The sequence below is a fragment of the Phycodurus eques genome, chromosome 3 (genome assembly GCF_024500275.1).
Source record: "Phycodurus eques isolate BA_2022a chromosome 3, UOR_Pequ_1.1, whole genome shotgun sequence".
Lineage (NCBI taxonomy): Eukaryota > Metazoa > Chordata > Actinopteri > Syngnathiformes > Syngnathidae > Phycodurus > Phycodurus eques.
This window is the reverse complement of record NC_084527.1, coordinates 21342649-21486827: the sequence shown is the minus strand read 5'-3', so window position 1 is coordinate 21486827 and position 144179 is coordinate 21342649. Positions and strand designations below refer to the sequence as shown.

Here is a 144179-nt window from a genome sequence, read left to right as displayed (position 1 = left end):
AAACACATAGACGTACATACACACACTGGAGTGCACATACACACACCTACACAAACACATGCAGACACACACGCAGAATTATGTTGTTATCGTACCATTAATGTCACATGACATGCGCCCAAAAGTGGTCAAAATGTGACCGATAAAGAAGCCATTTTGTGGTCGCTTAACAACGACGTTAGCTTAGCACCAGCACCATCTACAGTCCAAACACAACAAAGCAGATTAACGTTTTTTTTGGGGTTTTTTTGACAATCATGAGTTGCCATAAATAAAATCCCTCACAGGCTTGGTGACCGCTGCACTGATGATGTCATCGCAGTTGTTTTCTAAAGCATGAAAGGATGGAAGGCTAGGCTTTTACGACATTCCGACGGGCCCAGTGGGTTTGTCGGAATCCTCACGGGCATGGCGCTAACAAAATATTTGCCCACCAAACGAGCTTTGCTTTCTTTGCCGCCGCCTTCAGGACGACAGCTTGGCTGAAATTGCTTTGTGACAACTTCATGACTTTTCCCTGGAAGTACTTAGCCGTCCACCAGAAACCCTCAGCTTCCGTGTTGAGCTTCTTCAACACGTAAAACTACAACTTCAACAATGAACCGTGACGTAGCAGGTGTTCACTGAATCACTGTATTCACTGTAGCTTTAAAAAAGTGGTTTGTTCATGTCCACCTCAGACTTGGTTCACACCTGATTCACAATATCTGCATCACACTGCTTTCACACCTGATTCACATTATCTGGTACACACTGTGTTCACACTGCTTTCAAGTGGTGTTGACAGCATGTTTACATATGGTTCATACCTGTTTCAAATCATAGACACACCATCTAGCACACATTGCTTTCACACTCAGTTCAAACCATCTTTCCAACTGCTTCATACCCGTTTCCAACTTGGTTCAAACCTCTGTCAAACTATGGCATACAGTGTGTTCACAGTGCGTTCACACTGGTCCCAATTTAGTTTTGACCTGGTTCACATGATATTCATGTCTGATTCAGACCTGGCAAACACTGTTCACACCTAATTCACACTGTGTTCACACTTGGTTCCATTCATGTTTACATCTGATTCATAGCTGGTTCTGTTTCACACTTGAGTCACACTATTTAGTTCACACATTATGTTCACACTGTTTTCATGCCAGGTGCATCTAGATTCCAAAAGTTACCAATTTAAATTTAGAACCTCGAGATGCATACTTTTAGCCAGCATCCTTCACCCCATCCCTCCAATCATTCCATAGTGAAAAGGTACACAAAATGGTGTCGTCGTTACCTCCCACAAGTGCCGCGTGTTCCTGGAGGCTCCGCAGCGGACCTTGTCCAGCATGAGGGGGGTGCCCTGGAAGGGTCCGATCCAGGTGCCCTGGGGTATTCTCTGGGCGGCGCAGATTCCGTACCCGAGGCCGGGAAGTGTACTGGTGCACAGACACACCTACACACACAAGTGATTGATGGATAAAGAGTTTTGAGGGGGACATGAAGAGGTCTTGAAAATGTAGTTTTTTAACTGTAAACAGACAAGTCTTGTCAAGTCATGCAGTTCAAGTCAAGTAATTCAGCAGTTTTAGCCAAGGAAGTCCAGTGACTTAAGTCTGACTCAAGTCAAGTAATGTGACTCAGGTCAAAACATGTGACTCGGGTCCCCCACCTCTGTGAGACGCTCACCTCTCGTGGCAGATCTCTGAGCCAGTCAGGCAGGTCGGGAAGGGTGAGGGTTGCCGGGTTGGCGCTGCTGGTGCCCACCAACCTCCGCAGAGAGTGGAGCGGTCCATGCATGGGACACTCACCATTACGGTTGTCCGCACACATGTCGCAGCCTGGAAGGAAACATTCAAAGTTAAAGAACATTTCGGAAGCATCGCATCTCAGTAACTATCTGATACACGTTGTGTTCACAAAATGTTTACATCTGGTTTGTACCTGTTTCTTAACTGGTTCCCTTAACCTAGTTCACACTATCTGGTCAACACTGTGTTCCCACTGCTTTCATAACTCGTTCACAACTGATTCATGTTGTACTCACACCTGGTTCACACACTGTTTCAAACTTGCTGCTTTCAGAATTAGTTCACATTTGTCATGTGTTTTTTTTTATCATACTTGGTTGTCTTACACCTTATTTAATACTATCTGGTCAACACTGTGTTCACACTGCTTTTACAAATAATTTACATGTGGCTCACGTTGTAATCACACCTAGTTCCCACCGATTTCAAACCTGGTTCACACCGGATTTCACGCAATCAGGTTCCACTGCTTTCACTAGTTCACACTTGATTCATAGCAGTTTCAAACCTGGTTCCTACTATCTTTTCCACATCGTGTTGCCACTGCTTTCACAACTAGTTCACATCTGAACTAGTTGTGAAAGCTGTATTCACACCTGACTCACAGGTGAACCTGTTTCGCACGATCTGGACCACAGTGTGTTCACAATGCTTTCATAACTAATTCACATCTGATTTATGATATTTTCACACCTCATTCAAACTTGGTTCACACTGTTTCAAACCTGGTTCACCCCTGATTTCACACTATCTGGTCCACACTATGTTCTCACTGCTGACATAAATAATTCACATCTGACTCCAATTGAATTCACAACTGGTTCACACCACTTTCAAACCTGGTTCAGACCTGATTTCAGACAATCTGTCCCCACTGCTTTAACAACTTGTTCACACCTGATTCAGTCACACGCGTTTCACACTATATGGTCCACAGTGTGTTAACAATGCTTTCACAATAGTTTATGTTTTATGTTGATTTTTAGGGCTGTTTCAGATTTGGTTCACACTGTTTAAAACCTAGTTAATTAACGCATTATGTGACACTATCTGGTACACACTGTGTTCACACTGCGTTTACGAATAATTCACATCTGCGTTGTATTACCAACTGATTCACACCACTTTCAAACCTGGTTCATACTTGATTTCACACAATCTGGTTCACACACTGTTCCCACTGCTTTCACAACTACTTCATACTTGATTCATATCCATTTCAAACCTGGTTCATACTTTCTGGTCCACATGGTGTTACCACTGCTTTCAAAAGTAGTTCACATCTGATTCACGTTGTATTCACACCTGATTTGACCATGTTTCACACTACCTGGTCCACACTGTGCTTACAACGCTGTGCTGACACCGATAGCACAACTAGTTCATACCTGATGCAAATTGTATTCACACCTGGCTCACACCGGTTTTAACCTTTCACACTGGTCCACACTGTCTTCACAATGCTTTTGCAACTAATTTACATCTGATTCACATATTCACACCTAGTTTTCACACTATAGGGTTCACACACTGTTTTCACCCTGCTTCCACAATTATTTCACATCTGATTCATGTTGTATTCACAGCTGATCTTCACCAGATTCAAACCTTGTTCATACTATTTGGTCCACGCTGTGTTCATACTGCTTTTTGAATGTTCCGGAAGCTCGTCTGCCGTTGATCTTTTTAATAAAACTTTTGTAGTTTTTAGTGTTTGGGTTGGCTGCATTGAAATCATTCCTGACATATTTCCGTCCGGACCGTAGCGGTGCGTCGGGGTGAAAAGTGTCGGTCGCAGCGCCAGAGTGTGATGAAGTGTGACACTAATAGACGTCAATAATCGACGCGCTGATGATTATCTGGACTAAAAAATTCCCAGCAGGAAGTTCTGCTTGTTTTCTCTAATGGTTTTCCCCAAATTTAAATCTCGGCGGCGCAGCAAGAGTGACGGCCGTTGACGGATGAAGTCATGAAGTACACGGCCGACTTCTTACTGCTCCGCTAAACGGGAACAATGTCAAACAAACATTCCCACTTTGGGAGGCACGGGAAACTGCGAGTTTGCGCATCTGAATCTGATCTCACGACGATCAGAGGCTTGGCTCCACATTGCCTAGCAACAACACATAACCAAACACACACACAAATTTACTACATGATAACAACTGAAAATATAATGCACACTCTGTGGACAGTTCATTTCACCTTGTGTGTTGTTAAGATTTACATTTTAAAACAAGATACATTCTATTATTTTGTATTATATTAAATGATATTACATGGATTGGTTGGCGACCATTTCAGGGTGTACCCCACCTCTCGCCCGAAGATAGCTGGGATAGGCTCCAGCACACCCGCGACCCTAGTGAGGATAAAAGCGATACAGAAAACGGATGGATGGCTGAATGGATATTACATGGGAATGTGTCTACATATTAATTTTTTACTGATTAAAACAATTATTTGTAATTAAACAATACCTCTTGATTTAAAAATCCAATGTCTTGATAAATAAATTAAATTTACACGTTAAAAACTGCATATGTAGATGAATAAATTACATTTCTTGAAAAAAAATGTAATTGTTGATTAAAATATTTTATGTTACGTTACTTTTATTGTATTGCTTGACTTCTTTTAACTATGTTTCCATGATGACCTTGAGTGCCCTGAAAGGCGCCTATTAATAAAATGAATTATTATTATTATTATCTGCTCTTAATTACATTTCTTGGTTCATACATGAAATTTGTTGATGAAAAACTAAATTTGTTGATCAATAAACCACATTTTTTGATGAAGAAATTGCATTTCTTGTCAAATCACTTAAATTTGTTGATTAAATACTACATTTGTTCTTGTTATGTTTCTAAATTCATAAAAAATGATTAACAACTACATATGTTGATGAAAATTGACATTAGTTGATAAATAAATTAAATACATTGATAAATAATTTTAACTTGAAACTTGTTGAATATAAACTACATTTGCTGTTTAATAAATTACATTTCTTGATTTACAAATAAACTTTGTTGATTAAAAACTACTTTTATTTGTTATATTTGTAAAGAGTAAGGTACATTTGTTGCTAAGACAAAAATTTCGTGATGAATAAACAAACTTGAGTTGAAACAAATTTGTTGAAAAAAAAATAATATTGGTAAAAAAGATATTTAAGTTCTTGATTGCTTCTTGAAAAAAAATGTTTATGAATAGATGACATTAATTTGCTTAGTAAGTTACATTTGTTGATTAATTAATGAAATTTGAGTAAAAACAGATGTTAAATAAAAAAATATTTGTTGATAAATAAACAAAATTTCTTGCTGCCAAACAAAATGTGTTGTTAATAAACTTAATTTTTTAAATCAAAAATAACATTCATTGATAAATGAATCCCATTGATTGATTAATATAAATCAATTAAATTACATTTATTGAAATACAACAAAATTTCTTGATGTAAAAACAAAACATTTCGATGAAGGAGTTAAATTAATGAATACAGTACATAAAAAAAAGTGTTGTAATTAAAATTCTACCAGTTCTTCCGAAAGTAGAATTTCGTGAATAAAACATTTGTTGATGAATAGATGACATTTCTTGATAAATAAGTAATTTTTTTGTGAAGAATAAACTTAATACCTTGCTATAAAAACAAAACATCTTGAAGTTAATTTCTTGATTATAAACGACATGAATGAATAAATAAAAAAGTGGCATAGTTGATATTCTACCCGAGGTCCGACGCTCGATAAAAACTGTTAAAAGAAATAAATAGCATTCTTTTGGTCAGTTTGTGAAGGTGCATCGTGGGACATGTAGTTAACGTGGTGGTGGTAAGCGCTAAAATGAATCAATAAAAGTAAAAAAAAAAAAAATTTTTTTTTAAACTGTCAAAGATACTTTTGTGGATTGATGTGGTACATATAAAAGTACAAAAGTCAAGATGATTAACTGTATTAATTGTTGTGATATCATGTGACCTAAGCAGAATGTTACTCATACTGTATCATTATTATTTTTAGTGTGTGTGCGTGTGTGACTGCTTTATTTACACACTAAACATTTCGCTCGCTCGCTCTCTCTCACACACACACACACACACACACACACACAGAGATGCGCATGGCTCCCCCAGGACCTCCATATGGTTGTGTTGGGATGATAAATAGCGTTCCGCTGGATCGATCCCCCCACCCTCACCCACCCCCTTCTTATCCCCCTCCTCTCCAGCACATCCCCCACTTTGTGCCCCCTACCCCTAAACACAAAACTATATGCAGCAATTAATTCCCGCTTGTCCCGCCATCCCTCATCGGGCCTGCCGGCGCGTATCGACGCAGATTACTGCTGATGAACCGTTTTATCACACATACGCGCACACGCACACACATCTTCATCACGTCACTTCCATGACAACTTTCAACAGCGTGAAGACATCCACGCAAACACACGTGAGGAACAAAATCATGTCTATTTTTTGTCACTACGATTCTAAATTTATTCTGAGTTTGTGTGGAAATGGCAACAAATGTACTCTGATGTGTACTTTAATGTGCTTTTACAAGACAAAAGTATGATTGTAAAAAAGTGTGTTAAATTTCAATATATCAAATATATGTGGATTAAAATTATTTTTTATGATTGATGTAATGATATGGAAGCATAAATAAGGAGTTTTCACGTTCAATGATGCATTAAATGCAGATTATTCATTTTACTGATCAATAATTTGAAAGTGAAATCTGATTGATAATCAATCACGGCCTCGGGCCACTGACCTCTGATGTCAGATGCCGAAAATAACCCAAGAACATTTAAAAAATATGTATTTGTCATTGACTTTTTCATTCTCTAACCGAGTTTGAACATTTGAGATTATTTTAAATAAACATTTGCAATGAATTTCACTCTACTAATTGCAGTTTTTCTCTTTTTTCAATATTTACACAGTTACAAATATGCATATTTTGTATTATTAGTATAACTGCTAATAATATGACCGTATTATTATGTAACACTATTAATACTATTTATATACATATATAGAATTACAATTACAGTTAATGTCTAAATATAATATTTAATGCAAAGAGTGACCTTTTGTGAAAATAAGTAAATTATAATTAGTAAAATAGCAGATAATGTGAGGTATGAAATATTTCATAATGTTTTAAATTTAAAAAATATTTGAAACCATAAGTCAGCTTTGCAAATTGTAACAGATATATTAAAATACAAACAATTGTAAATAATGACTATTGAAAACGAAAAATGTATATTAAAATACTTCTGGCTTGATACTTGATAACAACTAAATTTAAATTAGAAAAAATACGAATAAAATCAGAATAAAATTCTACAAAATCATAAACGCCACAATAAAACATACAAAATGCAAATTAATCAAATAAAATATTAAGAAATAATTTGAGATATATGTAGTAATAGGTAAATAAAATCATATTATTAACTGCAAATTAATAAAAAATATATATATCATATTAAAAAGTACAAGTGTCTCAAGAATGACTTTTCTAAATACATAGATATATACCTGTAAATAAAATAAATGCTACACACTGGGTCCCAATTCAGTTTCAATTCAATTAACAAAAACAATTGAAATATAATTATGAATTAACAAAACAACTTTAATTTCATAATGGTGTGGTCATCATGTCACATTTTGTACAAGTGTGTGCATTTGTGTATACGCGGGTGTATACGTACGATTGTTGACGTCTGGGTTGTGGCTGCTGATGGGTATGATCTCCATCCTTTGTTGTCCGTACAGGAAGTAGTCCAGCTCCTCGGCGGTCAGCTTCATCCTGCCCCCCGCCGCTATCGACGTTGCGGTCTTCCCGCCTTCCTCGCCGCCGCCGATGCTCTTCACGCTAGATGACACCACTCCTACGCCCCCGCAGCTCTGCTCCTTCACCTGCAGGAGGCGTCCCACTGCGGGGTTCTCGGCAGGGAGGATCACCCCCAGCGTGTCCCCTCCGGGACCCCCGGGGCCCGCCGGGACCAGGGCCTGGCCGTAGAGCGCCATGTGCTGGGCGAGAGGAAGTTGGGTGACCACGACTGAGGAGGAAGAGGAGGCGGGCGCCAGGGCGGCAGCGACCCCCAACGAGGATGTGCAGCGCGGGGGGCCCGAGGGTGACAGTAGGGGCGGCTTGAGCGGCGTGTGCGGGAAAAGCTGCTGCCAGTGATGCAGGTACGACGACGCGTCCACTTTGAGAAAGGCCGACGCCGCCGATGCCGCGGCCGCCGATGCCGATGCCTCGCCCGGCTTCAGCATGGCGCCGCACCGTCTGCACGGGGGACATGACAACTGTCAATTATCTGCATCTCACACTACACACATTTTACTTCACTCTTTATTCACATTTAATTCATGGTTACAGTCAATTTAACGGCACGTCGTAGTACACAAAAATATATGATAGCGTATTTGATGACATACTTAATCAAGGATTTAAAATCACATAAATGTGTCATATTTAATTGAATGATAAAGAAATGTATGACAGTGAGTTAAATGTAAATATGTCACATTGAAGTTAATGATGAAGTAAATATGTCATCGAATTCCACGGAACATAAAAATAGATAAACACATCTGTAGAGCTTTTAAATAGTTTTGACTGAAAGGGTGACTATTGTAAATTTAAGGAAAAATAATATACATATATTCATACATACATGGACTATGGTAACTTCAATAATTAAAAAAATTCTGAATAAAATAGTTGTAAAAATGACTGTTCAAAAATACAAAGACTAAATCAAATAAATATACGTCAAATTTAATTAAATAAGCCCTAAATATGTCATACTGAAGTCATTAAGCATAACTAACTACGTGATAATGACTGACAGGTGGAAAAAAGCTTAATTTAAATACGCGTATGTTGTTTTATTGTAAAATGTTGGTGTCCAATTTCTTTTCAGTCAAACAATATGATTTATTTCTAATAAATTAATGTAAAAATGCACATATATAAATATATTTGTTTTAGACGTCTACATCATCTTTCACGTGCAAGAAACCATTCACAACAAATGCAGACAAATTTAAAAAAGCATATGCGCATATTTCTGCTAAATACTTATTTGAAAAAATGTAATAAAAAATGTAATAAAGCCACAACACTAAAGTTTTGCTACATATATAAAAAGAAAACGACGTTACGGTGTTGCGTTTGGTCTACTTGGTCGCACTGGGTTCAACCCGCTAGACTTTATTTTTTAATCTGTCAACGTGTGAATCACACACACAAAAACGCCATAAAAGTGCATCGACGTGTTCGATTATTAATATGTTCACGTTAATTGAGTAGAGACGCCTACAAAGTTTTTGCACATCAAAGCAAAAACAACAACACCATGTTTTAAAAGTAAAAATTAAAAATATTGAAAGTAAGGGGGAAAAAAAGAGTACAAGTGCACGTCATAATAAGAAAAATAATAATAAGCTTACTGGTGTGGCGAGGCTGTGTGCGCGTGTGCGGCTGAGAAGCGCTGACGTCCGACCCCGATTCTTCTTCCTCATGGAGGAACACTCATTCACACTCTCTCTTTCTCTCTCTCTCACTCCTCCACCCTAAAGAAGAAGAAGAAGAGGAGGAGGATGAAGAAGAGGAAGAGGAGGAGGAAGATGATGTGTCCCGCGCGCCTCTGCGGCCAAAATAAGCATCACGTGACCATGTGCCGCACCCCCCATTTTCTCTCTTTCGCTGACCTCCGACACACGCACACACACACACACACATTTTCCCTGGTGACGCGCAGCCTACATGTGAACTTTGAACTTGCACCCTGACATGAAACAGAAGGATCTCGAAGAAAAACTTGACTTTTTCTCATGTATTATTTGTATTTTTTTTTTAAGTTGTACACTGAGAAAAAAATCACTTAATATTCGGTCGCACATGATTATAATGTGGTGAGCTGACGTAATTTCCCTCTCTTTTCCTCGAAAATAGTCAAATAATATATGTTAGTTTAACACATTTTAGTCATGTGCAACCGATGTAAATGTTCAACTTAAGCAAATTCAAAGGACTGTAAAAACATGTTTACAGTGTAGGACCCTTCTGAAGGTTTTTAAAAGAATAAAGAACGTGAAGACAAGCTCATTTGCATAAAAAGCCCCTCCCACAAGGCATTCACTTGTCATAAATTGGGCTTTTAATATATTACACCTTCACTTAGACGTTTAATTTGTTCAGCGACTAAACTCATAACTCAATTTTCTCATATATGGAATTCATTTTCCCGACTGAAATGAATTGAAATGAAGTGAAATGCCATTAATCAGGGTCACACCCCAAAAAACTAATTTTTTTGCTACATGCTCTGCGAATAACTGACATTTCTTATAATTGATATTAAAAAAAGATGGGGGAAATTGTAATTGATTGTAAAATCATAAATATAAATAATACAAATAATGTAAGGAAATACATCATTTCACAAAGTGCAATTACTGTACATAATTTAGTATTCATGTGTTGCGTGGCCTAGTGAGTGACGTCAGGAGCTGGAGTCGCTCCTTGCCAGTCTATTCATTTTGTATTTGTGTGTTTGACTGTTTGTCCCGTTCTATAAACGGCTGAAAGTGTATCGGTATCTGTGGCTCGTCTTCATGCGAGGGCATTTTTTTTTTCACTTCACTTGAGCGCCGGCGTAGCTGAAGCTCGCGCCTAATTTAAACTTTGGCTCGCAACACAAAGGAAAACATCAGCCAAGCGACAGCTCGTAACTCGAAACACAACAATTGTAATTTCAAACCGCAACAAATGTATTTTCTGTTTAATCACTAGATTACACTGTTAACAAGCTCATTATCCCTAAATATGATTCTTACAATTTTGACATTTTTAACCATCTTTTGTTGATTTTTGTACTCCATGCACTTTCCTTGTACAAGATACACTAACAGTTTTTTAAAAAACATTAATTTTACAATAAAGCTGCAATTTTACAAAACATCCCCTTTGCAGCACGATCGTAAAAGCGTGAAAGCTTAAATGAGCGCCTATTTCTTTTCTTAATGTAAAAGTATATATAAAGGTTTGGAACTTGACTAAAATCGTCGAGGAAAATGTGCCTTACAAGTTGCACAAAGAGGTCAGAACATGGTTGTCATGTGAGATGTCACAAGATTTCAGCTTAGCTCACGAGAGCCCAGTCAAATGATGAACTTTTTCTTTGTCTTGTTTTCCTCAACTCCTTCCAGAATAAGAAGACTATTCGCAAACTGCAAACAATTTTTCTTTCGTCATTGACGTTTTGTGGTTACGACGACTTTTGAAAACTGCAATAAATAACGAGAAAAGGCGTACTTTAACACTTACGCACGAAAATGTGTTGCTGTCCAATCATGTAACAACTAACAGAAAACAATTAATATGACACAATGACTGCAACGTAACTAACGCAACATGACAGACAATTATTTATGTAACACAACAGTAATTCATCTAAAGTAACATAAGTAAAGTCACAAAGGTAACATAAATCAATCATCAATCAATTATCACATTGTTATAGAAAACAGTTCACGTAATGTGCTGAATTCATACAACTAATAATACAAAACAATTGGAATGTAACGAAGGTAACAACTAACTGAAAACAATTAACGTAAAAGAACAAATGTAACGCAACCAGCGTAACACAGCTACCAGAAAACAACGTACACTGCACATGTAAAGCAACTAACATCACACATAACAGAAAATGAATGTAACAGAAGTGTAACACAACTGGCTTAACACAACTAAAGTAAAACAACAAATGTAACATAATTAACGTAATAAATATTCACACACAAAGTTTCACGCAACTAGCGCAACACAACAAATTTAACTATTTAACGTAAGAACAGAAAACAACTAAACTGACACGATTAATGTAATGTAACAAACATAACACACACCTAATGTAATACAACAGTCAGTTAATGATGCAACTAACACAACACAATGCATGCAACAGCTATCCTGAGCCAACTAACGTAAGGCAACTGACGTAAGACAACTAACGTAACATAACTAACTAAAGTAAACGTAACGTACCTGACGTAACACAACTCACAGAAGACAGTTAACGTAATGCAACTTACATAACACAACTAATGCACCACAACTAATACATACAAAACTCAAAATTCATTGCATATTTTCAGGCAAGTGCCGCTCTCTAGTGGCATCAGGCAGTATGAAGAGTTTTTTCGTTATTTAACTACGGGTTGCTATGAAAACATCTGTTTTTTTCCCCTTAAACACTTCCTGTTTGACGCAGTCTCTTTGTCGTGAAGATTATTACTATTATTACTTACTGATTGTTATTATTAGCCTGACTGGCCTAGACTTCCTTAGTAACGTGTGTGTGTGTGTGTGCACAGAAACGACAGATTATAGCTGAGCTCATTGTGTTTTTGGTTCGATCTTGTTATCCGCGACCCATAGCTTGCTAGCCGTCTGCTACACACACACACACACACACACACACACACACACACACACACACACCTACATGTACATACACATTCGTAGCACATCAGTCAGCGAGCGCAGGCGCGGATAAGGACTGGGCTAAACGGCGGAACACGTAAAGGCGCACGTTGTTATGACTAGCGTCGCCGTGACAGCCGCCATCCGTCATCCTGGCGAGCGGCTCTGGATTGATAAGGAACAAAAACACAAACACGCCAGCGTCTCTGCATGAACTCTCACCGGCCCAAAAGACACTTTTTCACTTTTTTTGCAAGAATGCAGGCTAGCGGACAGGAGGGGGGCAGGTAGCCCCCAGCGTGTTGCAAGCGAAACACATGCTAGCTCGATAGCTTTTAAACATATAAACGTCATGTTAAACAGTCGATTTTTTTTTTATGTTAATAAAGTAGTGAAAATAAAAAGGATAAGAGGACTTGCCATGTTTCCTTGGGGGACGCCACATTCCATATCATTCAAATCATAGCATCTGAAAAGAAGAAAAACAAAGAAACAAAACCCATTTGTCACATCATGTGGTTGTTGTTTGACAAAAATCATGTGCTGAACAAAAACACAACTTTTTATTCACTTCTGTTATTATTTTATTATTTGATCACGTCTTAATTTTGGGGGTTTATAAACCTCTTCACCAGTTTTCAAAATTAACCACCTGTGCCAAGTAAATTATCTTTGAAAAAAAAAATCAATTTAACTAATGTAACACAACGGGACACAACAAGCATAATGACTAACATAACACACTTAATAACAGACAACAATTAAAGTAAAATAAGTACTGTAACACAACAAAACAAATAGCGCAACAGAAATAAGAGAATACACTAAAATAACGCACCAGAAAACAATTAACATAAAACAATAATGGAGCATAATTAAAATCAAGCAATTTGCATAACACAACTAACAAAAAAAGATTTATGTAAAACAAAACCTATGAAACACAGGTGACTTAAGACAACACAACACACTTCCCGAAAACAACTCACATGAAGCAATAATGGAACTCAACTAGAAAACTGACATAACACAACTAACCCCACACAACAGACAACAATTAATGTAACACTAAAGTCAGACACAGCACAAATGATGTAAAACTAATGTAACAAAACTAACATACTTGTGACACAATGGCACCCCATTAATTTAACACAACACAATGACATAAAAACTACTGTAATGCAACACAACAGCACACAACAAACATAACTGATGAAACACAATTGAAACAAAACAACTAATGCAACAAAACGCAAAACTAATTACAACCCCAATTCCGATGAAGTTGAGATGTTATGGTAAATATAAATAAAAAAAGAATACAATGATTTGCAAATCATGTTCAACCTGTATTTAATTGAATACACTACAAAGACAAGATATTTAATGTTCAAACTGACAAACTTGATTGTTTTTAGCAAATAATGATTAACTTAGAATTTTATGGCTGCAACACGTTCCAAAAAAGCTGAGAAAGTTGAGGAATGCTCATCAAACACCTGTTTGGAACATCCCACAGGCGAACAGGCTAATTGGGAACAGGTGGGTGCCATGATTGGGTATAAAAGGAGCTTCCCTGAATTGCTCAGTCATTCACAAGCAAAGATGGGGCGAGGTGCACCTCTTTGTGAACAAGTGCGTGAGAAAATAGTCGAACAGTTTAAGGACAATGTTCCTCAATGTACAATTGCAAGGAATTTCGGGATTTCATCATCTACGGTCCATAATATCATCAAAAGGTTCAGAGAATCTGGAGAAATCACTGCATGTAAGCGGCAAGGCCGAAAACCAACATTGAATGCCCGTGACCTTCGATCCCTCGGGCGCCACTGCATCAAAAACCGACATCAACGTGTAAAGGATATCACCACATGGGCTCAGGAACACTTCAGAAAACCAATGTCAGTAAATACAGTTCGGCGCTACATCCGTAAGTGCAACTTGAAACTTTCTGCAAAGCAAAAGCCATTTATCAACAACACCCACAATCGCCGCCGGCTTCTCTGGGCCCGAGCTCATCTCAGATGGACTGATGCAAAGTTGAAAAGTGTTCTGTGGTCCGACGAGTCCACATTTCAAATTGTTTTGGGAAATTGTGGACGTTGTGTCCTCCGGGCCAAAGAGGAAAAGAACCATCTGAACTGTTATGGACGCAAAGTTCAAAAGCCAGCATCTGTGACGGTATGGGGCTGTGTTAGTGCCAATGGCATGGGTAACTTACACATCTGTGAAGGCACCGTTCATGCTGAAAGGTACATACAGGTTTTGGAGAAACATATGCTGCCATCCAAGCAACATCTTTTTTATGGACGCATTTTGTAAGTAGTTTGTGGTTGCCAATCTATAATTTTTAATTTGTTAGTTTTACTGTTTGTATTTTTCGTAATGTAGTAAAAATCTAATAATTTTAAATAACATAACTAAAGCAACAGAACTGACGTAACTAACATACTTGTAACGCAACTGTTACGTAATTAATTTTAACACGACTCACACAAATGAGTAAAATAACAACTAAATAACCTTTGTAACAAAAAGAACATTTGAGACAAAATCCATTTAAAATGTTTCCACAAAACTTTTACTTTTTTTTTTACTTTAGTTACCATTTGTGAGATGAGATATTTTGAGTTTCCTTTTTAATGAACATTAATAAGAAAATAATTGTCAATTATTGTTGCTTTTAATTGTAAAACAGTTGCATATTGTATACAATATGTATATATTATGTATATGTGTAAGAAGGTGTTTCTCATGGTGTAGCGTTTAATGAATTATCCGCTGGTGGTTTTTCCTAAAGGGGCAAAAAAAAAAACAAGCATGTGTGTGAAACAAACAAACAAACAAAAATCGTATTTTCCTGCAGCAGTGAAGTGTGTGTGAGGTGTGTGTTGTGTTGTTTTTGTATTGTCTCGGAGGAAGCGGAGAGAAGAGAATTAGCTCTTTTCACGCATTGATTAATGACTTTTCCACAGCCCAGCGCATCGACCGATCGATGAATTAACTGCCCAAATTCATCATTTTCTACAAGGAAAGCTAATTATTTGCACACAAAAACAACTTATTAACAAGCAAACACACACATACACAGCGCTCCGATCTCCGCATCAAATTTAACCCCCACACACTCACGCCACCTGGAAATAAAACATCTTTGTTCCTAATATAAGAATAAAAAACAGACAAAACATGAGATAAAAGAGTGGACTTGAGCCTCTCTAGTGTGACACAACTAACAATAAAGCACCTCCTGTAACGTAATACAAAATAACTAACAACACAATTAATAACAAAACAACGTAACATAAGTAACACAAAACAGTATCACGTATCACATCAAACAGAAAACAATAACGTAAAACAATACCTTAAAGTAATTAGTGTAAAAACAATTGAACAACTAAATGTCACGTAACTGATATAACAAAATAACGTAAGGCAACAAATGTAAAAGCTAAAAACAGATAATGTAACACAAAGTAACAAGTAACAACACGTCAGTAACATAACACAAATATGACAACACAACTAAACCGACATACTGTATTGAAAATGTTACTCGCATGCATGTACAGTATGCATCAACACCACTAATGTAACACCACAAACATAACAAAGTACTGTCACGCAAAAAAAAAAAACTAACCTAACACGACCAATGTAACAAAACTAACACAAGTAAAATAACCCAATAAGCTAACCTAACAGAAAGCAGGTTAACAACAACTAACAACAGGTGCAACAATCAATCGATTATCAAATTAATGGACAACTATTTTCATCATTGATTAAACATTTTGAGACATTGTTTAACTTAAAACTGTCCAAATCCTCAGAATTATACCCTCTCAACAGTAAACATTCTCAGATTCCTGTAGTCCTCCATGGAAGCAGACTGATCATCTTTGTGATTAATTAAAATAAGACATTTGCAAATATCTGCTTTTACCTTAGAAAACAATGATGAACAAATTTATTTTTGTTCTGACGTCACGGACCAAACCAATAACTGAATGATAATCAATTTATGGTTGCCATTTTCTGCACTGTGAGTTTGAAATAATTTCCTGTTGTTAATAATGTGATGGGAATTAACGAATGTTTTTTTATCCAAATCATTGATTAATAAAAAAAAAAAGAGTCAACAGATTAATCGATTATTCAAATAATCGTTAGCTAAAGCCCCACGACTAATGTTAAAACAAGACAAGTAACAATGTAACACAATGAACAAAACACAATTGACATAGAATAAGTAACATGAGACAAGTAACGTAACATAAAGAAAACAACGCAACAAGCAACGATATAAAACTAATGTAGCAAACTAACAGAAAACAATTAACATAAGTATCAAGACAAGTAAAGCAACAATGTAACAAAGTTTTAAAAATCAATAAATGTAACACGTCAGGAAACACAACTGATAACAAACTAAAAGAAAACCACTAACTCACAAACTAAAAGAAAAACAAATAAATAAACAAAAGACAACCAACGGTAAAACAAATAAAGTAACTCGTAAAGCAACACGATTAACAGAAAACAATTTAACAGAAGTAGACTAATACAACTACACTTAACACAGGTAACAGGACAAGTAATAGAAAACAATTAAAATGACACAACAGGTAATGTAGCACAATTAACATAACACAATTAATCATAATAAACTAATGTAAGAAAACAAACTTATAACGATTAACAAGAAACAATTAGCATAACACAACTTATCTGCCGGCAAATTAGTTGCAATGTTACACACACAAATGCACACACAGAAGTGTAACACGTGTGTGTGCGTCACTTAGCTGTGAATTAAGTGTGGCTTGTGTGTGTATGTGTGTGTGCGGTTCAGGTCCTGTTTGACATTCAATTAAAACATTTACATTCCTGCTTAATTAATTCAGCGGACGGCGGCAAGAAAAGACGAATGGACGAGTCACTTTGACAGGAGACCAAAAAAAACACTTGCACACGGGTGTGTGTGCATGTGTGCGCGTGTGTGTGTGTGTGTGTGTGTGTGTGTGTGTGTGTGTGTGTGTGTGTGTGTGAGTGTTAAGGTCACCGCAGGCTGACTATTATAATTCATGTGCATTGACAGATATTCATCGGGGACCTTTATTTTCTTTTGTGGCTTTGCTTTCCTTTAATGCACTAAAAACTCTACATTAAACCTTCAATTCTTACAAGCACAACTGATACCCTTCAAACACGATTAACTCCTCAGACAAAATCTATTAAGTCCTTTCTAAAAAAAAAAAAAAGACACTATTTAGTCTTCCTACAAATACTATTATACGGAAAGACAATTAACTCCTAACAACACAACTACAAATATAATAGATTCATAATTGACCCAATTCAGTAGGTTGTTTTGTATATTTTGGTATCAACAGGAAGGCTAATTCAATATATAATATAAATAAAACTATAAATACATTCTCGGCAAACCGGGGTACGTTCGGAAATTCAATCTGATACTCTCACTGCGCTCTGACAGTACAGTGCTTAGAGAGGCAAGAGCGCGTTCCATTTTTTTATGCATTTACGAATGAGTGTGTTGGTGATTGGACGGAATACGTCAGTGCGTCCGCCATAATGAATGTGTCAGTTCCGCCTGTTAACATCTCGTCCTGCCTGACGCTCCGGGCCCTCGGTCTCCTCAGTCCCGGAGTGTGGCGCTCTGAATAACCGAACGGCACAGTCCAACAACGCTCTAGGTTTCCGAACGTTCCGGTGTGTAGAGAGCCCGCTTGGAGTGCATTTTCGAACGTACCCTCAGACTATCGTTGGAGTGTGCCGTTTTGGTTATTCAGAGCGCCACACTCGGGGAGCGCCGGCGCGCAATCCCGCCGCTCTGACTGAGGCGACAGAGCGGCAGCATTAATGCTAAAATACATGACGGACGACTAAATTAACATGTAAGTGTGTGAAGACATGATCAACATTAATGTTAAACAACATGATTAACGACTAGATGAGCAAGTCAGTGTGTAATTACATCACCAACCTTAATGCTAATGCTAAACTACCTGTGTGACAACTAGCAACTACAGTAGATGAACTAGTCAGTGTGTCATGACATCATCAGCATTAATGCTAAAGCTAAGATACATGCATGACATCTAAATTAACGTTAGCGTTTACATAATCAACATTAATGCTAATGCTAAGTGCAAGATGAGATGAACATGTTAGCATATTATGACATCATCAACATAAATGCTAATGATAAACTACATGACTAATTGGATGAGAACATAAGTGTGATGACATCATTAGAATTAATGCGAATGCTAAGCTACATGATAAACAACAAGAATCAGGGGTGTCAAACTCATTTTTGTCACGGACAAATATTGTAGTTATGGTTTCCTTGAGAGGGCCGTTATGACTGTGGAATCAAACATTTAAAAATGTTGTCCCAGTTTTTGTACATCTACTTGGTTTTTGTACAGTTGAAAATGGTCCAAAGGCTAAACATATGCCCCTGCCCATGTGACTGATAACTTTATTTTAAAAGGTTTGCAATTTCTCAACGTTATTAAAAGTGATGACAATTAGAAATTTTGGTCCAGATGAACATGACGTGGGCTACATGAAATGATATGACGGGCCAGATCTGGCCCCCGGGTCTAGAGTTTGATACCTGTGGACAAGACTAACATCTCAGTCATGTTTTTCTTTTTGCTTTGTTATTGGTGTTATGTTATACTTTTATTACTTTTATATTTTACATCTTCTGGTGTACAGCACTATGTTCAACTCTGTTTTAATGTGCTTCAAATAAATTATGCTGATTGGTCAGTGTGATGACATCATCAACATCAATGCTAATGCTGAGCTACATGCGTGACATCTAGATAATTGTTAGTGTGCTTACATAGTCAATGTTAATGCTAAGCTACAATACTGATGACTAGATGAGCAAATCAGTGTGTGATGACATCATAAACATTAATACAAACTATGTATATGACAATTAGATTAACATGTCTGTGTGTTAGGACATCATCCATGTTAATGCTAATGCTAAGCTACATGATGGAAAACTCGAACTGTTGGTGTGCTATGACATCGTCAACATGAGACGATACTAAAGTATTTCAATCACACTGGTTGGTCAACCATTAATTTTCAATGATTTAAGTACTTTTAACTGCTTTTTAATAACTTTACTGTCAATAAATGTCAATTTTTCCTCACCTTCTTTCCTTCTCTCCCTTGCTTTGCCTCGGTGGGCGGAACTTCCATTCCACTAGTGTGGAGAGGAGAGGAGAGGAGAGGAGAGGAGAGGAGAGGAGAGGAGAGTAGAGGAGAGGAGGGGAGAGGAGGGGAGAGGAGAGGAAGGGGAGAGTTGGTAATCCCTCTGATGACGTATCGGCATTGACGCTCTGTTTCCCGGCCATCCTCCCAGATGAGCGCCGCTGCAGATATTCCTCCTCTCCGGAACCAGATGGACCCTCGCTCGGCTTTGCTGCTGTTGCTGCTTCTGGACGTCGCCTGCTTCCACTCGGCGGCAGCTTCACGGAGCGGAGTCAGCGGACCTAAAGTCACAGAGAAGGTACGCGTTAGCATTTGCCAATGTTATTAGCATGCTCGGTGTGTGTTTTATTGTCTCTCTTTTACGCAGCTTCACAATTGCGCTCGCAGTTCACCCGCCAACTCACGTGCCCGACTTGGCACCGCTTGGCTATCGCGATAACGAGCGACGTCTTCAGCGCAAGCGTAACTCATTTAGCTACAGTAAAAGGAAAAACTATTAGCAGTAGTCGTAGAAATAGTTTGATTCACTGCATGAATAAAGTAGTCGACATATTCATTTAACACATCATCTAAAGTGAATATTATGATTTACATTGTGTACCTACGAAAGTAAAGTATACTAAAAAACAAAGCTAGATAAGTTCCAGTGAGTGTACTAGCCCACGAGTTAGCTTAGCTAGTTTTGGTGCATTTGATTGACAGCAACTGAGTGCTTGCGGTGTTTTTTCAGTTACAGTTCAATTAATACATCCTCAAACGTGAATAACGCTATTAACATTGAACATTGTATATGAAAGCGCAATATATATAAAATATATATTATATATATATATATAATATATATTTTTTTAAATATCTAAAAGTTACCAGCAAGTGTTTTAGCAAATGAGTTTGCATCGCTTGTTTCTATGTTGTAATGTTACAAAAATAATGCACTTTTCACTCAAAAGGGCATCTTACAACCCCAATTCCAATGAAGTTGGGACATTGTGTTAAAGATAAATAAAAACAGAATACAATGATTTGCAAATCATGTCCGACCTATGTTTAATTTAATACACTACAAAGACAAGATATTTAATGTTCAAACTGATAAACGTTATTGTTTTTAGCAAATAATCATTAATTTTATGGCTGCAACACGTTCCAAAAAAGCTGGGACAGGGTCATGTTTACCACTGTGTTACATCACTTTTTCTTTTAACAACATTCAATAAACGTTTGGGAACTGAGGACACTAATTGTTGAAGTTTTGTCGGTGGAATTCTTTCCCATTCTTGCTTGACATAGAGCTTCAGCTGTTCAACAGTCCGGGGTCTCCGTTGTCATTTTACGCTTCATAATGCGCCACACAATTTCAATGGGAGACAGGTCTGTCCTGCAGGCAGGCCAGTCTAGTACCCGCACTCTTTCACTACGAAGCCACGCTGTTGTAACACGTGCAGAATGTGGTTTGGCATTGTCTTGCTGAATTAAGCAGGGGAGTCCATGAAAAAGATGTTGCTTGGATGGCAGCATATGTTTCTCCAAAACCTGTATGTACCTTTCAGCATTAATGGCGCCTTCACCAATGTGTAAGTTACCCATGCCATTGGCACTAACACAGCCCCATACCGTCACAGATGCGGGCTTTTGAACTTTGCGTCCATAACAGTCCGGATGGTTCTTTTCCTCTTTGGCTCGGAGGACAGGATGTCCATAATTTCCCAAAACAATTTGAAATGTGGACTCGTCGGACCACAGACACCTTTCCACTTTTCATCAGTCCATCTTAGTTGGATTGGTTGTTGTTGATAAATGGCTTTTGGTTTGCATAGTAGAGTTTCAAGTTGCACTTACGGATGTAGCGCCAAACTGTATTTACTGAAATTGGTTTTCTGAAGTGTTCCTGAGCCCATGTGGTGATATCCTTTCCACATTGATGTCGGTTTTTGATGCAGTGCCGCCTGAGGGATCGAAGGTCACGGGCATTCAATGTTGGTTTTCGGCCGTGCCGCTTACAAGCAGTGATTTCTCCATATTAGATGATGAAATCCCGAAATTCCTTGCAATTGTACGTTGAGGAACATTGTCCTTAAACTATTGTCCTTAAACTATTTTCTCACGCACTTGTTCACAAAAAGGTGAACCTCGCCCCATCTTTGTTTGTTAATAACTGATCAATTCAGGGAAACTCCTTTTCCAAATAAGCCTATTCACCTGAGGGATGTTCCAAATTGGTATTTGTTGAGTATTCCTCAACTTTCTCAGTTTTTTTTGGAACGTGTTGCGGCCATAAAATTCTCAGTTAATGATTATTTGCTGAAAACAATAAAGTTTATCAGTTTGAACATTAAATATATTGTCTTTGTAGTGTATTCAATTAAATATAGGTTGAATATGATTTGCAAATCATTGTATTCTGTTTTTATTTATGTTTAACACAACGTCCCAACTTCATTGGAATTGGGGTTGTACTATAAAGTAGTAATTTTCAGATGAAAAAAGGCAGCACGGAACATCCCCGGAGTAAACGAGATTGTGTCGCGAGGGCAGCTCCGCAGCTCTGTGCCCTGTTCAGCCATGTTAGCAAACTAGCCACAGCTGTGGGAATGACCAAGGCGAGCCACCCGCGTGACGTCGTCACAAAAGACGAAAGTTGGAAAAAAGTGTGTGTGTGTGTGTGTGTGTGTGTGTGTGTGTGTGTGCGTGTGCGTGTGCGTGCGTGCTCGCGCAGGTGTTTTTTGACATCACGGTGGCGGGTCATGAAGTGGGTCGCATCGTCATAGGCCTCTTCGGAGAGGTGGTCCCGCTCACTGTCAATAACTTTGTTGCACTGGCAACTGGAGAGGTAAGACTGTGGACCATCGGTGTTTCTATTAAATTGAATTTTCTAATGCGTGCATGTGTTTGTGTGTAGAAAGGCTACGGCTACAAAGGCACAAAGTTCCACCGGGTCATCAAAGACTTTATGATCCAAGGAGGAGACTTCACTGCTGGAGATGGAACTGGAGGTACCACCACCGCCCAAATGCTAAGCTATTTGCTAATGCTACGACGAGGGGAACGCACCAGTATGTTTACATCATCGAGATTAATACTGATGCTAATGCTGAACTATGACGACGAGATTAACATGTCAGTGTGTGTTTACATCACCAACGTACGATAATACTAGTGCTAAGCTACATGTTTGATGACGATAACAGTGTCTCGATATGTGGTGACATTAGCAACGAGATGATCCTTATGCTAAGCTACATGTTTGACGAAAAGAAGAACATAGTGTTTGTTTACATTATCATTTGATGATGCTAAAGCTAAGCTACACTCTTGTGGTTGTTCAGGTCACAGCATCTATGGGGTGACGTTTCCTGACGAAAACTTCAAACTGAAGCACAGCTCAGCGGGATGGGTAAGTTGTTAGTATAGCCACTTATTTTTATAATTCATAAACTACGTAGTATGAAGATCGTCTTGCTAACACACCAGCTAACCTATTCCTTGTAACAATGTGTTGGAACTTGGAATCAAGATACCTAACATTTTCTTGCTGGGTTCTTATTTCACTATTAGCCTTTTGAAAATGCTACCATGTTGAGGTAACATTTCAGTTATCTTGTCAGTGTGTGAAACAAGCTATGTGTGTGTTTACTAGGGATATCCCGATCCAACTTTTTCACTTACGATCTGATACCAATATTGCAACCTTGAGTTTAGGTCGATACCAATATCAGTCCGATCCCATATCAGCAATAATCGTACAAGCTTGATGATGTGATTTTACTCAAACAGATAACAATATTCAGCAACAGTAGGTATGTGAAAAACTGACCCATTTATTATTAACCAATGGCTTACATAAAGTAACTTTAAAAATAAGAATGCACTACAATTTGGGGGGGAAAAACTATTATATTAGGCAATCCTGAAAAATAAATTCAATAAAACCAATAACAAAAATATATACTGTATTTAAATTGCAACCACTGCTGAACTTAAACATAAGCCCATTCTACATTTGAATAGATGAAATAAAACATGATAAAATAATTTTAAACATCATCTCAATAAATTATAACTACAAATTATACTTTTAAAGTGCAAAATAAAGTTACATTTAGTTTTTTTTTTTTTTTTTTTTACTGTCAGTATGTGATGGGAACATCATTTGCTTTATCCACATGTGCGGAAATACACTTTTGAACTTGTTGCTGCGACTGGGGTTTAGTTTTATTGACAATCGCTGTTCCTGCTGTGCACATCTTGGCCTCTGAGGGGCAGTGTGATACACACAATGAGATACACACTTGTAGTAACAAAGGAAGTGGGAGATTTCACGATCGAATATTGTTATTATAACTCGTTTATCACAGAGTTTGAAGAATATATGCCAGAGTATATTCTTGTATTGCATGTTTATATTTAATTAGACATCATTTATGGACCAATATTCATTATTTTGAGAGAGATAAGTGCCGCGAGTTCAGTGCTAATTTTCGGTAGCTCGGCAATGGTGTTTTTCATTCACTGTGTGTTAGCGTTGAGCTAGCGATTTTTGTGACCAAAAACGAAGACAGAAACGAAGGCTGTGATGTATTTGGACTAGTGTTGTCGTTAAAAAAGGAGCGATTACTTCATTGTTTAATTAATTAGCTAATTAATCATATATATATATATATATATATATATATATATATATATATATATATATATATATAAAAACAAAAAAAGTAGTAGTAGTCATTTATTGTTTTTTAACAGACTTGGACCAATAATGAGGAGTCCTTTTCATTCCACTGCACTATAAGTGCTGCCTACAATATAAAGTGCTGAAGTTCACACATTCAAAAGCAGTCAGAACATTTTCCTGAGCAATACAAGTATTGAACACTAACCTTTGCATTTGAACTGAACCTTGCTTTTCCTGTGCTTCAGATAATGTAAAATACTGTACATAAAAAATAAATAATAAAGTGCTGAAATAAAATCAAGCTTGGTCACATTTTCTGGGAGCAAGGCTGCCCTTTTCTTTTGCACAATGTGGCCTGTGAGGCTAAACAGTTTCTCACAAGGAACGGAGTTTGCCGGGGAGGCCAAGTACTTGCGTGCTAGGGCTGACAGCTTTTCATAGGCTCCTGCGTGAGCGTTCCGCCACTGCGGAGGGCGGTCATCAATCCTGATGCTGGGCTCTGCACTATAGCTCTGCAGCTCTCCAAACACCATTCCATCTTCTTCGGAGTCAGAATCGGACCCCAGCAGGATAACACTCCTCTTCTTCTGAGGTGGTTCATCATCCTCTGAGGAGGACCGGAGAGTAGCTGCTCTTCTGAGCTCTCCCACTTGGAACATGTTCTCCAGACTGGTCTACACCTTAATGAATGAATGAATGAATGAATGAATGAATGGATGGATGGATGGATGGATGGATGGATGGATGGATGGATGGATGGGTGGGTGGGTGGGTGGGTGGGTGGATGGATGGATGGATGGACGGACGGGCAGATGGGGCGGCACGGTGGATGACTGGTTAGAGCGTCAGCCTCACAGTTCTGAGGACCCGGGTTCAATCCCCGGCCCCGCCTGTGTGGAGTTTGCATGTTCTCCCCGTGGCTGCGTGGGTTTTCTCCGGGCACTCCGGTTTTCCTCCCACATCCCAAAAACATTGGGGACTCTAAATTGCCCGTAGGCATGACTGTGAGTGCGAATGGTTGTTTGTTTGTATGTGCCCTGCGATTGGCTGGCAACCAGTTCAGGGTGTACCCCGCCTCCTGCCCGATGACAGCTGGGATAGGCTCCAGCACGCCCGCGACCCTAGTGAGGAGAAGCGGCTCAGAAAATGGATGGATGGATGATTTTATTTTTGTTTTATTTTGTGAAGCACTTTGAGTTTGTGTGGAAAGTGCCATATAAAGAAAATTTGATTTGATAAAATGGATTTATTAGTCCGACTTATCCTTATTGTCTTTATCATTTCAAATCCTTAAAACGTGGATCCAGTGCTGTGGCCACCTTGAACCATGTCTCATTAGCATCACCTCGTGCTGCCAGGTCCATCTGCAAGTCATTCTTGAACTTCACCACGTAGGCTGGATCATCATCAGTGATGTCCATGATACGCTCCAGACGATGAAAAACAGGCAGCACTATAGCGCAAAAGACATATGCCTCACCGCCCAGCAGCTCAGTCACATACCTGCAGAGGCAGATACCAGTAAGTTTGCAAAAAAAAAAAAACTTAGCTGTGTATTTAAATTAAATTGTAACAGCTTTCCAATTTAATTGTCCTTAAACAATACTACCAAATGTGCATTTATTTATTTTTTTTATTACAAATGTGATAGTACTTTATTTCATTGACATGGACAGGTGTTCATTTGGACTTACCTCCATGTTCAAGCAGGACCTCCAGCCTCTGCAGTTTCCCCCACTCAGCTTCGGTTGGCATGACCAATCTGCGGTTGTTCTGTTGGTCCAATGTAGCCTGGACAGCTTCTCAGTTGCGTAGGAGGCGTGACACCATTGCAAGTGTCGAATTTCACCTACATACAGTATATCCACACGGTACATCCTGTAAAAGTTGCTCGCTCTTTTTTCCAAGTGCTACTTGTTGCTGGTTAAGTTCTGTGGTACTCGCGGAGCTTTGTTTGAAATTGCCAACTATCTTGCGACACTTGGCAAGCAAACCCACTGCTATCCAGGTAGGTCGTGATGGTCCTCTGGAGAATGTGAGTATTTCAGGGAATGTGCTCGTATGGAAGGGGCCTTATAACAGCCAGCATGTTTGCTGCTGCTGTCTGTACCGAAGATGGATATCTGGTTTTCAATTCCCCAGTCTTTTGCCATGTTGAGGAACTGTTCGCCGCAATCATGAGCTAAGTGCCTACTTTCTGTTCTGACGACGGTCAGTGCAAATGAGGTGTGGTTCCACTCATCCCGTCACCTCCAAATAACTGTGGTTGCCAGCTGAGGTCCAGTGATCTCCGATTATGGAGTGTTGGACGAATCCTTCACCATAATCTCAAGGTTTTTTGGGGTTTTTGTTTTCGTCGTCGTCGTACTGTTTGCTAATTTCAGTTGTCATTGTAGTCATTGTATGATGAGTCATTGGACGCTGTTTGCAACACCTCTCTTAGCCGCTCATCTTTTATTATATTTATCTGTCTGCAATTCATTACAATCCATTTGGCAAGAACATTTGTCAGCCTGTAGGTCGCAGACTTGCTCATAATACGCAGGGTCTCCATAACATTCGTTTGGTGAAGAGCTTTACCATGGCTCTCTGTGTCTTTGCTGTTAACGTTAGCCGTGCCTCCAGTCCCGGCTGGGGCTGGGTGCTTTGCGTTATAGTACACTAAACTTGAGCTGCTACGGTGGTAAGTAAACTCCTTATTGCAAAGAAGGCATATCACTTCACCTATATCAGTGGTGCCGTCGGGTCGTTTTTTTAAATTGAAATTTTCCATTCATTGGATCGATAACCCTCAAATGTTCCTCCATTTTCACATTTCCTCACCACCAGTCTCACTACTCCCCACTTTGCCCGCTAACTAAAATAGGAGCCAATCAGGGTATGCCAAAAAAAAACAGTGACAGCCAATCAATGTCCACTTCACGGTGTGACTGACCATTGTTTTCCACTCCCAACAACTCAAGCACAAGAAACCCAACGCATAGAAACAGGTTTTAGGCAACTCGCAAACAGAAACAGTAAAGTAATTAAACATGATAAAAAAAAATATAAAGCACTAAATATGCTGTACTTAATTAATCGCAGTTAACGTGGTAATTTGACACCACTAATTTGAACATTCAATAGGTCTAATTCTTTTATGTTTTAGTTTTACAGTGAACTTCGTTATTTATTTAAAGTCGTTATTCATATTTTAAAAAATATAAATAACGACTTTAAGCAAGCAACATTCACTCTTACTCCATGCTACTATGTTAGCACCTGAGCAACCTATTGTTGTGATCATGTGGGCTTTGCATACCGTCCGGGTACTGCTGGTTAGAATTGCTGGAGCAGAGCATGGAATGGACTGCTTGTATAAGAGTGGTAAAATCAGATTTTCGATCCTGTCCTATCCGATCCGATACTCCTTTTTTGCTGACATCGGACTGATTTCCGATCTCAACCATCGGATCGGGACACCCCTAGTATTCATGTCGTCAGCATTAATGCTAATCCTAACCTACATGCTCGCAAAATGCGTGTTTCTTAGACAGCTAAATGGATTACATCTATGTTGCTCATCTGTGTCAGCTCTTGTAGCGAACATGCTACAATTTTACCCTTTAAACACGTCCTTTCACGCTTGCTAGCTACCTAGCACATATTCAAACAAAACTTTTTACATGTATAATTTTAGCATTTGACGAGTTGGGGGTAAAAGGCTAAAATAGCATTTTTAAAATTTTATTTTATTTTTAAAGAATGAATTAGTATTTTTTTAAGGAAAAAGACCATTTCTTTCCATCCATCCATCCATTTTCTGAGCCGCTTCTCCTCACTAGGGTCGCGGGCGTGCTGGAGCCTATCCCAGCTATCATCGGGCAGGAGGCGGGGTACACCCTGAACTGGTTGCCAGCCAATCGCAGGGCACATGCAAACAAACAACCATTCACACTCACATTCACACCTACGGGCAATTTAGAGGCTCCAATTAATGCATGTTTTTGGGATGTGGGAGGAAACCGGAGTGCCCGGAGAAAACCCACACAGGCACGGGGAGAACATGCAAACTCCACACAGGCGGGGATTGAACCCCGGTCCTCGGAACTGTGAGGCAGACACTCTACCCAGTCGTGCTGCGTGCCGCTCCATTTGTTTCCGTCCATCCATCCATCCATCCATTTTCTGAGCCGCTTCTCCTCACTAGGGTCGCGGGCGTGCTGGAGCCTATCCCGGCTGTCATCGGGCAGGAGGCGGGGTACACCCTGAACTGGTTGCATTTGTTTCCGATTTAAAAAAAAATAAAATAAAAACAAGTGCAATATTACAAAAAAAGTTCTATAATTATGAGAACAATGTCAGATTTCGTTCTCATTTTAGGAGAATAACATTTTTTGGGTTTTTAAAAAATGTTGTCTTTGTTGTGTTGTAGGTTAGCATGGCTAACGCTGGCGCAGACACCAACGGCTCGCAGTTTTTCATCCTGGCCACCAAAGCGCCGTGGCTTGACGGGAAACACGTGGTCTTTGGAAAAGTCCTTGATGGCATGGTGCGTGCAATTACACACAGTACATGACATTATTTAATATTAAAAAGCATAATAATAAGCGTTATGATGTAATTTGATAGTCTGTGGTGCACACCATTGAGCTTCAAGACACCAACGACAGAAACCTGCCATACGCCGAGTGTGTCGTGGTCAACAGTGGACGCATTGCTGTCAAAGAACCCTTTCGTGTCGATGTGGACGGATGGTAGACCATCAAAATATCCAGTGTTCGTAAGAAGAATCTGTAAAAAAAATTTCACTAGTTAGTGAGCTAGCAGCAACATGGTAGCAACTGGTTTCATCTTCTAGATCATCTAAGTTTCATTTAAACTTCCTAAATGTATTTTTTGTCATGTTTAACAACATAGCTCAAGAAAAATGGGGAATTATCTTAAAAAGTGTTGATTTTTAAACTAGGGCTGTCACTATCAAATCTTTTTAGAATCGATTCTCCTATTGATAATTGATCCACCTCCACTGTTACTTAAAAAATATATTTATTATAGATATTATATATACATATATATTTTTTTTACCACTAACATGCATTTATTTTATTTTCATTTGTGAGGGATGGACTTCAATACTTAAACTGCATATGTTGGTACTGAGTGTATGGTTTAAATTTGGTGTACAGAATTTGAGACAGCAAAATGCTAAAGGCTAAACGCAGCAATCACGATTAGCATTAGTGCGTTAGTGATTACCATTTTAGGTAAAAAAAACACTAACTTTGAGCTCACTTATACTTACTACATACTACATTCTCATGTTATAGGTACATTTTACATCTAAAGACGCGCTTTTGTCGTTTATGGCAAAGTTTATCATCGGCCCAACATTGCGTCCGTCTGCAATAAATGTCCGTGTGAAACATGGGTCCTGGCGACGCAAACATGATTACATCGACTTAGCCGATTTCTTAGATTTATTTTTTCCCCAGCTCTATTTTAAACTAAAAATTAATACATTTATTAGCATGCAGTCGGCAAAATACAAGCAGCAATTGTATTCTTTTAAATCATTCAATTGACAATTGAAAATTTTTTACAACAAAAAAATGGTTCGCAAAAATGTTTTGACGATAGAAATTAACTTAAACAGTGCCAAACTTACACAATATTCATTTGATATCGAGCTAGTATGCTAACAGCAGTTTTTTTTGTTATCTAAATCATTTAGTTGACTTTTGTAAAGTTTAAAGTATTTCAGTAAATTTTTTTAAAATTGGAAATTATCTTTAAAAAATGCCAAATTTAAACATTCTTCATTTGGCAGCGATCTAGCAGCAATATGCTTGCAACAGCTTTGATCTTTGAAATTATCTCGTTCAGAATTTAAAGTCCTAAAGGTGGTATTTTAATGTTTTTACAACAACAAAATGTTCAAGAAAATGTTTTAAAATGGGAAATAATCTTAAAAATTGCCAAATTTATGCATTCATAATTTGTTAGTGAGCGAGCACCCTAGCAACAGTTTTTGTCATCTAAATCATTCAGTTGTTTTTTTTCAAACACACTAGTTCAGTAAAATGTTTTTAAAATTGAAAATTATCTTTAAAAGTGCATTATTTAAACATTCCTTATTTGTTAGCGAGCTAGCAGCAACATGCTCGCAGCACCTTCTAAATCCTCTTGTTGAGATTTTTAATCTCTAAAATGTTTTATTTTTTAAAAAAGAAAGAAGAAAGAAAAATGGTCTCGTAAAATGTTTTCAAATAAATGACCGTTAAAAAATTGCCAAATTGACCCGTTCCTCATTTGTTATGCTAACAAATGTTGAGTCTTCTAAATAATCTAGACATTTAAACCTCTTGAATTTAGTTTTTTTTAATGATTTACAACACAAAAGATTCAAACATAATGTTTTAAAATAGGTAATTACCTTTTAGAAAAGGGTCAAATTTAAACGTTAGCGGGCTATGATGCAAGCAGAAGCTGCTAGCAATAGTTTAAGTTATTTAAATTATCTATTTTAACCTCATAATTTTGTTTAACACAAAAAGTGCTCAAAACTAATAATTTAAATGTATGAATGTGTTACATCATCAAAAGTAAACATATATTATATGCATTTCGTTATTTTAAAATATCGAGGCACAAAATTGATTAAGATTCAAGTTGAAGGTAATTTGTTTTTTAATAATGTCATAAAAATGCTTCGTAGGTGCTATGATGAAGATTACTGACAGCTGCATGTGCTGTCTTCGCTATGCATTCATTCCTTCATTCATTTTCCGGACCGCTTATCCTCACTAGGGCGTGCTGGAGCCTATCCCAGCTATCTTTGGGCGAGAGGCGGGGTCCACCCTCAACTGGTCACCAGCCAATCGCAGGGCACATATAAACAAACAAACCATTCATACTCACATTCACACCTACGGGCAATTTAGAGCCTCCTGCCCGATGATAGCTGGGATAGGCTCCAGCACGCCCGGGACCGTAGTGAGGAGAAGCGGCTCAGAAAAAGGATGGATGGAATTAACCTACCACGCATGTTTTTGGGATGTGGGAGGAAACTGGAGTATCCCGAGAAAACCCACGCAGACACGGGGAGAACATGCAAACTCCACAAGGCCGATGCCGAATTTGAACCCGGGTCCTCAGAACTGTGAGGTAGATGTGCTAACCAGTCGGCCACCGTGTATTTTATATGTATATATTACATTTTAAAAATGAAATGAAACTATATGCAAACTGTAGCAACACAAATGTAAATTTTTAAGAGAAAAATCAATATCACATTGAATATGTTTACATGAAAGGATGCTAACTAGCATGTTAGTGCCACCACTTCACTGTGCTCCTTTTCTAGCCACTATCATACTGTGAATATATCAATGATGTCATCAACATATCACATTGCGTTCCAACCGCAGCGCATGCTATTTTTACCAATGTTTTTAATCATCAATATCATTATTATTGTTTACAATAAATGTCAATGCCAAACAAAACGCCTCCTTTTCCTGTCTAGTCTTTTAAATTATTTAATTACGTTTGATCATTAAAAATGTTTTATCAAAGTATTTTTAGTATTCTATTGATGCATTTTACTTTATATTATAATTTTGATTATACAAATTAATTGAATTTAATAAATACAATTAGTTAAATGTTTAAATAAACAGATAATTAACTAAATCATAAAATTGTTATATTTTTATTAAATAAATTTAAATATAATTAAAATATAAATATAGTAATCTCAATATGTAATCCTCTTAAGTTAAAAATGTACTATTTAGTTCAATAAATGAATTCACGTTAAAAAGAAAACTATTAAAATACCCATTTTCTATGAGTACATTTTTTACTTTTTTACTAATGTTCGTCCTAAAAATAAATACATGAATGAAATAATAAGAAACTAGTAAACAAATTCAAATATCCAAGTCATCATTAAAATGTTAATATTTTTAATTAAATAAATAAATTAAATTAAAAAGTTTAAATATGTATAATTTGAATTTAACATAATTTTAACAAAACATTTTTCAGTTCAATAAACCAATTTGATAAAGTAAAAAATATAAATAAAATTTTCAATGAGTACATTTCATATTACTTTTATAGTTGGAATGCTGTTTGTCCCCCAAATTTTTTTTTAATGAGTAATAGTCATGTTATGGAGTAGCGTTTATGTGGGAACAAAAGACATTGACTGCGTGTTTTGACAACAAAAAGCATCTACTCCTAATTGACAACTAACGTTAACGGCTGCAGCTAACGTGCTAATGACGGCGGCTGCATAAAGGTTTTGGCGTGGGGGGATTGTGGGGGTTGCGTCTGTCAGGCGGCGTGACACCCGTAGGCGCTAATGAGCACATTTGTTTTGGCAGCGGACAGACGAGACGCTAGCCCGCTAGCGCACGTTAGCGAGGGGGGAAAAAAAGACAAAAGGTCAAGAAAACAAACAGAAAAGCTCAGGAGAAAACATGAAAATACATTAGCGAACTCAAATGTCAACAAGAACGCAAATCAAGAAAATAGCCACATTTTCACAGCTGACATGCGAAAACAAACAACACACTTAATCAGATTTGTTACCATTACAATGTTACCATTTTATTGTCTTTAGCAGGTTAGCCATTAGCTCTCACAGTAGCATTCAACAGGCGCGCATTAGCACTGATGGGAGCAATTAGATGGTTAGCCTTTAGCTCACAAGATAGTGTTTCACAGGTGAACCATTAGCTGTCAAAGGAGCTTGTAGCATGTTAGTATCAGTTTTCATGAGAGCATTTGTTAATAGTGTTAGAAATGACAAGAACAAACAACACAGAAGGCTGGTGGGTGACATGAAACATGATCATCAAACGTATACTGTTCAATATCCCTGAGGTAGCATTTAGCATGTTCGCATTAGTTCTCAAGGTAGTATTTATCAGGTGACTACTAGCACTGAAGGGAGCATTTAGCTGTTTAGCATTAGCTCTCACTGGAGCATTACAATGTTATTGTTTTACTGATGATTGGCAAGGTAGCGTTAGCTCTGATGGCATGTTTTAGCAGGTGCGCATTAGCACTGTAGGGAATGTACAATAGGCTAGCTGTTAGCTATCATTGTAGGATTTAAAGTTGAGGAATTGCACTGACGAGAGCAATTAGCAGGTTAATTGTTAGCTCTCACGGTAGCATGCAATAGGTAAGTAAGCATTAGGAGTGTCGGGAGCAATTAGGTTAGCCATGAGCTCTCGAGCTAGCATTTAAAAAGTAACCATTAGCTATCAAGCAGGTTAGGTGGCAAGGGAGCTTTTAGCAGGAAAGCATCTCAAGGGAACATTTCAGAGGTTAGCCATTAGCTAGAGCTTTTAGCAGGTTATTAGTTAGTGCTCATGGTAGCATTAGCTGTCAATGTAGTATTTAGCAGGAGAGTATAAGATCTCAAGGTAGCATTTACCATCTAGCCATTAGGCCCCAAGCCATTATTTAGCTTGTTAGCATTAGCTTTTAAGGTAGCATTTATTAGGTGAGGATTGGCACTGAAGCTAGCATTTAGCTGGTAGGTTGTTTTCTCAATGGGTAGCATTTACCAGATTAGTTTTAGCTCTGAAGGTTTGTTGAGTTGTTGTTAGCCCTGTATGTCAGAGGTAGTCAGTAGCAGGTTGGCATTAGCTGTCAAATTAATGTTTAATCAGGTGATAAGTAGCTCTCGGGGTAGCCTGTAGCAGGGTAGCTCTCAAGGGAGTATATAGCATGTTAGCTGTTAGCTCTCCATGTAGCATTTCTAAGACGAGCGTTAGCTTTAACAGTAGCCTAAATCAGTTTAGTTCTAGTAAATAATAGCATGTTAGCAGCACAACACAACAACAAAAAAACTGTGTCACCATTACAATGCTATGTTCTTGGATCTTTAGCAGGTTAGCCGTTAGTGGTCACAGAAGCTTTCAAGAGGTGAGCATCAGCAGGTGAGCCATTAGCTGTCAAGGTAGGCTCAGGTTAGCCGTTACAGTGTTTTATTGTTTTTCTATTGTGGTGCTTAACTTGTTTTTCCACTCGTATAACAGCTTCCTGCCTTTTTCCGTCTGTGCGCTGGTAGTGTTAATGGTGCACAGGGTTAGCGCTCAGCATTTAGCAGCGGCGGCGTGTGCCATGTTGTGTCGATGATGTGTTGTTGTTGACCTTTAGACAACAATGTCCCAGTGCGCACAAACACACACGCAGGAGGAGTCAGCGTTTGTGTGTGTGGTTAGTTGGTAATGCGTCCTGTCATCCTTCCAGATTCTCTGGCTCGCTTCTTCTTTCTCTTTGCGACCATTGATCCTGACAAGAAGAAGAAGAAGAAGCCTTCATCATCCTTCCTTCCTCATCCTCTAGCTACTCTTTCTATTTTTCTTCTTCCTCCTCTTTCTCCACTTCCTCCTCCTCTTCTTCATATTCTTCCTCTCACTCTTCCAACTCCTCTTCCCATTCCTCTCCTCCTCTTTGTCTTCTCTTCTTTCTGCTCTTCTCCTTCATCTTAACCTCTTTCTAATCTTCCTCCCACTTTTCCTCCTCTTCCCATCTTTCTACTCCTCTTCCTCCCACTTTTCTTTACACCTCCCTAATTCTTCTCTTCCTACTACACTTCTTCACCTCCTCCTTTCTTCTCTTCTTCTGCCTCCTCTTCCCCCTGCCTCCTTTTCTTTGCCTCCTCTTCCTCCTCCTCTTTTACCTCTCACTCCACCTCACATTTATCCTCTTATTTCTCCTCCCCTTCTTCCTCATCTTCTTCCTCTCACTCATCCTTTTCTCCCTCATCCTCTTCTTTTTTCTCCCCTTCTCACCCCTTTCATCCGCCTCCTTTTCCTTCTCTTCCTCTTTTTCTCATCATCTTCCTCTGCACCGCGTTTTCTCCCTCTTCTTTTTCTCCCCCTCCACTTGTAACTCACTGCACCTCTTTTTTCTCTTGTTCCACCCGCTCGTCTTTTCCTTTTCCTCCTCATCCTCTCCCTCTTCTTTCTCCTCCTCTTTTTCCTTATATTCTTCTAACGCACTCCTCATCTTCCTTTTGCTCCTCCACTCCCTTCTCTACCTCTAATTCTTGTCCTCCTGCTTCTCTCTTTTCCCCTACCCTCCTCTTGTTTTCTTTTCCCTCCTTTTCTTCTCCTCTTCCTCTTGTTCTCCTTTACCACTCCCTCCTCTTCTTTCTACTCCTCATCTTCCCCCGATCCTCCTCTTCTTCCTCCCCGTGGACCATTTAAAAACCTCCCCATGTCTTTACTCTCAGCCATCCTTTTCTCTTTCTTCCTCGCAGTCTTTGTTAGCACAACTGCCAAAATGTTGACAACTTCCTGTGCGGCATCAACCTCCTTTTGGCTGAATGCGTTCTTTCGTTCTTTCTCCATCTCTTTTCTTCTTCTCACCTGCTCATCAATGAGAAGCAAGAATGCGAGAGATGAGACAGACACCACTTTGAACACAAAGAAGAACCTTTAGTGGGGACATAAAACTGAGCCACTGGCATCACATTCATCACAATATTACCACTTGATGATAGCATTACTAGCTGTGAGCATAACTCGCATCACCTAACACACTGAGCTGTGTTACCAAAAACGCTGACATTGGTCAGTGTGTTGTCGTCACAATGTTAGCATCAATGCTGATACAAGCCGAGCAAATTTTCAAGACTCTCCCTCCGTGCAGTGTTATGGGCTACATTTGCAGCTACATTAGTCAGCGTGGCCCTAATTGTGGAGCCGTCCGATTGCGTTTGCGCACGGATCCCTCATGCAGCAGAGAAGCGCGTTACAACGCGTTTTTTTTCTTAACGACGTGCCATTAGCCTGCTAATTTTCTGCCTGCTTGCTTTGGTGCGGACTAATTTTTCTGCATTCTGGTAGGCTTAGGGTTATTTTGTCAGTTGTATTGTTGGTTGTGTTGTTGATTATGTCATTTAGTAGGTCAGGTAATCTCAGTGATGTTAACGGCTAGTATTGCTATTAACTTGGGGTACTTTTGGTGAGTAGTGCTAAGGGATAGTGCATGCTAACTAGTAAGGCCTTCAGCAGGTGCCCACAATGGAAAGTGCTGGTGACTAACAGCTAGAATTAGAAACAGTTTGAGATGCTACATTAGCATCCATGCTGGTAGAAGCCATGTGTGTTTGGGCTTCATATCCATGCCACTTTAGCAGCTAGATAAGCAGCTAATGCGGCGTTACTTCTGGGCGCCATCATTCGTAGTCTTGTTGGCTCGTCAGTTGTGTTGACAGTTAGCTAGTAGCTAACAATGCCAGCAGCTACTACTACAAACAACTTGAGATGGTTTATGCAGCCGTTGCTGACACATAATGTCACTGATAATGCTTGCAATGCTAACAGCCAGAGATAATAATGCTAATGAAAAGTAATGGTATCAAGTGGGTGGTAACAATAGAAAGCGGTGTTTGTGGCTAATCACTACAAACCGTTTGAGATGCAATGTTAGTGTTTATTCTGATACAAGCTGCTGGTGTTTGTAGACATAGCCTCTCTCTTTGTGGCATTAGCAGCTACATTAGCAGCTACATTAGCGGCTAACTGCTTGACACCATTAGTAGAGGTTTGCTTGGGCTGTTGGTTGTGTTGACCGTTAGCTTGAGATGCTTTTGGCGGCTATTACTGACAAATATTGTTGCTCATAACGCTTGTGATGCTAACTGCAAGAGATAATGGCTAGTAGTTTTATCAACAGTAACACAGTAAAAAGCAATATTAGTGGCTACAGTATGAAATGTTAGCGTCCGTTCTAATGAAAGCTACTGGTGTTTGTAGCCATAGCCTCTTTCTATGTGCGGCATTAGCAGTTACATTAGCAGCTAGATTAGCAGCTAATTATGTGATGTCATCAGTCGTGGTTTGGTTCTAATGTCAGTTGTGTTGAATGTTCAGCTTGAGATGCTTTTGGGGGTGACGGCTATCAGAAAATAATGCTAACTAATAACTAATGCAAATAAGGCCTGTGACGCTAACAGCAAGTAATGGTATCAGTAGGTGGTAGCAAAAAAAACAGATGCCAGTGCCTAAAAGTTACTGATGTTAACGTTAGCATGCACGCTAGCACAAGATGCACATTTGTAGCCTCCCTTTCTCTGTTAGCGGCTAGATTAGCGGCTAATATGGTGCTAATTGCGCAGCCGTCAGTTTGCGTTTGCGTCCGCATTCCTCACACTGCCACGCATTTAACGCTGTCTTAACGATGCACCATTAACATGCAAATTCTTTGTGCTTTCACTTTCCTGAGGACTAATTTTTCTACATTTTGCGCCATCAGTCGGGGTCTGCTGGGCAACGGGGTAGGGGTGCGAGAGAGGGGGGCGGGTGGTTGGGGGTAGTGGTGCGCCAGGGAAATCGTTAGTGCTCCTTCTCTTTAAATTGGGGAGGTGGACGGCAGGTGAACATCGCATTGATCGTCCTCTCAAGGCCTCTTCCCCCCATCCCTCACCGACAATTGCCTGCCCTTTACACACACACACCCTCACACCTCACCCCACCCCCAAACACATCACCGCCAATTGGCGAGGCGGCGGTGGGCGCACCCTCCACCTCCTCCTTCGCACATTTACAAGTGCGAGCGCCGTAGCTGTCCATCAGGCTAACAACCAGCATCATGGAGCACAAAACACAAATATTGAGGAGAGGCAGGGGGTGAAATGGGGGGTGTCACGGACGGGGGGGCTATGGGACAGAGACAGTGGGTGGCACGGGGAGTATGCAAGGGGGGGGCGCAGAGTAAACATGCTGATGATTTCCCTGGAGTTTGCTTCAAGAGGACGAGAGACACTGGGAGTAACAGAGAGAGAGAGCAGATGCTGTCCTGTCACCGCCGGCAACCGGAACCGCGGTGACGCCTCCTCACAACAACACCGAGCGGGATACAAGAGAAAATCGAAAGGCTGACACACACACACACACACACACACACACACATACACACACGTTCTCAGAGGGCCTCCCGGACGCCTCTCATCGTCCAATTAGAGTCCTCATGGAGACGACAGCACTTGTCTCGCTCAGCGTGGAATTGTTTGCACTTTTTCATCCCGTTGATCCCGACGGAGGCCAAAACGTCCGTCTGTCTGGGAGCTTGCAGTTCAGCGATTAGTTTTCGCGCAGCCCGCTTCACTAGCACAGGTCACAAATGGTTCTTTAAATGTCATATTTTATTTATGATATAACTTTAATCACATACAATTTATCATAGACTTAATATATATTAATATTTACCATTTCAGTGTAATTTCATGGTTACTTGAAATTTTTGGACTTGTCTGGTTTTGAACTAAATAATTTTCTTGGAGTTGTCTGATTTTAGAATGAAATGACAAAGACCTCTTTGAGATACATTCTTTTTTTAAATCAAAGTTGGATTTTTTCCCCCTAAATAAGCCTTAATAAATTAACTTAAAATACCCTGAATAAAAATTTGCAGCGTTAACCTGGAACCAGAAATTAAAACACACATTGTACTCAATTCATAAAAAATGGAGATCCTTTTGCATTTGAACTATAACATTTTTCTCATGTGACAAAGAGGATGCTACTTCATTTCTATTTCATATTACATACTTAATTCTTAACGTAGATTTAAGATTTGAATATTCCGCATAAATTGTCATATTTATTTTTTAATATTTCATATTTCACATAGTTTTATTCAAAGATTCAAGAAATGTTATTGTCATACCGACACACATTTACGCACGAAAATTGATAACCACGGTCCCAGATTAGCCCAATAAATCCCCAAATTTATAGAATTTATAGAATAAGAAAATAAGATAGAAGTAAAATATGAATAGGATAGAAGAAATGCTTATCCCCAGTTGTGAGTGTGTGCAACGATGCAAATGCAGCAAGGATGCGCTAGAAATACAAATGCAAGAGGTTCGAATTGCACATATTTACATGGTCATTTGTACTTGTAAGAGAAAAAAGTGTTCATCGTGCAGGGATGAATACGCAATGGGGAGAGAGGTGTGACGTTAACCTGTGATGCTAACATGATAGCGCAATACCTTCATCATTCCAGTCTTCCTATTCTTCCTCTTTCTCCTCCTGTTCTTGCTCCAGCTGCTCATCTTCTTTGTCCCTTAGAAACTAATTAAAGGCACGAAAAGATCGCCGTTAGACATTTTCAGGCCGGGTCAACCACCCTGCCGACGATAAACGAACAAAAAAAACGACTTCCTGCTTCCTGTCATCTGGATCCAAGCACACAACACTCCCTGGTAAGATTCTCGCCATGCCCAATCCCAACCGACGACTTAACCGACAACACAACCGACAGCACAACCAATAACACCACCAAAATCACAACTCAACACAAACAACATCCAAATTGACATCACAACTGACAAGCAAACTGCCAACACAACCGACATCAGAACTGGCAACACAACCACACTCACAACATCAACACGACACAACTGACAACATGACGGTCAATGCAACAGGCAGCAGAACCGACAATGCATTCAACAACACAACTGACAACACAAGCAACATTCCGACAGACAACACAACCAAAAAATATTGACTTTGAAAAAGACAACGCAAACTACGACACAAATGACATCACAACTGCCAATGCAACCAACATTGTAACTGGAAATCCGGTATTGCCACTGTCAACACAAGTGACGACGTCAGTCCTGACATCGAAATTTACAAGATGACCAACAAACTTCCTGTTTCGTGTTGTATGAGCATTATTTGTGTTGCGTAATTGTCATGTTGTCTGTTGGTGTTTTTTTTGTGTAGCAGTTTTGGGGGAAGTTGGTACCTGGGCCTTGAGTGGTTAGGCTTCGGTATTGTATTAAATACATCATACTCACCAGAAATGCTAATTATTAAATGTATACATGTGTGCGACTCGCAACAGATGTGTTTTGCTAGTCGAACAGTTTTGCTCTGACCAACTAATCAGAGGATGGAAAAATGCTGATGTCATCGTGGGCCAGCTCTCCGGCCCTACGAGGACGAATGTGAAATCTGACTGTTAAAGAAACAGTCCCATTGCTAATTTGTGAGCCTCGACCATGAAACCGATCGGAAGTCGAACGACCGTGTTTTGAGCTAGAGCCATTAAAGCATTGACTACGTGAAAAAATGTCAGTTGTGATTCAAACACCAGAAAAATAAGTAAAAATCACTTCCTAGTTCGAGTTAATGTTAACTTATTACCTTAATGCCTCAAAAGAAATGCTTACATTGAGAGGGTACAGTGAAATCTCCATGATAAAAGTTCAAAAAGGACAAGAAATCAACATCACAAATCGGCTGCTGGCCGTGCGCAAAACGACAAACACATCATGTCTGGTATCAAGAGAAAGCTTGGGGTTCTCTGCAGCCACAGATGTAATTCAAATGTACTGTATGTCATTGCACGTAATGAACCAACGAGGCTGTAATACAGTCCCTCGTGCTGCAAACAAAACATACTTGTTGCTAAGCTAACCGATCTAGAAATGGACATATCTTCACCAAATGTTACCCAATTACCACAATCTACACATCATTGGGAAGCATTTTTAATGCCTTTTTTAGAAAATGCATATAGCTCAAAACACTGCCATGCAAGATCGGTTTCGTGCCGGAGGGCCACATTTACTTCAGGTTACATGGGCCAGCTGATGTCTAAATGGACAAGAAAAATATCAAAATGAAGAGAACAGACAGTTGAATTTTTTTTTTATATCACAATTTCATGGAACAAATATTAAAATTTTGTGTGTCAATCGTGGTCAGTGCTTCTAGGCTAGTATAGAAGGCCTAGCTTGCCTTGACCGCTGACCATTGAGTTTTGATGTGGTGCGTGTGTGTGTGTGTGTGTGTGTGTGTGTTGAGGTTTGTGTTGGTCACTGTCAATCAACCACTGATGAAGGTCAAGCACACGTTCAGCCTTTTCTCCTTTTTATCTTTTCTCTTTCCCCCCCTTATCGTCTCTAAGGCGCCCCCACCCGTTCCGTTTTGTCGGCGTGCGTGAGTGACTTTTGGGGGTTTACTTGTGTTTGATGTTTAAAACACTGGCAAATCGATACGTTCACACATGACAGGACGGGCGAGACACCAAACTAATGAACAGACATGCACGCATGCATGCACACACACACACACACACACACACACACACACACACTGAAAGAGAACTAATGCTTCTCCCTCCTCTTTTCTTTTCCTCTCGTTTTTTCTTTTCCTCATCATGAGGAGGATGGAGCTTGTCTTTTCATCTTGTCATCTTTTTTCCTTTTCATCCTTTTGTCAGATTTAACAATAAAAAATAAACACGTGACACTATACCGTATTTAATATTTGAGGTGCTATAATAAGAGATTATGTTTTGAATTGGCTTTTTTCATTTTTCAATTTAAACATGACATGCTTGTACTTTCAATGATGAATATAAAATAAAAATGAAAACAACATAATAATAGCAATACAATCGTTACAGTTTAATTTAAAACATACAATGAATTCCTTTGTCTTACTATTACTATATATTACATGTATGTAAAAATATGAGCATTACATATGACACATGCAACTATGTTATCATTGAACAGTTAATGAGGTATCATTTTAGTTGAAACTACATAAGAAAATAAATGTTCTGTTATATATTGAAATTACATATAAAACACCCAACATTATAAAATGCCCATACAGTTAAGGCTCATATTCATTTGCTAATAATAATGTTATAAATTGGTTAACTTTCTATTATGGTTCTGGAAAAAGACACGAAAGTGTTTTTTAAAATCAATTACAGTGAAGTGGCGCCTAGAGATACGAGTTATCCTACTTATGAGTTTTTACAGATACGAACTGTCATTTGGCTGATTTTTGTTTTGCTTTTATTTGCAATCACAAGCTTGAGATATGCACCTGATGGTGACAGTGAATTCAATTCAACTCACTTTATACGAGGCAGCGCTTTGGCAAATATTGAACAAGAATGCAAAACGCCTTTGACTTGCTAACTGTTAGCATCGATAATGTTTTTTTTTTTTTAGGAGCAATGGATATTTGAACACGAACGGTGGAGCAACACATGTAGACAGAGTGTATAACAATCCTCATAGGTATATATTGTTTCTCCTCGACAAAAAAATACAAATAGGACAGCATCTTACTGAGTCACTTACAGTAGAAGAATTACTATTCTTCCTTTGTGTCTCCATCACTATTATACTTTAATGCCTCTCGGTGGCCAAGGTGGGCACAGCACACTGAACTGGCAGCATCAAATCATGATGCAGAAACTGTTCAGTTTTGAAATGGATTAATGACATTTCCATTCATTTTCATGAGTAAAGAAGGTTTGAGATTCAAGTGTTTTGAGTAGTCATGAAACAAATTAAAATCATATCTCAAGGCACCACTGCATTACTATTTTTATATCTTTCATCTTTCATCATCTAGAAAATTCGAATACATTTTACATTACAAACATTGCATAGGCATAATTACGAATCATTTTAAACATGCAACCTTTAGTCAAAATGTGAAAAAAAATCATTCAAATACCATTTTTAGTCATTTGCAGATAAGGATTAACATATAAAGCAGTAGGATCATGTGGTTCCAGCAGCCAATCAGAGAACAAATGATGTTAATGAGGATTATATTACTATTCAATATTATTAAAGAAATTCTTATTGCATTATTGCAAATGCAATGGTCATTATTTTAATTTCAAGTATTTTAATGCCCTTTTATTTTATGTGGCTAAAATACTGATGATTTAAAAGTGTTCTGTCAAGGCTAAATGAACAAATTCAATCAGTTTAGTAACATCTATATTACTAGTAAACCCTTTTTGTTTAAAAAAAACAAAACATTTATCTTAAAAAAAGGACAAATAAGAAAAGTTACTTTTATTTTCTTCATTTTTTTTTTTACTATGACAGTTCTATGATTGTTTGTGTCTTATTTTAGTTCACACTAAATGTCGCTGACAAATTACAACTCCAGCAACTTGCGTGTGCGTGTGTGTGTGTGTGCGTGTGTGTGTGTGTGCGCACGCCCGTGTGTGTGTGCAGACAAAGAATGCACCAGCGTTGTGGTCGTCGAGGCTTTTAATTTGGCGGGGAGGGGGGAAGGAAGATATAGAGATGACAAATAGAACAGGAAGTGATGAACTCTTTGACAAATGAACCCAATCAGCTGAATCTATCACACACACACATACACACACACGGTGAGAAATAACTAGTTTGTGCTAATAAAGCCAACTAGCATGAGTGTGTCATAGGCCACACACACACACATCCATCTTTTTTTGGGGGGGGGGGGGGGGGGGCACAGTCTGGTGCACATGGGTGAAGGGGACATTTGTTAGTTATTTGTGAGCCATGTGGCGCATTCAATAGTGGTCAAACAAGCAAGACCAAGCTCCACTTACAATCACTTCTTTTTTTAGTATTTGGAGTATGATAATAAAAAAATATTCCTGTGTTACAGCAGTTTCAATATCAAAATAATACAAATATTTATAATAAAAAATTAAAGCAGTCGGTGACATGGAAACACTCCTGCAGCACCGCCTCTGTGTCTGTAGACCAAATTGTCATGTCTTTCTATGTAAAAAAACAACAATAACTTTTTGTATGTAATATGACTTTTAAATCATAACATTGCAATAGACTTTGGTAATTATCTTAATAATCGAGAATAATATTTTTCCATAAAAAAGTTTTGTCATCCGATCCCTCTTTCACCACTACAAGTGTGCCCCAGGGCTCCGTTTTGGGTCCCTTGCTCTTTGTCATCTACATTCTTCCCTTCAGCCTCGTTTTCCGTAATTTCATGTTTCTTAAATTGCACTTACAAATAAAATGTATTATTTTGTATTATTATTATTAAATAATGTTTTTGTATTGAAAATACATTGCGACTTTATATTATATTATAGCATAGATAGCTTTTTTGCAAATATTCTGACTTTTATCGTAGTATTCAAACTTTCTATTGTATTATTACAAAATTCTTAGCTTTATATTAATTGATATATAGTAACTCCATTTTAAATGCTAATATTAGCGTAATACAGCGGCTGGAATAAGTACTTAACACGTCACCATTTTTCACACTAAATAGATTTCCAAAGGTCCTATTGACATGAAAATTTAACCAAATGTTGGGAACAACCCAAGTAATCCATAGATACAAAGAAAGTAGAACAAATAAGATCAGAAATTAAGTTATGTGTAACAATGTCAAATGACGCAGGGAAAAGGTTTTGAACATGCCAACTGGTATTTATTTCATACTTTGTACAAAAGCCTTTGTTTGAAATGACAGGTTCAAGACACCTCCTGTATTGACTGTTTGTTGTACTAGAGCGGCTCCAACTACCGGAGACAAATTCCTTGTGTGTTTTGGACATACTTGGCAAATAAAGATGATTCTGATTATGAGGTGTCTTGAACCACATGCCTTGCTCTAGTGTGATTCCAAATACATTCCTCCACAAAGCATTCATCAAATGTTGAAGGTTCCATGGGCTTCTTTTATGGACCTTGAGTTTCATTTATTTCCATACATTTTCGATTGGATTCAAGTCAGGTGATTGGCTAGGCCATTCGAACAGCTTTATACTCTATTCTTTGAAACCAATTGAGAGTTTCCTGGGCAGTATGTTTTGGATCATTATCCTGCTGAATTGTCCACCCTCGTTTCATTTTCATCATCCTCGTAGATGGCAGCAGATTTTTGTCAAGAATGTCTCGGTACATTTGCCCATTCATCCTTCCTTCAATAATGTGAAGTTTACCAGTACCATTTGCTGAACAGCAGCCCCACACCATCATGTTCCCACCTCCGAATTACGCTCTCATCAGACCAGACTATATTCTCCCAGTATTCAACTGGCTTGTCCAAATGTTGTTCAGCAAAATTTAAACAAGCTTTGACATGCTTTTTTTTTTTTTACATTACTCACTGTTTTCCTTGTAATAACAGTACCTCCTAATTTCAGGTCTTTTTGAAGCTCTCCACAGGTGGTCTTCGGCTCTTGGACAATTCTTCTGATTATTCTTTGCTGTCCCCTGTCAGAAATGTTGCGAGGAGCACCTGATCGAGGCAAATTTATGGTGGTATGATTGGCTTTCCACTTACGTATTATTGCCCCAACCCTGCTCACTGGAACATTCAGAAGCGTAGATATGCGCCTGTAACGTTTTGCAACAATTACTTTGCAATGGTCTTGAGACAGCTCTTCGCTCTTACCGATTATGAGATGTGTCTTGACTCACACCTTGGCAATGAGACCTTTTTGTAGGCCATCAATTTGGACTGAACCAGCTGATATTTATTTGCACTGACAAGGGACTGGATTGCTGTTTGATTATTGATAGATTTTGTGTGTTGTCTTGGCCTTCCATGCGTTATTGCACCTCCCTTTCTTCATGTGTTCAATACTTTTTCTCTGTGTCATTTCACATTATTACACATGACTTAATTTCTGATCTTATTTGTTCTACTTTCTTTTTATGTATGGATTACTTGGGTTGTTCCCCACATCTGGTGAAATTTTCATGGCAATAGCACCTTTGAAAATATATTTAGTGAGAAAAATGGTGACGTTGTTAAATACATATTTCAGCCGCTGTACGTATTGTTTTTTTCCCCATAAGAGGTTGTGTTTTTAAGTATTTAGATAAAAACATACTACATCATGACAAATGTTCTGGAAAAAATATTTCCTTTTCTTCGTAATGTTACCACCTTTTTCTTTGAAAAAAAACAAAACAATTATTGTCTTAAAAATGTTAAATATAGTTATTGTAAATTACAGTAACAACAAAATCTGACTTTTTCCCCAGATTACAATATGATGAAAAGACTATTGGTTATATATATATATATATATATATATATATATATAGGCTATATTAAATTTTTGATGGTATTTTTTTCAAGATATTGTCTTTTTGCTCACAAACTATGAGTTTTGAGTGTGATTATATTCTGGTAGAAATAGAAGAAGTGATTTTTCTTGACATTAATTTTATCATTTAACTTTAACAATAATAGTTCAGAGTACCCACCCTTTATGGGTCCTTGGAGGGGGTGCTGGAGCGCGCTCCCCCTGGGGACTCCATCGTTCTGCTGGGGGACTTAGTATCGGTCAGTTTGCTGAAAGGCAAAGCTCTCAATTTACCGGTCAATCTACGTTCCTCCCCTCATCTATGGTCACGAGCTGTGGGTCGTGACCGAAAGAACAAGATCCCAGATACAACCGGCCAAAATGCGTTTCCTCCGCAGGGTGTCCGGGCTCTCCCTTAGAGATAGAGTGGGAAGATCGTTCATCTGGGAGGGGCTCAGAGGCGAGCCGCTGCCCCTCCACATTGAGAGGAGCCAGATGAGGCGGCTCAGGCATCTGATTAGGATGGCTCCTCGACGCCTCCGTGGTGAGGTGTTCCGGCTATGACCCACGAGGAGGAGAACCCGGGGACGATCCTGGACACGCTGGAGAGACCACGTCTCCCGGCTGGCCTGGGAACGCCTCGGGATCCCCCCCGGAAGAGCTGGATGAAGTGGTTGGGGAGAGAGAAGTCTGGGCTTCCCTGCTAAAGCTACTGCCCCCGCGACCCGACCTCGGGTAAGCGGAAGAAAATGGATGGATGCATGTTTTCATAAATTTATGATTTTTTTTTTTGCCCAGAAACATAGACTTTATTCTTGTAGTATGGTGTTGTCTTTTTGTTGTTGTGTAACAAGCACATCCATCACTGCTAGCCGCTCAGCTAACGTTAACCATCTGCTGCTAATACACTCTCCCCACACTAGGTCAATTCATCTAACCTGCGTAATTAGGCCACAGATCGCGCGCGCACGCGTGCGCACACACACACGCGCCACACACGCATGCGTGTGCACACACGCGCACACACACACGCGCCACACACGCATGCGTGTGCACACACGCGCACATTCTATTAGTGTTGTGATGGTCCAAATGAAGAGCAATGCGTTTTCAGCTTCAACGTTACTTGTAATCAGCAAACACAACAAATACAAGGTGTGAGCGTCTGTTTCTAATAAATTAAAATACATAAGTCAAAATAAAATGGTTTATTTTCATGTAAAAGAAATTCCATTTTTTTCCCAATTTATTTCTCGTAAAATTGTCTTACTTTTTTTCCCAGGCGATTTTTTTTTCTTGTAAAAATATATATTTTTTAATCTCAAAGGAACAAATAATTGACTTTATTCTACGAAATGTACCATATTTTTAAGATTTTTTTGGGTGACTTTTTTGCGGTAAAACCTATTTCCTAAATAAAAGTTTAAAATTAAAAAAGATATTTTTTTACTTAATTCTTTTTTTTTCTTAAAGTAAATTTACAACTTACAATGAAAAAAATGACAAAAATGAAAATTATCTTTAAAAGTTTTGATGTTTTCCTCCCAATTTTTATCTCTTTATTGTAGTAAAAAATTCAGAGTTTTTCAATTTTATTTTATTTCTTTTACTTTATTTTCGTAAGACTTCTTTTCTTGAGAAAAATTCCAAAAGAACAAAAAAAGTACAGTATGACGTTATTGTATTAAAACCTTTTTCTTGGACATTTTTTCTTGGGAAAAAAGTGACTACTTTTCACCATTTAATTCCCATTAAATAAATACCTTTCTAATGATTTTTTTTTCTTTTTATTAAAAAAATATATTACTTTCTTCTTGTAAAATTACATTTTATTTCTTGGAACAAATTATGTAGTGTGACAATGTTTCATAGAGAAATGACATTTCTTGGAAATATTCAAACATTTTCACCCCAATGTCTTATTTTCATTGTTGGTGGACTTTTTTCTTAGGAAAATATCCTGTTAAAAGAAATTAATAAAAATTCAAACTCGTTTCTCCTCTGTGAAAAAATTTAACTTGTATAAGAAATATCTCAAAAGAACAAATAAGTACAACATTATTTAAAAATGATTACTATTGTGGCCTTTTTTCTGTAGGAAAGAAATATGACTTTTTTTTGTAAAAATTTGGAAAAAATGTTGACCTGTGAGATAATTGTTTAAGATCAATTATAAATGTATACACTACAGTTGCACGCACACATTGTAGAGTGAATCCACCAAACACAGAGAAGAGGAATCAAAGTGGAGCAGATAAATCTCACCAAACACACACGCATACACACACACACGCGCATACACACACACGCGCGCACACACACACACACACACACAGAGCAGTGATGGATTCCAGTTATTAGCCAATCAAAAAGATGGATGCCACGGCGCAGTGTCCAATCAGCATCATCATCTAGATACAGTTAGCAGATAGCACACCGCCGCTAATCAACTTATTAAAGGGGGCGATAGCATCAGCGAGTGACGTCAGCGCAAGAGCAAGCGAACAAGCGCCGGGCCCTCGCTAGGTTGTAAACATACCTTAGCTTAGCATCGGTGAAGGCACTGGCGTGCAAAGCTCCTCTGCTGCCCAAGGCAACATGGTATAGCTAATCCCCCCTAAAACAGATCGTCAACGTTCTTTAGCGAGCCAACCATGCCCAACCACCCCGCAGCCCCCAATTTGCACGCCACTGGGCGAAGGAGGGTTAGGTACTTAAGGTGCTTCGCTTAGCATCCGTGGTGCACCAGGGTATTATTGGGTTGTCAATGTAGCTTAGGTGAGCATTGGCAGTGCCCACGAATGCTAACAAAGGAGAAAACAATACATTTCCATGCTGTTGTGTATGCGTGTTGTGGCTTTGATGGTATGTTGTTGCTAACTTAATTTATTAACTTAAATTTGTAGTTGCCGTGTTAGCTAACATCTGTAGCGCTTTCTCTACTCAGATTGCTACACATTAGCGTTCCAAACTGTTAGCATGTTACCATTTGAACACTACAGGAAGTGTGAGCGCTATTCTGTGGAAGAAGTGGTTACTATTAGGAACAATGGAGTTAATTAAGAGATTTTAAAAAATAATAATTTTTCTACCCCCGCTCACCCGAGTGTTCTCGCCTGCCGAACTCCCAGCAGGTCCGCCCACCTGTGTCTCATCTTGATGATGTCACGCAGCAGGAGGTCCGGGCTGACACGGAGGTCCGGGTCTTTGACACAGGTGACAAGCAGCCTCGCTGGGAAAACAGCTGTCACTTCCCAGTGTGTGTGTACATGTGTGTGCATGCGTGTGTGTGTGTCTGTTCGTGACCTCTGGGCTGAAATCAATAATACAAGTGACAGATGGAAAAGCTGACTGGGAATTTCTACCACTTCCTGACTTTGATTGACAGCCCAGAGAAAAGGATTATACACACAATAGTCATCCTGAGAATATATTAATTTTCATTCATAGCATTACATAATTTGAAAAGTATCATGATTTTTCCCCCTCAAAAATACACTACGCTCATATTTATGCTTTATTTTTGAAAAAAAGAATAAATTATTGTAAATTACAATTTTTATTTCTCCAAAAATACACTTCATGCTTGTAAAATAAATTCTAACTTTTTAAATGTAAAATCTTTGTCTGTAATTATGCTTTAAAACTATTAAATTATACTGATTGAGGAGTATCTGTAACATTTGCACAACCAACATTGTCCCAGATGATCGCACTACTCGTCACTTTAAACCGCATACACTCCTTGAAGTCTCAGCGCCCTTTGCACAATGGTCATTGCACCGGACTATTGCAATATTAGTCGTTCGAACTGCTCTAAGTGCTAGAGGACTGTGCATCTTTTTGCACAATTGTTTTTTGTCAATGTCTTTATGTCTCCAAAGTGTTCTGTAAATTGACTGTTTGTTGTACTAGAGCGGCTCCAACTACCGGAGACAAATTCCTTGTGTGTTTTGGACATACTTGGCAAATAAAGATGATTCTGATTCTGATTCTGAAATGTTTTTATTTTTGAAGTCCAAAATCAAAATATTTGTTTCTGATAAAAAAAAAACTAACTTTATGCTTGTAAAGAAATCTTGAAAACAGACAAAATTATTTTAAAATGAGTTTTTTGAAATCTGGAAAAAATATTCTTGTCAGTTAGATAAAATTTACTTTATAAAATAAGAATAAATGATTGTTACATTGTGATTTTTGAGATCTGAAAAAAAAAAACATTTTTGTAAAATCTTTACAAAATAAGTAGTGTATTGCAAAGTTATGATTTTTGTTCTTTTCTCAAAAAGTATGACTTCATAATATGGTTTGGAAATCAATTATGACTTGAAAATATTATGACTTAATTGTGGCAATATGACATAAGAAGAGTATAATTCAATCATAATGTTTTCTTAGTATTTCCATAAAAGTAATCATGTACCAATAATATCTGATATTTAATTTTAAAAAATGGTAAATAAAAAAATGTAATGAAAAATGTTAAAAACTATCCATCCATTTTTCCATACCACTTATCCTCACTAGGGTCGCGGGTGTGCTGGAGCCTATCCCAGCTATCTTCGGTCGAGAGGCGGGGTACATCCTGAACTGGCCGCCAGCCAATCGCAGATGTTGAAAATTAATATAATAAAATACAATTGTTACATAATCGTAACGACTTAATATGAAGCAGCACGCAACATAAATCCTGTAATGTAAATTCGATACATGGATGGACCTGGGGCTGCCTGCGCCCCCCAAAGCACTCCAGAAAGTGCTAAGGTTGACCCTGAGTGTGCTTGGGTAAGAGTTCAAAGGTGAGTGGTCAACATCGCAGACAGATGAATGTGAGTGAATGACAGTCTCACACAAACACACACACACACACACACACATACATGCATTTGCTAGCGCAACAAGAGCTAGCATTTCATGCTGTCACATTAGCTTAGCATCATGTTACCATGATTATTTTCATGTCTTTGGTCAATTCCAGCTTCATTTCTGTGGTTTCGTCTTTCTTGGTCAATTCTCAAAATAGTCCATGCCCCCTTTAACCCCATCCCAGCTGATGTTTCCCCCAGGTAAGGCCGACCCCCCCAGACCCGTCCCCCCAGTACCTGAATCTCTTCCCAGCATGCATCACTGTCAAGTCAAACGTGGACTCCTCAATTACAGGACAAAAGTGTTTCAATTTCCCAGCTGGATGTGCACATGATCCCTTTCATGCTATGCTAAACTATGCTAAAATAAGCTAAGCTAAGTAGTCCCATGAAGACAGAGGAACATGATGATGATGATGGATGTGGAGAAAACAAAAAAATGAACTTTGAAGCACCTTCAACAGCCATGATGGATGAACTGACAACACGCAGTCGTGACCAAAAAAAAAAAAACATCAAACAAAAATACACAAAATCCCGTTTGATGTGTGTAAGTGTGTGTGTGTGCGTGCACGTGTTCGTGTGTGTAGGCCTGTGAGTGTGCGTGTGCATTTATGTGCAAGAACATATGTGTGTGGACATGTTTTTTGCGTGTGTATATACTGTGTATGAGTGCGTATCCTGTGTGTGTACGCGTGTAGGTGTGAGTGTACGTGTACGTGCACTCGTTTAGTGTAGTAGTGAGATGATGTGACGAGTGTTTCTGTATTCAAGTGACAGACCCCCACCTGCACCCGCCCAAGCGGGGTCCCCGTCCCCCCGCCGACGCCCATTTCCCTCCGGTCCAGCTGATGCAAAGGTGTTGTGTCACAAAGTAATGAAGTCGCCAGCATGAAGGCTAACCCGCTCGGCCACGGCCAGAGCACTGGCCCTCTATGACGTCAGTATTTTTCTTTTTCTGATTGGTTAATCAGAGCGAAGCTGTTCCACTTGCTAAACGCGTCTGCAGTGAGCTGCACACATAACACAATTAACAATCAGCATCTGTCGATGGTGATTATGATGTATATATATATATATATATATATTCATTTTTTTAATGATCTTGTCATGTTATCTAAATTTTGGATCGTAAACTACTCCAAATAACGTACGCGGAATAATTCCGAGCTGTTATAATGCGTTTTCCCAGGTACCAAATGCATGGTTCGCATCCGATCATGCGTCTTCTCCTTAGCGATCTCCAGATGTCTTGGCAGGAATCTGCCGTCCATAATTACGCCACAAGGCAGGCCGGCGTAAAAGTAAATTTTTTTTGCGTAGCGAGGCAGAGGAGGAGGCGGCGATCCATTTATTGACGAGCCGTCAGCTAGCGGCGCTGCGCCGGCCGACGCAAAGTGTGCCTGATGTTTGGTGACATCTCCTCAGGAAGACACGCAGCTTAACCTTTTCTCCTGATGACTTGAATCAAAATGTAAATGCCTCCGCCCCCATCGATCGCCGCCGCCACCGCCGCTGACGGGAATTACCCAGCGATCACCTCTCACGCTACCTGCGCGCGCAGCGCTAATGACTTTAAAGTTCCCACTAAATGAAAAAGGGGGATAAAAGCTGATGAAGCGGAAAAAAAATGCTAAAAACAACAACGCGTCAACACCCACTCGTTAGCTTATATCTAGCGCCTCTATAGCGATTCCACTGACATAAGCACAAGCCGGTTCGTATATGATATTCTATTCGTTAGAATATCATATACTGGTAGGAAGTCGGCTATTCCATGTTCCGCGTTAGTCACGTGATGTTGGATCCGCATGTAGCGGATTAACATGTCTACCAGAGTCATTAGCATTGTGCTTGTTCGCATGTTCACTAGTGCTGCTAACCAACGCAGGTAATGCTAAATGTAAAAAAAAAAAAAAACAACAACATGAAAACACAAATGTCAAATCCTTATAAATCTGCGTTTGTGTTTTTTGCTATATGTTAGCAAACCAACAGTTAGCATGCTGGCAACAGTCATTAAAAATTGGAGCATTGTAAAATGAGCTTGACTGAAAGGAAATTTAATGTTCACGCCTACTGCACATACATACAGTCACACACACAGACTTGATGCACACACAGTTACACAAACACACAGCTGCACGCACGTACACACTTAAAACACACACACATAACCGTTACACAAACACACACACGTTAGACACACACACAAACACTTAAATATAATGACACACAGACACTAACTAACTAACTAACTAACATAGTAAACAGAAAAACTAATTAGCTAACTAACTCACTAACAAACGGACATTGTAAGTAGCTCATGCAATAATACAAACTCACAAAAAAAACGAATGAACAAACAAATTGAGACACGGACAAACTAAAACACTAACTAACCAACAAAGGTATGGGTGAACAAATTAACAAAGAAACTAACTAACATGACAAACAGAAAAACTAAACAACCAACTAACTAAGGGAAAAACAAACAAGCTAGCAAGGTGACATGTTATCGAACAAAATAACCAACAAACTCAATAATGAATGTGACAAATGAACTAAAAAAAATGCATTCATGAACAAACTAACAAACAAAGTAACACGCTACCTAAAATTAATGAACAAACAGCCGAGTGAACAAACTAACAATGACTTACAGAAGAACATACTAAAAAAAAAAAAAAAAAAAAAAAAAAGAATAGAAACCCAAACAACACTTTAGAGTTTTTTTGTTTTCTATCAGATTACATCATTAATGAATTTTTGGACAAGGGTGCAATTTCATGTAATACTCTTAATTTCTAAAAGAGGTGTACAATGTCTTACTGCACTCCAATGGAGCAAATCAAAGATGCAATTTTGATCTTAAGAAGTGGTGATAACCTCTGCTGACCATAGAAACCTTATGCAGTAACAAAAGCAAAAGAAAAAAAAAGCAAACATCTTTAAAATGAACAAGAAAGAGTAGTAAAAATCCATCAAGGCCTGAGGATTAGTAAAGAAGGGACAGTATCAGGTTGTTTGTTGTTCTAGGCGCAGCAGCAGAAGGTGAAAGTAGTCCCCCCCCCACCCCCCCGGCCCCTTGCTGTCAGACTTCATGAAAGCTCCATCAGCCGTGACGCCGCCCGACCGACCGACTCAGCAGCGCCGCCCGCACTATTGGCACGTGTCAGCGCGCCGCTATGGATTTATGTATGCAAATCTACACGCTCGATGCCATCTGACAACAGCGCAGATCTATGAGCCGCGCCAAGGCCAACGAGACCGAGGAGAAGACGAAGAAGACGGCTGAGGCGAGGGAGAAGATGAAGATCGAGGCCTAGGCGCTTCCTGTCCGCAGACAAGGAGAAAAAAGTGGATATGAGCGAAAAAATGATGTGAGGAGGAGACCGGGAAGAGCGCCTGTCAACGAGACAGCCAATCAGCACGAAGGAGGAGACGCCGACAATTAACTTTTAAACTGACAAGTGACGTCATGAAAAGGTCAAAGTTGATCATAATATTACTTAATGTGCCATCTTTGTACAGAACACTAACCTCTGATTGGACAAGAGATGAGTATATTTTTCAGCCAATCGGAACAAAATGCAAATGAACAAAAAAAGAAAATTACTTCAAAACTAACAAGTGACATAAAAATGTAAAAATTGATCATAAGTGAGGCACAGTGGATATTCTATATAATATAATATTATAACTATCTTTGTACAGAATACTGGCCTGTGATTAGACAAGAGTTAAGTCAGCCAACAGAAACAGTGCACGCACAAACAAAACAATTAACTATAAAAGTAACACGTGACATCATAAAAACACCAAAGTTCCTAAAATGTTTGAGATATTTGCTATTATTTCATTTACGAACTTTGTACTAAATGACTTGGCTGTGATTGGACGAGAGACGAATGTACAGTTGTCAGGCAATAAGAGAAAAGCACGCACATAACTAACAATTAACTATAAAAACTAACAAGTGACATCATCTATCCATCCATTTTCTGTACCACTTATCCTGACTAGGGTCGCAGACATGCTGGAGCCTAGGCGGGATACACCCTGAACTGGTTGCCAGCCAATCGCACGGGACATAGAAACAAACAACCACTCACATTCATACCTACGGGCAATTTAGAGTCTTCAATCAACCTATCATGCATGTTTTTGGGATGTGGGAGGAAACCGGAGTACCGAGAGAAAACCCACGCAGGCACAGGGAGAACATGCAAACTCCACAGAGGCGGGGCCGGGATTTGAACCATTGTCCTCAGAACTGAAGAGAAACAGATGTGATAACCAGTCACCCACCGTGCCAAGTGACATCATATAAAGGTAAATGTTGATTTAAAGAAAAAAAAAAACCTACAATCTTTGTATTTACAGTATTGAATTCAATGTTGGCCTGAGATTAGACAAGAGTTAAGTGTCATAGTCATCGGCCTATACAGCAAAGCACACACAAACAACACAGAAAATAACTATGCAACTAATGAGGGAAATCAGAAAAACGTAAAAGTTGATCATCACTTGAATTGAGCAATTTACGATATTTGTGCTTAATTACTTAACACATTCGCTGCCATTGACGGCTTTAGAAGTCAAATATCCATGTTAACTGGGAAGGCTGACAGTGAATGAGTTTAAAAGAACTCAACGTTGGCCTGTAATTGGATGAGAGAAGTGCAACACTTGTCAGCCAATAAGAGCTAAACACGAACAAACAACACAAACTAACGAGTAAAGTCGTAACAATGTAAAAGTTGATCATAAGTAAACGATGTTTGCTATTCATGATTGTTGTAGTACTTATCTTCTCAACGCTGGCATGTGATTGGACAAAATACCAGCTTGACCCTTGTCAACCAATAGTTGCTAAGCACGCGCATAACACAACTGCCAATACAGCCATCCATCCATCCATTTTCTGAGCCGCTTCTTCTCACTTGGGTCGCGGGCGTGCTAGAGCCTATCCCAGCTGTCATCGAGCAGGAGGCGGGGTAAACCCTGAACTGGTTGCCAGCCAATCGCAGGGCACATACAAACAAACAACCAGTCACACCTACGGGCAATTTAGAGTTGTCAATTAACCTACCATGCATGTTTTTGGGATGTGGGAAGAAACTGGAGTGCCCGGAGGAAACGGGGAGAACATGCAAACTCCACACAGGCGGGGCCGGGGATTGAACCCCAGTCCTCAGAACTGTGAGGCAGACGCTCCAACCAGTCGCCCACTGTGCTGCCTGCCAATACAATAACTAAAAAAAGTCAAAGTTGTTGCAAAGTTAGTGGTTTTTCTACTTACGATTATTGTAGTTAATTATTAAACAGAACTAAAAGCTGGCCTGTGATTGGATGAGAGACGAGTGAGACGTTTGTCAGCCAATAGAAGCTAAACACGTACCAACAAACATTAAAACATTGTTGAATACAAGTTAGAGATTTTTGCTATTTACGATCCTTGTACTTAATTTAGAGAAGTCAACGCTGGCCTTTGATTGGAACTGTGATTGGCATCAATTAACAAGAAAACTAACAACAAAAATGGATATTTTTGCTTATGATTTTTTGAAACGGTGAGTTTATATTGTCCCGGTTAATAATTCTCAAGTCTTGACAGTTTTGTCAGTTAAGTACGTTGTTGTCCTCAACATCATGAAAAGGCCGACTAAACAAGACCGGGTTCGGCGCTCGCTGGGACAAGGGGGAGGGGGCGAGGCCCTGTGGGGGCGTGTCCCGGCATGTCGGCGACTGTCGTGGGGTGTCGGCGCGCGCCCCGTCGCCGTGTCACCGGCAGCCGGCACCCGGGGGAGAGAGCCGCCTGTCAAACGCAAAGGTTGCGGCAACTTTGCATAATCGTTAGCACGGCGACAGGATGTCGTTGTGGAACAATCAATGTTGTTTTAAGAGATTACACCCAAAAAAAACAAAAAGGTTGAACATCAACACCGGCAATGACGGTGGTTTGAGCAGAATCAGCATTAACACGTTTTTTATTACTTTTTATTTTTATTTTTAGCTGATCGGTATGCTTTATGGCGTTACTTAGCATTTTATAATTATTTCCAACTGACCATTTTATTGATAGTTGACTCATTTGTATGTTTTATTTTGAAAGACAACATCATAACGTGACTGGTCCGTCACTCGTTCACGAGGCAGGAAGTCGTTAAGCAGCATAGGCGAATGACAAGGACGCAGGAAGTAAAAATATAATAAGTGTAAAAACAATAGATCATATACAGAGGAAAGAGTGTATGTGTTCCATGGGGAGGTGATAAGTCAGCAAATGGATGATTCTTATTGGCTGGCTAGCTCTTATCGCTTTGCCTTCCATATTTCATAAAAATGTGCTCAAGACTTGTGCTTGTTTTTTGTTTCCTGTCCCCTTCACACGTATTGTTCTTTTTTTGTTCATGACACAGGATACTTAAAGAAACTGAAGTACACTTACAACACTAGTACAGTACATTAGAACCCGAAGTACATTTAAAGACAGGTCACTTCTAACCTGAACGACACTAGAAAACCAAAGAACCTGGATAATCTTGAAGACTGGGAACTTGGATTCCAAAGTACACTTCAAGACAAGTTAGAACCTGAAGGATATTTAAATACTTCAGAACATGAAGGACACTGAAAGACAAGTTAGAACCCGAAGGACACAAAAATACCTTCGAACGTTAAGTACTCTCAAAGACTAGAACTTTTGATCCCAAAGTATACTTAAAGGTATACCACTATCCTCTCTTGTGTCGTGTGACTGGTGTCCAACATCACTGTGGTAATCACAGTGGACTGGAGCAACGGCGCCTAATGCGCAAGTCCAAAACGAAACTCTAAAAATAGATCGCGCACGCAATTATTGATAAATGAAAGTAGCGAGCGGCATGCAGGTTATTGTAACGGAGTAAAAGTAACGTTTCTTCTGAACGTAGATACTTGCGTAAAAGTAAAAAGTATGCTTCATTAAAACTACTCTCACATTTATATCCATCCATCCATCCATCCATTTTCTGTACCGCTTTATCCTCACAGGGGTCGCGGGCGTGCGAGAGTCTTCAATCAACCTACCATGCAGGAGTTTCCGGAGAAAACCCACGCAGGCACGGGGAGAACATGCAAACTCCACACACGCGGGGCTGGGATTTGAACCCCGGACCTCAGAACTGTGAAGCAGATGTGCTAACCAGTCGTCCAATTTACAATTTATCCAAAGTGTTACTTGACTAAATGTAATGGAGTAAATATAGCGCGTTCCTACCCACCTCTTCTAGTACCTTATAACCTGAAGTACTCTTTAATACCTTAGACCAGTGGTTCTCAACTGTTGTCACCTCGTCCGTAGAAAACTAAGGTACTCTTTATTAACTTAGAACCCAAACGAGACTAACGTAATAGCGCCAAGTAAACGTAAACAATAATACAGTGGACCCCCGCATACTCACGGTTCAGTACCCACGGATTTACCTGTATACGGATTTTTTCCTCCCAAATTCTTCAAATTTTGCTTTTGTGTTTTCTTTTTCAGGAGGGAGAACCAATCCTGAAAATGCTTGTTGGCATGTTATCCCTATTTATTCAAGAATTGTTGGGCAATTCTATTGGGCGTTAATTATACGCGGGTTTTCGCTATTTGCGGTCCAGCCCGGTCCCTATCTATCGGGAATAGCGGCATCCACTGTACTTCAGAACCCGAGGGACGTTTAAAAACTAGTACCTTGGAAGCCTGATCTACTCTGAAGAACACTTAAAGACTGAAGAACCTTAAGTAGTCAGAGGACTAGTACGGTATAGTACACTTAAAGACAAGTACCTAAAACGTTAAGCACATGCAAAGACCTTAAAGCCCAAAGTACCCTTAAAAAGTAGTACAGTAAACTTGAAGACTAGCACCTAAGAACCCGAAGTACTCTTAGTACCTGAAGGACACCTAATGACCTTAGAATCTAAAGTAATCTTAAGGCTTGTACAGCACACTTATAGACCAGTATCTTACAACCAGAAGTACTGCATTGTTAAAGACAGGAAAAGTTAAAAGGCAAAGTAGAAAAAGAGTAAATTAAAGCGTTCATGCTTTCACTTAACGTGCACACACACGATGTGTGTGCATGCGAGTGTGTGTCAGCGTCGTGCATGACAAACTGGTCCAATTTCATCGTGGTGGTCTTCTGAGATTTGTCTCCCCCTTTTCTTTTTTAGCTTGTGTCAGATGTGGATCGGCTGGGGGAAGGGGCATACGGGGGGGAGCGGGGGTCTTTGGGGGGTACAGTGTATGTGTGTGTGGTGGGAGGTGGTTAGGGGGGGGTCCCCCAGTGACAGAGCAGAAATAATTAAAGTTTTCTGTGTTGTTTCTTATCAGTTGCTGGGGGCTCTTGATCATTTAAGGGAGGTGAGGGCGGGGGGTCTGTAAGGGGGTTTGTGCTACATCAGCTGATATGATAAACAAACGGAACAAGGTCACAACAACACCGGGATCATCATCATCACCTTCCTCATCATCATGGCCATTATCTGTCGCCGCCCGTTTACTCAACAGGAAGTGGGAACATGAAAATGTCGCGCACACGTACAAGGGCAAAGATAACGCGTTACGCCAAAATGCGGGAAGAAGATAGCGGCGGCGGTCCAGACGGCGACATTAGCACCGAGACGGCTACTTTAACAGACGAGCCGTTAGCCTGCAGCTAGCGTGATTTTTATAAAAACAAAATCATGAAGCCAAAAGGTCAGCAAACTTAGCACGTTTTTTTTTTTTTTGGATTAGTTGCTTTTAACATAACTGAAAAATTGTGTTAGAAAACGTCAAAAACAAATGATGTCATCATATACGTTAAGTCGTTAACGAAACAAAACAATGATGTCATCTGGTATGTTAAAAGCGAAACTTGACTGATGACATTATCATGAGATTTTGTTTTGTTAACTGCTTTTAACTTGAAGCTGGCATTTGCAGTTAAAAAAAACAAAAAACAAACTTTTTGACATACATGTTACAACTCTCTCTATGACCTGACAATAGAATATTATCAAAATGATATTTGGAAAAAATCATCCCTGCCTAGCCCTATCTAATGCCTCAAATTTAATTGGAATTCCTAATTTAAAATTTGCCACAGCGGGACAATAGCCAGCGAGATAGTGTATTGACAGGAGGCATGACCAAATGGTCTGTCAGTCATTTGCACACGCCTACCGTGCACACAGAGGCTCACGATTCACGAGGACACACGCAGCCTCTCGCAAATAGTGATTATTATAGTTTCTTGGCCGGATTATGTAACTCTGGTTAGCAACAAAAGTTAAAAAGAAGGAAGCGAACAGCTCTCTCTCTCTCTCTCTCTCTCTCTCTCTCTCTCTCTCTCTCGAGACAATCATGTCTGAGCTGTGATGTCAATATGGCTGAGCTTGGAAAACCACCGCGTACGTCACGTCACTGTTCTGAGTCATTGGGTAAGTTGATCAGCGCTCTTATATTTTTATTTGATTGTACATTCCCCCCAAAAGTACAACATCAAACTGGAGCAGCCGCGGGGTCAGGGCCTTGCACTGACCGCCTTGGGCACTCATAGTCGCCAGCTGTGAGGCTGGAAGCGGTGAAGAACTCGGAAGTAGAAAAAAAACAATGAAAAGGAACCAGCCGGGGAGACCTGGCACCTCGCTTGCCACGGCCGGTCGTAGCGCACCGTCGTCGGACACGAGCATGCCGACGACCTGCTGAGAGTACCGATGAAGCACCGGCTTCCTGGTTCTTTTTCGCTGAGTGAGCTGGGGGTGTTTCTTCGTGCAGACGTGTGCAGGGGAGGGACTGAAATGAGGCTAGATTCAAATCTTGCTAGCATTTTGAAAACCTGCATACTCTCCCTTTAACTTAACGGATCATCAAGGCTTTTAATGCAACTGATGACACAATCATGTTGATTTGTTTCGTTAAGGGCTTTGAATGTAAATTACATCATAATGATGTTTCGTTACTCACTTTATAATAGTCATTAGTTATGTTAAAACAGACATGCAAACACCTAAGGCATGAAAAAGGTAACACAAAAAAACAAAACATTATACGTGGGTCTGTGGGGGGATCCTCCGGGCCCCCGCAGAGAATTATTTTTTTTATTTAACATAAACTAAGCAATCTGGAAGACTCTGAAGAGTACAATATGGCAAAATACAGAATTAGACATTTATTAACACCGCTAAAGTACACGATGTACAAATTTAAGATAAACATTTAATTTGCCTAATTTCTTTTCCTTTTTGTTCTGGCCTCCAACTTGATCCAAGCCCATCTCCACCTGCACCTGATGCCTGGTTCAAGCTGTGCCACATGAATAGAATCCTCCTCTTTAAGCACTCTCATTCTGGAAAAGAATTGACTAAAATCCTTGTGTGTTTCACTTCATTTTTCACTATTACCCACTTCAAAGGCTAATCCCAAATACATCATCCAGGAAAATATTAAGTACAATATTTTTCTGTTTTTATTGGCCATTTTTGAATTTGAAGTTAGCTCATTCTGTGTTGTGACATAATCCCTAACATCGCTTCATACATACATTAGATAATACATAATTGTAGCCGCATTTTCTAATTAATACAATATGTACTAGCGGATCAGATCTTGCAGCCGATGTTACGTGTGCCTCACGGTTCCACTGGGACCACAACTAGGCCCACGACCCGCAGCACCTCAACGCGAATATACAAAAGACCAGTGCAACAAATACGACACGGGCTGATCTGATCTGATGAGCAAAAATGTTGCTTAAACGTAAAACCCTGCTCCAGAGGTGGGTCGAGTAGCCAAATATTGTACTCAAGTAAAGGTACTGATACTTGACAATAACGTGACTCAAGTAAAAAGCAGTCCTCCGAAACATTACTTGAGTTCAAAAGTACAGAGTGAAATAATTACTCAAGTACTGAGTAAATAGTGAGAAACTTCGGATTTTTTCTTTTAACCGCAGCATGAACACCAATAAAATAGAAACAATAAAATGTGAAAATTCTGGTAATGCTGTGTGTGTGAATGCATCGCCAAAACTACAGCAAAACCTCTGCAATTTACTGCAAGGTGTTTTCTCAAGTCATAAGTGGGCTGAAATACCCACTTTTGGGAAAACAGTGCCAGACAAATACTACAATACATGAAAGCTGTTATTTTTGTTCATTTAAATGTAAACACGAGTAGCGCGCCATTACCTTCATGGCAACGACGACCTCCGCAACATGGTGGCCACGTAGGCTCGACGTTCAACGGGGCTGGCTTATCTAGTGTTAGTACATAAGCCCGGGAAGCCCAATAGAAGACGTTGTGTGAGGTCATGTGACTTTCTTGTGTCATTTGATTGGTGAACTAGACTTCAGCGACACGAGGGCTTAAATTGGATTGGAGCAAACAACGCCCGATGCGGAAGTCGTAGTCTCCCGCACAAAATAGTTGATAAATAAGCAATAATTGATAAATAAAAGTAGCAAGCGACATTTAGATCATTGTAACGGAGTAAAAGTATCGCTACCGCTTAACAGCAGAAGCGGCGGAATTGTTTTTCCTGGTCTCGTCAACTCCTGTGACTCGCATTTTAGTCCGCCACAGAGTCCATTCATCCATACATTTACTGAGCCGCTTCTCCTCACTAGGGTCGCGCGGGCGTGCTGGAGCCTATCCCAGCTGTCATCGGGCAGGAGGCGGGGTACACCCTGCACTGGTTGCCAGCCAATCGCAGGGCACATACAAACAAACAACCATTCGCACTCATTCGTGAATGTTGAACCTCAGGCCGATGCGCTCGCATATTAGTCCGCTGCGGAGTAATATTCAGAAATTACATCTGTGTGTGAATAGTGGATGTGTGGAATGGATCTATCTACAGCCTATGATGACAGCGACAGCCCCCCGCCCCAGTTACATTAAAAGACATTAACAAAACAATGTGATGATGTCATCAGTTAACGCGTTACCAGTTAGTGTTCTAGCTACATGAGTACTTGTGAAGGGACTTCAAAGGCAACGCGTAAAGCAGCACAATGCCAAAAGGTTTTATCGTAATACAAATACGAGATGTTCAAATGAGTTGAAATCAAGTGATGAGGATACATTCTTTATTTTCGTCTTTTCCGTCACAAGTAAATGTCATTTCACAGCAAAGTTGCAAAATATGAAAGTTCATCATTGGCAAAAATAAAAACAACCGTTCAAATCAAATCAAATTAGTGGGGGGAAAAAAAATTTAAAAAATCAGGTAAATAAGACAAAGCGGTGAAAAATGTAAATGTTATTTCATTAAAATATGCTCTTCAATGGTTACATAATATCGCAGTCAGTTTCTAGTTAGCATAGTATTTCAGTGGTTAAAAAGTGAACATACAAAATCAGTCAAGGTTGAGGCTTCGTCTGTCACATTTTTCCAAACATTATTTCCCGTTAGCAACGTCTTCACAAAATATTGGACAGCTTTCTTCTTTTTACATCTTAGCGACATGAATTAGCATTTTGTTGATTCGTTTACCTGCTTCTAAAAAAAAGAAAACACCGTCTCACCATTCGAACTCGATTAGCGTGTGACGTTAATTCAAAGAGATGAGAGAAAAGTCACCACTGGTGATCCGGCGTGTGTGGGGAGGTGTTACAAGTGACTAGCGCTAGGATCTCTCCAACTGAGTAACCTGCCGCAAGCTAGTTAGCAATTAGTCAGCTGTCTAGCATCTTCGGCGTGAATGCCTTGTAGAAGTGTAGAAATTGAATAATAAATAAACATCATGCATGTATTGATTAATTACAAACATTTTAAGTGTATTAAGATCATAGGGGCAGGCAGGCCGCACTACCAAGTTACAAGTTAGCGAGGCATTTAAGTGGCTAACGTAAACAAAAAGAGAATCATCAAGTCCAAGGCATTTTGACCACTTGTCCCCACTTAGCGATGTTTTTGAAGACTGGCGGACGCCTTTTCTCAGTTCACATTTTTGTCATAATAAATTAGCATGATTAGATTAGCTGGTAAAGTTGACTTATGTTAACAATTCAATGCTGCTGTAGTGCTAGCAGCGATGGAGCTAGCGTTGGGAGGCATTAAAAGTGACAAGCGGTAGCATTTTTTCACCTGGACAACCTGCCACGAGCTAATTAGCGCTTAGTTAGCCAGCTAACATTAACTAGAAATTGTATAAAATAATATAATAAAAATAAATGTTCAAATCAAATTACATTACCAAGAAAAAAAACTATCAAGAAATTAAGATGAAGTGGTGAAAAACAATTCAAGATATTGAAACATTCTTTCACACTAGCTAACTGCTAGTTAGCATGGCATTTGAGCGGTTAACCAGTGAAAAAAACGAACTGTTGAGGCTTCATGACATTTTTAGAAATTCTTCCCTGTTCGCGATTATTTCGCAGATGAGTGGACGGCATTTCTGGTTTCACATTTTAGCGACGATAAATTAGCACTTTATTGATTAGCTTAGCTGCTCCCAAAAGACAGAATTATTGGAAAAAGGTTAACGCTACATCTAAAATTCACCATTGTGTTGTGGCTAGTGTTACCAATTAGTGAACCGGCTCGCACATTAGCCGTCATTGCCAAAGAGTGAAACTTCTAAAAGAAATGGGGATAATTGTAGATGTTAAAAGCGTTTTAAAATGATTGTTTACAATTGAATAATTAGCTAGTAAACTAATACGGCCTATTTTAAAAATGTAACGTTTCATTTTTATGCGGTTGTCTCTGAACATGACAAGAAAATTTGGCGAAAGAAGAAAAGTTCACAAAGATTCTGACTTCACGAACACAAAAAGTGGACGTCGTCTTGGGCCAGCGGTGCATTCAAAACAAAGAAAAATAAGCTCCGCCCCAGTCACGTGATGATGAAAAAAGAGGAGGAGAATGTGGATCCCAGCGTGTTCAATTCGCATGTGAGCTCCTGGTTGGTGCAGAAACAAGGAGGCCAGGTGCATTGTGGGTGACCTATGAGATTGCCTTGGCCTCTGGTAAGAACGCTTCCCAGTACTTAATCAGCTGTTCACAAACACATACACAAATATTATCATTATAGTACATTTATTAAGGAAAAACTAACATAGTATCAATTTTATCTGAGACACTGTATAAAAGGGCAAAAAGTGAAAATGCGTAATAAATGGTTTAAATATATTTTAAGCCTGCACATAAATCAGTAAACCTTTTGTTTCCTGGCATTAAAAAATAGCTTTTGTGACTACATAAGTATAATACAAATTGTTACATATACAAAATGTGTATATATATTTAGTATCATTTAAAATAATTACTCAAAAGTTGTATCTAACTTAGTTGAATAATAAGGTAAAGTAAAAAGTGTCTTTTAGACCTATGTGTTAAAAATCTTTATTTGAAATATATATTTTATATAAATATAAATATATATTTTATAGACAAAAGTATACTACAACATATTTCTTATATTTAGAGGTAGAAAAGTGTAATAAAACATGTTTATAGAAATAGGTGTAATAAAAAGCATGATTCAACATTTTTATATGTAGCTATTTTATAGATATGAAAGTGAAAAAAATCCATTCTAAAAGCTGTAAAAGTGCAATAAAATGTTTAAAAAATGTAATACTGTTAACATTTTAATTTTTTTTTTCGATAAAGTGTAGTCAAAATGTGTAAAATATTATATTATTATTATAAAAATGTGAAAAACATGTTTAAATAGATTTTTAAACCTAAACGTGAAATTAAAATTGTTTAAATACAGGGTGATTGAAAAGTAACTGCCTATTTTAAAATACTTATAATTTATTTATATGTTGTAATATTGAAAACATTTTTTTTGTGTATGTTCCATGATTAAAGGAGCAAGTCTATTCTACCAAACCAACGACTTTGGAAGAACTTGAAGGGCGAATAGGAGAAGTTACGTCTTCCATCCCACAAGAGTTCCTTGTGAAATCAGTTAATGCGGTTCCCAGGCGGCTGGAGAAACTGGTGGCGAATGCTGGCGCTCAAATAGAATTTGAAATAAAACTCCATGCAATACAATTTCTTCTCATGTTCATTTCTTGTAAGAATTATAGTTCAGAAATAAATTTGTACTTAAAAATAGGGAGTTACTTTTCAATCACCCAGTATATTAGGATATATATTAAATGAAATAAAACATATTGAAACATATTTTTAGAGCTATAAAAGAATAATAAAGTAAAATACATTTATATCATAAAAGTGCAATAAAACGACTTCATATATTTGTACATATAAATGTAAACTAAAACATGTTGAAATATATTTTCAGAGATATGATGGTGTAATGAAAAGTGTTTCAATATATTTTTAGAGAAATAAAAGTGGAATATCAGTGTTTTAAAATGTTTTAGATATAAAAGTGCAATAAAACAAATATATTTGCAGGTGTAAAAGTGTACCAAAATGTTGAAATCCATTTTTAGAGATTTAAAAGTGTAATAAAAACTGTTTTAAAATTTTGTAGCCATAAAAGCACAATAAAACGTTTTAATTTGCAGATATAGAAGTATAATAATTTTTTTTGAATATGTTTTATAAACAAAAGTGTATTCAAATATTTGTAAATATATTTTTTGAGATATTAAAGTATAATGAAAGTGTTTCACTGTATTTCCTATCGAAATAAAAGAGTAATAAAATATTTTACAGACAAAAATGAAACAAACGTTAACAAATATTTGATAGCTATAAAAGTCTAATACAAATATACAGTATGCTACCTGTTGTTGCGTGAGTGCGAGGGCTTCCAAGTATTTGGTGATGATGTTCTTGAAGTCGTTGACTCGTTCCTTCTGCGGTCAAGCAAACAGCAACAAGGTTGTTTACGAATGCAAAAGTGGGCGTGGCACAGGCAGTCCTGTTGTTTGGTGGCGGCTCACCTCAAAGCGACTCACTTCTCGCCGGATGATTCTGGAAATTTGCTCAAAGTCGCGCTCGCCCTGCTGGACTTTGCCCTCCAACTGCAACACAATGCCAAACACAAAACGCGTCGCTAGCATCATTAGTGCCAACAAACTTCAGTAGCCCCAAAGGCGAGTGATTCTCCAGTGTGGTACTACTACCACTAGCGGTACACGAGCTACCTCCTGTGGTACATGAACCGGTCGCCAGCCAATCGCAGGGCACATAGAAACAAACAACCAATCGCACTCACATTCACACCTACGGGCAATTTAGAGTCGTCAATCAAACTACCACGCATGGTTTTGGGATGTAGGAGGAAACCGGAGTGCCTGGAGAAAACCCACCCAGGCACGGGGAGAATAATGCAAACTCCACACAGGCGGGGCCAGGATTTGAACGCCGGTCCCCAGAACTGTGCCGGCACAAATGCAACTATTATTACATAAATATGCCAATATCCAAACACGTTCTGAGTTTAACAGTTGAATTGTCAACTGAAACATATTTTGTTGTAATGGTCCTTTCAATGCTATGAAACCTGATTATGAAAAAATTCAGAATTTACCTCTCAAATGTCTAGTAAATAAAATATCAAATCCATAACATTTTTTAACAATGATTTATTTAATATTTAACGACTGTTACTATCAAACCCAGGTTGTTTCTTTATTGAAACAGCAGCAGCTGATGTAAATGAGCCATCTAAAAATATATTTTGATTACGATAGCGTGATAAACGTTGTAAAAATATGAAAATGTAATTTTAAAATGATAGAGATAAAATATGAAAGTTAGATACAATTATGAAATTTCAGTAATATGAAGTGGGATTTTTTTAATGTGATAAAAATATGGAATTTAGAAATCTAATGAAAATGAAAGTAAAAAAAAATATGAAATTAAAATAATGAAAATTTGATAAAAGAATAAGAGGTAAAAATACAACATGAGGTAAAAGTATGATAGGAGAAAAACAAGAAAATGATTACAAAGTTAAAAATATGGTGAAAATATAAAATACAGAAAATTTAAATGTGAATGTGAAAATGTGAGAAAACTGAATGAGAAAAATACATATGGCAAAAAAGTGATAAAAAATAGATGTGAAATGTGACACAAAATTGATGAATGAGTGATCCAAATATGATGAAAATGTGATAAATACTTTGAATACAAGTTAAAAAAAAACCAAAAGAGAGCTTTATGTGGGCGGAGCTTCAAGTCCTACCTCTTCAATATCCTGGTGCAGCGGGGCATGATGGGGGTGGGGGGGGGAATTCAAGCAAATTTAAAAAATATGAAAATCATTATCAGTGCCTCAAAAACTGCTGAAATGTATTAGAAAATTTAAAAAAAAAGGAGCAGATGCCATTTTCATGCATGGCCCCCAGGGGGCATTTTGGCTGCAGACAAATTTTCAGGTCAATAGCACCTTTGAAAGTATATTTCGTGAGAAAAATGGTGACATGTTAAATACTTCATATTTCAGTCGCTGTACCAATTAAAAAAAACTGCTACAAATATGTAACGAGCGTAACTTTCAGTTCCGTTTCAAGTGTGATGTTTTATACATTTAAACTAGCTTGTTGTGAGCATATGGAATTATTGGCATTATTATGAATTAATCTTTATTACTTTTTTGAAGTCACACACTTTCAGCCCAGTCAGCTGGGATAGGCGCCAGCACACCCGTGACCCTAGTGAGGAAAAGCGGGACGGAAAAGGAATGGATGGATAAATTAAAATAATCATCATTATTATAAATGATTAACTCTTTGGTGTTACATTTTCAGAAATATGATTGATGAGCTTTGAATATTAATTATCATTAAATTACTAAAACCAAAAAAATGAAATTAAATTTAAAATACATTTATTTAAAATATAATTGTTTTTATTTATTACCGCTTTGATGTCACGTTTTTAACAATTTGATTGTGATATTTTATTATTTATTATTATGAAATTATTATAATTATAAAAATAAAATTTAATAAATAATACATTAACATAAAATATAGTTATTACCTCCTCGATCATATTTTTAGAAATATGATTCATGAGATTATTATTACAATTACATATACTTAAAATAAATTAAAACAGAAAAATACATTAATTCAATTCCATTATTATTTCATTATTAATGTGGTCACGTTGGCCCTCAGAAATATTTTTTCAAGTTGAAGTATGACTGTGTGTGTCTGTGTGTGGTCTTGTGTGTGTGTTGTTTGTAGTTGCGTGAGGCGTGTCCATGCGTAGTAAATAAAGGCTTGTTGTAACTCTACTGACAAACGTCAACTTTTGACAGCAACAACAAAGTCCCTGCCCCCCTCCCTCCCACGGCTCCTCCACTAACAGCGGACCCCCGACAGTCAGTGTGTGTGTGTGTGTGTTTACTGACAGACAGCTCGCAGGGTGAATTTGTGTGCTGACAGGCTAATAAAAGTATTTCTTCTTCTTCTCTAGGTAAAATTCCTCAGCCGCAAAAACAAAAACTTTTCACTTGAGTGAGTAGCAAAGGTGCATTTGTTTCATTCCACTGGACGTACCGGACAGAGTTTGGGAGGGGCAGGCTTAGCGCTACCACCATGTTGGGCTGTTTGTTTTTTTAATCACATAGACAGGAAGTAAACGTTTCTTGGATGAATAATTAATTTTATTGCAATAGTGATACCTCTTTGCTGTAACATGTTCTAAGAATGTGAAAAGCTAATGTTAGTTTTTAGACACTTTAGTGTCACGTGTTCAGAGATGCCAACCCCTATCATCACTTCTCAGGAATATTATGGATCTTTTGTCAGGAAGATTTAGATTTTGTCAGGAACTTTTGCTTCTCAGCCAAACCAAACATACACCACCAGAAAAACACAGTACAACACTAATGTTTCCTTTATATGTTTTGTTACATGGCATACTCTTGCCCCCTACCACCCCCTACCCACCCTTGAGGACTTGCACACTGCCAGATCTAAGACAAGAGCATGCAAAATCCTCTTGAACCCTCCACATCCTGGTGACCACCTCTTCCAGCTCCTTCCCTCAGGTAGGCGCTATCGATCAATGCAAACTAAAACTAGCAGACATTCCAACAGCTTCTTGCCTCTTGCCATTTGAATTGCTCGTGGACTGTAATTATATCAGCATTACCACATTACCGGTAACCTTTCAGTGCTCAGTGTCTCTCCATACTGTGTTTTATCTCTTTATGTCTCAAACGTATTTTTGTCAAAATGGCTGTCTATTGTCGTACTAGAGCGGCTCCAACTACCGGAGACAAATTCCTTATGTGTTTTTGACTTACATGGCAAATAAAGATGATTCTGATTCTAAACACACAATAATGTGGACACAGTTTTATTACAACAGAGACACGGTAGCCTGAATAACTAAATAATAATTTTAAAAAAAAAATCCTAAATAACTAACTATATAATAACATAATACTTCAGGGAAGATGCATGTTTCAGGTTGTAGACATAGCTTGGTCAATAACTGCACAATGCAGTGGAAGAGATTGGCCAAGCTATTATTACTAAGTAACTCGCAATTGCACCAAAAAGCCACACATGGCGCTCTGTAGTTATATAATGGTGAGGGCCGACTCATGCCAGAAAGTATATGCCCCAGCCTGTATGTGTCACCGGTAGGCTTGGGAATCGAAAACCGGTTCCGACTTAGAACCGGGTCCAATTGACCGATTTCATTGGAATTGTACACTTCCAAAAATGCCGGTTCTTCTTAACGATGCGTTTATTTCCCAGCATAATGTCACTTCGCGTGGTATCGGCCGCCACGTACTTATTGACGCTGGCCCTCAGGTCAAGCCATTCGCCGAACGATTTTGCCCGGTGAAAATGCCCCCAAAAGCCTATCTTCCGACTGAAATACTTTTATCACTGAAATATCCCTGTTGAGACATGATATTATGGTGACGAAAGGAAAAACCGTGACACGCGCTTGACGCATTAGTAGTATTCCTACATAGTTTCAAGGCAGGACATGCCCTGCTCCAATATTACTGGCTCCAGGCCACGCGCCGCTGCACTATGATTGGCTGCTGTATCCCGGGAGAACACGTTACTACTTCCACCTGGCAAAAGAAGTATGTGACATAATTGTGGTGGCGTTAACATGTTTCCCACTAACCCGAACTCTTTAAGATGGCATTTTGAATGCACAGAGATACTGTGACGAGATCCTGAGATTAGTGGTACTAAAACGTTTTGGGACAGTTGCCTTTAGATAAAAAATATATATTTTATATTGTGCATTATTTGTTTATGTTTTTATGTATTGTGTATTTATTTCAAGGATAGCCCTTTGCGATGCATCATCTCATTTTCAAGGGCGTTCTTTCAACACATGCATAAAATAGTCAATATACAAAATCATAATTAAAGGTAAAACAAAATCATATTACACAAGCAACAGACACACAATCAAACATGCACGCCCGCATGGTCACACACTACACACACACACACACACTTAATGCTCCCCCTGGCTGAGCGTCCCACCAACAAGTCAATAATATACATAGTGTACAGTGTACACAACATCAAGATAAAGCATTCTTGGAATGTCAGCGCTAAGTAAATAGTTAAATAATTTTGCAATTGATTGATTCTTTGAAGGAATGTTGAGGTTAAGAGAGTCATAGCCATGAATGGAATTGTACTAAGAATCGCTACAGACATTACCTTGGGGGGGGGGGGGGGGAAGAAATAAATAAATAAAAATACTTTTGATGGGCAAGACTGTTGAACTACTCCCCCCCCCGCAATAATAAAACTACTCAGGAATCGTTCAGAGAATTGATGAGGAATTGATTGAATCAATAAGAAGAATCTACAACGGGATTGATTTGGATCAAATCTTACAAATTCCCACCTTTCGTCACCAGGCTAGTTTTTAGCCCCGCCCAAAGAAATCTGTACAACTGAGACGGTGAAAAAACTTAAATCTGAACAATTCAGTACTAAATTGTTCTTAAGTCTGCACGTTTTCAGCACATACCGTATCGTCAAACATATTTAATGTATTCAGAAACAAAACAAAATTGACTTCAGTCCCTTTAACAATGTTACATGCTAGTGTTACAGTACCTCTTTGATATCGCAGCTGTAATAATAATAACAGATTTATATAGCAATATACATGACGATGTAAGAGTTAGTGCTACCTCTTTAAAGCTACATGTTCTCAACAAGGTGATGTGTTAGTGTTACCTCTTTGATGTCGTCTTTGGCCTGCTGCACTTTGTCAGATTTGTTTGAAAACTGCAGTTTAACTTCGGCCTCTCGTTTCTTTTGCAGGAGAAGTTGAGTGTCCTGCCATTTCTGCCAGGCCTTCACACGCTGCTCGAACACGGCCTGCATACACATACATCATATAATCATCCATGTATTATATGTCATACAGTGGCCCCCTGCTATATTGTGGATAATTGTTCGCGTCCCCACTATATCGCATTTTTACAGATAAGTCTGAATTTGGAGTTGCACCTCTTCTGTGTACAGGGGTTGAGACTGCAACCTTTTTTTCAGCTTGTGCGATTACAAATTTCATCTTGTCGTATTTGCGCGAGTGCATGTTTTATTTGTTGAAAGTTGCCTTTTTTCCACTGCAATCTCCTCTCTGGAGGAGAAGATTGAGGGAGATTGAATGAAAGAGAGCGAGAGAGAGAGAGAAATTAAGTGCTTCTCCCAGGGGAAGAGGGTTAGGAGCCGTCAGTATAAAAAGTGGCCCCTCTCAGTTGAACAGATGATCCAATAAAAGTAAAGCCTTTGTTTTTTGTTTATTTTTATTTTTTTATTTAATTGACCTGTTTTGTCTGCTACTGCAGTAACATACAGTGGGTATGGAAAGTATTCAGACACCCTTCATTTTTTCACTTTTTTATATTGCGCCCATTTGCTAAAATCATTTAAGTTCATTTTTTCCACATTAATGTACACACAGCACCCCATATTGACAGAAAAAAAACGGAATTGTTGAAATTTTTGCAGATTTATTAAAAAAGAAAAACTGAAATATCACACAGCCATAAGTATTCAGACCCTTTGCTCAGTATTTAGTAGAAGCCCCCTTTTCAGCTAATACAGCCATGAGTCTTTTTGGGAAAGAAGCAACCAGTTTTTCACTCCTGGATTTGGGGATCCTCTGCCATTCGTCCTTACAGATCCTCTCCAGTTCTGTCAGGTTGGATGGTGAACGTTGGTGGGCAGCCATTTTCAGGTCTCTCCAGAGATGCTCAGTTGGGCTTAAATGCAACCGAATTTTTTTTGTAACCTTGCCCAGATCTGTGCCTTGCCACAATTCTGTCTCTGAGATCTTCAGGCAGTTCCTTTGACCTCATGATTCTCATTTGCTCTGACATGCACTGTGAGCTATAAGGTCTTATATAGACAGGTGTGTGACTTTCCTACTCAAGTCCAATCAGTATAATCAAACACAGCGGGACTCCAATGAAGGTGTAGAACCATCTTAAGGATGATTATAAGAAATGGACAGCACCCGAGTTATATATATGTCACAGCAAAGGGTCTGAATACTTACGGCTGAGTTTTTCTTTTTTAATAAATCTGCAAATATTTCAAAATGGGGTGCTGTGTGTACATTAATGAGGAAAAAAATGAACTTATATGATTTTAACACATGGCCGCAATATAAACATTTAAAGCATTTAAAACTTTCCGTCCCCACTGTATTTTGCAAATATCTTGAGTCACTGTCAATCGACACTATGGTATGCCATGGTCATGCTGTCCCTCCTCAAAAAATGGTGCGACCAAATCATTTGCTGGTGCGACCAACTGAAAAAGTTGCTTGCACTCGTGGTACTCGTGCAAAGGTTAGTGTAGAGCCCTGGTTTAGTATCCACTGGTGCTACAGGATTCCACACAGCACTAAGTTCTACTGGAAGAGATGCAGCGTAAATAGCAAAAAGAAGAAGAGGATACGTGTAAATATACGTGTTGATGACACACCTTGACGGCGGCTAGGAGGCGCACGTAGTCTCCGAGGAGCTCAGCCAGAAAGTAGAAGTCAGCGTTGGCCTGCTGCTGGTACTGCTGCTCCATCTTCTCCTCCACCTCGGCCAGCTGAGACAAAGCTCGGGACAACGCCGTGTGGTCCTCGCTGTTGCCCAACATGGCCGCCGACTTGGCGAACTGCGCCGTGTTCACAGATAACTCTGTGTGGGGGCAGACAAATACACACACTGACAATGAAATGACTACAGCGGAAGTCGTGCACTTTTTCTACTTTATTCACGATTTCGTCAACATTAAATACAAACATAAATACATATACAGTATCTCACACAATACTGTACATGTGCATATATTTACAAACATACACATCGAGATATAATATTCATATACACAAGTGCAGATTTTTTACACACGCACAAATATAGTTACAGGAATACACGCAATCATGCATAAAAAAAACATTCACACACACGCACGTACATATCCGAGCCCATGTACACGTTTACACAAACTTACGTAGACACGTACACACACACATATACACATATACAGAGCTGCCAACATATAAAAATTCACTTCCAGAACAATTTTCTAAGTTTTGTCAAGAACATTACCGTGCAACAGTCATAATCATAATCATTAATACATTCTGGCTTCAATATTTGTCATTTAAATGTTTTTATTCGGTCAACCTAGTAATGGAGGATGCAGTTGCAGCCTGAATCAAAAGTACCAGTATATGAGACTTTGATGTAACATCATCATAAATATCTGTCTATGGATTAAATTGCCTTGACCAATTCTGTTTTCAACCCTGGTAACAAACAAAAAAAGCAAGTCTATTAAATCAGATTAATCAGATCTCAAACGTCAAAATTAAAAACTCCAAACCAAACCTATGCACAATCTGTCTCACAGCTTCTGCATTGCAGTTCCCTTTAATATTTTTGATGAAATTTTGGGCTCCATTGCTAACACCCGTTAGCCGGGTACATCACATGGCTAACCCAGATGACAACCCCTGCGCATGTGCATCATCAGAAAGACGCCAGCTAGCCACGACTGAGCATGTGCGTCACGACCAGAAGCAGAGACGCGAGCGTGGCGAGCAGATTGTCACTTTTGAGAGAAAAACAAAGCTTCAAAAAAATAAACTACATCGACTATAAAATCAATTGTCGACAATTTTGACATAGTCGTGACGAGTTGACTAAACTTGTCATCCATATTACACACACACACAGACAGACACACACACAATTACATACCTTTCCTGTGACACACAAGTGACTCGACACTGGCGTGCAGTTTCTTCAGTTGTACATCGAGATTCTCAAAATGCTGTTGCTTCTCCTCGAACCACTGACACACACACACACACACACACACACACGAAGCCTTCCATCACGGTAACAAGGTTAACCTCCCCACTCCCCCGCCCCCCAGGGCAACTCACAGCGTCCGACTCGTTCATCTTGATGGTCATCTTGTTGACTGCGTCAGCCGCCTTGTTGACCATCCTGAGGAGGCCTGCGCCGCTCAGAGCCTGTGTGTTGACGGCCCGCGGCAACTGCAACATGCACGCAAAACACACACACAAAGTCAGTACCGGGGTGTAACCCTAGGGCTGCAGGTATCGAATATTTCTGGAATTGTTTATTCTATCGATTCATCAGATAAACATTAATTTGGCATTAAAGTGTATTGCAAAATCCATTTTTATCCAATTACAGTTTATTACGTATTTACTTTGAGGCAGAATTTTTTTGTCAAACCTCTTTCTAATGGAGTTATTTGATGAATCGTTTCAGCCCTACACCTGACACGAACTCGTCCCGCCCTGTTGTGTTGAAAGCAACTGTCAACTATTTTATACGTCACACCAGACCTGGACTTCACGTAATTATCTGACTCCAGCATGCTGTTGCTGTCGTTGCTGTGTGAACGGTATATGTGGATTTCCCACCTTTACTGATTTACGCACTAGATGCTGGAGTCATCCAATTATCTGGCTAAGGGATCCTGTCTCTGTGTGAAAGCGCGCAGTCCCAGCAATTTCTCACTTTTTCTGGGTTCTGTGTGTGGCTGTTACGGTTTACAGGATGTATTTTATATATGTCACACCAGACACTGGGGTCATCTAATAATCTATTTGCGGGATGCTGGATAGCTGTGTGAAAACACACTTTTACCACAGTTTCCTGCTTTCTCTGTGCTCAGTGTACAAGGCACAGGCCAATAAATGCCAGCTTTATCGATGTGTGAGATATATTTTATTTATATCATGCCAGACAATGGTGCCATCTAATTATCTGGCTGCGGGATGTTGTCTCTGTAAGAACGCACAAACAGTCGCGGAAAATTACGCTCTTCTCATACGACTCCGTGGGACGTACGTGTGTGTGTGTGTGTGTGAGAGAGGCGAGAGAGACTTTAGAGCTAAATGTATACTGCTGATGCTAAGCTAAAGCGGTGGTGTGACGGCGCCCCCCGATGGAGCAAGCTGGCGTCGTGGTCTCTGATGACACAAAATGACTTGTGACGTTTGTTTCTCCCCATTTAATTAGCCGCCGCTGTCCCGCTTTCAACACAATCACTTTGTTGCCATCTTGCCCTCCCCCCCTCCTTCGTCTCCTTCGCTCCCTCTTTAATTCCCGTCCTTCCGCGACCCCTCAAAGCGATTGCAATGTCCTCCGCATTTCAGATTAAATCCAGGCGTCAGCGAGAGAGAAGCTCATTTTTCTTCATTTTGGAAAAGTTTACTTTCGCACATGGTGACCCCCTTCCTAAAGCCATTTAAGCAGAGGTGGGTCTCGGGGGTCCTCATTGATGGAGGCTAAATGAAGGGTGGGGGGTTTGGGACCAGGGGGGTGCTTTTCATTTATAGCTCCCCTCCTGGTTGTGTTTCATTAAGTGGGCCGGACACGATGCCGTGCTCGCTCAAGCTTCCCCACAATTCATCTGTTAAGTTGCTGACAGACCGGCATTTATTTCATAGGCCACGCCCCCTTGCACGTTAGCACAGTCCCAACAGGCACCATGGGGGAGAGGACATCAATGTGAGAGATGTGTTTGTTTGTTTGTTTGTTTGTTTACCTCAGAAATCTCCAGAAACTGAACGAGGTCAGGATCCTTGAGCAGGACAGGGTGCTGTACTGTGCGCATCAGGTACCTGCGCCACAACATCAAAGACGACGTTCAGAACGACGTTAAAATGAAAACACGAGCTCATCACGTTGTTTGGAAAGTGACAACAAAGCCGGATGTCACGTTGAAGAACATCAAACATGGTCATCACCAAAAGACAAAGAGCATTTTCAGACCATGTGACATCAGATGGTGACATTAACTAATTTTAAGACTGCGACCTCAAACAAAATGTTCATCACCATGTGATATCAACGATATCAAATTAAGACTGAAAGTCTAAAGTTAAAGCACATCTTGTTTGTTTCATTTCAAATCCATTGTGGTGTGGTTTACAGCCAAAAAGATCAGAATTGTGTCTATGTCCCAATATTTATGAACCTGATTGGAAGCATATTTCGATGCTCCTCGTAACATAAAGATGAAGTTTATAGAGTGAACTTTATGCATGAGCACTTAGCTGAGCTCATTCACGTTTGATTATCATCTTTGTTGAACCAAAGGCACCTATTTTACATTAGAACAACCACACAGTAAACCACCAGACAAAATGAATACTGAAATAATAATAATCAATTTACTCACAAATGCACTTCGTGTGAAATTTGGGCTTCTTAGGTTGAACACAAAGATGATATATTCAGAAGCCATGACTTATGCTGTTGTATGAATCACAACAGGTGGATACACAGGTTCATTGGACCGTTTGCCATCAAAGTATTTAATTGTTCTTCCGCCGCTGACCTACAGTGGGTGCAGAAAGTATTCAGACCCCCTTAAATTTTTCACTTTGTTATATTGGAGCCATTTTCTAAAATCATTTAAGTTAATTTTTTACCTCATTAATGTACACATAGCACCACCCCATATTGACAGAAAAAAAACATAATTGTTGAATTTTTTTGCAAATTAAAAACTCAGCCGTAAGTATTCAGACCCTTTGCTGTGACACTCCTATATTTAACTCGGGTGCTGTCCATTTCTTCTGATCATCCTAGAGATGGTTCTAGACCTTCATTGGAGTCCAGCTGTGTTTGATTATACTGATTGGACTTGATTAGGAAAGCCACACACCTGTCTATATAAGACCTTACAGCTCACAGTGCATGTCAGAGCAAATGAGTATCATGAGGTCAAATGAACTGCCTGAAGAGCTCAGAGAGAGAATTGTGGCAAGGCACAGATCTGGCCAAGGTTAAGGTTAATCCATAACCCTTAAATGGAAGACGTTTGAGACCACCTAAACCCTTCCTAGAGCTGGCTGGGCAAACAGAGCAATCGGGGGGAGAAGAGCCTTGATGAGAGACGTAAAGAAGAACCCAAAGATCACTGTGGCTGAGCTCCAGATATGCAGTAGGGAGATGGGAGAAAGTTCTAGAAAGTCAACCATCACTGCAGCCCTCCACCAGTCGGGGCTTTATGGCAGAGTGGCCCGACGGAAGCCTCTCCTCAGTGTAAGACACATGAAAGCATGGAATTTGCTACACCTGAAGGACTCCAAGAGGGTGAGAAATAAGATTATCTGGTCTGATGAGCCCAAGATAGAACTTTTTGGCCTTAATTCCAAGCGGTATGTGTGGAGAAAACCAGGCACTGCTCATCACATGTCCAATACAGTCCCAACAGTGAAGCATGGTGATGGTAGAATCATGCTGTGGGGATGTTTTTCAGCTGCAGGGACAGGACGACTGGTTGCAATCGAAGGAAAGATGAATGCGGCCAAGTACAGGGATATCCTGGACGAAAACCTTCCCCAGAATGCTCAGAACCTTAGACTGGGCCGAAGGTTCACCTTAAAAAAAGATCATGACACACAGCTAAAATAACGAAGGAGTGGCTTCAGAACAACTCCATGACTGTTTTTGAATGGCCCAGCCAGAGCCCTGACTTAAACCCAATTGAGCATCCCTGGAAAGACCTGAAAATGGCTGTCCACCAACGTTCACCATCCAACCTGACAGTACTGGAGATGATCTGCAAGGAGGAATGTCAGAGGATCCCCAAATCCAGGTGTGAAAAACATTTTGCATCATTCCCAAAAAAGACTCATGGCTGTTTTAGCTCAAAATGGGGCTTCTACTAAATACTGAGCAAAGGGTCTGAATACTTAAGGCTGTGTGATATTTCAGTTTTTCTTTTTTAATAAATCTGCAATAATGTCAACAATTGCGTTGTTTTTCTGTCAATATGGGGTGCTGTGTGTACATTAATGAGGAAAAAAAGTACCTTAAATGATTTCAGCAAATGGCTGCAATATAACAAAGAGTGAAAACTTTAAGGGGGTCTGAATACTTTCCGTACCCACTGTAGATAGAACAGCAAATATATATTTCTGAGTAATAAAAAAATAATAAAATAACTAATGATTAATAATAATGCTGTGAACATACTTTCACTTTTAACCTAATTATCCAAGGCATAATTGATTTTCCTAAGAGTCAACATGTATCCAACTGAAAACCATGACCACAAAACCGAAATACGAACCAAACCACAGATTTTGTGAACCGTGCCACCCTTATTCATCATGTTAAGACCATGTGACATCAAAGAGGTAACATTAGTTTGTCACATGAAGAACATGTGGCATCAAAGTCGCAACACTTGACATGACATTGTTCAGAACGTGACATAAAATTCATCACATTAATAACGTGTAACATCAAAGATGTAACACTAGCTCATCATGTTATGAACATCTAAAAGGGAACACTAACTCATCAGCTTAAGTAACATCAATGAGGGAACACATGCCCATCACATTGTTCAGAACATCCATCCATCCATCTTCCATACCGCTTATCCCAGCTATCTTTAGGCGAGAGGCGGGGTACACCCTGAACTGGTCGCCAGCCAATCCCAGGGCGCACACAGGGCACTCACAGTCACAGCTACGGGTAATTTAGAGTCTTCAATTAACCTACCATGCATGTTTTGGGATTTGGGAGGAAACTGGAGTACCTGGGGAAAACCCACACAGACACAGGGAGAAAATGCAAACTCCACACAGGCAAGGCCGGATTTTAACCCGGATCCTCAGAACTGTTAGGCAGATGTGCTAACCAGTCGCCCACAGTGCCGCCCTGTTCAGAACGTGACATCAAAAAGGTAACAGTAGTTCGTCACATTAAGAACGTGACAACTCTTGCTAATCACATTCATAATGTGACAAAAGTCATCACATTGAAAAGGTGACGACAAAGAGGTAGTAAAAACACAAAAGAGCTTGTTACATCAAAGACGCAACACTTGTTCATGGCATCACACAGAATATGTGACAAAACTCATCATGGGAAGAACGTGTCATCAAATAGGCAAAGCTCATCACATTGTTCTGAACGTGACATCAAAAAGACAACTAGTTTGGCACATTAACTACCTGTGACATCAGACGTAACGTGATGTCAAAGAGGTAAACGCGTATCATCATCATACCTCTCCAAGGCCAACCTTCTCTTCTCCACAAATTCGTTAGACGATTGGTCCTCCTTCCCAACCTTCACCTTGGTCATTCCTACATGCAACACATGACACACATCACACGTGTCTCTTGAAGAACACATCTGTGTTGTCACAGTAACGTACCCACAATGCTCTTCTCTGGCGCGGGGGGCACGATGAAGCCCACATGCATGTATTTGGATGCCAGTTTCCCGTGAAGGCCCAGGAAGTCACTGAAGCGACGCTTGACCGAGAACTCGGGGAGCCTGAACAACGATGAAGACGGCGACACCTTGGTGGTAACCTTGTAGGCCATGTACGCGTTCATGCCGTCACCTGGAAACATTGAAACGTGGTCATGTGACAGGAAATGGTGGCCATTTTGCTCACATGACGCAACATGGAGCGTGGTTTGAGTTCAGGACATTGAGGGAAGATGAAGGACTCACCGACTTTCTCAGGATCTGACACAGAGATGAGAACTTCCAAGATGTCGCTGGACTCATCATCTTCTACCTGAGCGGCAGCAATAGCACAACATATAGCAAGACACAACAACAACAAAAGCAGAAAATACTCTTCAGGAGTACTGTGTGTGTGCATATGAGCATGTGCATGCGTGTGCGTGTCTGTGTGGGTTTTTGTGAGTGTGTAGGTTTTTGTGTGTGCGCAAGTGTGTGTTTGCATGGAAGTGTTTGTTTGATGTGCATGCATTGTGTTTGTATCGATGTGTGTGTGTACGTGTGTTTCTAAATGTTTGTGTCAGTGTTTGTGTGTGAGGAGGGTGTGTGTGTGTACGTGTATGTAGGTGTGTATGTGAGTTTGTGTGTATGCATGAGCGTGTCTGTGTATGGGTGTTTCTTAGTGCATATGAGTGTTTGTGTGTACGCGAGTGTGTATACAGTGGAGCAATAAATATTATATTTATTATATATATTATAACTTTTATATATATATATATATATATATATATATATATATATATATATATATATATATATATCTTATATATATCTCCCATTTAAAAAAGATGAGAGAGGCCTGTAATTTTCATTATAGGTGTATACCTCACCTATGAGAGACAAAATGAGAGTGGGGAGAAAATCACATTGTCTGATATTTAAAGAATTTATTAACAAATTATGGTGGAAAATAAGTATTTGGTCACCTATAAACAAGCAAGATTTCTGGCTCTCACAGAACTGTAACTTCTTCTTTAAGAGGCTCCTCTGTCCTCTACTCATTACCTGTATTAAGGGCCTGTTACCTGTTTGAACCCGTTATCACCTGTCCACAACTTCCAACAGTCACTCCAAACTCCACTACTATGGCCAAGACCAAAGAGCTGTCAAAGGACACAAGAAACCAAATTGTAGACCCGCACCAGGCTGGGAAGATTGAATCTGCAATAGGTAAACAGCTTGGTGTGTCACGTACGTGGTTAGGGCGAGGGCGAGTAACACAAGGTAAGAACATGGTGGACCCAATTGCAGGGAATCAGGGAGGCAAGGCAGGAGTGCAGGAGTCTCAAAATAATATTTAATCTTAGAAAAGGGAAAACTGAACAAAGTCCCACAACAGATACCCATCAAATCAAAGTAACAAAGAAACACTCGAATATCTAAAACTGGAAACAAACTATGACCTGTGAGTAAGACGTGGAATAGAAACGGAAAATAACACCTGACAATGACATACCACAATGATAAAGACAACTGACGACTATGACATGGCAGAGACATGTGACAACGACAATGAACCGACAAGAACTGAAAGAAACCAGGGAACTAAATACAAACAGATAGACGAGACAACGAGGAACACCTGGACAAGACATGAGTGGCTGGAGAGAGCTGATTGGTCGACACAAGGCAGACGAGAACAGGTGGACACAACAACTTAATGAGCACACGACAAACATGGAACACAGGAAAACATGGAACAAAACTAAACACAACCCAAACCAAAACACAGACCATGACAGTACCCCCCCTCTAAAGGAACGGATCCCAGACGTTCCCCAAACAACAACCAAAAAGTCACCAACCCAGGGTGGGCGGAAGGGGGCCTGGAGGAGGGTACAGAGTCCACCCCTCAGGTCAGTCTGGTGGCCATCCAGGCCACCCAGGGTGAGGTGCTTGGCTGAGCGGTTCAGGAGGTCGTCCAGGACGCCAAGCACCAGGGTCTTTACAGGGCCATTCAGGTGGTAATGCAGGGGCCAGGCAATAGGGTCGGGTGGCGGCCGCTGGGCGAGAGCCGCCAGAGGAAGGACGGGTGACGGCCGCTGGGCGAGCGCCGCCGGAGCAAGGACGGGTGGCGGCCGCTGGACGTGCGCCGCCGGAGCAAGGACGGGTGCCGGCCGCTGGACGAGCGCCGCCGGAGCAAGGACGGGTGGCGGCCGCTGGACGAGCGCCGCCGGAGCAAGGACGGGTGGCGGCCGCTGGACGAGCGCCGCCGGAGCAAGGACGGGTGGCGGCCGCTGGACGAGCGCCGCCGGAGCAAGGACGGGTGGCGGCCGCTGGTCGAGCGCCGCCGGAGCGGGAACCTGGCGCAGCTGCCGAGGAGCAGGAGCGGGAACCTGGCGCAGCTGCCGAGGAGCAGGAACGGGAGCCTGCCGCAGCTGCCGAGGAGCAGGAACGGGAGCCTGCCGCAGCTGCAGAGGAGCAGGAACGGGAGCCTGCAGCAGCTGCCGAGGAGCAGGAACGGGAGCCTGCCGCAGCTGCCGAGGAGCAGGAACGGGAGCAGGAACGGGAGCCTGCCGCAGCTGCCGAGGAGCAGGAACGGGAGCCTGCCGCAGCTGGAGAGGAGCAGGAACGGGGCCTGCAGTCGCTTCCTCAGCCTGCCGCCATTGAGGTTTGGGAGTAGAGGGTACGGGAGTGGAAGAGTGCACAAGGTCTCGGGAAGGTGAACTAGGAAAAATGGCTGGTACTGAACATGGTGGCAGGTTTGACTGGACGTGACTTAATTGGAGCCGTGGAACAACGTGTGGGAACAGGTGAAAAATTAAGTGACTTGTGAACAGGGAAAAAACGAGGGGGCAAAATTTGACCTTTACTTGGGCGCCTCCGTTGGCCACCACGCGGCGGTCCCGGGTAGATGGCCAAACGGGTGCCCAAGAAAAGGTCCGAGGGAAAGGTTTTGGACTCACTGGGGTTGGAAACGGGGAGACGTGACAAAAACTGACGAGGACGGGATAAAGTAGGGAAGGAACCAGAAAAATCTAAGTCTGTGTCAGAGTCAGAATCAGACAGAAGGTTAACTAAATCGGGGCCATCTTCACAATCAGAAAAATCAGAATCTAAAGAAACATGTGGATGTAAAATAGTAGGGCATGGTGAATAACTAGGACAAGTGGGGGGACCCGATGAAAAGGACAGAAAAGACTGAACGATAGGGCTTACTGGAGGAGGGTAGGTATGGATGGCAGGCTGAGGACGGTGGGAGGCAGTTTGGTGGTGTCCAGGGTGACGCCATCTTCTTCCCGCTGGGTCCTGTTCTGGTCGGTTCATTCTGTCTCGTACGTGGTTAGGGCGAGGGCGAGTAACAAGGTAAGAACATGGTGGACCCAATTGCAGGGAAGCAGGGAGGCAAGGCAGGAGTCTCAAAATAATATTTAATCTTAGAAAAGGGAAAACTGAACAAAGTCCCACAACAGATACCCATCAAATCAAAGTAACAAAGAAACACTCGAATATCTAAAACTGGAAACAAACTATGACCTGTGAGTAAGACGTGGAATAGAAAGGGAGAATGACACCTGACAATAACATACCACAATGATAAAGACAACTGACGACTATGACATGGCAGAGACATGTGACAACGACAATGAACCGACAAGAACTGAAAGAAACCAGGGAACTAAATACAAACAGATAGACGAGACAACGAGGAACACCTGGACAAGACATGAGTGGCTGGAGAGAGCTGATTGGTCGACACAAAGCAGACGAGAACAGGTGGACACAACAACTTAATGAGCACACGACAAACATGGAACACAGGAAAACATTGAACAAAACTAAACACAACCCAAACCAAAACACAGACCATGACATGGTGTGAAGAAATCAACTGTGGGAGCAATTATTAGTAAATGGAAGACATACAAGACCACTGATAATCTCCCTCGATCTGGGGCTCCATGCAAGATCTCACCCCGTGGGGTGAAAATGATCACAAGAACGGTCAGCGAAAATCTCAGAACCAAACGGGGGGGGGCCTAGTGAATCACCTGCAGAGAGCTGGGACCAAAGTAACAATGGCTACCATCAGTAACACCCTACACCGCCAGGGACTCAAATCCTGCAGTGCCAGACGTGTCCCCCTACTTAAGCCCGCACGTGTGCAGGCCCATCTGAAGTTTGCTAGAGAGCATTTGGATGATCCAGAAGAAGATTGGGTGAATGTCATATGGTCAGATAAAACCAAAACTGTTGTGTTTGGAGGAGAAAGAATGCTGAGTTGCATCCAAAGAAGACCATACCTACTGTGAAGCATGGGGGTGGAAACATCATGCTTTGGGGCTGTTTTTCTGCAAAGGGACCAGGACGACTGATCCGTGGAAAGGAAAGAATGAATGGGGCCATGTATCGTGAGATTTGAGTGAAAACCTCCTTCCATCAGCAAGGGCATTGAAGATGAAATGTGGCTGGGTCTTTCAGCATGACCATGATCCCAAACGAAGGAGTGGTTTCATAAGAAGCATTTCAAGGTCCTGTAGTGGGCTACCCCGTCTCCAGATCTCAACCCCATAGAAAATCTTTGGAGGGACTTCAAAGTCTGTGTTGCCCAGCGGCAGCCACAAAACAACACTGCTCCATAGGAGAGCTGCATGGAGGAATAGGCCAAAATACCAGCAACAGTGTGTGAAAACCTTGTGAAGACTTCCAGAAAACGTTTGACCTCTGTCATTGCCAACAAAGGATATATAACAAAGTATTGAGATGAACTTTTGTTATTGACCAAATGCTTATTTTGCAACATGCGTGAGCGAGAGATTACAGAACGTACACCAAAGAAAATGCATATTTAAACCAAAACAACAACAAAAATATCTGTAAATTACCCCAGGGTGTTTTACAAGTTAGCAGTGGGCTGAAATATCCAGGTTTGGCCAAACTACACTGCATGACAAAGCTGTTGTTTTTTTACGGAGATGATCGCACTACTCGTCACTTTAAACCGCATACACTCCTTGAAGTCTCGGCGCCCTTTGCACAATGGCCATTGCACCGGACTATTGCAATATTAGTCATTCGAACTGCTCTAAGTGCTAGAGGACTCTGCATCTTTTTTGCACAATTGTTTTTTGTCAATGTCTTTATGTCTCCAAAGTGTTCTGTAAATTGACTGTCTGTTGTACTAGAGCGGCTCCAACTACCGGAGACAAATTCCTTGTGCGTTGTGGACATACTTGGCAAATAAAGATGATTCTGATCATGTAAACACAAGTCGCGCGGCTAATTTCGCCCCCTCTCACCTACAACATGAGTCCCTTTGATTGGCCCGCGAAGGCTTAGCGTGCGGTCACGGTTTCTGCCTTGTGATGTTTTGACTGGTGAACTGGCGTCAAATGACACTATGGATTGGTGCAAACAGCGCCAATTGTGGAAGTGGAAGTCAAAGTACAAAAATAGATGTGGGTGTTTACCTCCTCGAAGGAGGAATGTGTAAACACATCGTCATGGGCATGTCCTATACGTGGCGCGATGACGGAGGTGGGTGGCGTGATGGGCGTGATGGCAGGAGAGGGCCCGTCCGACAGAAGTACGTCTCTCTCCGGACTGTCCAGCGACACTTCCTCTGTGACCTCTACCAGACACACACACACACACACTGAATTAAATAATTAAACTGCATAATGTCACAGTGGCTTAAACTTTTTTGTTTTAATACAGTACATTTGCTAACGACAGGTCAGTTTTATTTAACTTTACAGTACAATTAATTTGCATTTGATGTTTCGGAACTGTTTTCTTCAAACATTTACTTAAGTACAATTTTTATTTAACAAAGGTACTGTAATGTACGGTGGCCTGGAAGTGCAAAACAATATAACAAATTGAGAAACACATTAATATTTCATAAAACACAAAAACAAAACACTAACATTTCATAAAACAAATTAACAAAACACGAAACACTTACATTTCAGAAAACAAATTGACAAATCACTTTAAAATTTCAGAAAACAAATTAACATATACACGAAACACTTTAACATTTCAGGAACCACAAAAACAAAACACAAAACAGCATTCTGGTCTGGTCGATCGAGAAGGAAACAGTTGCCTAACCACGTACACTGCACCATAGTTCAGTCGGGTTGTTTTCTTGAGCGGTCGATCGGTCAACCACTGGTTTTGACGCGATTCAAAATTATAATCTCCTTTGCACGGTGTCTTCACGTCCCAGTTTACATTCAATCAAAATGCACAGAAGCTTTCCCCTACAGTGAAAATACTGTACATTTCCGGGTTTGCGAGCCGTGCCGCCGCATCGCCTCGGCTCAAGCCATATAAATAGTACATAAACCATCAAATGTTGTTTAACATCAATGCTAAACTATAGTCATAATGTATAATGTGACTGTCGATGAAAAAGCATAGCTTGTGACCAGAATGTATGCAAGGTAGATCCCTCGCTCGGTACGTTCAAAAATGAATGGACCCGGCAGCTTCCTTGCTAATATCCACACATTCCCTATAATTCTCGCCAGCATCCTCTCTCTTTAGCAACCCGCTTCTTCCTTAACTCTTAATCTATCTTTTTATGGTTTCAGAAATGTGATCAAGTACAATATATTGTGTACACAGCATCAAACGCCTATACAGGCTCCCTGTTCAGGGTGTCTTTATATCCAATCGCTATTTGGGATGGACATCACGTTCCATCTGTGTACCCTATCCTTCCCGCGATGCAGGAGCCAATCATGATTTTTGTAAAGGTGTGTCTGCTTTTGTTTTAGTGTTTTCTGAAATGTTAAAGTGTTTCGTGTTTTGTTAATTTGTTTTCGAAAATGTTAAAGTATTTTGATAATGTTTTCTGAAATGTTAAAGTGTTTCACAATTTGTTATATTGTTTTGCACTTCCAGGCCACCGTAGTAATGCCCTCACATGTGGGCAAGGAGAGCCGCAGACGCCGATGCCCTTTCAGCCGTTTATTGAACGGGACAAACAGTCAAACACAGAAATACAAAATGAATACACTCATTAGGAGCAACTCAAACTCCAGCTCCTGGCGTCACTCACTAGGCCACGGCCTTTAAAGGCACACATTCAATACATGAAAAGAGCACGTACAGTAAATATAAAGATTGCAATGGGATATTTATTACTTTTAGTTTTTGTTTCATTTTGACGTTTTGTTTTTCAAATTCAGTTAGTTTTCATTAGTTTATCAGCTATGCAAACACCAAAGGCATGAAAATTGAGACAAACAAAACATTGTGGGGGTGTCTGGAGGGATCCCCCGGGTCTCCGCAGAGATTTGATCTTTTATTTTAACGTAAATTAAGCAATCTGAAAGACTCTGAAGAGGACAATACGACAAAATAAAACAAAATTCTTCACGCAGAAAAACATTTATTTACACCGCTCAAGTACATGTCGATGTACAAATTTAAGATTAGAATTAAATTTGCCTCATTTCTTTGCTTTTTTTTGTTTTGGCCTCCAACTTGAGGCAGGCCCATCTCCACCTGCACCTGATGCCTGCTTCAAGCTTTTTAAGCACTCTCATTCTGGAAAATAATTGACTAAAATGAGTTCACTTTATTTTTCATTATTAACAACTTCAAAGGCTCATCCCAAATGCATTCTCCAGTAAAATATTAAGTACAATATTTTTCTGTTTTTATTGGCCATTTCTGAATTTGAAGTTGGTTCATTTTGTGTTGTGACATAATCCCTAACATCGCTCCGTCGCTTAATACATTTAACATTAACATCCGTGAACTAATTAGATAATTGTAGGCGCAGTTCCTAATTAATACAAGATGTACGAGCGGATCAGCTCTTGTCGCCGATGTTACATGTGCTTCGGCGGTTCCGTAATCGGGGACACGACCCGCAGCACCTCAACGCGAAAATACAAATGACCAGTGCAACAAATACGACACTGGCTGATCTGATGAGCAAAAATGTTGCTTAAACGTAAGAGTAGCAATAGAGGATGTCCGCTCCAAAGGTGGGTACAGTACACAAATATTGTACTCAAATAAGAGTACTGTTACTTGACAATAATGTGACTCAAGTAAAAGTACTCCTCCAAAAAATTACTTGAGTAAGAGTAAAAAGTACACAGTAACCTGGTGTCACTCACTAGGTCATATCCCTTAAGGACACACACATCCAACACAAATACTACAGTATGTGAATTCTCATTTGTCTTATTTTGTTTTATGTTTTATACAGAGCGGCACGGTGGACGACTGGTTAGAGCATCAGCCTCACAGTTCTAAGGAACGTGTTTCAATCCCCGGCCCCGCCTGTGTGGAGTTTGCATGTTCTCCCCGTGCCTGCGTGGGTCTTCTCCGGGCACTCCGGTTTCCTCCCACATCCCAAAAACATGCATTAATTGGAGACTCTAAATTACCCACAGGTGTGACTGTGACTGTGAGTGCGAATGATTGTTTGTTTATTTCTGCCATGCGATTGGCTAGCAACCAGGTCAGGGTGTACCCCGCCGCCTGCCCGATGATAGCTGGGATAGGCTCCAGCACGCCCGCGACCCTAGTGAGGAGAAGCGGCTCAGAAAATGGATGAATGTTTTATACAATACATTGCTATTTCTATTTATTAAAACGTAACAAAAAATGCAGTGTTTTTTTTTTTTTTTTTAAGAACGCTGGAACGAATTAGTGGCGTTTCGATTCATGTCAATGGGGAATATTGATTTGATATACAAGTACACTGAGTTAAAACCTTGGTCATGGAATGAATTAAACTGGTAATTCAAAGGACCACAGTATGACATCATCAAGCGAGCGCTTACCTGCAAACAGGTCATCTGTGTCATGGTCAAAGTCCTGCTTGGGCCCGTTGGACTTCTTGCCGCTTAGGTCCACTTCCTGAGGTGGGACAAACAGACAGGAAGTGACACAGAGATAGAAAATCAACACGTAGTAGACTTTCGGCACCTGAGGCGTCTGACTGCGCGTGTAAGTGTCACACAGCGGTTATCCCCTGTCAATGTTGACACGCATGAGGCACAGCGGTGTCAGACAGCACTTTTGACAGGTGGGGCAGGTGCAAAAATAGGAATACAGTGGCCCCCCAGGTAAAAAGTAAAAGTAAAACTAAACAAAAGGTGCTCTGTCCCGAGTAGTTTAACACATCTAGATGTAAATACCATGAAATAAAAGCTGGAATTCTGAACTTTTGTCTCATATTCATCTTTTGATCTGAACCCCAAATGTCTTAAGTATACAACAAAAATAAAGGAATGGACCATGCCGTTACAACACTTTTGGAGGGGACTGTAAAACCTGTCTGACAAAATGAAGTCAGCCAAAAGATCTCAAAAAGCTGCAACAAAATGCCACAATCCAAAGAAATTCAAGAACAGACAAGAAATAAAGTAATTTACATCTATCAGTCTAGAAAGGGTGACAAAGCCGTTTCTATAGCTTTAAGACTCCAGCAAAACCATGGTGAGAGCCCATCCACCCATTTTTTTTTACACCGCTTCTCCTCACTAGGGTCACGGGCGTGTTGGAGCCTATCCCAGCTAACTGCGGACAGGAGGCGGGGTACACCCTGAACTGGTTGCCAGCCAATCGCAGGGCACATGTAAACAAACAACCATTCACACTCACATTCATATCTACGGACAATTTTGAGTCTTTTCAGAAAAAGAACATCACACCAACAGTCAAACATGGTGGTGATAGTGTGATGATCTGGGGCTGCTTAGCTATTTCATGACCTAGACGTCTTGCTGTGATTGATGGAACAATGAATTCTGCTCTTGGCCAGAAAATCCTGGAGGAGAATGTTCAGCCATCAGTTTCTGACCTCAAGCTGAAGTACACTTGGGTTCTACAGCAGAACAACAATCCAAAAAAAAAACAGCGAGTCAACTTCTGAATGGCTTAAAAAAATAAAATTAATGTTTTGGTGTGGCATGACCTTAACAAGGCCGTTCATGCTCAAAAACCCTCCAGTGCTGCTGAATTAAAACAATTCTGTAAGGAAGTGTGGGCTCAAATATCTCCACAGAGATATGAAAGAGTCATTGAACAGTTATAGAAAATGCTTGATATTTACTATCTCTGATATTTACATTTATTTGATGATCTTAAACATTAAAGTGTGGAAACTATGAAAAAAAATAAAATAAAAAATTTGAGAAGGATAATACTTTTTTCCCACATCACTGTATACTGTTAAAGCCCACAAAAAATGGCTTAAAAATCTGTGATATAGTGCGGGATCACTGTAATAACACTTTTTGTTTGAATGTGCTGCTAACCGGTCGAGAGAAGGGATTGACAACCAGGAGCTTCCTTACTCCTGACTCAGCACAAACACACAAAACAGGAAGACAATTATGAGCAGGAAAGAATTCCAAGTGCTGATGGCACAAAAAAGTGAAACAAAGGAGTGAACTGTCAATCTAAACCAGTGTTTCCCAACCTTTATTGACCGGACAGAAATGTCACAAAACACAGCTATAGTAGTATCGTATAGTATGGTTTGTCATCTAGTGGAAGGGCATTTAAGTGTTCTGCCTGTCAATATACATTGCGGACATAGATAGATGATCAAAAATACATTGTTTGTAGTCAACTTGGTTAAATTAGGCTAGGTTAAAGACTGATGATCTCGTGTGACACACGAATCACCCACAGTGATCTAAACGACTAAAACAATACGGAAAATTGCTACAACTTTGGGTAAAACATCACAAATCACATATAAGTGAACATGTGCTTTGTGGTTTATTACACATTCTGAAGGCTAAATCATGCAGACAAATTCAGTGGTCCATGTTTATCTATTTAACACTCATTGGCAAGACTCCGGCGGCTGACTGGTTAGCACATCTGCCTCACAATTCTGAGGACCGGGGTTCAAATCCTGGCCCCGCCTGTGTGGAGTTTGCATGTTCTCCCCGTGCCTGCATGGGTTTTCTCCGGGTACTCTTGTTTGCTCCCACATCCCAAAAACATGCATAGTAGGTTAGTTGAAGACTCTAAATTGCCCGTAGGTGTGAATGTGTGTGCGAATGGTTGTTTGTTTATATGTGCCCTGTGATTGGCTGACGAGCATTTCAGGGTGTACCCCGCCTCTCGCCCAAAGATAGCTGTGATAGGCTCCAGCACGCCCACGACCCTCATGAGGATAAGCGGTGCAGAAAATGGATGAATGGCAAGACTCCACTATCTAAGATCTCTGCTCACCAATGCAAACCACCACCCGCACTCTCCTTTCTAGCAGTCGATCGTCTTTTCTGCCCCAGACAACCGGAACACTCTACAACAAATAAAAAGTCACCTCACTCATACTGTACGTATTCGCTGCAGCTGTTATTAACCTTTTATTCATCATATCGCTGGTGTCGGGCGAATCCTCGCATCCTCATGTTCTGGTAATTCTCATGTTGAGCCATTAACATTGTATCTTCAAAGAGTGCAAGCCATTTTTAACACTTTGGATTGATCAATATTTTGTAAAAATAACATACCCATGTGGGGACAGACCAATAGTATTGATTTGTGAACAAAAATGAAATTGACCAAATTTCGACATAGGCTTTGGAACAACGCCACCAAATATGTACAATATATGATGCAATGTAATATATTATGTAACTACCTAACTAGATCACATTGTGCAGTTTGTTATATATGCATTTGCTTTTACTTTGCGTTGTTTTACTCTACTGTCTGCAGCCAGGTCGGCATTGTAAATGACAATATGTTCTCAATTGCCTTACCTGGATAAATAGAGCTTAAATAAATACATCTTCCCATTTTTACTGGAGAATATCGCCCAAAAGCCAAGCATGAGAGAGGACTTTCCAATTTCACCCACGCCCCATCTTCACCTGCGTGACTGTCACCTGACGCACGGGCACGCGTATGTGCACACACCTGTCGTATCCTGTTTATTCGCGTAAAAACAGGACACCCTCGGCGGCTTCCGTCGTCACGTTTATCTCACCTTCCTTCATTTAACAATTTTTACAACTGATTTGTTTAGAGAGGCACAAAAATAAATAGCGTCGTCGCCTGCCAAAGTTCGTTTAAAAAAAAAAAAAAAAAAAAGTATCTTAAAGGCTCTCCTCCGTCCGCTGCTAGCTTGATGCCCAGCCCATCCCTCTCTCACCTCGCGAGGGCCGCCCGCCAGCTCCGGGAACAGGTCCTCAGCGTCCTCCACCTCCTGAAAGTCACTGTGGTTCGGCGGAGGGTCCCTGGCTGTGGCCGCCATTGCCTACGTATGTGGTTGCCGGAATTGCTCGGAGCTAACTAAACTCGCACTTAGAATGATACCTAACTGGTATAGCCAGCAGCTAACCTACTCCGCGAGTCGGCGGCGGAGTGAGTGACAAGAGGGAGGGAGGGGCGGGGCGGATGATGTGGCCATGTGACAGGAAGTCATGTGTCTAACAGGGAAGAGCCAAAAGAGAGAAGTGTAAAAACGTTAAACTCTTTGAAGACGAAAAGGCAATTACGATCCGTTTCAATTTTAAACTACAATGACTTTGATAATCGTCTTAATTTAATTACATTTCAGGTTTATACACACACCTGATTTAAGATTTTTTAAATCAAATTATCATAAAGTAGTGAGAAATTGTGGATAATAGACGATCTTCGTGTGCGAGTTCGTCACATTAGTGTGGCTACAGTAACTAGTCAGTGCGACTGTTCTTGGACGTTTACTTCCACAGCGTTATTAAAGAAGCGATACGTTCAAGTTTGTCGTAGTTAACCAACAGGTTGGCTAAAACCCAACCGGTTCAGAAAGGCAGATTATTTCTGTTTTCGCTCTGTTAGCATGTATGCTAACACGGAAACGGTCGAGGAGCCAGTGTTGTTTGATAACGAAACCACAGAAGGTAACGTGAGCACCCGTTTCATATAAATGTGTTTCCAAAACGTATAATAATCCACAGTCCTCAGAACTGTGAGGCAGACGCTCTAACCAGTCGGCCTATACAATATATATTGAGAGTATATACTTTTTGTGATTATTGTGTACTATGTAAGACCATACAGCTCTGGAAAAAAACATTGAGACCACTGCAAAATGATCAGTTTTTCTGATTTTACTATTTATAGGTATGTGTTTGAGTAAAATAAAATACAAAATAGTTTCATTCTTTATAGTACTTCCCTTTCTCCCAAATTCCATGTAAAACTAGAGCTGCAAGCAGCTATAAATCTTGCATCCCAGCCCCTACTGGCACTTTGGGGTATTGGCACATTGGGGTAGGTGGCAATATGACAAAAGAGCAAATACGTGGTTGTAGATGTTTTCTGGCCTGAGCTGTCATCAAAAGCAATATAAAACGTAATAACGGATATATATAAAATAGAAGCGGCTGCACAAAAATGGAGGACGGGCTGCAAATGGCCCCCGGTCTGTAGGTTGGACACCAGTGCTGTTGTAGAAGTGCAAAGCCGTGTCAAAGCTTATAGTGCGTAAAGGTGTGCCACACAAAAATGGAGGACAAAACTAAAGTCACTGCAACAGCCGTACAAGAATGGAGGATGGCCCGCAAATGGCCCCTGGTTTGTAGGTTGGCCAACACTGCTACAAATGGCCCCGGACCGTAGGTTAGGTATTAGTGTAGTGTTATACTACATAAGGTATCATATAGTAGTATGCATACATACTTCGTACTATGTACATACTACATAAGCGGCAAAAAAACTGTAACAGCGGCCGCACGAAAATGGAGGATGGGCTGCAAATGGCCCCTGGGTTGTAGGTTGGATACCACTGCTGTGGGAGAAGTGCAAAGTCTCGTCACAGGTTATATTGGGTAAATGAGGGCCGCATAAAAAATGGAGGATGGCCCGCAAATGACCTCCAACCCAATCCAATCCATCTCTGCTGGAGGACAAGTGCAAAAGTATAACCCATGCAAATGTTGGGAAAAAAAAGGTCCACAGCTGTACATTGAAGAGGTCATAGGTCACTTCCTGTTGGGTTTAGAATATGGGTTGTAATTAAATTATTGTTCATGTCGGGGTGCTACACGTGTCTGAGTTTTCGTCGGCCTAGGTGTAATGTAGCGCAAATAGGTCTTTGATGAACTGTAAGCATGTGCTGTTTTGTGGCGACAGCAGAAAAGCTAAGGTTGAAGAGCCGCCCCCATCACATAGTATGTCGGGGGAAAAAAGTTTTTCATAATTTTTAATGAGATGGTACTGACCAAGTTTGAAGTCAATCGTATGAAACCTGTAGGACAAGTTTGCACTCACACTTGACTCGTAGAGGCTTTAGGTTCACTCGGAGACTCTTCTGCTGGATGCGCTCATGGTGTAGCTGGGGTTTTACCTTGGAGAAAAGCATGGTGATGGGTAGTTGTCTTTGTTTTTTCTTTTGCTTCAAAATTCCCATGTACAAGGACATAACCCCTCTTCTTACACGGAGTTACCACACGTTTCGCTTCCTTATTGAAGCAGTTTTGCGGATGTTTGCTTCCTCTTTCTTGATGTACCGCACTGCAGATTGATTCACGCCATAATGGCCTGCCACAGGTGCATAACTTCTGTCCTCTTTGGTCATATCTAAAAGTTTCACTTTTTCGCCGATTGGTCATCTTCTTCTTCTTCCTCTTGGGCGCCCCGGAGGAAGCTTTCGCAGGGGGCACAGCGCTTAGGCGGCATTGTAAGGGCTGAACTAATCAAAAAAAAGATGCGCAGCCAATCAGCTCACGGGATAAATCCATTCGTGCTCTCATTGGTCGATGTTGCACCGGAACCAATCACGCTCCTTGTATGAGTGCCTGTGGCATGTACAGTACAGTAGAGGCATGTACAAAGCCTCTGAGTCAACTCATCTCTTTGTTTGGCATGCAGGGAAACCTTCTCTCTTGCGCATCAACATGAAACAACGCGTCTTTCCGCAATATGGCTGCTGATATGGCTGTATTTTGATTTTTGATGAATATTTTGGAAAAGCACTGAAGCCGCAAAGCGTGAAGTGGCGAGGGAACACTGTAATTACAATTTTGTAGATGTCGGGGTGCTACACGTCTGCCAAGTTTGGTAGGTGTAGGTGTGACGTACCATGAATAGCTCTTTGATGAACTTTAAGTATGGCATCTTCAAACGTGCTTAAAAAGGTCAAACTGTACATTTATGAGGTCACAGCTCACTTTCTGTTGGGTTTGGTATATCCGTGTTTTTGAAGTTTTTGTACGTCAGGGGTCGATACAAGTGTGAGCCGAACACTGGATGTCACTGGCTAAATGCCAACGCTAAGCTGAGCTCGAGGAGTTAGTGATGGGATGATGATGATACCTCAAGGAGTGTATTGACACACTACACAAACTGTGTTGGCACTGTATTGACACTGTGTTGTACCTTCAATAGTGACCCCTGCAGTAGTTCTAAAATCATTGCAGGTAAACAAAATGAAACTAGGATGGGGAAAGCTTACATGCTGCAAACCCAACATCAACGTCCTTTACTTAAAATATGATCTCATCATTGTATAATTTCATTAACCGTATTTTTCACGACCAAGTGCGCCTCACTTAAAAGTCGTAAATTTTCTCCAAAATGGATGCGGTAACTTGTAACGCGGCGCGCCTTATGTGTGCACCGAGTTCCAACATCTATAAATGTTGTGTGATGATCGCTCCGCTTGACTGACTGGCAGCATTCCATGCCGACACGCTGCTTTTCCAGAGAAAAAGCGGACGTGGCTGAGGACAGCATGCCGACGTAAAGGAGAAAGGGTGCGCGTGAAGGAGGACGCTAAAGGCACGCCCCCAGTAGGTATATAGCGCCGGTCAAGCCAGCCTCCACTCGTAAAGTAGCAATCAAGCCAGCCGCCCCTAATTTTGTTCATACTAGGCATTACGGTAATAAATCGCCAACTCGCGGCGAAATCCACTTTCAAAATAAAAGCTCCCCAATAATACGGACGTCAATGCTCTTCGGTTAAGGAATGCAACCAGCAAAGTTAATTTGAATCTTGAGATGCATTAAAAAATGTAGTTTATTAGTTTTCGGAGACTTTTATTTTGAAATACAATATCAGATCTACATCAAACCTCTTTTAGTGGAGTCCTTGGTGGTCTGTCACACAGATCTGGATTTGTCTTGCGATACCAATGGGATTATGTAGGCCGGTTTTGGCTCAGTAGGTAGGACAGGTTCGAATCCCTGCTAAGGCTGTCCGATGTCGAAGTGTCCTTGGGCAATACACTGAAACCTAATTTGCTCCCAGTGGGCCTGGCAGCGCCTCGCATGGCAGCAGTCGCCCATTGGTTTATGAATGTGTGTGTGAATGTGAGGCTTTGTAAAGCGCTTTGGGCACTGTGATGATGTAGATAAAGTGCTATATAAGTGCAGTCCATTTACCATTTATTTTTCCTAAGATATCAAATAAACTAATTTTTTTTTAATGTATCTCAAGATTCAAATTGACTTTGCTGGTTGGATTCCTTAACCGAAGCGCACTGACGTCTGTATTATTGGGAAGCTTTTATTTTGAAGGTGGCTTTCGCCGCGAGACTGACTCAAACCTGGCGTGTTTGATGGAGAACTTGCCCAGCTGTTAATTTTGGATACAGAACATGAGGATTTTGATGGATTTGTGGATGAGGATTGATAAAAAAATATCATAAAAATCGTAACACAAGCTTAGCTTGCAGTTTAAACTGTGCTTCGTAAGAGTGTCTCTTCGTAGGTGCCATTTTCGGGGGTCCGATGTTGTTTTGCACAATGTACACCCCGACGCTATATACCTACTGGGGACGTGGCTTTCGCGTCCTCCTTCACGCACCCTTCCCCCTTTACATCCTCAGCCACGTCCGCTTTTCCTCTGTATAATCTGCGTGTCAGCAGGAAATGCTCAGTCAAGCGGTCAAAAAAAAAAAAAGTCAAGCGGAGCGCTCATCACACAACAACATTTATAGAACACACACAACACATGCATGCCTCACGCTTGACAGACATCATCAGGCATGAGAAGTCGGTGCAGACGGACACTGTGGCATTGGATGCCATCACAACAGCTGACGGCGACGTCAACACAGCAGCAGCCTGGGAGGAGCAGCTAGCGGCCATGTTGGAGCATGGTGACGCCCTAGCGGAGGAGCACAACAGCCTTCTCAAGCAGTGGCAGGATGAGGACGCCGAGCGACAAAAAGACACAAGTCAGATGCAGAAGAAGAAAGCCGACACCACACTGCAGCATCAGGTCAGTGGCTAAATGCTACATGCTAACAAACAGCACTGGGTGTCACTGGCTAAAATGCTACATGCTAACTCCACGTAAACACTGACAGCCTAAACACTTTGTTGGTGAAGGTTCTGCTGGAGAAGCTGGACTCGCTACGAGTGAAGCTGCAGCTCAACAACTCCAACAACACGCGCAAGAACTTTCTAGCCAAGAAACAGGAAGCCAGCGCAGAGAAATGCCGTAAAGAGGATGATAGGAACAGGTGCGTGCTAAGATAGCTAACTGCTCGTCTCCTAACATAAGGTAAATACTGGGAGTCAAACAGCGTAATGCTCATGCAGGCTAAACGCTTACATAAGCTAAACACTGGGAATCACTGGGTAAATGTTAAATACTAACATGGTAACACTCTTAGTCAAAGGCTAAATGCTATCACAAGAGAAAAACTGATATCACTTGTTGAATGCTACAGTTATGTAGCAAAATAAAACTGCAAGTACACATACAGTTGTGCTCATAAGTTTACATGCCCTGGCAGAATTTATGATTTCTTTGCCATTTTCAGAGAATATGAATGACATCCAACAACCTTCTCTTTGGTCTTCCTCTCGCTCTCTTGCCTGGCAGCTCCATCCTCAACATCCTTCTACCAATATATTCACTATCGCGCCTCTGGATGTCTGCTCTCTCTAACTTTGTCTCCAAGACATCTATCCTTGGCTGTCCTTCTGATGAGCTCATTTCTAATTTTATCCAACCTGGTCACTCCAAGAGTGAACCTCAACATCTTAATTTCCGCCACCTCCAGCTCTGCTTCCTGTTGTCTCTTCAGTGCCACTGTCTCTAATCTGTAAATCATAGCTGGCCTCACCACTGTCTGATAAACTTTGCCCTTCATCCTAGCAGAGACTCTTCTGTCACATAACACACCTGACACCTTCCTCCACCCGTTCCAACCTGCTTGGACCCGTTTCTTCAACCATTGCGCTGGACTGTTGACCCCAAGTATTTAAAGTCATCCACCCTTGCTATCTCTTCTCCCTGTAACCACACTCTTCCCCCTCACCCCCTGTCATTCATGCACATATATTCTGTCTTACTTTGGCTAATCTTCATTCCGCTTCGCCTTCATTTAATGCCTTTCTAACTTCCCCCTTACTAATCATTACCCCTTCCTGGTCCACCACACGTTTCTCCTCTCCTCTTCCTTCTCTCTCATTTTCCTCATTCATCAACTCCTCAAAGTATTCTCTCCACCTATCCAGCACACTACCGGAAACAGTCAATGCATTTCTATCTCTATTCTTAACACTTTAACACAATACTGGGGCATAACTGGCTAATTGATAGCAAAAAACTGCGAGTCGCTGGCTAAATGGTAACACCTGCTAAATACTAGGCTTTACACGATCAGGATTTTTGGATCACCGATCAGCGAGTTTAAAAAAACGATAACCGATCACCGATCCGATCACAAGATGGAGGAATGTGTCTATTTAAATGACCTGTTCATTTACTGTATATACTTGTGTACTAATAATTGCTAAACAAATTATATTTACAATAAATAATGTAACTTTGTTCCTTTATTTATGCCAGTGAGGCATAGTGACAGACAGAACAAATTAATGGTCTTCTATTAGATGGCAGGAAGTAAAGGTATCCACTTTTTGTGACATTTTTGTTTGTTGGTTGATTTTTCAATTGTAAAATATGTTCTTTGATTCCATAAAGGTTGGAAATCAGTGCTCTAGTCAGATCATGTATTCTAATCAGTCAGGTCAAACCGACATTACAAAATGCAGAAATAATGGGTGGTAACTTACTGTAATTAAATTACTTCACCCACACCGAAATTTTAGAGCACGATTCGACAGAACGGCGGCATGTTTACGTCCAACCGTTCGTGTTACCAATAGCTTGCACCTAACATTTTATTGCCTGCTTCTGAGCTGTATCGTATTAAAGGTAAGTGAGCATACCTCAAGCAAGCCTTAAATGAACGTCCTCTCCTGTCCTGCGCACCGGTCACAACCAACACACGTTTTTTACCCATTTTGCCCTTATGATACCGTCGGCGGCTCAACTCTTGTTGTCGTCGCCACGGTAACTAGTGTATCCAGTCACATTTGAGTTGACAAGATAAAGCCCAATGATTGTAAAAAACGCGATGCTGTGGTATCGGAATACAAGATTTTGTTGCAGTAGTCTGACAGTGCAACCGTGAAAGAGCAAATTTATCTTCTAGTCTAATCCGGGCATTACGTGTTGCCTGTCTCAGACGTGTTGTCTGTCCCACACCGCCGATGTTTTTTTTTTTTATATAACTTCATTGACCGTCAGATATTTACCGTACTACATCAAAAGACACGCGACAGGGCTAAAAATAAACTAGGTTTTGGATTCAAATATACTGTGCAAGCGGCGACGCGGAGTAAATGTCTTTTGCGGTCATTGATCGGATCGGCGAATTATGACATTAAAGCCGATCAGCGTAATATGCTAAATATCGCCCGATACCGATCGGCCCGATAAAATCGTTGTAAAGTCTACTAAATACTACATGCAAACATTAGCTTAACACAGGCTAAATGCTAACACAAGCTGAATACTTGGAATAAATTGCTAAATGCTAACAATAGATTGGGTGTCATTGGCTAAATGCTAACAAAAGACTGGGAGTCACTGTGTACACACTAGTGAACTACCTGCTGGGCACTAACAATGACGAACCGTTTGCCATGGTGGCAAGACGAGTAACAGTGTATGACTTCGCTGCCCAACAGGCTGTCGAAGGATCTGGAGGAGATCGCCGCTAAGCTATCGGCGCTAACGCAGGAAAAGCACAACGAGGAGCGACGTTGGCAGGAGGAGAAGGACGAGCTGATGAAGGAAATGGACAGAGTTAGCCAGGAGGTCAAGGACACAGAGAGCCTTGTCCTCCAAGACCAGATCAACGCTGTGGAGGCGCAGAGAGACTTCGCCATGGAGCGCATTCAGGCCTGGTTCACAAAGGTACCATGCAGTGGAAGACCATCCCTGGCTAAATGGTAACATAGGGAAGATACTGCCTAAAAGCTACATGCCAAATTACTGTATGTTAAACACAGCTGGCTAACATAAGCTAAAGACTAGTAGTACAGTGTAAATTCTAACAAGCTAAAGAAAGATTGGGAGCCAATAGCTAAATGCTAACAAGTTAAATATTGGGAGGTACTGGCTAAATGATTTAAAAACTCCAACAAACAGAGGTAGTCGTACAGACTATATGTTAATTCCAGCTAAACACTGGGAGTCACAAGCTAAATGCTGACACATGCTAAACACTGGAAGTCATTGGCTAAAATTTACATGGTAACATACGTTAAACACTGGAAGCCATACAGGCTAAAAACTAACATAAACTAAAGACTAGGAGTCACTGTGTAAATGCTAACAGGTTAAAGACTGGGACCCAATACCTAATGTAACAAGCTAAACACTAGGAGTTACTGGCTAAATGCTAACAAGCGAAATATTGTGAACCACTAGGTAAATGCTAACAAGGTATCTATTGGAAGGGACTAACTAAATGATTTAAAAACTCCATGAAAACAGTGGAGGTACAGTATCGTTAACCCCCGCATATTTGCGAGTCGGGACTTGCTGATTCGTAGATTAAAAACAAATAAATAAAAAAATGCTATCATGAATGGAAAATACCTATGACATGATAACGTTAGCATAATCGTGATTGTCTAACTCTTTAAGCAATGATTATTTGAACGGTTATGGTGGAAAAACACATCTGGACAGATATAACAAAACTCACTGGCATATATTCTTCATCCTCTACAAAAAATTACTAATTTTACAGTTTACAATTTAGCTTGAGTAGTTTGTTTCGCTGCAAGACTTATACAGACTTATACAATACAGCCTCGCAGTGGCCAAATTGGGCACACTATAAGGGGGAGCACACTGAATTGGACTTCTTAATGCTTTATATTATGTTTAATTGTGTTATTACGCGGCGGCGCGGTGGTCGACTGGTTAGAGGGTCTGCCTCACAGTTCTGAGGACTGGGTTTCAATCCCCGCCCCCGTCTGTTTGGAGTTTGCATGTTCTCCCCGTGTATGTGTGGGTTTTCTCCGGGCACTCTGGTTTCCTCCCACATCCCAAAAACATGCATGGTAGGTTGATTGAAGACTCTAAATTGCCCGTAGGTGTGAATGTGAGTGCGAATGGTTGTTTGTTTATATGTGCCCTGCAATTGGCTGGCAACCAGTTCAGGGTGTACCCCGCCTGCTGCCCGATGATAGCTGGGATGGGCTCCAGAACTCCCGTGACCCTTGTGAGGATAAGCGGCTCAGAAAATGGATGGATGGATGGATGTGTTATTACGCTGTGTTTTATAAAATGCCATTTTTCCTTATTAAAAAAAAAACAAAACACCAAATTATGTTTTTTTGTGGGGTGGAGGACAAAAACTATTAAAAATCATGCATGCAAATCAGTCGCCTTTCAGTGAAATTTGGCGTTTTGAACTCAAAATAAGCCATTTCCGTGAATCGTACACATCCGATGAGTTTTTCTGAGGGGGGGGTCGACTGTTTCATACTCCTTCAGCGCTGGCAGCTAGATCCATTCCACACATCCACCATCCACACACAGATGCAACCGTGGCGGACTAATATGCTGCCACATCGGCCTGAGGTTCAGCCTGTGCGCTCGGGACCGGATTTGGATACATCACAGGCGTTGACGAGACCAGAAAAAAGACTTCCGCCGCTTCTGCTGTTAAGGAGTAATGGTACTTTTACTCCATTACAATGATCTAAATGTCGCTACTTTTATTGATCAATTATTGCTTATTTATCAACTATTTCGTGAGTGAGACTAAGACTTAAGACGTCTGCATTGGCGCTGTTTGCTCCAATTCAGTTTAAGCGCTACTGACGTTTAAGTCAAGTTCACCAATCAAACGATAGAAGAAAGTCACGTGACCTCACACGTCTTCTATTGGGCTTCCCAGCCATCGGTATTAAAACTAGATGAGCCAGCCCGGCTGATCGTCGTGCATATGTGGCGACTATATTGGGATGGTCGTCGTTACCATGAAGGCAACGGCGCGCAACTTGTCGTGTTTACAGTTAGACGAACAAAAACAACAGCTTGCATGTATTGTAGTATTTGTCTGGCGGTGTCTGCCCAAATGTGGATATTTCAGCTCACTTATAACTTGAGAAAACACCGTTCAGTAAATTGCAGATGTTTTGTTGTAGTTTTGTCTGTGCATACACACACAGCAACATCAGAATTTGCATTTTATTTTGTAATTTGTTTTTTTATTGATATTAAACAAGTCAGAAGTTACTCACTACATACTTAGTACTTGAGTAATTTCACTGTGTACTTTTTACTCTTCAGTAATTTTTTGCAGGACTACCTTTTACTCTTACTTGAGTCACATTATTGTCAAGTAACAATATTTTTACTTGAGTACAATAAATATTTGGATACTCTACCCACCTCTGGATCGGACATCCTCTATTACTACTCTTACGTTTAAGCAACATTTTTTCTCATCAGATCAGACAGTGATGTATTTGTTGCACTGGTATTTTGTATTTTCGCGTTGCTGTGCTACGGGTCGTGGCCCCGATTGCGGAACCGCTAGTACATCTTGTATTAATTAGGAAACACGCCTATATTTATCTTACTAGTTTACAGATGTTAAAGTTAAATGTATTAAGCGACGGAGTGATGTTAGGGATTATGTCACAACACAGAATGAACTAACTTCAAATTTAGCAATGGCCAATAAACACAGAAAGATATTGTATTTAATATTTTCTTGGTGGATGCATTTGGGATGAGCCTTTGAAGTTAGTGATAGTGAAAAATGAAGTGAAACAGACAATGATTGTAGTCAGTTTTTTTCCAGAATGAGAGCGCTTAAAGAGGCGGATGCTATTCATGTCGCACAGCTTGAAGTAGGCATCAGATGGAGATGGGACAGGCTCAAGTTGGAGGCCAAAACAAAAAAGCAAAGAAATTAGGCAAATTTAATTTTAATTCTAAATTTGTACATCAACATGTACTTGAGCGGTGTAAATAAATGTTTTTCTGTGTGAAGAAATATTTTAAAATTTTGCCTTATTGTATTTTTTTGTCACCTTTTTCATCCCTTTTGATGTTTGCATGTCTGAAAAATGCTCTATATAAACACCTCAATCGGAATTAATCGGACAAATACGAATTAAATTAAATTTGGATTCAAAGGGGAAAATTCCTTTTGCCAAACCGATCAGAAGTAAACTTTGTCATGTAAACCGTGAACCAGAAAGGTGTTTGATTGCGCTCTGTCTTGATGTAATGCATGGTGACGTCATCATTTACATGACGGCGTCTTACCAGAGCTGGTCTGCGATGATGTTTTTAACTATTTGTAACTTGTTTTTGTCAAGCTTTTGCTTTAATAAAAGTATAAAAACAACTGTGCTAAATAGACAACTGTCATCCATCTTGATAAATGACGTGACGTTTCCATCAATCTGCGCTTTTCACACCGCTGTTCTGATTAAATGTAGCGCACATTTATACACCCCATCGAAATAGATCGTCACATGTCAACCGTTAACCTGAGAGCTTCGAACGGAATGATTTCAATCAGAATCACAAAAATGTCTGCATATAAACTCTGCAAATGGCTAAATGCGAAAGGCTTACAGTAGCTAAACACTTGGAGTAACTACATGCTAACATACGTTAAATAATGGGAGCCATACAGGTTCAATGTTGACCTCAGCTAAACAACAGAAGTCAATGGGTAAATGCTACATGCTAACAGTAACTAAACACTGGATGTGAGACAGCCAAAATACAGGGAGTTAATAGCTAAATGCTATAAGTGGTATATGTTAACATGTTTCAGATGGCCGAGTACATGTCACTGCGGCCCGCCAATCACCAGGAGAAAGCTAGCTGGACCACTAAGGAGGCGGCCGTGCGCAGGAACCAGGAGGAGCTGGAGAGGCGCTTCCAGAAGGTCCTGGCACAGCTGCAGAAAGGACGCGAGTTAGAGTCCCTGCCACTCATCAACGTGCCCACACTTCCACACATACCCACGGTACCCCCACGCACACTTCATGGACTGCAGCCAATCCAGCTGATATACTACGGTGGCTGATTAGCTTCGGGTATATGTGATGGATATACAGAAGCACGCGCACACACACACACACACACACACACGAATGGCTGCAGACACATGCTCAAACACACATACTCACTCACACACATTAACACTTTTGATGTTTTTTGTCCTGCAGGCCGAGCTAATGTTCAGACAGATGATGACATCGGTACTTCCTGGGGCGCCGCCACCCCATCAAGTGATCCTCGACCGCATGCCACCGCCCCCTCAGCCCTACCTACACTACTATGTGCCGCCCCCGCTCAACCTGCAGCGCCACCCACCACCCCCTCCCTATGCCAGAGAGACCCTGCCTGGCAGCCACCCCCCGACGCCGCTCGCCTACCCGGTCGTTCCGTCCCCGCCGGCCGCTGCACCTTCCAACACACTAGACAAGGTCCTAGACAAGCTGGGGGTGAGCTTCCCACAATGCACCAGGGCGGACCTGACAAATCTGCTGCAGCAGGTGAAGAGCGCCCGTGGGACCACGGCAGGGATGTCTGTGGAGCAGGTGGGCGACCAGGTGGGCCTGGCGCTGGCGCAGGCACAGGGTCACACGCGCAGGCCGCCGCCGCCCGCCCAAGCTGCCGGGCCCCGCAAGCTATGCCTGATGTGCCAGAAGGCCGTGGACACCGAGAGCCGTCACCCGTTCCCCTGCGCCCATGCCATCCACAAGGACTGTATCTGCGTTTGGATCCAGTCCAGCAGCAACAACACGTGCCCCTTCTGTCCCGCTAGGTTAGGTGAGAGCGTTAATGGTAGTTAGTATAGCATCTAAAATATTACTCGTTTTTTTGTAATTGTTTAAATCAGAAGATTAATTTTGACGATGAACCATTGAAACCATCTTTCCCAGCTAACAATGTCTTTGTGTTGGTTTAATAGCTAAGCTAACGTGAGCTTATGCTGCTATTTCCTCAGCTGGGTACCAGGCCTCAGTTAACAGAGGCGCCATTAACTAACTAGTGCAAATCCTGTTAGCATTGAGTCTGTGGGGTTCCCAAAGTTTAGCTTGTGTTGGCAATTACCTTGTGTGACTCCCAAATGTTTAGCTTACGTTAGCATTTTGCCAGAAAAACCCAGTGTAAAGCTTATGTTAGCATTTAGCTTGTGTTTTCTTAGCATATATCATCTAGCCTCTGATTCCCAGTGTTGATCTTATGTTAGCATTCAGCCAGGGAAGCCTTGTGTTTCGCTCATGTTAGAATTTGCGTTGAGTTTTTTTTAGCATGTATCACCTAGCCTATGTGAGTCCCAGTGTTTTGCGAGTTAGCATTAACGTGGGGTTCACAGTGTTTAACTTGGTTGGTTTAATACCGAAGGTAACGTGAGCTTATGGCCTCAGTTAACAGAGGCGCCATTAACTAACTAGTGCAAATCTTATGTTAGCATCTAGTCTGTGGGGTTCCCAAAGTTTAGCTTATGTTGGCATTTAGCACGGGAAACCCAGTGTTTACCCTATGTTAACATTTAACTGGTATGGCCAAATTTTAGCTCATGTTAACATTTAGCCAGTGACTCCCAGTGTTAAGCTTATGTTATCAATTTGCATCTAGCCTTTGTGATTTCCAATGTTTAACAGATGTTAGCTTTTTGCTGAGGTCACCATCTAGCTTTTGTCATTACCTTTGTTAGCATTTAGCTTGTGGGGCTCCTGAATCTTTAGCTTATGTTAGCATTTGGCATGGGAAACAGTGTTTACCTTATGTTAACATTTAATAGGTGTGGAATGGACCACTTTTAGCTTATGTTAGCATTTAGCCAAGGACTCCCAGTGTTAAGGTCATATTAGCATGTATAATTTAGCCACTGATTCCACTCAGTTTTTAGCCAATGTTAGCATTTTGCCAAATGACGACATGTATGATTTTGTGTTTGTAAACGCAGTTTATGCGCAAAAATCATTTTAATATAAGGTAGACCTTCTGACATTTTCCACTAACTTAACACCGTCTCCGGGTCATGGCGGTCGATGTGGGGAGAGCGAGTGTAGCTTAGCGTAGCTTAGCTGCATCCCGTGGGAGCGGCGGACAAACACGCTAACAAGGTATTCTCATGCTCTTGCCGTCAACCGCAATCGACCGCGTGACGCGACAACCCACAATCCCCGAACAGACACACACAGACACACAAAAACACGCTTGGACGCTGCCCCCTGCTGGTAACTGGTGGCCATTTTGCGTTTCGTTAATGACTTTCTGAAAGGTTGTTTTGATTAGCATCCATCATGACTGTGGTTGCATCAATTAATGCTGTTGACGGCGGAGGACGAGGGGGCGCCCACACCCCCATCCCTCTCATGCCACTGCCCCCCCCCCCCCCCCCCCCCCCCCCTTTGGCATTAAAGTCCTGTCATCCCAGCTCTGCCCCCCAGCACAGAGCTGTCAATTAAATGTGATTGACTGGCTAACAGCAGCACATAAATACAGAAAAACAACAGACGGGGAAATCTATATGTGCCCCCCATCCCTCGTCTACCCGCCCCACCCGCCTGTCAAACAAAGTCCCGCCCCCTCGCTGAACATCCAACCAATTAGCAGTACTCGAGTCTCCGACCTCAAAACCTAGTGTTGTCCAATTAACAAGCTGCAATTTAGTACCTGAGTTAACTCCCGTTAGCGTCTAGCATTTGTAGCTACCACTGCTTAGCATGTTAGCACTAAGCCTGTGTGCCTTTAAGTGTTTAGTGTGTTAGCATTTAGCGCAATGGTTCTCAAACTTTTTAGATGAAGAATCACCTAAAAAAAAATAAAAAAATACTTAGCTCTCAAAGTACCACCGTAATGACCAACATTAAAATACAGTAGCGTAGTAGGCCCAAGTGTTTATTAAAAAACAAGACAGTTCTTTATTCCAAAAAAGTATATTTCATATCATAAGCCCCTGTAGCATTACGCAGTTTTTTGATTGATTGATGTTTATTTAAAATAAAATGAAAGTAGGAACATTTAGAGCATTAACACACAGGAAAATAAAAACTGCTAAAATGGATTAAAATCTATTGCATGTAAAAGTTAAATAAAAATTTTACCTAAATGTGTAAAAACAGGCAGCATGGTGGTCAACTGGTTAGAGCGTCTACCTCGCAGTTCTTAGGACCGGGGTTCAATCGCCGGCCCTCCTGTGTGGAGTTTGCATGTTCTCCCCGTGCCTGCGTGGTTTCCTCCCACATCCCAAAAAAAATGCATGAATTGGAGACACTAAATTGCCCGTAGGTGTGAAAGTGAGTGCGAATGGTTGTTTGTTTGTATGTGCCCTGCGATTGGCTGGCAACCAGTTCAGGGTGTACCCCGCCTCCTGCCCGATGATAGCTGGGATAGGCTCCAGCAGCACGCGACCCTAGTGAGGAAAAGCGGCTCAGAAAATGGATGGACGGATGGATGTGTAAAAACAATCAGTTCTTAAAAATGTAAATGTAGGTGTACTAAAAATTTAAATACAACTGAAGAACTGTATTGGCAGTGATTATTTTGCGTACCACCAGAAAGAGCCTGCGTAGCACTAGTTGTATTAGTATCACACTGACAATCACTGGTTTAGCCTCTGTGGCTCCTGCTTCGTTTTGCGTGTTTCAGCTTGTTGGATTCGTCCCTGTGGCTCCCAATGTTTCGCTTATGTTAGCATTTGGCTAGAGATTCGTAGTGTTTAGCTTGCTAGCATTTAGGCAGTGATACGGAGTGCTTTAGCTTATGTTAACAGCCTATAGGACTCCCAATGCTTAGTTTATGTTAGCGTTTAGCCTGTGGTTAGCCACATTAGCATGTTGTTGGTATCACGCTGTCAAGCGAGCAGCTTGTCACATTAGCATGCTGTTGGTTCTGGATTAACAGTAGCATGTCAGTATTATACTGTCAGGCTCGCAGCTAGCCACCATAGCATATTGGTATGTTTCAAGGTAAGATATTTCTCTCTTTAGCATGTTTGTAATCCGTTTACAGTCTAGCAACTAGCCACATTAGCATGGCAGACAAGGCCTTATTGACGTTGCTGTCGTGCTGTGATGAGTCGTCATTGTCATCCTTTAGATGCGGGCTAACGATTAGTGAGCTAGGCCCTGCTGTGGATCAGCAAGTGAAAACTGAACTGATGCTTTCACCATCACGCTTCTTTAAAGGCGTCAAAAAAGATCCACTTAGCAGGCTCAATTGATTATGTCTGCCTGGCAAATTGGCCTTTAATGCACCCCCCCCCCCCCCCCCCCCCCCCCCCCCCAGGTGGGTGCCGCCCTAATGGTGCCCTCCATCACACGCGAATATGAAACGTGACAATTAGCCAAATGAGCTTTAGCAGGAGGGGACAAAACACAACATGCTAGTTTTCGACATCGACACCTGTGGGGGCACAATGGCGAGACGGGCTGGCGCGCAAGTCAAAGTGATAAATTCAACCTCATCGATTGGACAGCACGAGAGACCATTTATCTAGTTAAAGGCTGCACACTAACAGGAGCTAAAAACTGGCAGTCACTGGCTAAATGCTAACCCAAAAACAAGGAAGCACACAGGCTATATGCTAAGACAAGATCAACAGCAGATATTACGACTATAAAAAGTACGCCAGCGTGCTCTAGCAGCCCTACTAACAGACGTACCTACGTGATGGCCATGTTGGGGAGGTCGACATTCCTCTCAAAGGCAATTCATGGACATTGAAAGTAAGTCATAACTTGCTCATTACTCAACCGATTTTCATGTTTACTTTTTTTGTCATTGTCAAAGCGTGTCCTATCAATAAAGAACATTTGAAAGAAAGGGGGGGGGAAAAGCCCCCAAAATATTTGTACCTGTTAAAGGTTTCCCCCACTTCCCTTGCAGTATTTGTACCGCATTGTACACAACTGTACGCAGCACAGTGTATCGGCATCCTTGGTCTTTTGGTAATCTTGCTGTCCACACACATGTAATGCACTCTAAAGGATTGTGTTGTATCTACCTATTCATATCTATGATAAACAGTCACTGATTAAATGCTAACTTAAACAGTGGGACTGAGTCACACAAGCTAAGAACTAACAAGCATGATACCAACAAAATGCTAATGTGGCTAGCTGCTAGCCTGGTTGCATGATAGTGTGAAACATTGATCTGCAATTAAAGAGCAAAAGTCACACAAGAAATACAAGTAAACCTTTGTTTTGGTTAATAAAAAAAGTGCTAACATTTGTTGCGTTACTTCAGCTCATTTGTCTCATTTTTTTTCCCCTCATCTTGATGAAAAAAAAAATGCGTGACATGTTCATTTTGTCATATGACCACGAAGATTTTAGCATCGGCGGCGCTAACTCACGCGTGCGTCAAAGCGTCAAATCAGATTGCTCCAATGTCATGACAACCACTGCAGGGCGCACATTTGACCACTGGCTTCGGCTTGGTGTAATGGATTTGGTGACATAATCGCTTAGTTGGTGGGTTCTCTCCCTTGTGGACTGGAGGCTGTGATGCAAGTGTGGTCAGCTTGGAGACATATCGAGACAGCCTTGTTTAAATAAAGTTGTGTGAAAAAATACTTAGTCCTTTAAAAAAAAAAAAATGACGTCATGAATAAAGTGAAACAACCTAGTTTAAATATTAAAAAAAACAGGCGACATCATGGATAGTGTTGCTATTGTAGTGATAGAACATATGACAGCCTCATTTGACGACAGTTTGGTTTAAAGTTGTTTTAAGATCCTGAATAGTGTTGCCATAACGACAAATCATGTGACAGCGTGCTTTAAACGACAAATCGTGACAGCGTGCTTTAAATAGTTGTTTAAAAAGGTGATGCCATGAATAAAGTTGTGTTCACACATGAGTGCTTCTGTTCTTGTTCTTGAGCTGGTTGTGTGTTGTGTTGTGCGTGTTGTTGTTGTTGTTTGCGTTTCCGCTGAGCGTCTCCATGATGGACCTGAGTGCCCCGAAGGGCCTCTTGGCCTCTGAGCTTCCTGTGGACGTAGCCTCCTTGGTGGTGGGCGGAGCCCTGATAGGCTCCGCCTCTTGGTGCAAGTGCTCATTGAAGGTGACCCTGAGCTTGAGGCTGTGCGCTGTCTTCCTGCGCGACGACGGTGACTTGAGGGCGCTCTTGGGGCTGGTGGCTGCCGCCTTGGGGGGGGGGCTGGCAGCGGCGTCCGTGTCGCCCGTGGCGTCCACGGCCTCCGAGGGGGTGAAGGCCACGCCGTTGACCGGTTTGGAGATAGGCTTCCTGTCGGCCAAGGGGAGTTGCTTCCTCATCACCAGGTGGAGGTGCTTAGAGGCGGGTTCCTCATCATTGATTGGCAGGTGTGTGGGCCTATCTGGTCTCGGGGGGGCGTCGGAATCCGATTCACTGAGTGAGCGTTGCATCATCTGCTTCAGACGCGCCAGCTTCTGCTCGCGCTTCTCCGCCGATGCCCCCGTGCCGCTACGCCGGACGCCCTCCCGGCTTGGACCCCCCGCGGCCGCCGCCCCGGCACCCCCAGCCCTTGACGCTTCGCAAGGATCTTTTTGCAGCCCCGCCTCCTGGCGCACGAGCCAATCGCCATCCACAGAAGTGCCCTCCACGCTTAACATCATCTCAGGCCATGCCTCGATGCCAGATGGATGAGAGCTGTGGATGAGACACACAAAACACTCTATAAAACACAACCACACACGACACTGTGTGTAAATGTACAGTGCATCTTGAAAGTATTCAACAAATTTGGAAAAAAATTCCCCCCAAAATTTGGAAGTTCTGTGAATACTTTTCGGATGGACTGTGCAGGTATGTCCACGTGAGTGCATGTGTGTTGAGTATGAGAGAGCATGTAAATGTGTGTTTGAGTGTAAATATGCATGTGTGAATGTGTATAAGAGAATGTGTGCATGTATGTGTGTGTAAATGTACAGTGGGTACGGAAAGTATGCAGACCCCTTTAAATTTTTCCCTCTTTATATTGCAGCCATTTCCTAAAATCCTCAATGTACACACACCCATATTGACAGAAAAAAACTGAATTGTTAAAATTTTTGCAGATTTATTAAAAAAGAAAAACTGAAATATCACAAAGCCATAAGTATTCAGACCCTTTGCTCAGTATTTAGTAGAAGCCCCCTTTTGAGCTAATACAGCCATGAGTCTTTTTGGGAAAGAAGCAACCAGTTTTTCACACCTGGATTTGGGGATCCTCTGCCATTCCTCCTTGCAGATCCTCTCCAGTTCTGTCAGGTTGGATGGTGAACGTTGGGGGGCAGCCATTTTCAGGTCTCTCCAGAGATGCTCAATTGGGTTTAAGTCAGGGCTCTGGCTGGGCCATTCAAGAACAGTCACTGAGTTGTTCTGAAGCCACTCCTTCGTTATTTGAGCCATGTGCTTAGGGTCATTGTCTTTTTTTTAAGGTGAACCTTCAGCCCAGTCTGAGGTTCTGAGCACTCTGGAGAAGGTTTTCGTCCAGGATATCCCTGTACTTGAACGCATTCATCTTTCCTTCGATTGCAACCAGTCTCCCTGTCCCTGCAGCTGAAAAACACACCCACAGCATGATGCTGCCACCACCATGCTTCACAGTTGGGACTGTATTGGGCAGGTGATGAGCAGTGCCTGGTTTTCTCCACACATACCGCTTAGAATTAAGGCCAAAAAGTTCTGTCTTGGTCTCATAGACCAGAGAATCTTATTTCTCACCATCTTGGAGTCCTTCAGGTGTTTTTTTTTTTAGCAAACTCCATGTGGGCTTTCATGTGTCTTACACTGAGGAGAGGCATTCCGTCGGGCCACTTTGCCATAAAGCCCCGACTGGTGGAGGGCTGCAGTGATGGGTGACTTTCTAGAACTTTCTCCCTTCTCCCGACTGCATCTCTGGCGCTCAGCCACTGTGATCTTTGGGTTCTTCTTTACCTTTACCATGGCTCTTCTTCCCCGATTGCTCAATTTGGCCTGACTGCCAGCTCTTGGAAGGGTTCTGGTCGTCCCAAATGTCTTCCATTCAAGGATTATGGAGGCCACTGTGCTCTTAGGAACCTTAAGTGCAGCAGAAATATTTTTTTGTAACCTTGGCACAATTCTGTCCCTGAGCTCTTCAGGCAGTTCCTTTGACCACTTGATTCTAAATTTCTCTAGCCACACCCTGGCCTGATGCTGCCACACTTGTTCTCAATCGAGAAATCACTTAAACAGGACCTGCCTGACAAAGTGAAGTAGACCAAAAGACCCTCAAAAGCTAGACATTATGCCAAGACCAAAAGAAATTCAGGAACAAATGAGAAATAAAGTAATTGACATCTATCAGATTGGAAATGGTTACAAAAGCAATTTCTAAATCTTTGGGACTCCAGCAAACCACAGTGAGAGCCATTATCTACAAATGGCAAAAACATAGAACAGTGGTGAACCTTCTCAGGAGTGGCCAGTTGACCAAAATGACCCCAAGAGTGCAGCGATGACTCATCCAAGAGGTCACAAAAGACCCCACAACAACATCCAAAGTCAGCGTTCATGACTCTACCATAATAAAGAGACTGGGCAAAAATGGCCTGCATGGCAGAGTTCTGAGACGAAAACCACTGCTGAGAAAAAAGAACATTAAGGCTCTTCGCGATTTCATCAGAAGACATCTTGATGATCCCCAAGACGTTTGGGAAAATACTCTGTTGAACTTTTTTGAAGGTATGTGTCCCATTATATCTGGCCTAAAAGTAACACCGCATTTGAGAAAAAGAACATCATACCAACAGTAAAATACGGTGGCGGTAGTGCGATGGTTTGGGGCTGTTATTCTGGTTCGGGACCTGGAAGACTTGCTGTGATAAATGGAAACATGAATTCTGCTGTCTACCGAAAAATTCTGGAGGCGAATTTCCAGCCATCTGTTCATGACCTCAAGCTGAAACAAACTTGGGTTATGCAACAGGACAATGATCCAAAACACACCAGCAAGTCCACCTCTGAATGGCTTAAGAAAAACAAAATGAAGACTTGGGAGTGGCCTAGTCAAAGTCCTGACCTGAATCCTATTGAGATGTTGTGGTATGACCTTTTAAAAGGCGAAAACCCTCCAATGTGACTGAATTGCAACAATTCTGCAAAAATGAGTGGACCAAAATTCCTCCTCAGCGCTGTATGAGACTCATAGTGAGTCATCGCAAACGCTTGATTGCAGTTGTTGCTCTTGTTAATAGGTTTAGGGGGCAATCGCTTTTTCACACAGGGCCATGTAGCTTTGGATTTTTTTTCCTCCCTTAATAATAAAAACCTGCATTTTGTGTTTACTTGTGATGTCTTTGACTAATATTTAATATGTGTGATGATGGGGAAACATTTAAGTGTGACAAACATGCAAAATAAATCCATCAGGAAGGGGGCAAACACTTTTTCACACCACTGTATGTGTCTACATGCATGTGCGTGTAAATGAACGCGCATATGCGTGTGTGTGTAGTGTGTCCGTGTATGTGTGTTACCTGGTGTCAAGTTTGTGTAGTTGTTTCTGTAGTGTTGCCTTCTCAGCTGCTTGTCTGCAACACAAGCATGTGCCCGTTTAGTGATTAAGCTTCATGAGTTGAGTTGAACACTGTTTTTTCTGCACTGACTCGGTGAGCTGCTTGGTCAGCTTGACGACCTGTGACGCTAAGGACATGCACGTTTCCACGACGACCAGGTAGCGAGCGCATGGGCTGTGACCTTGACGCTCCGCCAGCTGTGAGGGTCGCTCGCCGTGCTGGTTCAACACCGTCACGTTGGAACCGTACTCCACCAGCGTCTACACACACATTCACCGCATCACAGCGTCAGACTTCAGGTCAGCGAGCAGCGAAGTGTGTCTGCTTGTACTTTATAAAAATATGCTGTAATAATTAATTACAATGTACAATGGAGACTTGAGAATACAAAAGTGCCGTGACTTACGAGTTTTTCATGAAACATGCCCCTTGCTTGGCTGATTTTGATGTATTTATTTTTTGGTCTACAAATACGAGCGAAAAAATTTGAGACACGAGCGTGCTTTAAAACCCCACCCCGACCGCTAGATGGCGACGACAAACTCCACAACATCCAGCCACCCTCACTTCACATTGGCTTCCTTGCATAGCACAGACATGCAAACACCAAAGGCATGAAAAAGGTGACCAAAAAAAAAATAAGTTTTAGGTGGGGTCTGGGGGGATCCCGCAAGCCCGAGCAGAGAATGTTTTGGATTTTAACATAAATTAAGCAATAATTAAGAAGACTCTTAAAAGAAGACTCTTAAAAGAGTACAATAAGGCAAAAAATAAAAAATCTTCACACAGAAAAACTTATTTACACCGCTCAAGTACATGTCGATGTACAAATTTAAGATTAGAATTAAATTTGCCTCATTTCTTTGCTTTTTTGTTTTGGCCTCCAACTTGAGGCAGGCCCATCTCCACCTGCATGTGATGCCTGCTTCAAGCTGTGCCACATGCATAGCATCCTCCTCTTCAAGCACTCTCATTCTGGAAAAGAATTGACTCAAATCATTGTCATTTCACTTTATTTTTCATTATTAACAACTTCAAAGGCTCATCCCAAATGCATCCTGCAGGAGAATATTAAGTACAATATTTTTCTGTTTTTATTGGCCATTTATAAATTTGAAGTTAGTTCGTTCTGTGTTGTGACATAATCCTTAACAGGTCTCCGTCGCTTAATACATTTAACATTAATCAGTAAACTAATTGGATAATTGTAGCCCCATTTCCTAATGAATACAAAATGTACTAGCAGATCAGCTCTTGTCGCCGATGTTCCGTGTGCTTGGCTGTTCCACTCGGGACCACAACCAGGGCCTCGACCCGCAGCACCTCAACGTGAAAATACAAAAGACCAGTGCAACAAATACGACACTGGCTGATCTGATGAGCAAAGATGTTGCTTAAATAGAGCATGTCCGCTCCAGAGGTGGGTTGAGTAGCCAGATATTGTTCTCAAGTAACAGTACTGTTACTTGACAATTATGTGACTCAAGTAGAAGTCAATTGTCGTGCCTCCAAAAATTACTTGAGTAAGAGTAAAAAGTACGCAGTGAAATTATTACTCAAGTACTGAGTAAATAGTGAGTAACTCGTAACGTCACTCGCGCTTAAATTGGATGACGCAAACAGCGGGAGTCAAAGTCGTAGTCTCGCGCACGAAATACTTGATGAATAAGCAATAATTGATAAATAAAAGTAGCGAGTGACATTTCGATCATTGTAACGGAGTTTTTTTCTGGTCTCGTCAACTCCAGTGACTTGTGAGCGCACAGATGGAACCTCGGGCCGCATATTCGTCCGCCGCAGAGTAATATTCACAATTACATCTGTGTGTTGATGGGTGGAATAGCTCTAGCTGCCAGCATTCAAGGAGTACGAAACAGCCTATGACGTCAGTGACGGCGACTCCCCCCCTCCAGTAAAAACTTACCGGATCGATACGATTTACGTAAATGGCCTATTTTGAGTTCAAAACGGCGAATTTTGGGACTTGCATGTATGATAGCAGGGGTGCACATGACAATTTTGCTGTTGCTGCGGGGCGCGTGGGACGGTGGGGGTAGCTCACTGGGGGGTGGCTTTGGGCCCCCTCGGCCTCCTCAGGGTGGCCGGTTTTGGGGCGCCTCAGTGGGGTCGGTGGACCACCCTGGATCCGTCGGTGTGGGTGGTGTCCCGTCCAAAAGATGTATTTTGACGGACTGTCGTAGCTGCTGTACAGCAAGACAGAGACGCCCCCGCCCTACGGAACCCGCCCCATTGTCAGGGGCACCTGCAAGCACTCAGCCACCATCACCGCTCGCAGGTGGTGCCATTTGCGGGGCATTTTCCTGTGCGCCGCAGGCTCACAGCTGAGTCCAACTAAACTGAGAAAGGAACGAAAGAGTTCATGAAAGTGATTCCATTCAGTACGTTCACTCAAAATAATTGTTCGTTTGAGTGAGTTGTTCGTGACTGACAACAAGAGTCGAGCCTCGTCTACCACTGCGCTAACCCCCTCGAAAAAAAGCTTAGTGGTACACAAAAGCACACTGATACAATCAAATTGGGTGCGCTTTTAATATTTTCAGTGTGGATGCGCATCTGCGCACCACTTACCATTAAGCTGCTTTGCCAACTGCCAATAAACCCCACAGAAGATGGGGTTAATGGACTGCACTTATATTGCGCTTTATCTACACCATCACAGTGCCCAAAGCGCTTTACAAAGCCTCACATTCACCCACACACACACACACACACACACACACACACACACACACACACACACACACACACACACACACACACACACACACACACACACACATTCATACACACATTCATACACCAATGGGTGGCTGGTGCCATGCAAGGCGCTGCCAGCCTCACAATTAGGGTTCGGTGTCTTGCCCAAGGACACTTCGACATGCAGGACAGTCGTAGCCGGGATTCGAACCAGTTCCCCTTTGGTCACTGGACATGCTGCTCTACCTACTGAGCCACAGCCGCCCAAGAAGAACAAGAAAGGACGATATATTAGATAAAGTCTTGTTTTGATGCATTTTCCATGTTTGCAGGCTGTGTTTTGATACTGTACAATACCGTTAAGTGGAATTTTTCTACGTTAAAAAAAGAATTGGGAGGGCTGGAAGGGATAAATTGCATTTCCAATCTTTTCAATGGGGAAAGATGATGGGAGATACAAGAATGGTGACAGAATGAATTAAGCTCAAATGCCAAGGCAAAACTATAAACAATTAAACAGTTTACGCATCATGGATTTCATGTTTTAACTCAACGGGCAATGCGCGTCTGGCATGTGCGGATTGGCCACCAGGTGGCAGTATAATAAAGACATACGGCTATACAGTACATGAAGACGATCACAGCTCCCCAATAAGCTACAGTAATTTTTGGTCGTTTTGGCAGATAAAGAATATAGGACTATGTGTATTTTTATGTGGCCTGTCTGCATGTGTTTTTATCACTTGTGCTCAAATATAAGCTTTAAAATGACTGGAATATTGATGCTAGTTACATTCTGCATTGTAAATTAGCATTAAGCGACTATATTTTAATAAGGCTCAGTTAAATTACATAGAGAACATGTAATTCTCTTATTTTTGTTTAGTTTGACAGTAAACGTAATCTGGCAGAGGCAATAAACAGCTTGAAGCCTCTTTTTTTCAGAGATTGTTCACTATCTGCCAAATTGCTGCTTGTATAAAATTCGCTGTCACCATCTAGAGCTCCTATCTTCATTTTTTGTTTGCAAGTCAAAGCGAAAACTCGACCGAGCGACGGTTTGTATCATGAAAATGCCGTAGGTTGGGGCATTCATAAATCGATGTACAACACTGTATGTATCGACAGTATATATGTACTGTATGTGTACCTGTATGCACGTGAGGTGTCCATACTGTGCCGCCACGTGTACACCTGTGTTGCCGTTGTGGTCCACCTCATCCAGAGAGATGGCCTGTTCCTGCATGAACTGGAGCAGCCACAGCAACACCTTCTCCTGCACACACACACACACACATACATACATTAGGTTCGGAGGATCACAGGAAGTAGTGTAAGTGAGCGACATGAAGTGTGGTACCTGTCCATAGCGAGCGGCATAGTGTATCAGGCTTGGATGTTCTCTGGTGCAGCTCAGCTCAGCGATGGCCTCGGTCTCGCTCACCATCCAACGCACACACTCCAGGTGACCGTTCTACACACACACACACACACACACACACAGATGAAGAAGAAAATGAGCTTGTATGTGACAGACACACGTCCTGCTTAGTAGCCAATCAGGTGCCTGGCTGACATATCAGACCTAACTAATCGATCGTGTGATTCACGTTTTTCAACTTGTTTGCCAACTTATGATCACCTTAATAACTTCTTTACCACTAGGTTTGGGCATCGAGTCTCAAATGGAACCGGGACTAAAGTTCCTATTCTCCCAGAATCGTTCACATTTTTTAATTTTGGGTCCTAGTTTCAAAGCCTACGTCTGCAGACCCTGAAGAACAACGCACCGAAAACCAATAAAGAAGAACCAATGAAAACCAAGTAGAAGTGTGTGTGCCAAACGGCGTGAACGGCTGCAACCACAAGTGCGTCTTAACTTTAAAATACAGAAAAAGACCAGTCGCCTCAGTGCCACTATGTCGTGAAAAGTTGGTTTCACGATGTGCTCCTCAGCCTTCAGCGATCTGATCTTCAGTGAAGTCATAATCGGGTGAGTGAAGCAATAAAATACGTCGAATGCCAACAATGAGGCAGCTAACAAGTTAAACGGTGACTTAAATGGTGGGTCAACCAACGTAAATGCAAATAACAAGCTAACAATAGAATGCATTTTCAATACCAGGCGAGCACACATCGCGTGAAAGAGTACATGATTAAATAAAAACAAAAACTGTTTTGAGTTTACACTGTACCTGCTGCTACACTGGACTGGATTGCCTAATTGTTCTACTTTTGTCTGATATTAGTATACACCAGGTTAGCCCATCATTGGGTGCTCACTATCTCAGTAACATGTTTTAAAGTGGCACTAAGCAGAAATCGGTGTTTTGTTTGTTGAAGTACTGAAACATATACAAAGACAATATAGTGCTGAATTGTTGAGATACAGCTTAAGCATTTTCCTGATTTTGTGGGCGGGGATAAAACACAGCACGGGCATACACTTTCTAGCGCCAAGTTCCCTCCCCCGCTATATAACGACAATGTGTTGTTGTTTCGTTTGGCTGCTCAGTTGTGAGTTAGCTGTCCTTAGCTTCCATAACAAAGCCCATTTACCACTCCAGCATGCAATTAGCATGCTAATGATGCCGACACCCTGAAAATGCGTCTTCGCTGGATGCCTCAATTTACAGAACATCTCAGTGACTTTTAAGGTCCCCAAAAATGAGGAAATAAAAAAGCGATGGATTGACTTTTTAAAGACACACGTAGAAGGTGAGCTGAACATCAACACCACCACCTGATCTGTCGTGCACATTTTACAACGGATAGTTTTGTAAACATTCACCACAGACAACATGGCTTCATGGGTAACTTGATACTCGTGAATGGGGCAGTGCCAACTGTCTAACTACCTGGGCTTCCTCCTACCGTGCCGCTGTCGTCAGGTGCCGTGTTCGACAGTGACATTATGTCATAAACAATGAGTGTAAATTGACTTGTATGCTTATTTTTATGATTATAGACCACAATAAGCATTCAACTTTGAAGTTGCGCCTCCTACCGTGATTTTACATCATGTAAGCTATCACCCCCACAGTATGTTTGATTCCTTTTGGCGCATCCATTCGACATGCCCACAGAGCTGAGCGGTGGCCCTTATTATTCAAGTTTTGAAGCCTGATTTCATATACTTAGCGATTGTTTTTTATTATTCATTCAAATTTGGCAGGATTAACATTACTCTTCTCTGTGGTATGTCGAATTTACAATCCATCAGTTTAGGTAAAGATAGGTGATGCTATTATATATTTATATATATACGGTACAGTTAAAAAACAGCTAGGTAATAAATCAAATCTTTACATCTATGCCGTGGGCAGCTAAAAACATTTATGGCCATAGTTTAGACACCCCTTATTTAAACCACGCAAACTTTTTTCACCCTGTCCCTTAAAAGAACCAGAATCGAGATTCGTTTGGAACCGGAATTGAAATGAGGAATCGGAATGGGAATTGTTCAAATTCAAACGATGCTCAACCATATTCACCACACATCCATAACAGCGTGTTGTTAACAATGCTAGCGATAAACAAGATGTCCCTCCCTGCACGGACCTTGACGGCGAGCCCCGCGGGCGTAAGCTGCTGCTGGTTGCGTTCGTTAAGTCCGTCCTCTCCCATCAGAGACGTGAGATGCTGGAGACACTCGGCGTGGCCCTGAGACGCCGACACGTGAAGAAGGTTGTTGCCCACCTCGTCGCGGATAAGCGAAAGGTTGTCAGCAGCCAAGTGAGGCTGTCAGGAAAATACGTTGGACATCAATGTAATGACATCACAAGTGAAAGACAGGAAGTGAGTGACACAAGGTCATAGAGTGTAAGTGAGTGAGAGGAAATGATTGAAAGAAAGTGAGTGATGAGAATTAAGTGACAGGAAATAATGACCAAGAGGAAGTGAGTGAGAAAAAGTGAGTGCCAGGAAGGGAGTATCAGGAAGTTGTGACAGAGAGGAACTGCGTAAGAAAAAGTGAGAAAAATAAGTGAAAGACAGGAAGTGGTTATAGGAAGTAAGTGATGACAATTGACTGACAAGAAGTCGGTAGTAGGAAGTGATAAGAGAGTAGGTGAGTGACAGGAAGTGTGTGATGACATCACAAGTATGAATAAAGACAAGCGATTATCTCACCAGAAGTGAGATTTGACCTTCCCTCACGATGTTTATGATGTTGTGCTTCTTCTTGCTCTCCTCATCCACCTCCGCTCCCCCCCCCCTTACTCCTCCTGATGCTCCTCCATGTTGTCCGCTTGCAGGGCTCCACGGCTTGGAAGAGTCCTGCTTGGCCAGCAGGGGAAACAAGACGCCGGCTCCCCCTACAGGAGGCTCCAGGCCCGGCCTTTGATTCTGGTTGAGGTTCTGTGCTTCTGGATACACCCTGGCTGACAGCAGCTTGTCTGGATCAATCAATTACATAATGAGTATCAGATTGATGATCAACACAGACACACGCACACAAACATATATAATATAGTCCCCTCCAAAGGTATAATTCCTTTGTTTTTGTTGTTCAGATCAAAGGATGAATATGAGACAAAAGTGCTTATGATCCAAAACAGACAAAAGTGCTTATGATCCAAAACACACAATAACTTTTTGTTATTTATGTGTTTTAAAGAGTGAAGATATGGTAATGAGGGGGCATGTCTTGACAATTCACTATCAGGCAGGAGCATGGGGTTCTCACCTCCCTCAAGGAAGGAGGAGAGTGACGAGGAGCAGCTGAGCAGCGAGGATGAAGAGGAGAGCGCCACCTCCTGATGATGATGATGATGGTGAAGATGATGCTGGAGGCCTCCTGAAGACTGAGAACGAGGAAGGTGCTGCAGGTCAGGATCCAGGGACTTGGACTTCCTCAGGTCCGACCACTTCAGGGGGGAAAGGATGCACATCTGCAGGAGGAAGGAGAGGATGAAAGTGAAAAGAAGGGGGAAGGGGAGAAGGAAGAGGAGTAAAAGGAGAATGAGAGAACAACGAGGAAAGGAAGAAAATGGGAAGAGAAGGTAGAAGAAAAGGAGGAAGAGGAAGCATAAGAAAAGGAGGAAGAAGATGAAGATGAGGAGGAAGAAGAGGAGTAGGAGGAACAGGAAGAAGGAATAGAAGGAGGTGGAAGGTCAGGAGGAGGAGGAAGAGGAGGATGATGAGAAGGAAGAGGATGAGGAAGAAGAGGAATAGGAGGAAAAAGAAGGAAGAGTATGAAGAGGAAGGGGAATAAAAAGAGGAGGGATAGGAAGAAGAATAAGGAGAGAATGTGGAGAAGGAAGAAGAGGAAGAGGAGGATACAAGTGAAAAGGAGGAGGATCAAAAAGAGGAAAGGGAGGGGAAGATGACAGAAGAGGAGGAAGAGAAAGAAGAGGATGATGAGGAAGAAAGGGCCAGAGAAGGAAGAAGATCATGTGAGGAGGAGGATGTGGAAGAGGAGAAAAACAGCAAAAGGAGGAGAAAGAAAAGGAAGGACAGGAGGGAGAAAAGAGAAGGAGGATGATAAGGAGCAAGGAGAATGTGAAGCGGGAAAGGAGGAAGACGTGAAGAGTACGACGGAGAGGAGGTGGAGAGAGGAGTAGAAGGAAGAAAAGGAGCAAAATAAGGAGAAGACGAGAAGAAAAGGAGGAAGAAGGGGAGGAAGAGGAGAAGTTGATGAGCTCTTGGTGTCATGTCACATGACCAGCTTTCCTCGTGTGCGCGCATGTACCTGTGCTGCTGCGTTGTTGCTGTCGACGTCCTCTTTGTTGTTTTTCTTGTTTTGCCGGCGTTGTCGCTCCAGCGTGGCTCCGCCCACGTCGCCTGCGCTCATGACCCGTTTGTCCACGGCTCTCGGTAGCGTCGACATCTGCTGGCCGGACGACTTGATGAACGGCACGTCCAGGATCTCGTCCATGTCCAGGTCATAGTGCTCCAGCTCCCCGAGGACTCCCTGGTTGAGCCCCTGGTGGGCACCTGTTATACATAATGAAAACACTCACAAGGAGCATGGAGAAGACACTAACGTTGTTACTGTTTTTTATGTGTTGCTGCTCCATGTGTGCTAAAATAGCAGTTGTTTGAAGGTTTATGATTACGTAATGCTATCAATGCAAATTTCCATTAGCTCATCTATGGTATTTGGCATTATATGTTACCATTAAGCTAGTGGAATGCCTGTGTTTATTGTTGTATGTGTTGCTGCTCTGTGTGTGTTGAAATAAGACATCATTGCTAAGTTTCATGAGGATCGTCAATGGCATTTCCCATGATACAATATGTTAGCATTAAGATAGCAGACTTTAATTACAAATCACATGGTTTAACATTTTGGTGTTTAAATATACAAAGCTAAATTGTTATTACGCTTATCAGAACCCGCACCAGTGCCGTCCACCAGCTTTCCTCCCGTCGCATTGGGAGGCAACTTGTGGTCCTTAGCGGCTAGCCTGGCGTTTGCAGCTCCTCGGTCCTGGTCTTGGTCTTGGACCTTGGAGTCCCAGCCCGGAGGTTCCTCTCTGGTCTCGGGGTGATGCTTGAGAGGAGAAACTCGCTTCACGGGACGGAATTTGCTGTGCGCCTCAGTCACGCCCGCGGGTTTGATTCCCACCACGCCCATCTGGGACGCCACACCTCGACTCCAGTTGATGGAGGGAGCTGAGGAGCAGGTCGAGATCGGGTAGAAAGGAGGAGTAGATGAGGAGCAAATGAAGAGAAAGTGAGAAGGAATATGAACAGACGAGGAGGAGATGAAGAGGAAGGGATGGTTAGGATGCCTGGTTTAAATCCAGTTAGCGTACATTAGCATTAGCCAGTTAGCAACACACTAAGCAATGTTACCAGTTCTCTCCTCAGCTTGTGCATCGTTCCGTCTAGACAATTCCGGAATGTTCTTCAGGGATGAGACGGAATACTGAAACAACACAACAATGTAATAACAACATCACGAGGACAGTAGATGTGTGTGTATGTATGTGTGTTACTGACCACAGTGTCGTCGGAGAAGTCAATCTCATCCAAGTCCAAATACTCAGGAACCTCCATCTTCACACCTCATCACCTCCACACCTGCACACAACAACATGACAATATGACACAACATAACATCTTCAAACCTGACCCTCACAGCACTTTAACACAACACAACACAACAACATGACACAATGGCGTGACACAACATCAACTTGCCAACATGGAAAAGTAAGACAAGAAAAATTAGACATGAAATAAAAATGCACGACAACATGACACGGGAACAACAACAATAACATTATGGTACCGGGGTGGTGCCCCTCTTCCCTCTCCCCGAGACGCGCCGCCGCAGTCGTCTCCCTTCTCTCCCTCAGGCTGTGGGGGGTCCCCGGCTAACTTGGGGCTCACGGTGGGCTGTCAGCGCCTCCCGCCTGGGTCGGGCCCGCCTTCTGGCCCTGCTCTGCCCACTGGCCTACAGCTGGTTTTGGGTGGGGGGGAAGGTGGGTATTTCCCTTGGGGTTGGGCATCCGGGGCCCGTTGGGGCCGGGGCTGGCATTCCGGTTCTCCCGGAGTCGTTGCGGTCCGTTGTGGATGGGGTGTCGGGGACCGGCGGGGGAGCGGCTACGGCTGGCGGGGGGCGCGCCGGGGTGTGCTAGTACCCGGCGGTGGCAGCGGACAGGTGCAGGTCATGCCCTTGTTGAGGTTGGTGGCCGGTCGCCTCGGTGCAGCGTTTGGGTTGGGACTGTGTTGTGCAGGGGTGAGGGGGGGGGGGTCTTTCGTGGTGTGTGGCTCTATTCAAATAAAGTGTAAAAGCATTTGCCTTTAATGCTTGTATATTGTATCCATATTTAATTTGACCTGTTGACGTGTTATTCCAAATACGCAGTACACGTGAATGGTTGGGGGGTGGAAATGGACTTGGGATATAGATCAATCTCGATCGTCTTTGCATCTGAGAAGTTGTTAAGAGTAACAGCGTTGATTATATTTGACGTGATGGCGTGACGCTTTTTTTAGTAGATGTCATTGTCTCATTTCCCCCCAAAAAATTTTACCGACTCGGTCCTTTGTCAATCTCCTCCTTCTTGATGAAATTTCTGGTGGGAGGAGCTCGCATGTAAAAAATGTTTTTTAAATCAGATCACACAGCAGCATACACAACAACTAACTGTACACATCAAAGTTGGGATTACATCTTTAAAATGAAGTGAGCATCATTAGCCCCATTATGGGCACACATCAAAAACAAGACAGAAGTATAAATGATTTATTTGTTGAATTATTTTAGTTTTTTAAAGTTCTTAGTTGTACAAAGGTGTAATATCAGTGAGTCCCTAATGATAACACTTGATTTAACGCAGTGCCTTCATGGACAATCTGTAAACATCAGACTTGATATAGAACAGATAGCAATCTTCAGTTTAACTGAAATTTAATGACACATAAATCGGTCATAATTCAAGTTTAGGAGACACACATATAACATATGTGAAAAGACAAATGTGTTTAGGAGATTTAACCTAATTTAAGAGTTTTTTAAACATATCTATGTGCACTTCTTTTTGTGTGTGATTATTTGGAGTATTTAGACTTTAGCGGATTAAAAAGAGAGTTTCTTGTGCTCAAGTAATCGGCTCAATCGTGGCTAATTGGGAAAGCTAGCAGGCTAATTAGCATCCAGCGATGCTAACGGATTAGCATCCGAGCTAGCCGGAGAGCTGGAAAAGGAGGCGAGAGGAGAAAGTGGAGCTAGAAAAAAAGATGACTTTTAAAACGTGTGCGGATGCTAAGGTGTGTCCGTTACCTGGCAGGCGGGCAGACTGCTAGCAGGGTGGCTAACGGGAAGCTTGAACAGAAAATGTTGTTTTTTCCCTTCTTTTTCCTTTTTTTCTTTTTTTTTTTTTTTTTCAAGCAGCACAAAGACTTCGACATCTGTCCTCTTGGAGGGGGGCTGCGAATGAGGTCTCACTCTCCACTCTTTTCCACACACTGTTCATTTTCACTTGAAGCGCCGGTTTAACTCTTTGCCTTTTAAAAAAAAATCTCTCTTTTTAGTTGAACACGTTTTTACAAGCTGTAAAAAGTTTATTTCGATGTTACTTTGCACAAGAACGTGTCACGACACGTTTGCGTTGAAGTGTGCGATATGGAATGTTGTATAATGTACAACAGGACAATGTTTCCCATATATTGGTGTTGAAACAAAGTCAAATAATAATCGAATAAAGAACTTTAGAAGCGAAATGCGATCGTTTTTTAACTAATGTTAAAGGTAAGTTGTAGTGGTCGAAGATTTGCCCAATGGGGTGAGCTTTGCAAAAATACACGATCTTCGAGAAGGGATTCCGTTAGACGGGTTTATTGTCTTTAGAATAAAATAATCAAATTCAAATAGGTAAAACTACATGACTCATTCATTTTACTAGTGTAGTATTTTGCTGTTTAGTGTATCCTGTAGTTTTTGACGTGAATGATGTGATATTTAATGTATGTTTGATACGCCATGATACATTGCCTCATGTAAATTTATGTGATTATAATTACACTTGTAGGTTCATGTAAGTATAATTATGCAAGTTTATGAAACTATAATTAGACTGCATAATGACAGCCTGTATTGCAAAAATACTTTCTTAGCTCCTTTCATACAAACACGGACCAGCAGCACCCCCGAGTGGCCAACAAGGAAAACAACACTGCCACGAAGAGCAAAACAGATAATATTGCAATATTGACAGTTACGTGACGTCATCACAACCAAGGACAAGAATAGAGGTGTCAAGTTTATTTGATGATAGCATTTAAAATTCAAGTTAAATACAGTACATGTTGTTTTTCAAATGAAATCAAGTCATCTTAAAAGTGATCAAAAAGTTTCATAATCCATGGTGAAGGTCAGCTCCTGAAAGGCAAAAATGTCAATTTCTATTTACACTTTGATGATAATATAACCGATTTTCATAGGTCTAGACTACACTGGATTTAACTGGTCTAGACAAGATTAGTACTACAGTTAAATTGAACGAGACTGAATTACAGTACACTAGATTAAACTGGCCGGCACGGTGAGCGACTTGTTAGCACGTCTGCCTCACAGTTCTGAGGACCGGGGTTCAAATCCCGGCCCCGCCTGTGTGGAGTTTGCATGTTCTCCCCGTGCCTGCGTGGGTTTTCTCCGGCCACTCCGGTTTCCTCCCACATCCCAAAAACATGCATTAATTGGAGACTCTAAATTACCCGTAGGTGTGAATGTGAGTGCGAATGGTTGTTTGTTTCTATGTGCCCTGCGATTGGCTGGTAACCAGTTCAGGGTGTACCCCGCCTCCTGCCCGATGATAGCTGGGATTGGCTCCAGCAGCCCGCGATCCAAGTGAGGATAAACCGTAAAGGAAATGGATGGATAGATTAAACTATACTGAAACAGATAAAATGGGCCGGACAAGATTAAACTGGTCTAAACTAGATTTAACTAGAATACGCCCAACTGAACTGAAATGCGCTAGATTAAACGAGACTGCACGAGATTAATTTGGTCTCAACAATATTAAACTGGACTGGACAACACTATTTTAAATCGGTTTTGACTAGATCCAACTAGACTACCCTACAGAAAACATTTAATTCGACTACACTAGATGAGATTAAGCATGTCTTGACCCCAGTGGGTACGGAAAGTATTCAGACCCCCTTAAAATGTTCACTCTTTTTTTATATTGCAGCCATTTGCGAAAATGATTTAAGTTAATTTTTTCCACATTAATGTACAGACAGCACACCATAGTGACAGAAAAAAACTGAATTGTTGACATTTTTGCAGATTTATTAAAAAAATAAAAACTGAAATATCACACAGCCATAAGTGTTCAGACCCTTTGCTCAGTATTTAGTAGACGCACCCTTTTGAGCTAATACAACCATGAGTCTTTTTGGGAATGAGGCAACAAGTTCTTCACACCTGGATTTGGGGATCCTCTGCCATTCCTGCTTGCAGATCCTCTCCAGTTCTCTCAGGTTGGATGGTGAACATTGGTGGGCAGCCATTTTCAGGTCTCTCCAGAGATGCTCAATTGGGTTGAAGTCGGGGCTCTGGCTGGGCCATTCAAAAACAGTCATGGAGTTGTTCTGAAGCCACTCCTTCGGTATTTTAGGTGTGTGCTTAGGGTCATTGTCTTTTTGGAAGGTGAACCTTCAGCCCAGTCTGAGGTTCTGAGCCCTCTGGAGAAGGCTTTCGTCCAGGATATCCCTGGACTTGGCCGCATTCATCTTTTTCTTTGATTGCAACCAGTCGTCCAGTCCCTGCAGCTGAAAAACACCCCCACAGCATGATGCTGCCACCACCATGCTTCACTGTTGGGACTGTATTGGACAGGTGATGAGTAGTGCCTGGTTTTCTCCACACATGCCACTTAGAATTAAGGCCAACAATTTGTATCTTGGTCTCATTAGACCAGAGAATCGTATTTCTCACCATCTTGGAGTCCTTCGGGTGTTTCGTAGCAAACTCCATGCAGGCTTTTATGTGTCTTGCACTGAGGAGAGGCATCCGTCAGGCCACTCTGCCACAAAGCCCCGACTGGTGGAGGGCTGCAGCGATGGTTGACTTTCTAGAACTTTCTCCCATCTCCCAACTGCTTCTCGTGAGATCAGCCACAGTGATCTTTGGGTTCTTCTTTACCTCTCTCACCAAGACCTCTTCTCCCCCAGTTGCTCAGCGAGGCTGGATGGCCAGCTCTATGAAGGGTTTAGGTCGTCCCAAACGTCTTCCATTTAAGAATTATGGAGGCCACTCTGCTCTTAGGAACCTTAAGTGCAGCAGAAATGTTTTTGTAACCTTGGCCAGATCTGTGCCTTACCACAAATCTGTCTCTGAGCTCTTCAGGCAGTTCCTTTGACCTCATGATTCTCATTTGCTCTGACATGCACTGTGAGCTGTAAGGTCTTATATAGACAGGTGTGTGGCTTTCCTAATCAAGTCCAGTCAGTATAATCAAACACAGCGGGACTCCAATGAAGGTGTAGAACCATCTCAAGGAAGATCAGAAGAAATGGACGGCACCCGAGTTAAATATATTAGTGTCACAGCAAAGGGTCTGAATACTTACGGCCGTGTGATATTTCAGTTTTTCTTTTTTAATAAATCAGCAAAACAATCAACAATTATGTTTTTTTCTGTCAATATGGGGTGCTGTGTGTACATTAATGCGGGAAAAAATGTACTTCAATGATTTTAATAAATGGCTGCAGTATGAAAAAGAGTGAAAAATTTAAGGGGGCCTGAAAAGTTTCCGTACCCACTGTAGATTAAACTAGACCACCCTACACTGAACTGAACTGGACTCAATAAAAATGATCTACACTAGATTAGATTTGATTACGATAGATTAAACTGAACTAGGCTAAACTACACTATACTTGATTAACCTAGACTAAACTATAGTAGATTTAACTGGACTACAATACATCAAAATAGACAAGAATGAGCTGGATTAAGTGTTGTTACTTATTTACGCTGTGGTCTCGCATGCCGACATGTGGACAGCGTTTCCCGTGTAGTGGACGTCACAGTGGACCACATTGTTGGCAAAATTCGATTCCTGAACTTTCTGCTTGGGATTGACGGTCACCTGACAACGAAACAAAAAGAAAACATCAACACTAACTCAACTACAGTTACATGATTAGACTCTTTAAAACTGGATAACACTAGATTAAATTTGTCTAGTTATTAGTGGTCTACTCTATTAAACTAGACTACACTAGATTAACCTGGATTAGACTTGATTAAACTGGAATGCAGCCCTATGGGTGGCACAAGTCAGTGCAAACTGTAGGCCGGTCGCAAGCCCGGATAAATGCAGAGGGTTGCGTCAGGAAGGGCATCCGGCTTAAAACCTTGCCAAACAAATATGAGCGTTCATCCAAAGAATTCCATACCGGATCGGTCGTGGCCCGGGTTAACAACGTCCGGCACCGGCGCCGTCAACCTGCGGGGCGCCGTTGGAAATTCAGCTACTGTGGGTCGAAGTCAAAGAAGAAGAGGTGGAAAGCGGGTTCTTCGGCAGAAAGAGAAGAGGAAAACACAGAGCCTAGAACTGAATGTGGGGACTTTGAATGTTGGGACTATGACAGGTAGTTTGACATGATGATGAGGAGAAAGGTTGATATATTGTGTGTCCAGGAGACCAGGTGGAAAGGCAGTAAGGCTAGAAGTTTAGGGGCAGGGTTTAAATTATTTTACCATGGTGTCGATGGGAAGAGAAATGGAGTCGGGGTTATTTTGAAAGAAGAGTTGGCTAAGAATGTCTTGGAGGTGAAAAGAGTATCAGATCGAGTGATGAGGCTGAAATTTGAAATTGAGGGTGTTATGTGTAATGTGATTAGTGGCTATGCCCCACAGGTAGGATGTGACCTAGAGGTGAAAGAGAAATTCTGGAAGGAGCTAGATGATGTAGTTCTGAGCATCCCAGACAGAGAGAGAGTCGTGATTGGTGCAGATTGTAATGGACATGTTGGTGAAGGTAATAGGGGCGATGAAGAAGTGATGGGTAAGTACGGCATCCAGGAAAGGAACTTGGAGGGACAGATGGTGGTAGACTTTGCAACAAGGATGCAAATGGCTGTAGTGAACACTTTTTTTCAGAAGAGGCACGAACATAGGGTGACCTACAAGAGCGGAGGTAGAAGCACACAGGTGGATTACATCTTGTGGTGGAAGCTGAGACAGGACGAGTGTTGTGCAGCTTTTCGGGAAGAGGTGATACAGGCTCTCGGTGGACGCCAGGAGCTTCCAAAAGACTGGACCACTGCAGCCAAAGTGATCAGAGAAGCAGGCAGGAGAGTACTTGGTGTATCTTCTGGCAGGAAAGGAGAGAAGGAGACTTGGTGGTGGAACCTCACAGTACAGGAAATCATACAAGGAAAAAGGTGAGCTAAGAAGAAGTGGGACACTGAGAGGACCGAGGAGAGGCGAAAGGAATACATTGAGATGCGACACAGGGCAAAGGTAGAGGTGGCAAAGGCAAAACAAGAGGCATATGATGACATGTATGGCAGGTTGGACACTAAAGAAGGAGAAAAGGATCTATACAGGCTGGCCAGACAGAGGGATAGAGATGGGAAGGATGTGCAGCAGGTTAGGGTGATTAAGGATAGAGATGGAAATACGTTGACTGGTGCCAGCAGTGTGCTTGCTAGATGGAAAGAATACTTCGAGGAGTTGATGAATGAGGAAAATGATAGAGAAGGGAGAGTAGAAGAGGCAAGTGCGGTGGACCAGGAAGTGGCAATGATTAGTAAGGGGGAAGTTAGAAAGGCATTAAAGAGGATGAAAAATGGAAAGGCAGTTGGTCCTGATGACATTCCTGTGGAGGTATGGAAGAATCTAGGAGAGGTGGCTGCGAAGTTTTTGACCAGCTTGTTCAATAGAATTCTAGTGCGTGAGAAGATGCCTGAGGAATGGAGGAAAAGTGTACTGGTGCCCATTTTTAAGAACAAAGGTGATGTGCAGAGCTGTGGCAACTATAGAGGAATAAAGTTGATGAGCCACACAATGAAGTTATGGGAAAGAGTAGTGGAGCCTAGACTCAGGACAGAAGTGAGTATTTGCGAGCAACAGTATGGTTTCATGCCTAGAAAGAGTACCACAGATGCATTATTTGCCTTGAGGATGTTGATGGAAAAGTACAGAGAAGGTCAGAAGGAGCTACATTGTGTCTTTGTAGATCTAGAGAAAGCCTATGACAGAGTACCCAGAGAGGAACTGTGGCACTGCATGCGGACGTCTGGAGTGGCAGAGAAGTATGTTAGAATAATACAGGGCAGCAGAACAGCGGTGAGGTGTGCTGTAGATGTGACAGAAGAATTTAAGGTGGACGTGGGACTGCATCAGGGATCAGCCCTGAGCCCCTTCCTTTTTGCAGTGGTGATGGATAGGCTGACAGATGAGGTTAGACTGGAATCCCCGTGGACCATGATGTTTGCAGATGACATTGTGATCTGCAGTGAAAGAAGGGAGCAGCTGGAGGAACAGTTAGGAAGATGGAGGCATGTACTGGAAAGAAGAGGAATGAAGATTAGCCGAAGTAAAACAGAATATATGTGCATGAATGAGAGGGCTGGTGGGGGAAGAATGAGGCTACAGGGAGAAGCGATGGCAAGGGTGGAGGACTTTAAATACTTGGGGTCAACCGTCCAGAGCAATGGTGAGTGTGGTCAGGAAGTGAAGAAACGGGTCCAAGCAGGTTGGAACGGGTGGAGGAAGGTGTCAGGTGTGTTATGTGACAGAAGAGTCTCTGCTAGGATGAAGGGCAAAGTTTATAAAACAGTATTGAGGCCACCCATGATGTACGGATTAGAGACAGTGGCGCTGAAGAGACAACAGGAAGCAGAGCTGGAGGTGGCGGAAATGAAGATGTTGAGGTTCGCTCTCGGAGTGACCAGGTTGGATAAAATTAGAAATGAGCTCATCAGAGGCACAGCCAAGGTTGGATGTTTTGGAGACAAAGTTAGAGAGCGCAGACTTCAATGGTTTGGACACGTCCAGAGGAGAAATAGTGAGTATATTGGTAGAAGGATGATGAGGATGGAGCTGCCAGGCAAGAGAGCTCGAGGAAGACCAAAGAGAAGGTTGATGGATGTCGTGAGGGAAGACATGAGGGCAGTTGGTGGTGTTCGAGAGGAGGATGCAGGAGATAGGCTTCCATGGAAAAGGATGAAAAGGATGTGGCGACCCCTAACGGGACAAGCCGAAAGGAAAAGAAGAAGAAGACTTGATTAAACTGGACTAGGTTAAAGTAGACAAAACAGAACTACATTACAGTGGTGCACTAGACTAGTTTGAATTGAACTAGACTGCACTCGATTCAATGTGTTTGGTTGTCTTTTTTTTTTTTTTTCCCACTCCTTGCCAGAACATCTCGTTACTACCATGCCCCACCCTGTTGAGAGCTCAGTCGCTGCCATGCTGGTTCCTCATTTGTTTTGTTACTTTTGTGTCAGGGTCCACTTTTGGGTCCAACTCCTGCTTTAAATGTCCCATATTTAACTCGATTAAACTGGAGTAGATGAGATTAAACCGGTCAGGACTAGATTACATTGGACTACTTGGCAAGATTACATTTGATCAAACCAGATTAAATTGCTCTAAACTAGATCTAAACAATTTGACAAAACTAGATTCAAGTGTATTTGTTATTCCACTGGGAGGAGGAGATCTGGTGACCTTGAGTACGTATTTCCCCGGAGCCACGTCGGTGATGTCGATCCACTGACAGTCGATGTCGGCATTGTACGTGTCGTAACAGCCTGGACTCAAACCCTGAACACACACACACACACACACACAAACACATATGTCAATGGAATGTCGGACTCCACAGTGAAAAAGGAGACGTGACGAGTTAAAATGGTGTGTTGACCTGCGTGTGTGAGGTGCAGGCGTATCTCCGGTAGTAACCGGCCTCACAGGAAGTGTCCTCCAGACAGAAGCTGGCTTTGTGTCCTTCCGCCACTGCTTTGTTGGTCTCTCCGTCCACCAGCTCGTACAGACTGAAATCATCCATGCTGTGAAAGTGACTGACGCACCGCACGGCCAATCACAACGCACGGAGGACATATAAATCAGACACGTGTGGATTTGATGACGCAGCAAATGTTAAAAGTCAAGAGCTTTATATCACTGTGTATACACATCATTAAACAATACAACTGAACTACAGTAGATGAAATGAGACTACACTGGACTAGATTAAACTACTTTATACTGTATTCTATTTACACTAGATTTGACTGAACTCGAGTGGATTACATTAGAATGGACTAGACTAGAATACACTCTTCAACACTGGATTAAAATGGATTTTACTGGACTAGGTTAACATGGATTTGACTAATTTGTACTACAATAGATTAAACAGGAATAAACAATATTAAACTAAACTAGACAAGAATAAACTGGAATAGACTAGATAAAAGTGTTCAAGACTAGGCTAGATTAGATTTAAATTGGACTAGTCACTTTTGTTTAACTCTATTACACTAGATTAATCTGACCACTAAAAAGACCACTACACTAGTTTACCCAACTGTACTACAAATGAACCTGAATGCATACGCTTTGGCGTTGACAAAAAAGTCACCTCATGAAAATCGGTTGAGAAATGAGCAAGTTACGACTAATTTCAATGTCCATGCGTTGCATTTTATGGGAACGTCGCCCCTGCCAGTATGGCTGCCACGTAAGCACGTCGGTTAGCCGGGCTGCTACAGCACACTGGCCTATCTAGCGTTCATCTATTTGGACAGCTATTTTGACGTGATTACGCCACCATGAACCGTTTCTTGTCTTAATTAACGAGACGCTACAATTCAATAAATACCACATACTGTATGTGTAAATTTTGACGAAAATGAAATGATTCTGGACCTCTTATACCACGTCAATCGCACACGTGATGAGATTTGTGATTGGATAATCGAGGATGTGGAGGCGGAACTTCCGATTAGAACAGCTTTCCGCTTTACGTCGTGGAGCAGACAACGAGTTTTAGGTTTACATCAAAGCGTTATAAATGGAGTCAACAATTGTCTTGCAGCACGAGCAGAAGCACAACAAAAATCCTCCCGTTCGTCCATACCGAGACCGTTCGCAAAAACCCAAATTATTCGTAAACTGGGTCGTTCGTAACACGAGGTTCCACTCTATAAAGTTTACATTGTTAAGTGAAATAGTCCTTTTAAATTGAAATTGACAGCTGACTGCACAGTCCATTCCACACGGGGATAAAATGATGACGGAAAACAGAAGCAGATGGCATATTTGGCTAACTGCAGGTGGATAATTTAAGTTTGAAATGGAACAAAATAGTTTCTTATAGATGCAGGTAAAAAAAAAAAAAAAAAAAAAAAACTATTGATGCAGTGTTAGCCTCACTTTAGATTTTGTGGCTCCCAGTGTTTTTTTTTTCATTTTAGTATTTAAGGTTGCCGACCCCTGTTATAGTGGATAGGGAGTGATTTTCAATACTGTTGTTGCCAAAGTAGAAGTACTAGCGCCCCCTCGTAGTTTTGTGTCATCTTACTTATGACAGCTGTGCCACTCCCATGAGTATGGGGCTTTGTTGGGCAGGAAGTCTGCGGTTCCCTGGTTCTTCACGCGCTGAGGGAACCTCAGCAGAACCCTCGTGTCGTAATCGCCAGCAGACCTCGCGGAACTCAATAACAAGAACAACAACGCTTTCGTCAAAACCGATTGCGGTTAGCTTGGAATTCAACACTGAAGCTACAAGATCATTTGTAGCATGGAGAAGGCATCTCCACGTGGTTGTATGGGAACGTCCTTACTGGGGATTGGACTCAAGTAAACTGGACAGGACTGGACTAGAATAGTCTGGATTAAAACTGGACTAATTGAGGACGAAAGTGGATTGAGACTGTATTAAAGTGGACTCGACTAGATGAGATGAAACAGTTATAAATTTAAGTGGACTAAACGACTATATATTGGTCTAGATTACATTTGACTTCATGACACTCGATTAAAATGATCGAGACAACATTAAACTGGTCAAGACTAGATTGAACAAGACTACTTGGTGAGAATAAATTTGATCAAACCAGATTAAAGTGGTCTAAACTAGATTAAATATGACAAAACTAGATTAAAGTGTATTTGTTAGATTGTTGTCAGTGTAAATTGGACTGAATTACATTTGGACTGGATTGAGGTAGATTAAAAATAGATTTAGGATCAACGTGGAATAAAGTAGATTGAGATTGGATTCAAGCAAATCAAAGGAAATTAAAGTAGTTTAAACCTGGATTGAACTGGATTTTTTTTTTTTAAATAGATTTCGATTGAAATACAGTGGATTAAAGAAGATTCAGTCTGGGTTGAATTCTTGATTCAAATTGAATTAGACTGGATTAAATTGGGTTTAGTCAGGATTAAAGTGGATTAAAATACATTTAGTGTATATGTGACATATTACATTTATTTAGATTGGATTAAAGTTTATTAAATCGGACTAAACTAGATTTGGACTGGGTTGAGGTGTAGTAAAGTACATTTAGACTGGATTAAAGGGAATCCAAGTGAATTAAATTAGATTTTAGAATGGATTTAACCAGATTTAGAATAAGTGAAGTAAAGTAGGAATAAAGTGAATTAAAGTAGATTTAGATTGTATTATAGTACATGTGGACTAGATTAAAGTGGATTTAGACTTGTATATCATGGCTTTATACCAGAATAAATTGATTTAGACGGTTAAAATGTATTTTTAGTATATTTATAGCCGATTAAATGAATTTAGATTGGAATGAAGTAGAATTAAACTGAATAAAACGTATTTACACTTGATTAAAGTGCATTAAAACAGATTTAAACCAGATTAACCATAATGGAGTTGATTAAAACAGGATTCAAATGGATTCAAACTGGACTAAACATATTTAGTCTGGATTCAAGTAGATTTGACTGGATTTAACCATATTTCAACTGCATTGAAGTACATTTCCATTCAAAGTACAGGAACGGAAGGGATTAGACTGGACTAGAGTGGATTCAGACAGGATCAAACAGATTTGACTGGATTAAAGTGTTTTGTGTCATGGGTAGTGCATCTCACGAAGCTAGGCAGTTCTCCTCTGCCGCACAGCGCAGGTTGTACATGGGAATTCTGTGGATGTACGAGCTCACTTGGATGTTGTAGGCGTCAGGAACCAGATCGGGAAGACCTGTAAGCGGCGACATCATCATTACGCACTGACACACAAACAACAAACACAATAGTTTGTTCACAATTTTATAACTTCATCACTCGTGGTTTGTTTGAATCCTGACCCACTTAAGAGTCCTTTGCACCAAGCACTTTACTTGGGTCAGTTCCATTCAACTTTGTTCCTTTTGGTCCACTTCAGTGAAATTTGATTCATTTTGATTCACTTTGTTTCAGTACAGTGTGTTCAATTCAGTTCGGTTCAGCTCAGTTTAGTTTGGTACAGTACAGCTAAAGTCATTTAGGCACAATACAGAGCACTTTCCTGAAATGAACCAACCTGGACTGAAATGAAACAAACTGAATTGGACCTAACAGAACTGTACTGCTTGGGGGAAACAAGACGTTCATGCAGACGACATTTCAACATTACTTAAACTCGAGTGTTAACAGTCACTAACGGGCGTATTTGCATTCTATGAAATGCAGGGATTAATGCAGTATACTGTACATAGATATTATTATGCAGATGCAGATCGCATACAAGTTGTAGTCTGCCCCCTAGTGGACTGGAGGTCCCTCTCCAGCAAGGATAGTCATTGTCTGCAACTTTTCGAGCCATAATTATGTTGAAAAGACATTTCTCACCGTTCTGGTGGTACCTCGTTCCATAGCCGTGCCAGTGTTGGGTCCATGCCCTGGGTCTGTAGTAGGAGTTGTAGTAATTGTAGTATCGGTAGTAGTTGGATGCCTTGTACGGGTTGTACGGGTCGTCTCCGACCATCCGGTCCTCTGCAGAATCGGATCTTAGGTCTGATCTTGAATCTGCTCTTGGTGGCAGTCGCCGACGCGCCACAGCTCGTAAATGTGCGCCGCCACTAGCCGCGGGGACTCGTGGGGGGGCTCGGATTGCGGCGGAGCTCCCGTTACCTCCGCCAAGCACCAGTACGCTACCGGAGGAGCTTCTGCTGTGGGCGAGAGGCCGGTAGCGGGACCCCGGACTCAGGATGCTGAAGACCTGCCCGTTGTGGCGCCAGGTCAATCCCCGCGTCAGCCCCCCGACTACCCCCTGTGCTGCATGCTGCTTCTGCTGAGCGCTGCTTCCACTTCCTGTCAGTAGACAACAGCAGAAGAACACAAAGAAGCCTACAGGGACGTACTTCATCTTCTGCTACTTCTTTTTCTTGTGCTCGGGTATGCAGCTTGCATGTAGTCTGAGGAGCATGTATGTATATGTGTGTGTGTGTGTGTGTGTGTGTAAGTGCGTGTCTAGGGGAGGAGTTACCTCAACTTCTAAGAAACAAGAAGAGAAGAAAGCTCACACTAACTTTATATAAATACAATGTTAACTATATAACAGAGGTGGTAGTAATTCATATATGTGCAAGTCATAAGTCTTTAAATTCTACCAAGGGCCCTTATTCCATCCCGTGGCCATTCAGCGTAATTGCCACTTCCTTCTTCCTAATAACCTTCTCAGTTCTACTGCTACAGCATGCAGTTATCCATCACGCTATGCCTACAACCTGAAAAAATACATCTTCCCTGACGTGCAATGTCTTTGATGTTATTTGGATGACAGTGTATCTGCCATGGTGTGACGTCATGGGCGGCGTGTGGTGAGGCAGCGGCAAAGCGGATGGTTGGCTATAGTAGCCGCCGCCGGTCTGGCGCAACGGCGTTAGGGCTGTCAGCCTGACAGTTGCCGATCACAGCGTCTTGGGGTGAGGAGGAGGACGAAAAAAAAATGCAATACCCAGGCCGGACCGCAGAGCATCGCACTGCTGTGGCCGCGTGTGGTGCCCCCTTCAGTGGCCACAGCAGCCTGATGCACGGCCCGCTGAATTTTAACGGAGGCAAAATTGTCCCCCTGTCACAGAGTGCAAAATGTAACATTTTTATTGTTAAATTAGTCGTTGTTCCCGTGTAGTTGTAGTTGTATGTTTTACATACGGTACTGTTTATGTGTCGTGCTGTCATTTATCGTGAGCGAGGTTAGCATTCTGTTCAGCGACCACTTTCCTTTACAGAGTTGGTTGGGGATAAAAACAAATATACATGGGATTTGTCCAGATAATTTCAGAAAATAGAAGTGTTCTACAATTTAACACCAACCCCTGGGATTCACAATCAATCTGAACAACATGTCCATGCACTGTAATGGTGATGCAACATGCCAGGAACCGCCACTGATGGTAACTGAAGCTGGAATTAAACTAAAGAGTGAAGCAGCAGGAGTGGGTGCAGTAAAATAAAGAGGGGAAAGGAGGGTTTTAATCCAAACTTTCCACACACTGGGCAGATAATTATCTGTTCATCCTGGTGTGTGAAGAATTGCAGGGGTGACTTCACAATGACGACGATGATGAAGCGTTGTTGTAGTGGTGTGCGTGTACAAGGAGACGTGATTGACAAGCCACAAGAAGAAAAATGGAAGGAGGTGAAACTGACTGATGAAAGCTGATCCTCAGGTAAGTCGGCAATTAACATTCTTTGGCTCCTTTTTTAATGGGGGGCGGGGGGCACCCGGCGGGCCCCCCCCCCCATACCTCCTGCTAGGAGCTCAGGATGCTTTAAAAGTAAAGATGAAATTGAAGCACTTTCCTCCACCCTCTGGCATGCTGTAAAACACACATGCATACACACGCACACTGCAACCCACTTGCTAGACACGCATGCGTGCACAAACGTTATACCATATGTACACGCACACACATACATAAACACACACATATGGATGTACATACATGCAAGCACACGCATTGCACACACTCACACGAATCTCTCCAAATTTCTGTTATCCCATCTATAGCATTTCACCTCATATGACAGCATTAATGCATAGACTTTCGTCGGACGAAATATGGCTTGGTTGAACATTTTGGTATTTAAATGTACTATGCTTTTTTAAGGTTTATAAAAATGGTAACATCTATGCCAATTTCTGTTAATCTATCTATGACATTTCTCATTATATAATTGTATACACCTAGCAGAGGCTCGTTATTATATGGTTTGGTTGAACATTTTGGTGTTTTGAGTATGCAATGTTTAATCAATCCTATTTTGTTTAATGTATCAGTTTCAGAGTAAACCTCATCTGGGAGTGACAAACCGCTTGAAGCAAGCACACTGTGCCTCTTATTTGGAGAAATGTACAAGAAAGGGGCTTTTCTTTCCATTTTGTCAAAGTCAGTGGTGGGTAGTAATGTGTTACATTTACTCCGTTATATTTACTCAAGTAACATTTTCCATAAACTGTACTGGTCAGAGTACTTTAATAGCACCATACTTTTTACTTTTATTTGAGTATTTATGTGAAGAAAGATTGATACTTGTACTCCGTTACAATAATAGACATGCCGTTCACTACTTTTATTTATTCAATCGTGCGCGTGTGCGTCTATTTTTAGACTCCAACTGCGACTTCCGCATAGGATGCCCGTTGCGCCAATCAAACGGGATAATTAATGTCATTTGACACAAGACAGTCACACGACCGCGTACGTAGCCTTCGCAAGCCAATCGAAGTGACTCATTTTTCACCAATCAGATGACACAAGGCAGTCACACGACCACGCACATCGCCTTCGCAAGCCAATCAAAATGACTCATTTTGGGGGGGGTGGGGGGGGGGGGGGAACAGCCACGCGACTGTGTTTATTTTACAGACTTCAAAAAACAACAGCTTTATCATGTAGCCCTTAAATTGTGACTGCCGAACCTTGGATATTTCAGCCCACTTCTAACTTGAGATAACACCTTGTGGTAAGTTGCAGATGTTTCTATTGTTGTTTTGACAATGGGTATGGCAACATTAGCCCTATCTGATGATGTCGCACACATTAAAATATGTCTTTTAATAAGTTGTGTTTAAAGCATGTAGGAGGGTAAAACTAATTCCAAAAAGGTTTTTATATCATTTCTCTTTATATCACGTCGGTCATGAAGGTATCCCCGCGATAAACGCTGTATACAAGAGATGCTTTACAATCCAGTAAAAGATTGTCATGATAATCATAAAGCATACTGATGGCGTTTAACATTTTACAGTTCACGTGGTGCGTTTGTGACGTTAGCATTAGCCACTCGCAGCACACACTCTTAAAGTTGCTAAATTTAACGAGCATCTGGTGAAGATGAAAGGTTCAGTAGCTCGACCAATAAGAAGCAGATGTGCAGGGCCGCAATGAGGGGGCCCGTGGGGCGAGACAATGTTTTTGCCGCCAGTTTGACAATGAGGGAAGCAGGACAGCAAGTGCAGCCCAACTTAAGACTTTTTCTTTTTGATTGACTCGGGGTCTGTTTTGAGGCAATTGTTTTGCAGGAAGTCAGGGGTCTTGTGAATATAGTTTGAATTTTTGGATTTGTGTGTAAGATATTGAGAAATGTGTTTCAGCAATTGTGAAAAACTGTAAATCTCATCTCATCCTAATTTCCTCATAAGGTTCCACATCTCATACCTTTTCATAACAGCACATTTACGGTGGTTATCCGATGACTTTCTCATTGCCTTAAATATTGTCATCCCACAACTTCTCATTTCAACACATGACATCACCTCATCAAAGCCTCTTCTCATCACATGACATACTACCTTCAGGGTTGGAGAAGAACAGTCATCTTTTTTTCCAACCAGTTTAGGAGGTTGTGTCTTTTCGTAGGTCTGTACTGAGTGATTTCAAATATGGGTGTGTAGGAAATGAGGCAAACTACCTGTGGGTGGCGTCACTCATTTATTCAAAACCAGGATGGCATATTACAAATCTTGTGGTGATATATTAAAAATGCTCTATGTACAAAAAAATGTGTGGACCACATAACGTAACGCTGCAAATAATCTAAATGATAGAAACCAAAAAATGCTATGTAGGTTTTATTGACAGGCAGTTACCCATTTCTAGCATTCACTCAGCTACACGCTCACTGAACCAAAGCATTCTGAGAGATGGACTTGACTTTAGTGGTTTCCTTGCTTCTTGAAATTTAGCATGGAGCATTTAACATATCATATAGCATTTAGCATAGCATTCAGTCTATCTCTCATGAACCAGCGGCATCCCAAAACTATGGTTGAAAACACACAAAAATAAGACAAAAGCATTAACAGCAAAAAGTTCTAACAAAAAAAAAGCTAACAGAAATGTGGTATTTTTTTCCACATCAGGATAATTATGTTTTATGTTAAATAAATGTTTGACAAAAAAGTATGAAAACAGGTCACAAAAAGGCTGAAATATCCACTTAGTAAGTGAGCTAGCAGCTTTTTAGCCGCTAATGCTGATGCTACCAAGAATGTTTGTGTGTGTGTGTGTGTGTGTGTGTGTGAGAGAGTCTGTGTGTAAAAACTCCAGTAGTCGACTCTTTTAGCTTAAAGGGAATGTTTGCTATCGCTTACGACTTTTTGTTTTTGAAATATCTGGACGTGTGAATGCTAACGTCATCAAGCTGGTTGGCTAAAGGCGAACAAAAAGAACACAAAAAGTCAAACTTCGACACACAAAGGAAGCACCACGTTGAATTTGTCGTTGGAAACAATGTAGCAATTAAGCTAACTACTAGCCTGCGCTACCGTGTGCACTAGGAAATTGAGTCCAAAGAATTTGTCATTGCTAACACACTAGCTGTTAAGCTAGCCACTACCCTGAGCTAGCACATGCGCTAAACAATGGAGTCAAAGTAACAATGGGTTAGCATCACATTGAATTTTACGCAGAAAACAAGCTAGAAACTAGCCTGAGCCAGGGTGTGACATTGGAAATTAAGTTGAAAGGACAACCGGTAAGCGTCACGATGAATTTGTCAGTGCTAACAAGCTAGCAATGAAGCTAGCCAGTAGCCTGCAATTGAATGTACGCTAGAAAATTTTGTCAAAAGAATTTGCGTTGCTAGCAAGCTAGCTGTGAAGCTAGCCACTAGCCTGAGCTAGTGTGTGCGCTAGTAAAATTCAGTCAAAAGAACAAAAGGATCGAGTCAAAAAGTTAGCATCACATTGAATTTGTTGTGGCTAACAACCTAGCCACTAGCCACAGCGTTAGGAAATGGAGTCAAAAGAACAACAAAAGATTAGCATCCTGTTGAATTTGTCTTTGCTAACCAATTGGCTGTAAGATAGTCGCTAGTCTGAGCTTGCATGTGCGTGTTGTTGCCAGCTAATGAATAAATTACGTAACATTTGCTGGATTATTGTGCATTTGTGACACAAATACACAACATTTGTGTTTTTTGCTCATAAAGTTTAAATGATCAGATTTGTAAACATTCATAGTCACGTGTTCATTTGGCACGCTCAGAACATACAAAGTGGAATGTGTTGCTCCTAAGTGGGTGTTTGTTAAACAATAATGACAACAACAAAGTGATACAATAAAATAAAATAAAACTTCGAACTTTGACCATCCTCTGAGCTCCAGTGTGCTTAGAACACAAACAGGAAGTACTTGTAACGGACAGGAAGCGTATACACGCGCGCCACACACACACACACACACACACACACATGCACACGCATACACACACACACACACACACACACACACACACACACAGTGCTTTCTTTATAAGAAGGACCACAGGAATGAGAAAAAGGTTTTTGAAGGCCAAAAAGGTGAGGAAAAAAGATAAAAAGATAATGTTTTGCTGAACAAAAGTGGGAAAAGTTTGAAATGTTTCTCCCCGGACTTCCATTTATCTCCTCTTAACCTGAGTCAGGTCGTGGGGGTGGTCCTCCTGGTCCCAGTCCTGGTCATTGGTTGACGTGGGGCCTGAGGGCCTGGTAGAGCCCCTCAAAGGAGGGTCTGTCCGGGATGTTCCGCCTCCAGCAATGCATCATCAGCTCAAAGAGGGAGGGGGGGCAGAGCGGAGGAGCGTACAGGAACACCTATCATGAGGGGGTTTAGGATAGTGGAACGTTTAGTCAAGACATATTTGTGTGTCACCCAAACTACCTATGGTAATCAATTCAATCATATGCGATTAATTTTGTCTGTATCAGGTGAAAAGGAGTAACAATGTATCTTATCGTATGCGATTGCTCTTGTTTGTTTATGCGGTTTGTATACATTGTAATTTACATTGTCAATCAAATCCATCATGTCCAATTGTCCAACTCTTCTGGCCTTCATAATGTTAGTTTGCTGATCTATTTCCCTGGCGGCACGGTGGACGACTGGTTAGAGCGTCAGCCTCACAGTTCTGAGGACCGGGGTTCAATCCCCGGCCACGCCTGTGTGGAGTTTGCATGTTCTCCCCGTGCCTGCGTGGGTTTTCTCCGGTTTCCTCCCGCATCCCAAAAACATGCATTAATTGACAACTCTAAATT

General features: G+C 41.2%; 7 protein-coding genes and 1 long non-coding RNA gene across 13 annotated transcripts in view; 3 read left to right on the top strand and 5 right to left on the bottom strand.

Annotated features, from left to right (window-relative positions):
- prdm6 (PR domain containing 6) overlaps positions 1-9396 on the bottom strand; it is a 33229-nt gene extending 23833 nt beyond the window's left edge. For both annotated transcript variants that reach the window (XM_061672486.1, XM_061672487.1), the window contains exons 1-4: positions 9289-9396; positions 7539-8119; positions 1678-1829; positions 1286-1444 (exon numbers count right to left, since the gene is read on the bottom strand). In XM_061672486.1, coding sequence (XP_061528470.1) covers positions 1286-1444; positions 1678-1829; positions 7539-8106 — 879 coding nt within the window. In that variant the 5' untranslated portion in view covers positions 8107-8119; positions 9289-9396. The remainder of the gene's footprint in view (positions 1-1285; positions 1445-1677; positions 1830-7538; positions 8120-9288) is intronic.
- Positions 9397-19645: 10249 nt separating this feature from the next.
- Positions 19646-31749, top strand: ppic (peptidylprolyl isomerase C). Its single transcript, XM_061672685.1, has 6 exons — positions 19646-19898; positions 22317-22430; positions 22500-22593; positions 22927-22994; positions 28687-28803; positions 28884-31749. Exons 1-6 carry the CDS (start codon positions 19752-19754, stop codon positions 29010-29012), a joined length of 669 nt encoding a protein of 222 aa, XP_061528669.1. The 5' UTR covers positions 19646-19751; the 3' UTR covers positions 29013-31749.
- Positions 31750-60225: 28476 nt separating this feature from the next.
- LOC133400245 (uncharacterized) lies at positions 60226-72696 on the top strand. The gene is made up of 3 exons (XR_009768318.1): positions 60226-60457; positions 69888-69964; positions 72237-72696. It is a non-coding gene; the product is annotated as an uncharacterized LOC133400245 (long non-coding RNA).
- snx2 (sorting nexin 2) lies at positions 63079-93061 on the bottom strand. The gene is made up of 14 exons (XM_061672552.1): positions 92841-93061; positions 89503-89578; positions 86158-86318; positions 80954-81020; positions 80649-80840; positions 80499-80577; positions 77013-77088; positions 75373-75486; positions 75185-75278; positions 73911-74116; positions 72150-72293; positions 66894-66974; positions 66735-66806; positions 63079-65022 (listed from the first exon to the last, which is right to left on the bottom strand). Exons 1-14 carry the CDS (start codon positions 92940-92942, stop codon positions 64972-64974), a joined length of 1515 nt encoding a protein of 504 aa, XP_061528536.1. The 5' UTR covers positions 92943-93061; the 3' UTR covers positions 63079-64971.
- Positions 93062-93127: 66 nt separating this feature from the next.
- On the top strand, positions 93128-110233 carry rnf214 (ring finger protein 214). The gene is made up of 6 exons (XM_061672560.1): positions 93128-93573; positions 97651-97898; positions 98009-98142; positions 100667-100895; positions 104797-104991; positions 105194-110233. Exons 1-6 carry the CDS (start codon positions 93513-93515, stop codon positions 105821-105823), a joined length of 1497 nt encoding a protein of 498 aa, XP_061528544.1. The 5' UTR covers positions 93128-93512; the 3' UTR covers positions 105824-110233.
- Positions 109241-126026, bottom strand: sncaip (synuclein, alpha interacting protein). 3 transcript variants are annotated; one of them, XM_061672462.1, is made up of 14 exons: positions 125947-126026; positions 124450-124933; positions 124158-124238; positions 124011-124083; positions 123537-123827; positions 122902-123146; positions 121897-122101; positions 121341-121606; positions 120771-120950; positions 118570-118683; positions 118360-118485; positions 114582-114751; positions 114453-114506; positions 109241-111621 (listed from the first exon to the last, which is right to left on the bottom strand). In XM_061672462.1, the coding sequence occupies exons 3-14, from the start codon at positions 124212-124214 to the stop codon at positions 110841-110843; spliced, it is 2562 nt and encodes an 853-aa protein (XP_061528446.1). In that variant the 5' UTR covers positions 124215-124238; positions 124450-124933; positions 125947-126026; the 3' UTR covers positions 109241-110840. The 3 variants fall into 3 exon arrangements, with proteins under 3 accessions (XP_061528446.1, XP_061528445.1, XP_061528447.1); XM_061672461.1 differs by lacking the exon at positions 124450-124933; XM_061672463.1 differs by lacking the exon at positions 124450-124933 and having other exon boundaries at positions 123555-123827.
- An 886-nt stretch (positions 126027-126912) lies between these two features.
- On the bottom strand, positions 126913-138023 carry LOC133400203 (protein-lysine 6-oxidase-like). Of its 2 annotated transcripts, none has more exons than XM_061672628.1 (7): positions 137507-138023; positions 136769-136877; positions 135221-135352; positions 133559-133715; positions 133363-133458; positions 129643-129766; positions 126913-127044 (listed from the first exon to the last, which is right to left on the bottom strand). In XM_061672628.1, the coding sequence occupies exons 1-6, from the start codon at positions 138021-138023 to the stop codon at positions 129647-129649; spliced, it is 1131 nt and encodes a 376-aa protein (XP_061528612.1). In that variant the 3' UTR covers positions 126913-127044; positions 129643-129646. The 2 variants fall into 2 exon arrangements, with proteins under 2 accessions (XP_061528612.1, XP_061528613.1); XM_061672629.1 differs by having other exon boundaries at positions 129651-129766; positions 137507-137723.
- A 3536-nt stretch (positions 138024-141559) lies between these two features.
- The window catches only part of ddr2l (discoidin domain receptor family, member 2, like), a 30228-nt gene continuing 27608 nt past the window's right edge, over positions 141560-144179 (bottom strand). For both annotated transcript variants that reach the window (XM_061672454.1, XM_061672455.1), the window contains exon 18: positions 141560-143738. In XM_061672454.1, the coding sequence (XP_061528438.1) occupies positions 143604-143738 (135 nt within the window). In that variant the 3' untranslated portion in view covers positions 141560-143603. The remainder of the gene's footprint in view (positions 143739-144179) is intronic.

What these genes read in the sequence shown, in the direction of transcription:
- ppic (XM_061672685.1), top strand. Translation starts at nt 19,752, where the DNA reads ATGAGCGCCGCTGCAGATATTCCTCCTCTCCGGAACCAGATGGACCCT. An exon ending in TTGCACTGGCAACTGGAGAG is followed by an intron (nt 22,431 to 22,499) that starts GTAAGACTGTGG and finishes GTTTGTGTGTAG; the next exon opens with AAAGGCTACGGCTACAAAGG. An exon ending in AGCACAGCTCAGCGGGATGG is followed by an intron (nt 22,995 to 28,686) that starts GTAAGTTGTTAG and finishes GTTGTGTTGTAG; the next exon opens with GTTAGCATGGCTAACGCTGG.
- snx2 (XM_061672552.1), bottom strand. Translation starts at nt 92,942, where the DNA reads ATGGCGGCCACAGCCAGGGACCCTCCGCCGAACCACAGTGACTTTCAG. An exon ending in CACAGATGACCTGTTTGCAG is followed by an intron (nt 86,319 to 89,502) that starts GTAAGCGCTCGC and finishes TGTGTCTGGTAG; the next exon opens with AGGTCACAGAGGAAGTGTCG. An exon ending in AGATGAACGAGTCGGACGCT is followed by an intron (nt 75,279 to 75,372) that starts GTGAGTTGCCCT and finishes TGTGTGTGTCAG; the next exon opens with TGGTTCGAGGAGAAGCAACA.
- rnf214 (XM_061672560.1), top strand. Translation starts at nt 93,513, where the DNA reads ATGTATGCTAACACGGAAACGGTCGAGGAGCCAGTGTTGTTTGATAAC. An exon ending in TTCAGGCCTGGTTCACAAAG is followed by an intron (nt 100,896 to 104,796) that starts GTACCATGCAGT and finishes AACATGTTTCAG; the next exon opens with ATGGCCGAGTACATGTCACT. An exon ending in CACTTCCACACATACCCACG is followed by an intron (nt 104,992 to 105,193) that starts GTACCCCCACGC and finishes TTTGTCCTGCAG; the next exon opens with GCCGAGCTAATGTTCAGACA.
- sncaip (XM_061672462.1), bottom strand. Translation starts at nt 124,214, where the DNA reads ATGGAGGTTCCTGAGTATTTGGACTTGGATGAGATTGACTTCTCCGAC. An exon ending in ACAAGCTGAGGAGAGAACTG is followed by an intron (nt 123,828 to 124,010) that starts GTAACATTGCTT and finishes CCTGCTCCTCAG; the next exon opens with CTCCCTCCATCAACTGGAGT. An exon ending in ATGCCGCTCGCTATGGACAG is followed by an intron (nt 118,486 to 118,569) that starts GTACCACACTTC and finishes GTGTGTGTGCAG; the next exon opens with GAGAAGGTGTTGCTGTGGCT.
- LOC133400203 (XM_061672628.1), bottom strand. Translation starts at nt 138,023, where the DNA reads ATGAAGTACGTCCCTGTAGGCTTCTTTGTGTTCTTCTGCTGTTGTCTA. An exon ending in AACGAGGTACCACCAGAACG is followed by an intron (nt 136,878 to 137,506) that starts GTGAGAAATGTC and finishes CGCCGCTTACAG; the next exon opens with GTCTTCCCGATCTGGTTCCT. An exon ending in GAGTGGCACAGCTGTCATAA is followed by an intron (nt 133,716 to 135,220) that starts GTAAGATGACAC and finishes GCGGTGCGTCAG; the next exon opens with TCACTTTCACAGCATGGATG.